The sequence below is a fragment of the Schistocerca serialis genome, chromosome 1, assembly GCF_023864345.2.
Source record: "Schistocerca serialis cubense isolate TAMUIC-IGC-003099 chromosome 1, iqSchSeri2.2, whole genome shotgun sequence".
Taxonomy (NCBI): domain Eukaryota; kingdom Metazoa; phylum Arthropoda; class Insecta; order Orthoptera; family Acrididae; genus Schistocerca; species Schistocerca serialis.
The window spans coordinates 14532138-14676316 of NC_064638.1; positions in this window are offsets into that span (position 1 = coordinate 14532138).

Below are 144179 nucleotides of genomic sequence, written 5' to 3' on the forward strand. Positions count from 1 at the left end.
GTTCACTGTATCCCTCTGACCTTCTTATTGACGACGAAACACAGAAATTGCATCGGAATTAAATAGAAAAGCACAATGCCGACTCAAGTACAACAAGACTGGCTCTTCTTACTGTCTATGTTTAGAACCTTTCCTGTGAGACCGGTTTTAGATTCCAATGCTTCACTTCAGGTTTACTATATCCCTTGGACCTTCTTATTGACGACGAAACACAGAAACTCATCGGGATGAAACAGAAAAGGCACAATGCCGACTTAAGTACATGAAAACTGACTCTTCTTACTGTCTATGTTTTGAACCATTCCTGTGAGACTAGTTATAAATTCCGATGCATCACTTCAGGTTTACTGTATCCCTCTGATCTTATTATTGACGATGAAACACAGAAATTGCATCGGAATTGAATAAAAAATGCTCAATGCCGACTTAAGTACAAGAAAACTGACTCCTCTTACTGTCTGTGCTTTGAACCATTCCTGTGACACTAGTTATACATTCCGATGCTTCACTTCAGTTTTACTGTATCCCTCTTAGCTTCTTAATGACGATCAAACACAGAAATTGCCTCGGAATTAAATACAAAAGGCACAATGCACACTCAAGTACAAGAAGACTGGCTCTTCTTACTGTCTATGTTTCGAACCTTTCCTGTGAGACCAGCTTTAGATTCCGATGCTTGACTTCAGGTTTACTGTATCCCTTGGACCTTCATATTGACGACGAAACACAGAAATTGCATCGGAATTAAATAGAAAAGGCACAATGCCGACTTAAAGTCAAGAAAACTCATTCTACTTCATAACTATATTTTGAACCAGTCCTGTGACACTAGTTATAGATTCCGATGTTTCACTTCAGGTTTACTGTATCCCTCTGATTTTCTAATTGACGAAGAAACACAGAAATTCACCTTAATTAAATACAAAAGGCACAATGCCGACTCAAGTACAAGAAGACCGGCTCTTCTTACTGTCTATGTTTTGAAACTTTCCTGTGTGACCGGTTTTAGATTCCGATGCTTCACTTCAGGTTTACTGTATCCCTTGGCCCTTCTTATTGACGACGAAACACAGAAATTGCATCGGAATTATATAGATAAGGCACAATGCCGACTTATATACATGGAACCTGACTCCTTTTCCTGTCTATGTTTTTACCATTCCTGTGACACTAGTTATAGATTCCGATGCTTCACTTCAGGTTTGCTGCATCAGTCTGACCTTCCTATTGACGATGAAACACAGAAATTTCAACGGCATTAAATACAAAAGGCACAATGCCGACTTAAGTACAAGAAATCTGACTCTTCTTACTGTCTATGTTTTGAACCATTCCTGTGACACAAGTTATAGATTCCGATGCTTCACTTCAGGTTTACTGTATCCCTCTGACCTTCTTATTGACGATGAAACACAGAAATTTCATCGGCATTAAATACAAAAGGCACAATGCCGACTTAAGTACAAGAAATCTGACTCTTCTTACTGTCTATGTTTTGAACCATTCCTGTGACACTAGTTATAGATTCCGATGCTTCACTTCAGGTTTACTGTATCCCTCTGACCTTCTTATTTACGATGAAACACATAAATTGCATCGGAATTAAATACAAAAGGCACAATGCCGACTTAAGTACAAGAAAACTGACGCTTCATACTGTTTATGTTTTGAACCACTATTGTGACACTAGTTATAGATTCCGATGCTTCTCTTCAGGTTTACTGTATCCCTGTGACCTTCTTATTGACGATGAAACACAGAAATTGCATCGGAAATAAATACAAAGTGGCACAATGCCGACTTAAGTACAAGTAAACTGATTCTCCTTACTGTCTATGTTTTGAACCATTCCTGTGACACTAGTTATTGATTCCGATGCATCACTTCAGGTTTACTGTATCCCTCTGACCTTTCTATTGACGATGAAACTCAGAAATTGAATCGGAATTAAATACAAAAGGAACAATGCCGATTTAAGTACAAGAAAAATGACTCTTCTTACTGTCTATGCTTTGAACCATTCCTAGGACACTAGTTATACATTCCGATGCTTCACTTCACTTTTACTGTATCCCTCTGAGCTTCTTATTGACGATCATACACAGATATTGCATCAGAATTAAATACAAAAGGCACAATGCACACTCAAGTACAAGAAGACTGGCTCTTCTTACTGTCTATGCTTTGAACCTTTCCTGTGAGACCAGTTTTAGATACCGAAGCTTGACTTCTGGTTTACTGTATCCCTTGGATTTTCATATTGACGACGAAACACAGAAATTGCATCGGAATTAAATAGAAAAGGCACAATGCCGACTTAAGGACAAGAAAACTGATTCTTCTTAATGTCTATGCTTTGAACCATTCCTGTGACACTAGTTTTAGATTCCGATGCTCCCCTTCAGGTTTCCTGTATCCCTCTGACCTTTTTATTGACGATGAAACACAGAAATTGCATCGGAATTAAATACAAAAGGTACAATGCCGACTCAACTACAAGAAGACTAGCTCTTCTTACTTTCTATGTTTTGAACCTTTCCTGTGAGGCCGGTTTTAGATTCCGATGCTTCATTTCAGGTGTACTGTATCCCTTGGCCCTTCTTATTGACGACGAAACACAGAAATTGCATCGGAAATATATAGAAAAGGCACAATGCCGACTGAAATACAAGAAAACTGACTCTTCTTACTGTCTATGTTTTGAACCATTCCTGTGACACTAGTTATAGATTCCGATGCTTCACTTCAGGTTTGCTGTATCACTCTGACCGTCTTATTGACGATGAAACACAGAATTTGCACCGGAATTAAATACAAAAGGCACAATGCCGACTGAATTATAATTAAACTGACCCTTCATGCTGTGTATGCTTTGAACCATTCCTGTGACACTAGTTATAGATTCCGATGCTTCACTTAAGGTTTACTGTATCCCTCTGACCTTCTTATTGACGATCAAACACAGAAATTGCATCGGAATTAAATACAAAAGGCACAATGCCAACTTAAGTACAAGTAAACTGACTCTTCATACTGTCTATGATTTGAACCATTTGTGTGACACTAATTATAGATTCCGATCCTTCACTTCAGGTTTACTGTAACCCTCTGACCTTCTTATTGACGATGAAACAGAGAAATTGCATCGGAATTGAATACAAAAGGTACAGTGCCGACTTAAGTACAAGAAGACTGACTCTTCTCAGTGTCTATGATTTGAACCATTCCTGTGACACTAGTTATAGATTCCGATGCTTCACTTCAGGTTTGCTGCATCACTCTGACCTTCTTATTGACGTTGAAACACAGAAATTTCATCGGCATTAAATACAAAAGGCACAATGCCGACTTAAGTACAAGAAATCTGACTCTTATTACTGTCTATGTTTTGAACCATTCCTGTGACACAAGTTATAGATTCCGATGCTTCACTTCAGGTTTACTGTATCCCTCTGACCTTCTTATTGACGATGAAACACAGAAATTTCATCGGCATTAAATACAAAAGGCACAATGCCGACTTAAGTACAAGAAATCTGACTCTTCTTACTGTCTATGTTATGAACCATTCCTGTGACACTAGTTATAGATTCCGATGCTTCACTTCAGGTTTACTGTATCCCTCTGACCTTCTTATTGACGATGAAACACAGAAATTGCATCGGAATTAAATACAAAAGGCACAATGCCGACTTAAGTACAAGAAAACTGACGCTTCATACTGTTTATGTTTGAACCACTCCTGTGACACTAGTTATAGATTCCGATGCTTCTCTTCAGGTTTACTGTATCCCTGTGACCTTCTTATTGACGATGAACCACAGAAATTGCATCGGAATTAAATACAAAATGGCACAATGCCGACTTAAGTACAAGTAAACTGACTCTTCTTACTGTCTATGTTTTGAACCATTCCTGTGACACTAGTTATTGATTTCGATGCATCACTTCAGGTTTACTGTATCCCTCTGACCTTTCTATTGACGATGAAACTCAGAAATTGAATCGGAATTAAATACAAAAGGAACAATGCCGAGTTATGTACAAAAAAACTGATTCTTCTTACTGTCTATGCTTTGAACCATTCCTAGGACACTAGTTATACATTCCGATGCTTCACTTCAGTTTTACTGTATCCCTCTGAGCTTCTTATTGACGATCATACACAGATATTGCATCGGAATTAAATACAAAAGGCACAATGCCGACTCAACTACAAGAAGACTAGCTCTTCTTACTGTCTATGTTTTGAACCTTTCCTGTGAGACCGGTTTTTGATTCCGATGCTTCATTTCAGGTTTACTGTATCCCTTGGCCCTTCTTATTGACGACGAAACACAGAAATTGCATCGTAAATATATAGAAAAGGCACAATGCCGACTGAAATACAAGAAAACTGACTCCTCTTACTGTCTATGTTTTGAACCATTCCTGTGAGACTAGTTATAGATTCCGATGCTTCACTTCAGGTTTGCTGTATCACTCTGACCGTCTTATTGACGATGAAACACAGAATTTGCATCGGAATTAAATACAAAAGACACGATGCCGACTGAATTATAATTAAACTGACCCTTCATGCTGTGTATGCTTTGAACCATTCCTGTGACACTAGTTATAGATTCCGATGCTTCACTTAAGGTTTACTGTATCCCTCGGACCTTCTTATTGACGATCAAACACAGAAATTGCATCGGAATTAAATACAAAAGGCACAATGCCAACTTAAGTACAAGTAAACTGACTCTTCTCACTGTCTATGATTTGAACCATTTGTGTGACACTAATTATAGATTCCGATCCTTCACTTCAGGTTTACTGTAACCCTCTGACCTTCTTATTGACGATGAAACAGAGAAATTGCATCGGAATTGAATACAAAAGGTACAATGCCGACTTAAGTACAAGAAGACTGACTCTTCTCACTGTCTCTGATTTGAACCATTCCTGTGACACTAGTTATAGATTCCGATGCTTCACTTCAGGTTTGCTGCATCACTCAGACCTTCTTATTGACGTTGAAACACAGAAATTTCATCGGCATTAAATACAAAAGGCACAATGCCGACTTAAGTACAAGAAATCTGACTCTTCTTACTGTCTATGTTTTGAACCATTCCTGTGACACAAGTTATAGATTCCGATGCTTCACTTCAGGTTTACTGTATCCCTCTGACCTTCTTATTGACGATGAAACACAGAAATTTCATCGGCATTAAATACAAAAGGCACAATGCCGACTTAAGTACAAGAAATCTGACTCTTCTTACTGTCTATGTTATGAACCATTCCTGTGACACTAGTTATAGATTCCGATGCTTCACTTCAGGTTTACTGTATCCCTCTGACCTTCTTATTGACGATGAAACACAGAAATTGCATCGGAATTAAATACAAAAGGCACAATGCCGACTTAAGTACAAGAAAACTGACGCTTCATACTGTTTATGTTTGAACCACTCCTGTGACACTAGTTATAGATTCCGATGCTTCTCTTCAGGTTTACTGTATCCCTGTGACCTTCTTATTGACGATGAAACACAGAAATTGCATCGGAATTAAATACAAAATGGCACAATGCCGACTTAAGTACAAGTAAACTGACTCTTCTTACTGTCTATGTTTTGAACCATTCCTGTGACACTAGTTATTGATTTCGATGCATCACTTCAGGTTTACTGTATCCCTCTGACCTTTCTATTGACGATGAAACTCAGAAATTGAATCGGAATTAAATACAAAAGGAACAATGCCGAGTTATGTACAAGAAAACTGATTCTTCTTACTGTCTATGCTTTGAACCATTCCTAGGACACTAGTTATACATTCCGATGCTTCACTTCAGTTTTACTGTATCCCTCTGAGCTTCTTATTGACGATCATACACAGATATTGCATCGGAATTAAATACAAAAGGCACAATGCCGACTCAACTACAAGAAGACTAGCTCTTCTTACTGTCTATGTTTTGAACCTTTCCTGTAGGACCGGTTTTAGATTCCGATGCTTCATTTCAGGTTTACTGTATCCCTTGGCCCTTCTTATTGACGACGAAACACAGAAATTGCATCGTAAATATATAGAAAAGGCACAATGCCGACTGAAATACAAGAAAACTGACTCCTCTTACTGTCTATGTTTTGAACCATTCCTGTGACACTAGTTATAGATTCCGATGCTTCACTTCAGGTTTGCTGTGTCACTCTGACCGTCTTATTGACGATGAAACACAGAATTTGCATCGGAATTAAATACAAAAGACACAATGCCGACTGAATTATAATTAAACTGACCCTTCATGCTGTGTATGCTTTGAACCATTCCTGTGACACTAGTTATAGATTCCGATGCTTCACTTAAGGTTTACTGTATCCCTCTGACCTTCGTATTGACGATCAAACACAGAAATTGCATCGGAATTAAATACAAAAGGCACAATGCCAACATAAGTACAAGTAAACTGACTCTTCTTACTGTCTATGATTTGAACGATTTGTGTGACACTAATTATAGATTCCGATGCTTCACTTCAGGTTTACTGTAACCCTCTGACCTTCTTATTGACGATGAAACAGAGAAATTGCATCGGAATTGAATACAAAAGGTACAATGCCGACTTAAGTACAAGATGACTGACTCTTCTCACTGTCTATGTTTTGAACCATTGCTGTGACACTAGTTATGGATTCCGATGCTTCACTTCAGGTTCACTGTATCCCTCTGACCTTCTTATTGACGATGAAACACAGAAATTGCATCGGAATACAAACAAAAGGCACAATGCCGACTTAAGTACAAGAAGACTGGCTCTTCTTACTGTCTATGTTTTGAACCTTTCCTGTAAGACCGGTTTTAGATTCCGATGCTTCACTTCAGGTTTACTGTATCCCTTGCACCTTCTTATTGACGACGAAACACAGAAATTGCATCGGAATTAAATAGAAAAGGCACAATGCCAGGTTAAGTACAAGAAAACCGACTCTTTTTACTGTCTATGATTTGAACCATTCCTGTGACACTAGTTGTAGATTCCGATTTATCACTTCAGGGTAACTGTATCCCTCTGACCTTCTTATTGACGATTAAACACAGAAATTGTATCGGAATGAAATACAAAAGTCACAATGCCGACTCAACTACAAGAAGACTAGCTCTTCTCACTGTCTATGTCTTGAACCTTTCCTGTGAGACCGGTTTTGGATTCCAATGCTTCACTTCAGGTTTACTGTATCGAGCTGACCTTCTTATTGACGACGAAACACAAAAATTGCATCGTAATTATATAGAAAAAGCACAATGCCGACTTAAATTCAAGAAAACTGTCTATGTTTTGAACCATTCCTGTGACACTAGTTGTAGATTCCGATGCTTCACTTTAGGTTTGCTGTATCACTCTGACCGTCTTATTGACGACGAAAGACAGAAATTGCATCGGAATTAAATACAAAAGGCACAATGCCGACTTAATCATAAGAAAACTGACTCTTCTTACTGTCTATGCTTTGAACCATTCCTGTGACACTAGTTATAGATTCAGATGCTTCACTTCAGGTTTACTGTATCCCTCTGACCTTCTTATTGACGATGAAACACAGAAACTGCATCGGAATTAAATACAAAAGGCACAATGCCGACTTAAGTACAAGTAAACTGACTCTTCTTACTGTCTATGATTTGAACCATTTGTGTGACGCTAGTTACAGATTCCGATGCTTCACTTCAGGTTTACTGTAACCCTCTGACCTTCTTGTTGACGATGAAACAGAGAAATTGCATCAGAATTGAAAACAAAAGGAACAATGCCGACTTATTTACAAGAAGACTGACTCTTCTTACTGTCTATGATTTGAAACATTCCTGTGACACTAGTTATAGATTCCGATGCTTCAATTCAGGTTCACTGTATCCCTCTGACCTTCTTTTTGACGATGAAACACAGAAATTGCATCGGAATTATATACAAAAGGCACAATGCCGACTTAAGTACAAGAAAATTGACTCTTCTTATTGTCTATGTTTTGAACCATTCCTGTGACACTAGTTATAGATACCGATGTCTCACTTCAGGAATACTGTATCCCTGTGACCTTCTTATTGACGATGAAACACAGAAATTGCATCGGAGTGAAACACAAAACGCACAATGCCAACTTAAGTACAAGTAAAGTGACTCTTCTTACTGACTATGTTTTGAACCATTCCTGTGACACTAGTTATAGATGCCGATGCTTCACTACAGGCTTACTGTATCCCACTGACCTTCTTATTGACGACGAAACACAGAAATTGCATCGGAATTAAATACAAAATGCACAATGCCGACTTAAGTAAAAGAAGACTGACTCTTCTTACTGTCCATGCTTTGAACCATTGCTGTGACACTAGTTATACATTCCGATGCTTCACTTCAGTTTTACTGTATTCCTCTGAGCTTCTTATTGACGACGAAACACAGAAATTACATCGGAATTAAATACAAAAGGCACAATGCCGACTCAAGTACAAGAAGACTGGCTCTTCTTACTGTCTATGTTTAACCTTTCCTGTGTGACCGGTTTTAGATTCCGATGCTTCACTTCAGGTTTACTGTATCCCTTGGCACTTCTTATTGACGACGAAACACAGAAATTGCATCGAAATTATATAGAAAAGACACAATGCCGACTTAAATACAAGAAAACTGACTCCTCTTACTGTCTATGTTTTGAACCATTCCTGTGACACTAGTTATAGATTCCGATGCTTCACTTCAGGTTTGCTGTATCACTCTGACCGTCTTATTGACGATGAAACACAGAAATTGCATCGGAATTAAATACAAAAGGCACTATGCCGACTTTAGTATAAGAAAACTGACTCTTCTTACTGTCTATGCTTTGAACCATTCCTGTGACACTAGTTATAGATTCCGATGCTTCACTTCAGGTTTACTGTATCCCTCTGACCTTCTTATTGACGTTGAAACACAGAAATTGCATCGGAATTAAATACAAAAGGCACAATGCCGACTTAATTATAAGAAAACAGACTCTTATTTCTGTCTATGCTTTGAACAATTCCTGTGACACTAGGTATAGATTACGATGCTTCACTTCAAGTTTACTGTATCCCTCTGACCTTCTTATTGAAAATGAAGCACAGAAATTGCATCGGAATTAAATACAAAATGGCACAATGACGACTAAATCACAAGTAAACTGACTCTTCTTACTGTCTATGATTTGAACCATTCCTGTGACACTAGTTATTGATACCGATGCATCACTTCAGGTTTACTGTATCCCTCTGCCCTTCTTATTGACGATTAAACTCTGAAATTGCACCGGAATTAAGTACAAAAGGCACAATGCCGTCATAAGTACAAGAAAACTGACTCTTCTCACTGTCTATGCTTTGAACCATTCCTAGGACACTAGTTATACATTCCGATGCGTCACTTCAGTTTTGCTGATTCCCTCTGAGCTTCTTATTGACGATCAAACACAGAAATTGCATCGGAATTAAATATAAAAGGCACAATGCACACTCAAGTGCAAGAAGACTGGCTCTTCTTACTGTATATGTTTTGAACCTTTCCTGTGAGACCAGTTTTAGATTCCGATGCTTGACTTATAATTTACTGTATCCCTTGGATTTTCATATTGACGACGAAACACAGAAATTGCATCGGAATTAAATAGAAAAGGCACAATGCCAACTTAAGGTCAAGAAAATTGATTCTTCTTAATGTCTATGTTATGAACCATTCCTGTGACACTAGTTACAGATTCCGATGCTTCACTTCAGGTTTCCTGTATCCCTCTGACCTTCTTATTGACGATGAAACACAGAAATTGCATCGGAATTAAATACAAAAGTCACAATGCCGACTCAACTACAAGAAGACTAGCTCTTCTTACTGTCTATATTTTGAACCTTTCCTGTGAGCCCGGTTTTAGATTCCGATGCTTCACTTCAGGTTTACTGTATCCCTTGGCCCTTCTTATTGACGACGAAACACAGAAATTGCATCGGAATTATATAGAAAAGGCACAATGCCGACTTAAATACAAGAAAACTGACTCCTCTTACTGTCTATGTTTTAAACCATTCCTCTGACACTAGTTATAGATTCCGATGCTTCACTTCAGGTTTGCTGTATCACTCTCACCGTCGTATTGACGATGAAACACAGAAATTGCATCGGAATTAAATACAAATGGCACAATGCCGACTTAATTATAAGAAAACTGACTCTTCTAACTGTCTATGCTTTGAACCATTCCTGTGACACTAGTTATAGATTCCGATGCTTCACTTCAGGTTTGCTGTATCCCTCTGACCTTCTTATTGACGATGAAACAGAGAAATTGCATCGGAATTGAATACAAAAGGCACAATGCCGACTTAAGTACAAGAAGACTGACTCTTCGTACTGTCTATGTTTTGACTCATTCCTGTGACACTAGTTATAGATTCCGATGCTTCACTTCAGGTTCACTGTATCCCTCTGACCTTCTTTTTGACGATGAAACACAGAAATTGCATCGGAATTATATACAAAAGGCACAATGCCGACTTAAGTACGAGAAAATTCACTCTTCTTATTGTCTATGTTTTGAACCATTCCTGTGACACTAGTTATAGATACCGATGTCTTACTTCAGGAATACTGTATCCCTCTGACCTTCTTATTGACGATGGAACAAAGAAATTGCATCGGAGAGAAACACAAAACGCTCAATGCCAACTTAAGTACAAGTAAACTGACTCTTCTTACTGACTATGTTTTGAAGCATTCCTGTGACACTAGTTATAGATGCCGATGCTTCACTACAGGCTTACTGTATTCCTCTGACCTTCTTATTGACGACGAAACACAGAAATTGCATCGGAAATAAATACAAAAGGCACGATGCCGACTTAAGTAAAAGAAGACTGACTCTTCTTACTGTCTATGCTTTGAACCATTGCTGTGAAACTAGTTATACATTCCGATGCTTCACTTCAGTTTTACTGTATTCCTCTGAGCTTCTTACTGTCGATGAAACGTAGAAATTGCATCGGAATTAAATACAAAAGGCACAATGCCGACTCAAGTACAAGAAGACTGGCTCTTCTTACTGTCTACGTTTTGAACCTTTCCTGTGAGACCGGTTTTAGATTCCGATGCTTCACTTCAAGTTTACTGTATCCCTTGGCACTTCGTATTGACGACGAAACACAGAAATTGCATCGGAATTAAATAGAAAAGGCACAATGCAGACTTAAATACAAGAAAACTGACTCCTCTTACTCTCTATGTTTTGAACCATTCCTGTGACACTAGTTATAGATTCCGATGCTTCACTTCAGGTTTGCTGTATCACTCTGACCGTCTTATTGACGATGAAACACAGAAATTGCATCGGAATTAAATACAAAAGGCACAATGCCGACTTAATTATAAGAAAACTGACTCTTCTTACTGTCTATGCTTTGAACCATTCCTGTGACACTAGTTATAGATTCCGATGCTTCACTTCAGGTATACTGTACCCCTCTGACCTTCTTATTGACGATGAAACACAGAAATTGCATCGGAATTAAATACAAAAGGCACAATGCCGACTTAATTATAAAAAAACTGACTCTTCTTTCTGTCTATGCTTTGAACAATTCCTGTGACACTAGGTATTGATTACGATGCTTCACTTCAAGTTTACTGTATCCCTCTGACCTTCTTATTGAAAATGAAACACAGAAATTGCATCGGAATTAAATACAAAATGGCACAATTCCGAGTAAAGCACAAGTGAACTGACTCTTCTTACTGTCTATGCTTTGAACCATTCCTGTGACACTAGTTATTGATTCCGATGCATCAATTCAGGTTTACCGTATCCCTCTGACCTTCTTATTGACGATGAAACTCAGAAATTGCATCGGAATTAAGTACAAAAGGCACAATGCCGACATAACTACAAGAAAACTGACTCTTCTCACTGTCTATGCTTTGAACCATTTCTAGGACTCTAGTTATACATTCCGATGCGTTACTTCAGTTTTGCTGTATCCCTCTGAGCTTCCTATTGACGATCAAACACAGGAATTGCATCGGAATTATATATAAAAGGCACAATGCACACTCAAGTACAAGAAGACTGGCTCTTCTTACTGTCTATATTTTGAACCTTTCCTGTGAGACCAGTTTTAGATTCCGATGCTTGACTTCTACTTTACTGTGTCCCTTGGATTTTCATATTGACGACGAAACACAGAAATTGCATCGGAATTAAATAGAAAAGGCACAATGCCGACTTAAGGTCAAGAAAATTGATTCTTCTTAATGTCTATTATATGGACCATTCCTGTGACACTAGTTATAGATTCCGATGCTTCACTTCAGGTTTCCTGTATCCCTCTGACCTTCGTATTGACGATGAAACACAGAAATTGCATCGGAACTAAATACAAAAGTCACAATGCCGACTCAACTACAAGAAGACTATCTCTTCTTACTGTCTATGTTTTGAACCTTTCCTGTGAGCCCGGTTTTAGATTCCGATGCTTTACTTCAGGTTTACTGTATCCCTTGGCCCTTCTTATTGACGACGAAACACAGATATTGCATCGGAATTATATAGAAAAGGCACAATGCCGACTTAAATACATGAAAACTGACTCCTCTTACTGTCTATGTTTTGAACCATTCCTATGAAACTAGTTATAGATTCCGATGCTTCACTTCAGGTTTGCTGTATCACTCTGACCGTCTTATTGACGATGGTACACAGAAATTGTATCGGAATTAAATAGAAAAGTCACAATGCCGACTTAATTATAAGAAAACTGACTCTTCTTACTGTCTATGCTTTGAACCATTCCTGTGACACTAGTTATAGATTCCGATGCTTCACTTCAGGTTTGCTGTATCCCTCTGACCTTCTTATTGACGATGAAACACAGAAATTGCATCGGAATTAAATACAAAAGGCACAATGCCGACTTACGTACAAGTAAACTGACTCTTTTTACTGTCTATGATTTGAACCATTTGTGTGACATTAGTTATAGATCCGATGCTTCACTTCAGGTTTACTGTAACCCTCAGACCTTCTTATTGACGATGAAACAGAGAAATTGCATCGGAGAGAAACACAAAACGATCAATGCCATTTTAAGTACAAGTAAACTGACTCTTCTTACTGACTATGTTTTGAACCATTCCTGTGACACTAGTTATAGATGCCGATTCTTCACTACAGGCTTACTGTATCCCTCTGATCTTCTTATTGACGACGAAACACAGAAATTGCATCGCAATTAAATACAAAAGGCACAATGCCGACTTAAGCAAAAGAAAGCTGACTCTTCTTACTGTCTATGCTTTGAACCATTCCTGTGACACTGGTTATACATTCCGATGTTTCACTTCAGTTTTACTGTATTCCTCTGAGCTTCTTATTGCCGATGAAACACAGAAATTGCATCGGAATTAAGTACAAAAGGCACAATGCCGACTCAAGTACAAGAAGACTGGCTCTTCTTACTGTCTATGTTTTGAACCGTTCCTGTGAGACCGGTTTTAGATTCCCATGCTTCACTTCAGGTTTACTGTATCCCTTGGCCCTTCTTATTGACGACGAAACACAGAAATTGCATCGGAATTATATAGAAAAGGCACAATGCCGACTTAAATACAAGAAAACTGACTCCTCTTACTGTCTAAGTTTTGAACCATTCCTGTGACACTAGTTATAGATTCCGATGCTTCACTTCAGGTTTACTGTATCCCTCTGACCTTCTTATTGACGATGAAACACAGAAATTGCATCGGAATTAAATACAAAAGGCACAATGCCGACTTAAGTACAAGTAATCTGACTCTTCTTACTGTCTATGTTTTGAACCATTTGTGTGACACTAGTTATAGACTCCGATGCTTCACTTCAGGTTTACTGTAACCCTGTGACCTTCTTATTGACGATGAAACGGAGAAATTGCATCGGAATTGAATACAAAAGGGACAATGCCGACTTAAGTTCAAGAAGACTGACATTTATACTGTCTATGTTTTGAACCATTCCTGCGACACTAGTTATAGATTCCGCTGCATCACTTCAGGTTCACTGTATCCCTCTGACCTTCTTTTTGACGATGAAACACAGAAATTGCATCGGAATTATATACAAAAGGCACAATGCCGACTCAAGTACAAGAGAATTGACTCTTCTTATTGTCTATGTTTTGAACCATTCCTGTGACACTAGTTATAGATACCGATGTCTCACTTCAGGAATTCTGTTTCCCTCTGACCTTCTTATTGACGATGAAACACAGAAATTGCATCGGAGAGAAACACAAAACGCACAATGCCAACTTAAGTACAAGTAAACTGACTCTTCTTACTGACTATGTTTTGAACCATTCCTGTGACACTAGTTATAGATGCCGATGCTTCACTACAGGCTTACTGTATCCCATTGACCTTCTTATTGACGACGAAACACAGAAATTCCAACGGAATTAAATACAAAAGGGACAATGCCGACTTAAGTAAAAGAAAACTGACTCCTCTTACTGTCTATGCTTTGAACCATTCCTGTGACACTAGTAATACATTCCGATTCTTCATTTCAGTTTTACTGTATCCCTCTGAGCTTCTTATTGACGATGAAAGACAGAAATTGAATCGGAATTAAATACAAAAGGCACAATGCCGACTCAAGTACATGAAGACTGGCTCTTCTTACTGTCTATGTTTTGAACCTTTCCTGTGAGACCGCTTTTAGATTCCGATGCTTCACTTCAGGGTTACTGTATCCCTCTGACCTTCTTATTGGCGATGAAACTCAGAAATTGCATCAGAATTAGATACAAAAGGCACAATGCCGACTTAATTATTAGAAAACTGACTCTTCTTACTGTCTATGCTTTGAAGCATTCCTGTGACACTAGTTATTGATTTAGATGCTTCACTTCAGGTTTACTGTATCCCTCTGATCTTCTTATTGACGATGAAACACAGATATTGCATCGGAATTAAATACAAAACGCACAATGCAAACATAAGTACAAGAAAACTGACTCTTCTTACTGTCTATGTTTTGAACCATTCCTGTGACACTAGTTATAGATTGCGATGCTTCACTTCTGGTTTACTGTATCCCTCTGACCTTCATATTGACGATGAAACACAGAAATTGCATCGGAATTAAATACAAAAGGCACAATGCCGTCTTAAGTACAAGAAAACTGACGCTTCTTACTGTTTATGTTTTGAACCATTATTGTGACACTAGTTACAGATTGCGATGCTTCACTTCTGGTTTACTGTATCCCTCTGACCTTCATAGTGACGATGAAACACAGAAATTGCATCGGAATTAAATACAAAAGGCACAATGCCGTCTTAAGTACAAGAAAACTGACGCTTCTTACTGTTTATGTTTTGAACCATTATTGTGACACTAGTTATAGATTCCGATGCTTCACTTCAGGTTTACTGTATCCCTCTGATCTTCTTATTGACGATGAAACACAGATATTGCATCGGAATTAAATACAAAAGGCACAATGCCGACTTAAGTACAAGTAATCTGACTCTTCTTACTGTCTATGTTTTGAACCATTTGTGTGACACTAGTTATAGACTCCGATGCTTCACTTCAGGTTTACTGTAACCCTGTGACCTTCTTATTGACGATGAAACGGAGAAATTGCATCGGAATTGAATACAAAAGGGACAATGCCGACTTAAGTTCAAGAAGACTGACATTTATACTGTCTATGTTTTGAACCATTCCTGCGACACTAGCTATAGATTCCGCTGCATCACTTCAGGTTCACTGTATCCCTCTGACCTTCTTTTTGACGATGAAACACAGAAATTGCATCGGAATTATATACAAAAGGCACAATGCCGACTCAAGTACAAGAGAATTGACTCTTCTTATTGTCTATGTTTTGAACCATTCCTGTGACACTAGTTATAGATACCGATGTCTCACTTCAGGAATTCTGTTTCCCTCTGACCTTCTTATTGACGATGAAACACAGAAATTGCATCGGAGAGAAACACAAAACGCACAATGCCAACTTAAGTACAAGTAAACTGACTCTTCTTACTGACTATGTTTTGAACCATTCCTGTGACACTAGTTATAGATGCCGATGCTTCACTACAGGCTTACTGTATCCCATTGACCTTCTTATTGACGACGAAACACAGAAATTCCAACGGAATTAAATACAAAAGGGACAATGCCGACTTAAGTAAAAGAAAACTGACTCCTCTTACTGTCTATGCTTTGAACCATTCCTGTGACACTAGTAATACATTCCGATTCTTCATTTCAGTTTTACTGTATCCCTCTGAGCTTCTTATTGACGATGAAAGACAGAAATTGAATCGGAATTAAATACAAAAGGCACAATGCCGACTCAAGTACATGAAGACTGGCTCTTCTTACTGTCTATGTTTTGAACCTTTCCTGTGAGACCGCTTTTAGATTCCGATGCTTCACTTCAGGGTTACTGTATCCCTCTGACCTTCTTATTGGCGATGAAACTCAGAAATTGCATCAGAATTAGATACAAAAGGCACAATGCCGACTTAATTATTAGAAAACTGACTCTTCTTACTGTCTATGCTTTGAAGCATTCCTGTGACACTAGTTATTGATTTAGATGCTTCACTTCAGGTTTACTGTATCCCTCTGATCTTCTTATTGACGATGAAACACAGATATTGCATCGGAATTAAATACAAAACGCACAATGCAAACATAAGTACAAGAAAACTGACTCTTCTTACTGTCTATGTTTTGAACCATTCCTGTGACACTAGTTATAGATTGCGATGCTTCACTTCTGGTTTACTGTATCCCTCTGACCTTCATATTGACGATGAAACACAGAAATTGCATCGGAATTAAATACAAAAGGCACAATGCCGTCTTAAGTACAAGAAAACTGACGCTTCTTACTGTTTATGTTTTGAACCATTATTGTGACACTAGTTACAGATTGCGATGCTTCACTTCTGGTTTACTGTATCCCTCTGACCTTCATAGTGACGATGAAACACAGAAATTGCATCGGAATTAAATACAAAAGGCACAATGCCGTCTTAAGTACAAGAAAACTGACGCTTCTTACTGTTTATGTTTTGAACCATTATTGTGACACTAGTTATAGATTCCGATGCTTCACTTCAGGTTTACTGTATCCCTCTGATCTTCTTATTGACGATGAAACACAGATATTGCATCGGAATTAAATACAAAAGGCACAATGCCGACTTAAGTACAAGAAGTCTGACCTTTCTTACTGTCTATGTTTTGATCCATTCCTGTGGCACTAGTTATAGATTCCGATGCTTCACGTCAGGTTTACTGTATCCCTCTGACCATCGTATTGACGATGAAACACAGAAATTGCAATGTAATTAAATACAAAAGGCACAATGCCGTCTTAAGTACAAAATGACTGACACTTCTTACTCTGTATGTTTTGAACCATTCCTATGACACTAGTTATAGATTCCGATGCTTCCCTTCAGGTTTACTGTATCCCTCTGACCGTCTTATTGACGATGAAACACAGAAATTGCATCGGAATTAAATACAAAAGGCACAATGCCAACTCAAGTACAAGAAGACTGACTCTTCTTACTGTCTATGTTTTGAACCGATCCTGTGACACTAGTTATAGATTCCGATGCTTCACTTCTGGTTTACTGTATCCCTCTGACCTTCATATTGACGATACAACACAGAAATTGCATCGGAGTTATATACAAGCGGCACAATGCCGTATTAAGTACAAGAAGACTGACTCTTCTTACTGTCTATGTTTTGAACCATTCCTGTGACACTAGTAATAGATTCCGATGCTTCACTTCAGGTTTACTGTATTCCTATGACCTTCATATTCGCGATGAAACACAGAAATTTCATCGGAATTAAATACAAAAGGCACAATGCCGACATAAGTACATGAAAACTGACTCTTCTTACTGTCTTTGTTTTGAACCATTCCTGTGACACTAGTGATAGATTCAGATGCTTCACTTCAGGTTTACTGTATCCGTCTGACCTTATTGTTGACGATGAGACACAGAAATTGCATGAGAATTAAATACAAAAGGCACAATCCGACTTAAGTACAAGAAAACTGACTCTTCTTACTGTCTATGTTTTGAACCATTCCTGTGACACTAGTTATAGATTCCGATGCTTCACTTCAGGTTTACTGTATCCCTCTGACTTACTTATTGACGATGAAACACAGAAATTGCATCGGAATTAAATACAAATGGCACAATGCCGAATCAAGTACAAGAAGAGTGGCTCTTCTTACTGTCCATGTTTGAACCATTCCTGTGACACTAGTAATAGATTCCGATGCTTCACTTCAGTTTCACTGTATTACTCTGACTTCCTTATTGGCGATGAAACACAGAAATTGCATCGGAATTAAACACAAAATGCACTATGCCGACTCAAGTACAAGAAGGCTGGCTCATCTTACTGTCTATGATTTGATCCATTCCTGTGACACTAGTTATAGATTCCGTTGCTTCACTTCATGTTTACTGTATCCCTCTGACATTCTTTTTGACGATGAAACACAGAAATGGCATCGGAATTAAATAGAAAAGGCACAATGCCGACTTAAGTACAAGAACACTGACTCTTTGTACTGTCTACATTTTGAACCATTCCTGTGACACTAGTTATGGTTTCCGATGCTTCACTTCAGGTTTACTGTATCCCTCTGACCTTCTAATTGACGATGAAACACAGAAATTGCATCGGAATTAAATACAAATGGCACAATGCCGACTTAAGAACAAGAAAACTGATTCATCTTACTCTCTATGCTTTGAACCACTCCTGTGACACTAGTTATAGATTCCGATGCTTCACTTCAGGTTTACTGTATCCCACTGACTTTCCTATTGACGATGAAACACAGAAATTGCATCGGAATTAAATAGAAAACGCGCAATGAAGACTTAAGTACAAGAAAACTGACTCTTCTTACTGTCTATGCTTTGAACCATTCCTGTGACTCTAGTTATAGATTCCGATGCTTCACTGCAGGTTTACTGTATCCCTCTGACCTTCTTATTGACGATGAAACACAGAAATTGCAATGAAATTCAATACAAAGGGCACAATGCCGACTTAAGTACAAGAAATCTGATTCTTCTTACTGTCTATGTTTTGAACCATTCCTGTGACACTAGTTATAGATTCCGATGTTCCACTTCAGGTTTACTGTATCCCTCTGACCTTCTTATTGACGATGAAATACAGAAATTGCATCGGAATTAAATAGAAAAGGCACAATGGCAACTTAAGTACAAGAAAACGGACTCTTCTTACTGTCTATGTTTTGAACCATTCCTGTTACACTAGTTATAGATTCCGATGCTTCACTTCAGGTTTACTGTATACCTCTGACATTCTTATTGACGATGAAGCACAGAAATGTCATCGTAATTAAGTACAAAAATCACAATGCCGACTTAAGTAAAAGAAAACCGACTCTTCTTACTGTCTATGTTTTGAACCATTCCTGTGATACTAGTTATAGATTCCGATTCGTCACTTCAGGTTTACTGTATCCCTCGGACTTTCTTATTGACGATGAAACACAGAAATTGCATCGGAATTAAATACAATAGGCACACTGCCGACTCAAGTACAAGAGGCGTGGTTCTTCTTACTGTCTATGCTTTGAACCATTCCTGTGACACTATTTATAGATTACGATGCTTCACTTCAGGTTTACTGTATCCCTCTGCCCTCCTTATTGACGATGAAACACAGAAATTGCATCGGAATTAAATAGAAAAGGCACAATGCCGACTTAAGTACTAGAAAACTGACTCTTCCTTCTGTCCATGTTTTGAACCATTCCTGTGACACTAGTTATGGATTCCGATGCATCACTTCAGGTTTACTGCATCCCTTTGACTTTCTTATTGACGACAAAACACACAAATTGCACCGGAATTAAATACAAAAGGCACAATGCCGACTTAAGTACAAGAAAACTGACTCTACTTACTGTCTATGTTTTGAACCATTCTTGTGACACTAGCTATAGATTCCGATGCTTCACTTCAGGTTGACTGTATCCCTCCGACCTTCTTATTGACGATGAAACACAGAAATTGCATCGGAATTAAATACAAAAGGCACAATGCCGACTTGAGTACAAGTAAACACACACTTCTTACTGTCTATGCTTTGAACCATTCCTTTGACACTAGTTATAGATTCCGATGCTTCACTTCTGGATTACTGTATCCCTCTGATCTTCTTATTGACGATGAAACACAAAAATTGCATCGGAATTAAATACAAAAGGCTCAATGCCGACTTAAGTACAAGAAGACTGACTCTTCTTAGTGTCTATGATTTGAACCTATCCTGTGACACTAGTTATAGATTCCGATGCTTCACTTCAGGTTTACTGTATCCCTCTGACCTTCGTATTGACGATGAAAAACAGAAATTGCATCGGAATTAAATACAAAAGGCACAATGCCGACTTAAGTACAAGAAGTCTGACCTTTCTTACTGTCTATGTTTTGATCCATTCCTGTGGCACTAGTTATAGATTCCGATGCTTCACGTCAGGTTTACTGTATCCCTCTGACCATCGTATTGACGATGAAACACAGAAATTGCAATGTAATTAAATACAAAAGGCACAATGCCGTCTTAAGTACAAAATGACTGACACTTCTTACTCTGTATGTTTTGAACCATTCCTATGACACTAGTTATAGATTCCGATGCTTCCCTTCAGGTTTACTGTATCCCTCTGACCGTCTTATTGACGATGAAACACAGAAATTGCATCGGAATTAAATACAAAAGGCACAATGCCAACTCAAGTACAAGAAGACTGACTCTTCTTACTGTCTATGTTTTGAACCGATCCTGTGACACTAGTTATAGATTCCGATGCTTCACTTCTGGTTTACTGTATCCCTCTGACCTTCATATTGACGATACAACACAGAAATTGCATCGGAGTTATATACAAGCGGCACAATGCCGTATTAAGTACAAGAAGACTGACTCTTCTTACTGTCTATGTTTTGAACCATTCCTGTGACACTAGTAATAGATTCCGATGCTTCACTTCAGGTTTACTGTATTCCTATGACCTTCATATTCGCGATGAAACACAGAAATTTCATCGGAATTAAATACAAAAGGCACAATGCCGACATAAGTACATGAAAACTGACTCTTCTTACTGTCTTTGTTTTGAACCATTCCTGTGACACTAGTGATAGATTCAGATGCTTCACTTCAGGTTTACTGTATCCGTCTGACCTTATTGTTGACGATGAGACACAGAAATTGCATGAGAATTAAGTACAAAAGGCACAATCCGACTTAAGTACAAGAAAACTGACTCTTCTTACTGTCTATGTTTTGAACCATTCCTGTGACACTAGTTATAGATTCCGATGCTTCACTTCAGGTTTACTGTATCCCTCTGACTTACTTATTGACGATGAAACACAGAAATTGCATCGGAATTAAATACAAATGGCACAATGCCGAATCAAGTACAAGAAGAGTGGCTCTTCTTACTGTCCATGTTTGAACCATTCCTGTGACACTAGTAATAGATTCCGATGCTTCACTTCAGTTTCACTGTATTACTCTGACCTCCTTATTGGCGATGAAACACAGAAATTGCATCGGAATTAAACACAAAATGCACTATGCCGACTCAAGTACAAGAAGGCTGGCTCATCTTACTGTCTATGATTTGATCCATTCCTGTGACACTAGTTATAGATTCCGTTGCTTCACTTCATGTTTACTGCATCCCTCTGACATTCTTTTTGACGATGAAACACAGAAATGGCATCGGAATTAAATAGAAAAGGCACAATGCCGACTTAAGTACAAGAACACTGACTCTTTGTACTGTCTACATTTTGAACCATTCCTGTGACACTAGTTATGGTTTCCGATGCTTCACTTCAGGTTTACTGTATCCCTCTGACCTTCTAATTGACGATGAAACACAGAAATTGCATCGGAATTAAATACAAATGGCACAATGCCGACTTAAGAACAAGAAAACTGATTCATCTTACTCTCTATGCTTTGAACCACTCCTGTGACACTAGTTATAGATTCCGATGCTTCACTTCAGGTTTACTGTATCCCACTGACTTTCCTATTGACGATGAAACACAGAAATTGCATCGGAATTAAATAGAAAACGCGCAATGAAGACTTAAGTACAAGAAAACTGACTCTTCTTACTGTCTATGCTTTGAACCATTCCTGTGACTCTAGTTATAGATTCCGATGCTTCACTGCAGGTTTACTGTATCCCTCTGACCTTCTTATTGACGATGAAACACAGAAATTGCAATGAAATTCAATACAAAGGGCACAATGCCGACTTAAGTACAAGAAATCTGATTCTTCTTACTGTCTATGTTTTGAACCATTCCTGTGACACTAGTTATAGATTCCGATGTTCCACTTCAGGTTTACTGTATCCCTCTGACCTTCTTATTGACGATGAAATACAGAAATTGCATCGGAATTAAATAGAAAAGGCACAATGGCAACTTAAGTACAAGAAAACGGACTCTTCTTACTGTCTATGTTTTGAACCATTCCTGTTACACTAGTTATAGATTCCGATGCTTCACTTCAGGTTTACTGTATACCTCTGACATTCTTATTGACGATGAAGCACAGAAATGTCATCGTAATTAAGTACAAAAATCACAATGCCGACTTAAGTAAAAGAAAACCGACTCTTCTTACTGTCTATGTTTTGAACCATTCCTGTGATACTAGTTATAGATTCCGATTCGTCACTTCAGGTTTACTGTATCCCTCGGACTTTCTTATTGACGATGAAACACAGAAATTGCATCGGAATTAAATACAATAGGCACACTACCGACTCAAGTACAAGAGGCGTGGTTCTTCTTACTGTCTATGCTTTGAACCATTCCTGTGACACTATTTATAGATTACGATGCTTCACTTCAGGTTTACTGTATCCCTCTGCCCTCCTTATTGACGATGAAACACAGAAATTGCATCGGAATTAAATAGAAAAGGCACAATGCCGACTTAAGTACTAGAAAACTGACTCTTCCTTCTGTCCATGTTTTGAACCATTCCTGTGACACTAGTTATGGATTCCGATGCATCACTTCAGGTTTACTGCATCCCTTTGACTTTCTTATTGACGACAAAACACACAAATTGCACCGGAATTAAATACAAAAGGCACAATGCCGACTTAAGTACAAGAAAACTGACTCTACTTACTGTCTATGTTTTGAACCATTCTTGTGACACTAGCTATAGATTCCGATGCTTCACTTCAGGTTGACTGTATCCCTCCGACCTTCTTATTGACGATGAAACACAGAAATTGCATCGGAATTAAATACAAAAGGCACAATGCCGACTTGAGTACAAGTAAACACACACTTCTTACTGTCTATGCTTTGAACCATTCCTTTGACACTAGTTATAGATTCCGATGCTTCACTTCTGGATTACTGTATCCCTCTGATCTTCTTATTGACGATGAAACACAAAAATTGCATCGGAATTAAATACAAAAGGCTCAATGCCGACTTAAGTACAAGAAGACTGACTCTTCTTAGTGTCTATGATTTGAACCTATCCTGTGACACTAGTTATAGATTCCGATGCTTCACTTCAGGTTTACTGTATCCCTCTGACCTTCGTATTGACGATGAAAAACAGAAATTGCATCGGAATTAAATACAAAAGGCACAATGCTGACTTAAGTACAAGAAAACTGACTCTTCTGGCTGTCTATGTTTTGAACCATTCCTGTGACACTAGTTATAGAATCCGATGCTTCACATCAGGTTTACTGTATCCCTCTGACCTTCTTATTGACGATGAAACACAGAAATTGCATCGGATTAAATACAAAAGGCACAATGCACACTTAAGTACAAGTAAACTAACTCTTCTTACTGTCTATGTTTTGAACCATTCCTGTGACACTAGTTATGGATTCCGATGCTTCACCTCAAGTTTCGTGTATCCCTCTGACCTTCTTATTGACGATGAAACACAGAAATTGCATCGGAATTAAATACAAAAGGCACAATGCCGAATTAAGTACAAGTAAACTGACTCCTCTTACTGTGTATGTTTTGAACCATTCCTGTGACACTAGCTATAGATTCCGATGCTTCACTGCAGGTTTACTGTATGCCTCTGACCTTCTTGTTGACGATGAAACACAGGAATTTTATCGGAATTAATAACAAGATGCACAATGGCGACTTAAGTACAAGAAAACTGACTCTTCTTAATGTCTATGTTTTGAACCATTCCTCTGACACTAGTTATTGACTCCGATGCATCACTTCAGGTTTACTGTATCCCTCTGACCTTCTTATTGACGATGAAACTCAGAAATTGCATCGGAATTAAATAGAAAAGGCACAATGCCGACTTAATGTCAAGAAAATTGATTCTTCCTAATGTCTATGTTATGAACCATTCCTGTGACACTAGTTATAGATTCCGATGCTTCACTTCAGGTTTCCTGTATCCCTCTGACCTTCTTATTGACGATGAAACGCAGAAATTGCATCGGAATTAAATACAAAAGTCAAAATGCCGACTCAACTACAAGAAGACTAGCTCTTCTTACTGTCTATGTTTTGAACCTTTCCTGTGAGCCCGGTTTTAGATTCCGATGCTTCACTTCAGGTTTACTGTATCCCTTGGCCCTTCTTATTGACGACGAAACACAGAAATTGCATCGGAATTGTAAAGAAAAGGCACAATGCCGACTTAAATACAAGAAAACCGACTCCTCTTACTGTCTATGTTTTGAACCATTCCTGTGACACTAGTTATAGATTCCGATGCTTCACTTCAGGTTTGCTGTATCACTCTGACCGTCTTATTGACGATGAAACACAGAAATTGCATCGGAATTAAATACAAAAGGCACAATGCCGACTTAATTATAAGAAAACTGACTCTTCTTACTGTCTATGCTTTGAACCATTCCTGTGACACTAGTTATAGATTCCGATGCTTCACTTCAGGTTTGCTGTATCCCTCTGACCTTCTTATTGACGATGAAACACAGAAATTGCATCGGAATTAAATACAAAAGGCACAATGCCGACTTAAGAACAAGTAAACTGACTCTTCTTACTGTCTATGATTTGAACCATTTGTGTGACACTAGTTATAGATTCCGATGCTTCACTTCAGGTTTACTGTAACCCTCAGACCTTCTTATTGACGATGAAACAGAGAAATTGCATCGGAATTGAATACAAAAGGCACAATGCCGACTTAAGTACAAGAAGACTGACTCTTCTTATTGTCTATGTTTTGAATCATTCCTGTGACACTAGTTATAGATTCCGATGCTTTACTTCAGGTTCACTGTATCCCTCTGACCTTCTTTTTGACGATGAAACACAGAAATTGCATCGGAATTATATACAAAAGGCACAATGCCTACTTAAGTACAAGAAAATTGACTCTTCTTATTGTCTATGTTTTGAACCATTCCTGTGACACTAGTTATAGATACCGATGTCTCACTTCAGGAATACTGTATCCCTCTGACCTTCTTATTGACGATGAAACACAGAAATTGCATCGGAGAGAAACACAAAACGATCAATGCCAATTTAAGTACAAGTAAACTGACTCTTCTTACTGACTATGTTTTGCACCATTCCTGTGACACTAGTTATAGATGCCGATGCTTTACTACAGGCTTACTGTATCCCTCTGATCTTCTTATTGACGACGAAACACAGAAATTGCATCGGAATTGAATACAAAAGGCACAATGCCGACTCAAGTACAAGAAGACTGGCTCTTCTTACTGTCTATGTTTTGAACGTTTCCTGTGAGACCGGTTTTAGATTCCGATGCTTCACTTCAGGTTTACTGTATCCCTTGGCCCTTCTTATTGACGACGAAACACAGAAATTGCATCGGAATTATATAGAAAAGGCACAATGCCGACATAAATACAAGAAAACTGACTCCTCTTACTGTCTATGATTTGAACCATTCCTGTGACACTAGTTATAGATTCCGATGCTTCACTTCAGGTTTACTGTATCCCTCTGACCTTCTTATTGACGATGAAACACAGAAATTGCATCGGAATTAAATACAAAAGGCACAATGCCGACTTAAGTACAAGTAAACTGACTCTTCTTACTGTCTATGTTTTGAACCATTTGTGTGACACTAGTTATAGATTCCGATGCTTCACTTCAGGTTTACTGCAACCCTGTGACCTTCTTATTGACGATGAAACGGAGAAATTGCATCGGAATTGAATACAAAAGGCACAATGCCGACTTAAGTACATGAAGACTGACATTTATACTGTCTATGTTTTGAACCATTCCTGCGACACTAGTTATAGATTCCGATGCTTCACTTCAGGTTCACTGTATCCCTCTGACCTTCTTTTTGACGATGAAACACAGAAATTGCATCGGAATTATATACAAAAGGCACAATGCCGACTTAAGTACAAGAGAATTGACTCTTCTTATTGTCTATGTTTTGAACCATTCCTGTGACACTAGTTATAGATACCGATTTCTCACTTCAGGAATTCTGTTTCCCTCTGACCTTCTTATTGACGATGAAACACAGAAATTGCATCGGAGAGAAACACAAAACGCACAATGCCAACTTAAGTACAAGTAAACTGACTCTTCTTACTGACTATGTTTTGAACCATTCCTGTGACACTAGTCATAGATGCCGATGCTTCACTACAGGCTTACTGTATCCCATTGACCTTCTTATTGACGACGAAACACAGAAGTTGCACCGGAATTAAATACAAAAGGGACAATGCCGACTTAAGTAAAAGAAAACTGACTCCTCTTACTGTCTATGCTTTGAACCATTCCTGTGACACTAGTAATACATTCCGATTCTTCATTTCAGTTTTACTGTATCCCTCTGGGCTTCTTATTGACGATGAAAGACAGAAATTGCATCGGAATTAAATACAAAAGGCAAAATGCCGACTCAAGTACATGAAGACTGGCTCTTCTTACTGTCTATGTTTTGAACCTTTCCTGTGAGACCGATTTAGATTCCGATGCTTCACTTCAGGTTTACTGTCTCCCTTGGCCCTTCTTGTTGACGACGAAACACAAAATTTGCATCGGAATTATATAGAAAAGGCACTATGCCAACTTAAATACAAGAAAACTGACTCCTCTTACTGTCTATGTTTGAACCATTCCTGTGACACTAGTTATAGATTCCGATGCTGTATCACTCAAACCGTCTTATTGACGATGAAACACAGAAATTGCATCGGAATTAAATACAAAAGGCAGAATGAGGAATTAAGTAAAAGACAACTGACTCTTCTTACTGTCTATGTTTTGAACCATTCCTGTGACACTAGTTATAGATTCCGATGCTTCACTTCAGGTTTGCTGTATCCCTCTGACCGTCATATTGACGATGAAACACATAAATTGCATCGTAATTAAACACAAAAGGCACAATGCCGACTGATTACAAGAAGATTGTCTCTTCTTACTGTCTATGTTTTGAACCTTTCCTGTGAGACCGGTTTTAGATTCCGATGCTTCACTTCAGGGTTACTGTATCCCTCTGACCTTCTTATTGACGATGAAGCTCAGAAATTGCATCAGAATTAGATACAAAAGGCACAATGCCGACTTAATTATTAGAAAACTGACTCTTCTTACTGTCTATGCTTTGAAGCATTCCTGTGACACTAGTTATACATTTAGATGCTTCACTTCAGGTTTACTGTATCCCTCTGACCTTCTTATTGACGGTGAAACACAGAAATCGCATCGGAATTAAATACAAAAGGCACAATGTCGACTTAAGTACAAGTAAACTGACTCTTCTAACTGTCTATGTTTGAACCATTCCTGTGACACTACTTATAGATTCCGATGCGTCACTTCAGGTTTACTGTAACCCTCTGAACATCTTATTGACGATGAAACACAGAAATTGCATCGGAATTAAATACACAACGCCTTATGCCGACTTAAGTACAAGAAGACTCACTCTTCTTACTGTCTATGTTTTGAACCATTCCTGTGACACTAGTTATAGATTCCGATGCTTCACTTCAGGTTTATTGTAACCCTCTGACTTTCTTGTTGATGAAGAAACACAGAAATTGCATCGGAATTGAATACAAAAGGCACAATTCCGACTTGAGTACAAGTAAACTGACTCTTGTTACTGTCTATGTTTTGAACCATTCCTGTGACACTAGTTATAGATTCCGATGCTTCACATCAGGTTTACTGTATCCCTCCGATCTACGTATTGACGATGACATACAGAAATTGTATCGGAATTAAATACAAAAGGCACAATGCCGACTTAAGTACAAGAAAACTAACTCTTCTTACTGTCTATGTTTTAACCATTCCTGTGACACTAGTTATAGATTCCGATACTTCACTTCAGGTTTACTGTATCCCTCCGACCTTCTTTTTGACGATGAAACACAGAAATTGCTTCGGAATTAAATGCAGATGGCACAATGCCGAATTAAGTACAAGAAAACTAACTCTTCTTAATGTCCATGTTTCAAACCATTGCTGTGACACTAGTTATAGATTCCGATACTTCACTTCAGGTTTACTGCATCCCTCTGACCTTCTTATTGACGATGAAACACAGAAATTGCATCGGAATTAAATACAAAACGCACAATGCAAACATAAGTACAAGAAAACTGACTCTTCTTACTGTCTATGTTTTGAACCATTCCTGTGACACTAGTTATAGATTGCGATGCTTCACTTCTGGTTTACTGTATCCCTCTGACCTTAATATTGACGATGAAACACAGAAATTGCATCGGAATTAAATACAAAAGGCACAATGCCGTCTTAAGTACAAGAAAACTGACGCTTCTTACTGTTTATGCTTTGAACCATTATTGTGACACTAGTTATAGATTCCGATGCTTCACTTCAGGTTTACTGTATCCTTCTGATCTTCTTATTGACGATGAAACACAGATATTGCATCGGAATTAAATACAAAAGGCACAATGCCAACTCAAGTACAAGATGACTGACTCTTCTTACTGTCTATGTTTTGAACCGATCCTGTGACACTAGTTATAGATTCCGATGCTTCACTTCAGGTTTACTGTATCCCTCTGACCTTCATATTGACGATACAACACAGAAATTGCATCGGAGTTATGTACAAGCGGCACAATGCCGTATTAAGTACAAGAACACTGACTCTTCTTACTGTCTATGTTTTGAACCATTCCTGTGACACTAGTAATAGATTCCGATGCTTCACTTCAGGTTTACTGTATTCCTATGACCTTCTTATTCGCGATGAAACACAGAAATTTCATCGGAATTAAATACAAAAGGCACAATGCCGACATAAGTACATGAAAACTGACTCTTCTTACTGTCTTTGTTTTGAACCATTCCTGTGACACTAGTAATAGATTCAGATGCTTCACTTCAGGTTTACTGTATCCGTCTGACCTTATTGTTGACGATGAGACACAGAAATTGCATGAGAATTAAATACAAAAGGCACAATCCGACTTAAGTACAAGAAAACTGACTCTTCTTACTGTCTATGTTTTGAACCATTCCTGTGACACTAGTTATAGATTCCGATGCTTCACTTCAGGTTTACTGTATCCCTCTGACTTTCTTATTGACGATGAAACACAGAAATTGCATCGGAATTAAATACAAATGGCACAATGCCGAATCAAGTACAAGAAGGCTGGCTCATCTTACTGTCTATGATTTGATCCATTCCTGTGACACTAGTTATAGATTCCGTTGCTTCACTTCAGGTTTACTGTATCCCTCTGACATTCTTATTGACGATGAAACACTGAAATAGCATCGGAATTAAATAGAAAAGGCACAATGCCGACTTAGGTACAAGAACACTGACTCTTTGTACTGTCTACGTTTTGAACCATTCCTGTGACACTAGTTATGGTTTCCGATGCTTCACTTCAGGTTTACTGTATCCCTCTGACCTTCTTATTGACGATGAAACACAGAAATTGTATCGGAATTAAATACAAATGGCACAATGCCGACTTAAGAACAAGAAAACTGATTCATCTTACTGTCTATGTTTTCAACCACTCCTGTGACACTAGTTATAGATTCCGATGCTTCCCGTCAGGTTTACTGTATCCCTCTGACTTTCCTATTGACGATGAAACAGAGAAATTGCATCGGAATTAAATAGAAAACGCGCAATGAAGACTTAAGTACAAGAAAACTGACTCTTCTTACTGTCTATGCTTTGAACCATTCCTGTGACTCTAGTTATAGATTCCGATGCTTCACTCCAGGTTTACTGTATCCTTCTGACCTTCTTATTGACGATGAAACACAGAAATTGGAATGAAATTCAATACAAAGGGCACAATGCCGACTTAAGTACAAGAAATCTGACTCTTCTTACTGTCTATGTTTTGAACCATTCCTGTGACACTAGTTATAGATTCCGATGTTTCACTTCAGGTTTACTGTATCCCCCTGTCCTTCTTATTGGCGATGAAATACAGAAATTGCATCGGAATTAAATAGAAAAGGCACAATGCCGACTTAAGTACAAGAAAACGGACTCTTCTTACTGTCTATGTTTTGAACCATTCCTGTTACACTAGTTATAGATTCCGATGCTTCACTTCAGGTTTACTGTATCCCTCTGACCTTCTTATTGACGATGAAGCACAGAAATTTCATCGTAATTAAGTACAAAAATCACAATGCCGACTTAAGTAAAAGAAAACCGACTCTTCTTACTGTCTATGATTTGAACCATTCCTGTGACACTAGTTATAGATTCCGATTCGTCACTTCAGGTTTACTGTATCCCTCGGACTTTCTTATTAACGATGAAACACAGAAATTGCATCGGAATTAAATTCAATAGGCACAATGCCGACTCAAGTACAAGAGGAGTGGTTCTTCTTACTGTCTATGCTTTGAACCATTCCTGTGACACTAGTTATAGATTACGATGCTTCACTTCAGGTTTACTGTATCCCTTTGACCTTCTTATTGACGACGAAACACAGAAATTGCATCGGAATTAAATACAAAAGGCACAATGCCGACTCAAGTACAAGAGGGGTGGCTCTTCTTACTGTCTATGTTTTGAACCATTCCTATGACACTAGTTATAGGTTACGATGCTTCACTTCAGGTTCACTGTATCCCTCTGCCCTCCTTATTGACGATGAAACACAGAAATTGCATCGGAATTAAATAGAAAAAGCACAATGCCGACTTAAGTACTAGAAAACTGACTCTTCTTTCCGTCCATGTTTTGAACCATTCCTGTGACACTAGTTATGGATTCCGATGCATCACTTCAGGTTTACTGTATCCCTTGGACTTTCTTATTGACGATAAAAACACAGAAATTGCACCGGAATTAAATACAAAAGGCACAATGCCGACTTAAGTACAAGAAAACTGACTCTACTTACTGTCTATGTTTTGAACCATTGTTGTGCCACTAGTTATAGATTCCGATGCTTCACATCAGGTTGACTGTATCCCTCCGACCTTCTTATTGACGATGAAACACAGAAATTGCATCGGAATACAAATAAATGCACAATGCCGACTTAAGTACAAAAAAACAGACTCTTCTTACTGTCTATGTTTTGAACCATTCCTGTGACATTAGTTACAGATTCTGATGCTTCATTTCAGGTTTACTGTATCCCTCTGACCTTCTTATTGACGATGAAACACAGAAATTGCATCGGAATTAAAAATACAAGGGCCACAATGCCGACATAAGTACAAGGAAACTGACTCTTCTTACTGTCTAAGATCTGAACCATTCCTGTGACACTAGTTATAGATTCCGATGCTTCACTTCAGGTTTACTGTATCCCTCTGACCTTCTTATTGACGATGAAAAAGAGAAATTGCATCGGAATTAAATACAAAAGGCACAATGCCGACTTAAGTACAAGTAAACACACACTTCTTACTGTCTATGCTTTGAACCATTCCTGTGACACTAGTTACAGATTCCGATGCTTCACTTCTGGATTTCTGTATCCCTCTGACCTTCTTATTGACGATGAAACACAAAAATTGCATCGGAATTAAATACAAAAGGCTCAATGCCGACTTAAGTACAAGAAGACTGACTCTTCTTAGTGTCTATGTTTTGAACCTATCCTGTGACACTAGTTATAGATTCCGATGCTTCACTTCAGGTTTACTGTATCACTCTGACCTTCGTATTGATGATGAAAAACAGAATTTGCATCGGAATTAAACACAAAAGGCACAATGCTGACTTAAGTACAAGAAAACTGACTCTTCTGGCTGTCTATGCTTTGAACCATTCCTGTGACACTAGTTATAGAATCCGATGCTTCACATCAGGTTTACTGTATCCCTCTGACCTTCTTATTGACGATGAAACACAGAAATTGCATCGGAATTAAATACAAAAGGCACAATGCCGAATTAAGTACAAGTAAACTGACTCCTCTTACTGTGTATGTTTTGAACCATTCCTGTGACACTAGCTATAGATTCCGATGCTTCACTTCAGGTTTACTGTATGCCTCTGACCTTCTTGTTGACGATGAAACACAGGAATTTTACCGGAATTAATAACAAAATGCACAATGGCGACTTAAGTACAAGAAAACTGACTCTTCTTAATGTCTATGCTTTGAACCATTCCTGTGACACTAGCTATAGATTCCGATGCTTCACTTCAGGTCTACTGTATCCCTCTGACCTTCTTATTGACGATGAAACACAGAAATTGCATCGGAATTAAATACAAAAGGCACAATGCTGACTTAAGTACAGGAAAACTGACTCTACTTACTGTCTATGTTTTAAACCATTCTTGTGACACTAGTTATAGATTCCGATGCTTCACTTCAGGTTGACTGTATCCCTCCGAACTTCTTATTGACGATGAAACACAGAAATTGCATCGGAATACAAACAAAATGCACAATGCCGACTTAAGTACAAAAAAACAGACTCTTCTTACTGTCTATGTTTTGAACCATTCCTGTGACATTAGTTACAGATTCTGATGCTTCATTTCAGGTTTACTGTATCCCTCTGACCTTCTTATTGACGATGAAACACAGAAATTGCATCGGAATTAAAAATACAAAGGCCACAATGCTGACATAAGTACAAGGAAACTGACTCATCTTACTGTCTAAGATCTGAACCATTCCTGTGACACTAGTTATAGATTCCGATGCTTCACTTCAGGTTTACTGTATCCCTCTGACCTTCTTATTGACGATGAAACACAGAAATTGCATCGGAATTAAATACAAAAGGCACAATGCCGACTTAAGTACAAGTAAACACACACTTCTTACTGTCTATGCTTTGAACCATTCCTGTGACACTAGTTACAGATTCCGATGCTTCACTTCTGGATTACTGTATCCCTCTGACCTTCTTATTGACGATGAAACACAAAAATTGCATCGGAATTAAATACAAAAGGCTCAATGCCGACTTAAGTACAAGAAGACTGACTCTTCTTAGAGTCTATGTTTTGAACCTATCCTGTGACACTAGTTATAGATTCCGATGCTTCACTTCAGGTTTACTGTATGCCTCTGACCTTCTTGTTGACGATGAAACACAGGAATTTTACCGGATTTAATAACAAAATGCACAATGGCGACTTAAGTACAAGAAAACTGACTCTTCTTAATGTCTATGCTTTGAACCATTCCTGTGACACTAGTCATAGATTCCGATGCTTCACTTCAGGTTTACTGTATCCCTCCGACCTTTTTATTGACGATGAAACACAGAAATTTCATCGGAATTAAATGCAAAAGGCACAATGCCGACATAAGTACAAGAAAACTGACTCTTCTTACTGTCTATGTTTTGAATCATTCCTGTGACACTAGTTATAGATTCCGATGCTTCACTTCAGGTTTACTGTATCCCTCTGACCTTCTTATTGACGATGAAACACAGAAATTGCATCGGAATTAAATACAAAAGGCACAATGCCGACTTAAGTACAAGAAAACTGTCTCTTCTTACTGTCTATGCTTTGAACCATTCCTGTGACACTAGTTACAGATTCCGATGCTTCACTTCTGGATTACTGTATCCCTCTGACCTTCTTATTGACGATGAAACACAAAAATTGCATCGGAATTAAATACAAAAGGCTCAATGCCGACTTAAGTACAAGAAGACTGACTCTTCTTAGAGTCTATGTTTTGAACCTATCCTGTGACACTAGTTATAGATTCCGATGCTTCACTTCAGGTTTACTGTATGCCTCTGACCTTCTTGTTGACGATGAAACACAGGAATTTTACCGGATTTAATAACAAAATGCACAATGGCGACTTAAGTACAAGATAACTGACTCTTCTTAATGTCTATGCTTTGAACCATTCCTGTGACACTAGTCATAGATTCCGATGCTTCACTTCAGGTTTACTGTATCCCTCCGACCTTCTTATTGACGATGAAACACAGAAATTTCATCGGAATTAAATGCAAAAGGCACAATGCCGACATAAGTACAAGAAAACTGACTCTTCTTACTGTCTATGTTTTGAATCATTCCTGTGACACTAGTTATAGATTCCGATGCTTCACTTCAGGTTTACTGTATCCCTCTGACCTTCTTATTGACGATGAAACACAGAAATTGCATCGGAATTAAATACAAAAGGCACAATGCCGACTTAAGTACAAGTAAACACACACTTCTTACTGTCTATGCTTTGAACCATTCCTGTGACACTAGTTACAGATTCCGATGCTTCCCTTCAGGTTTACTGTATCCTTCCGACCGTCTTATTGACGATGAAACACAGAAATTGCATCGGAATTAAATACAAAAGGCACAATGCCAACTCAAGTACAAGAAGACTGGCTCTTCTTACTGTCTATGTTTTGAACCGATCCTGTGACACTGGTTATAGATTCCGATGCTTCACTTCAGGTTTACTGTATCCCTCTGACCTTCATATTGACGATACAACACAGAAATTGCATCGGAATTATATACAAGAGGTACAATGCCGTATTAAGTACATGAAGACTGACTCTTCTTACTGTCTATGTTTTGAACCATTCCTGTGACACTAGTAATAGATTCCGATGCTTCACTTCAGGTTTACTGTATCCCTATGTCCTTCTTATTGACGATGAAACACAGAAATTGCATCGGAATTAAATACAAAAGGCACAATGTCGACTTAAGTACTAGAAGACTGACGCTTATTATTGTCTATGTTTTGAACCATTCCTGTGACACTAGTTATAGATTCAGATGCTTCACTTCAGGTTTACTGTATACCTCTGACCTTCTTATTGACGATGAAACACAAAAATTGCCTCGGAATTAAATACAAAAGGCACAATGCCGACTCAAGTACAAGAAGACTGGCTATTCTTACTGTCTATGTTTTGAACTATTCCTGTGACACTAGTTTTAGATTCAGATGCTTCACTTCAGGTTTATTGTATCCCTGTGACCTTCTTATTGACAATGAAACACAGAAATTGCATCGGAATTAAATACAAAAATCACAATGCCGACTTAAGTACAAGAAAACTGACTCATCTTACTGTCTATGTTTCGAACTATTCCTGTGACACTAGTTATACATTCCGATGCTTCACCTCAGGTTTACTGTATCCCTCTGACCTTCATATTTACGATGAAACACAGAAATTGCATCGGAATTAAATACAAAAGGCACAATGCCGACTTAAGTACAAATAAACTGACTCTTCTTACTGTCTATGTTTTGAACCATTCCTGTGACACTAGTTATAGATTCCGATGCTTCACTTCAGGTTTACTGTATCCCTCTGACCTTTATAATGACGATGAAACACAGAAATTTCATCGGAAATAAATAGAAATGGCACAATGCCGACTTAAGTACAAGAAAATTGACTCTTCTTACAGTCTATGTTTTGAACCATTCCTGTGACACTAGTTATAGATTCCGATGCTTCACATCAGGTTTACTGTATTCCTATGACCTTCTTATTCGCGATGAAACACAGAAATTTCATCGGAATTAAATACAAATGGCACAATGCCGAATCAAGTACAAGAAGTGTGGCTCTTCTTACTGTCCATGTTTGAACCATTCCTGTGACACTAGTAATAGATTCCGATGCTTCACTTCAGGTTTACTGCATCCCTCTGACCTTATTGTTGACGATGAGACACAGAAATTGCATGAGAATTAAATACAAAAGGAACAATCCCGACTTAAGTACAAGAAAACTGTCTCTTCTTACTGTCTATGTTTTGAACCATTCCTGTGACACTAGTTATAGATTCCGATGCTTCACTTCAGGTTTACTGTATCCCTCTGACTTCCTTTTTGACGATGAAACACAGAAATTGCATCGGAATTAAATACAAATGGCACAATGCCGAATCAAGTACAAGAAGTGTGGCTCTTCTTACTGTCCATGTTTGAACCATTCCTGTGACACTAGTAATAGATTCCGATGCTTCACTTCAGGTTCACAGTATTACTCTGACCTCCTTATTGGCGATGAAACACAGAAATTGCATCGGAATTAAACACAAAATGCACTATGCCGGCGCAAGTACAAGAAGACTGGCTCATCTTACTGTCTATGATTTGATCCATTCCTGTGACACTAGTTACAGATTCCGTTGCTTCACTTCAGGTTTACTGTATCCCTCTGACATTCTTATTGACGATGAAACACAGAAATAGCATCGGAATTAAATAGAAAAGGCAAAATGCCGACTTAAGTACAAGAACACTGACTCTTTGTACTGTCTACGTTTTGAACCATTCCTGTGACACTAGTTATGGTTTCCGATGCTTCACTTCAGGTTTACTGTATCCCTCTGACCTTCTTATTGACGATGAAACACAGAAATTGCATCGGAATTAAATACAAATGGCACAATGCCGACTTAAGAACAAGAAAACTGATTCATCTTACTGTCTATGTTTTGAACCACTCCTGTGACACAAGTTATAGATTCCGATGCTTCAATTCAGGTTTACTGTATCCCTCTGACTTTCCTATTGACGATGAAACACAGAAATTGCATCGGAATTATATAGAAAACGCGCAATGAAGACTTAAGTACAAGAAAACTGACTCTTCTTACTGTCTATGTTTTGAACCATTACTGTGACTCTAGTTATAGATTCCGATGCTTCACTCCAGGTTTACTGTATCCCTCTGACCTTCTTATTGACGATGAAACACAGAAATTGCAATGAAATTCAATACAAAGGGCACAATGCCGACTTAAGTACAAGAAATCTGACTCTTCTTACTGTCCATGTTTGAACCATTCCTGTGACACTAGTAATAGATTCCGATGCTTCACTTCAGGTTCACTGTATTACTCTGACCTCCTTATTGGCATTGAAACACAGAAATTGCATCGGAATTAAACACAAAATGCACTATGCCGACTCAAGAACAAGAAGGCTGGCTCATCTTACTGTCTATGATTTGATCCATTCCTGTGACACTAGTTATAGATTCCGTTGCTTCACTTCAGGTTTACTGTATCCCTCTGACATTCTTATTGACGATGAAACACAGAAATTGCAATGAAATTCAATACAAAGGGCACAATGCCGACTTAAGTACAAGAAATCTGACTCTTCTTACTGTCTATGTTTTGAACCATTCCTGAGACACTAGTTATAGATTCCGATGTTTCACTTCAGGTTTACTGTATCCCTCTGACCTTCTTATTGACGATGAAATACAGAAATTACATCGGAATAAAATAGAAAAGGCACAATGCCAACTTAAGTGCAAGAAAACGGACTCTTCTTACTGTCTATGTTTGAACCATTCCTGTTACACTAGTTATAGATTCCGATGCTTCACTTCAGGTTTACTGTATCCCTCTGACTTTCTTATTGACGATGAAGCACAGAAATTTCATCGTAATTAAGTACAAAAATCACAACGCCGACTTAAGTAAAGGAAAACCGACTCTTCTTACTGTCTATGTTTTGAACCTTTCCTGTGACACTAGTTATAGATTCCAATTCGTCACTTCAGGTTTACTGTATCCCTCGGACTTTCTTATTGACGATGAAACACAGAAATTGCATCGGAATTAAATACAATAGGCACAATGCCGACTCAAGTACAAGAGGAGTGGCTCTTCTTACTGTCTATGTTTTGAACCATTCCTGTGACACGATGCTTCACTTCAGGTTTTCTGTATCCCTCTGACCCTCTTATTGACGACGAAAAACAGAAATTGCATCGGAATTAGATACGAAATGCACAATGCCGACTCAAGTACAAGAGGAGTGGCTCTTCTTACTGTCTACGTTATGAATCATTCCTGTGACACTAGTTATAGATTACGATGATTCACTTCAGGTTTACTGTATCCCTCTGACCTTCTTATTGACGATGAAACACAGAAATTGCATCGGAATTAAATACAAAAGGCACAATGCCAACTTAAGTACAAGTAAACTAACTCTTCTTACTGTCTATGTTTTGAACCATTCCTGTGAGACCAGTTATAGATTCCGATGCTTCACCTCAAGTTTCGTGTATCCCTCTGACCTTCTTATTGACGATGAAACACAGAAATTGCATTGGAATTAAATACAAAAGGCACAATGCCGAATTAAGTACAAGTAAACTGACTCCTCTTACTGTGTATGTTTTGAACCATTCCTGTGACACTAGTTATAGATTCCGATGCTTCACTTCAGGTTCACTGTATTACTTTGACCTCCTTATTGGCGATGAAACACAGAAATTGCATCGGAATTAAACACAAAATGCACTATGCCGACTCAAGAACAAGAAGGCTGGCTCATCTTACTGTCTATGATTTGATCCATTCCTGTGACACTAGTTATAGATTCCGTTGCTTCACTTCAGGTTTACTGTATCCCTCTGACCTTCTTATTAACGATGAAACACAGAAATTGCATCGGAATTAAATACAAATGGCACAATGCCGACTTATGTACAAGAACACTGACTCTTTGTACTGTCTACGTTTTGAACCATTCCTATGACACTAGTTATGGTTTCCGATGCTTCACTTCAGGTTTACTGTATCCCTCTGACCTTCTTATTGACGATGAAACACAGAAATTGCATCGGAATTAAATACAAATGGCACAATGCCGACTTAAGAACAAGAAAACTTATTCATCTTACTGTCTATGTTTTGAACCACTCCTGTGACACTAGTTATAGATTCCGATGCTTCAATTCAGGTTTACTGTATCCCTCTGACTTTCCTATTGACGATGAAACACAGAAATTGCATCGGAATTAAATAGAAAACGCGCAATCAAGACTTAAGTACAAGAAAACTGACTCTTCTTACTGTCTATGTTTTGAACCATTCCTGTGACTCTAGTTATAGATTCCGATGCTTCACTCCAGGTTTACTGTATCCCTCTGACCTTCTTATTGACGATGAAACACAGAAATTGCAATGAAATTCAATACAAAGGGCACAATGCCGACTTACGTACAAGAAATCTGACGCTTCTTACTGTCTGTGTTTTGAACCATTCCTGTGTCACTAGTTATAGATTCCGATGCTTCACATCAGGTTTACTGTATCCCTCTGACATTGTTATTGACGATGGAACACAGAAATTGCATCGGAATTAAATACAAAAGGCAGAATGCCGACTTAAGCACAAGTAAACTGACTCTTCTTACTGTCTATGTTTTGAACCATTCCTGTGACACTAGTTACAGATTCCGATGCTTCACTTCAGGATTACTGTTTCCCTCTGACCTTCTTATTGACGATGAAACATAGAAATTGCATCGGAATTAAATACAAAAGGCACAATGCCGACTTAAGTACAAGAAAACTGACTCTTCTTACGGTCTATGTTTTGAACCATTCCTGTGACACTAGTTATAGATTCCGATGCTTCACATCAGGTTTACTGTATCCCTCTGACCTTCTTATTGACGATGAAACACAGAAATTGCATCGGAATTAATTACAAAAGGCACAATGCAAACTTAAGTACAAGTAAACTGACTCTTCCTACTGTCTATGTTTTGAACCATTCCTGTGACACTAGTTACGGCTTCCGATGCTTCACTTCAAGTTTAGTGTACCCTCTAACCTTCGTATTGACGATGAAACACAGAAATTGCATCGGAATTAAATAAAAAAGGCACAATGCCGAATTAAGTACAAGTAAACTGACTCTTCTTACTGTGTATGTTTTGAACCATTCCTGTGACACTAGTTATAGATTCCGATGCTTCACTTCAGGTTTACTGTTTGCCTCTGACCTTCTTGTTGACGATGAAACACAGGAATTTCATCGGAATTAATAACAAAATGCACAATGATGACTTAAGTACAAGAAAACTGACTCTTCTTACTGTCTATGCATTGAACTATTCCTGTGACACTAGTCATAGATTCCGATGCTTCACTTCAGGTTTACTGTATCCCTCCGAATTTCTTATTGACGATGAAACACAGAAATTTCATCGGAATTAAATGCAAAAGGCACAATGCCGACTTAAGTACAAGAAAGCTGACTCTTCTTACTGCCTATGTTTTGAATCATTCCTGTGACACTAGTTCTAGATTCCGATGCTTCACTTCAGGTTTACTGTATCCCTCTGACATTCTTATTGACGATGAAACACAGAAATTGCATCGGAATTAAATACAAAAGGCACAATGCCGACTTAAGTACAAGAAAACTGTCTCTTCTTACTGTCTATGTTTTGAACCATTCCTGTGACACTAGTTATGGATTCCGATGCTTCACTTCAGGTTTACTGTATCCCTCTGACCTTCGTATTGACGATGAAACACAGAAATTGCATCGGAATTCAATACAAAAGGCACAATGCCGACTCAAGTACAAGAAGACTGGCTCTTCTTACTGTCTACGTCTTGAACCTTTCCCGTGGGACCGGTTTTGGATTCCGGTGGTCCACTTCAGGTTTACTGTATCCCTTGGACCTTCTTATTGACGACGAAACACAGAAACTGGATCGGAATTAAATACAAAAGGCACAATGCCGACCTAAGTACAAGAAAAATGACTCTTCTTACTGTCTATGTTTTGAACCGATCCAGTGACACTGGTTATAGATTCCGATGCTTCACTTCCGGTTTACTATATCCCTCTGACCTTCTTTTTGACGATGAAACACAGAAATTGCGTCGGAATTAAATACAAAAGGCACAATGCCGACTTAAGTAAAAGAAAACTGACTCTTCTTACTGTCTATGTTTTGAACCATTCCTGTGACACTAGTTATAGATTCCGATGCTTCACCTAAGGTTTTTCTGTATCCCTCTGACCATCTTATTGACGATGACACACAGAAATTGCATCGGAATTAAATACAAAAGGCAGAATGCCGACTTAAGCACAAGTAAACTGACTCTTCTTACTGTCTATGTTTAGAACCATTCCTGTGACACTAGTTACAGATTCCGATGCTTCACTTCAGGATTACTGTTTCCCTCTGACCTTCTTATTGACGATGAAACATAGAAATTGCATCGGAATTAAATACAAAAGGCACAATGCCGACTTAAGTACAGGAAGACTGACTCTTCTTATTGTCTGTGCTTTGAACCTTTCCTGTGACACTAGTTATAGATTCCGAAGCTTCACTTCAGGTTTACTGTATCCCTCTGGCCTTCTTATTGACGATGAAAGACAGAAATTGCATCGGAATTAAATACAAAAGGCACAATGCCGACTTAAGTACAAGAAAACTGACTCTTCTTACGGTCTATGTTTTGAACCATTCCTGTGACACTAGTTATAGATTCCGATGCTTCACATCAGGTTTACTGTTTCCCTCTGACCTTCTTATTGACGATGAAACACAGAAATTGCATCGGAATTAAATACAGAAGGCACAATGCCAACTTAAGTACAAGTAAACTGACTCTTCCTACTGTCTATGTTTTGAACCATTCCTGTGACACTAGTTACGGATTCCGATGCTTCACTTCAAGTTTAGTGTATCCCTCTGACCTTCGTATTGACGATGAAACACAGAAATTGCATCGGAATTAAATAAAAAAGTCACAATGCCGAATTAAGTACAAGTAAACTTTTTCCTCTTACTGTGTATGTTTTGAACCGTTCCTGTGACACTAGTTATAGATTCCGATGCTTCACTTCAGGTTTACTGTATGCCTCTGACCTTCTTGTTGACGATGAAACACAGGAATTTCATCGGAATTAATAACAAAATGCACAATGGCGACTTAAGTACAAGAAAACTGACTCTTCTTACTGTCTATGCTTTGAACCATTCCTGTGACACTAGTCATAGATTCCGATGCTTCACTTCAGGATTACTGTATCCCTCCGACCCTCTTATTGACGATGAAACACAGAAATTTCATCGGAATTAAATGCAAAAGGCACAATGCCGACATAAGTACAAGAAAACTGACTCTTCTTACTGTCTATGTTTTGTACCATTCCTGTTACACTAGATATAGATTCCGATGCTTCACTTCAGGTTTACTGTATCCCTCGGACTTTCTTATTGACGTTGAAACACAGAAATTGCATCGGAATTAAATACAAAAGGCACAATGCCGAATTAAGTACAAGTAAACTGACTCCTCTTACTGTGTATGTTTTGAACCATTCCTGTGACATTAGTTATAGATTCCGATGCTTCACTTCGGGTTCACTGTATTACTCTGACCTCCTTATTGGCGATGAAACACAGAAATTGCATCGGAATGAAACACAAAATGCACTATGCCGACTCAAGGACAAGAAGGCTGGCTCATCTTACTGTCTATGATTTGATCCATTCCTGTGACACTAGTTATAGATTCCGTTGCTTCACTTCAGGTGTACTGTATCCCTCTGACATTCTTATTGACGATAAAACACAGAAATGTCATCGGAATTAAATAGAAAAGGCACAATGCCGACTTAAGTACAAGAACACTGACTCTTTGTATTGTCTACGTTTTGAACCATTCCTGTGACACTAGTTATGGTTTCCGATGCTGCACTTGAGGTTTACTGTATCCCTCTGACCTTCTTATTGACGATGAAACACAGAAATTAGAATGAAATTCAATACAAAGGGCACAATGTCGACTTACGTACAAGAAATCTGACTCTTCTTACTGTCTATGTTTTGAACCATTTCTGTGACATTAGTTACAGATTCTGATGCTTCAATTCAGGTTTACTGTATCTCTCTGACTTCTTATCGACGATGAAACACAGAAATTGCATCGGAATTAAAAATACAAAGGCCACAATGCCGACATAAGTACAAGGAAACTGACCCTTCTTACTGTCTATGTTTTGAACCATTCCTGTGACACTAGTTATAGATTACGATGCTTCACTTCAGGTTTACTGAATCCCTCTGACCTTCTTATTGACGATGAAACACAGAAATTGCATCGGAACTAAATACAAAAGGCACAATGCCAACTTAAGTACAAGTAAACTAACTCTTCTTACTGTCTATGTTTTGAACCATTCCTGTGAGACCAGTTATGGATTCCGATGCTTCACCTCAAGTTTCGTGTATCCCTCTGACCTTCTTATTGACGTTGAAACACAGAAATTGCATCGGAATTAAATACAAAAGGCACAATGCCGAATTAAGTACAAGTAAACTGACTCCTCTTACTGTGTATGTTTTGAACCATTCCTGTGACACTAGTTATAGATTCCGATGTTTCACTTCAGGATTACTGTATCCCTCTGACCTTCATATTGACGATGAAATACAGAAATTGCATCGGAATTAAATAGAAAAGCCACAATGCCAACTTAAGTACAAGAAAACGGACTCTTCTTACTGTCTATGTTTTGAACCATTCCTGTTACACTAGTTATAGATTCCGATGCTTCACTTCAGGTTTACTGTATCCCTCTGACCTTCTTATTGACGATGAAGCAAAGAAATTTCATCGTAATTAAGTACAAAAATCACAATGCCGACTTAAGTAAAAGAAAACCGACTCTTCTTACTGTCTATGATTTGTACCATTCCTGTGACACTAGTTATAGTTTCCGATTTGTCACTTCAGGTTTACTGTATCCCTCGGACTTTCTTATTGACGATGAAACACAGAAATTGCATCGGAATTAAATACAATAGGCACAATGCCGACTCAAGTACAAGAGGAGTGGCTCTTCTTACTGTCTATGTTTTGAACCATTCCTGTGACACTAGTTATAGATTACGATGCTTCACTTCAGGTTTACTGTATCCCTCTGACCTTCTTATTGACGACGAAAAACAGAAATTGCATCGGAATTAAATACAAAAGGCACAATGTCGACTCAAGTACAAGAGGAGTGGCTCTTCTTACTGTCTATGTTTTGAACCATTCCTGTGACACTAGTTATAGATTACGAAGCTTCACTTCAGGATTACTGTATCCCTCTGACCTTCATATTGACGATGAAATACAGAAATTGCATCGGAATTAAATAGAAAAGGCACAATGCCAACTTAAGTACAAGAAAACGGACTCTTCTTACTGTCTATGTTTTGAACCATTCCTGTGACATTAGTTACAGATTCTGATGCTTCATTTCAGGTTTAATGTATCCCTCTGACTTCTTATTGACGATGAAACACAGAAATTGCATCGGAATTAAAAATACAAAGGCCACAATGCCGACATAAGTGCAAGGAAACTGACCCTTCTTACTGTCTATGTTTTGAACCATTCCTGTGACACTAGTTATAGATTACGATGCTTCACTTCAGGTTTACTGTATCCCTCTGAGCTTCTTATTGACGATGAAACACAGAAATTGCATCGGAATTAAATACAAAAGGCACAATGCCAACTTAAGTACAAGTAAACTAACTCTTCTTACTGTCTATGTTTTGAACCATTCCTGTGACACCAGTTATGGATTCCGATGCTTCACCTCAAGTTTCGTGTATCCCTCTGACCTTCTCATTGACGATGAAACACAGAAATTGCATCGGAATTGAATACAAAAGGCACAATGCCGAATTAAGTACAAGTAAACTGACTCCTCTTACTGTGTATGTTTTGAACCATTCCTGTGACACTAGTTATAGATTCCGATGCTTCACTTCAGGTTTACTGTATGCCTCTGACCTTCTTGTTGACGATGAAACACAGGAATTTTATCGTAATTAATAACAAAATGCACAATGGCGACTTAAGTACAAGAAAACTGACTCTTCTTACTGTCTATGCTTTGAACCATTCCTGTGACACTAGTCATAGATTCCGATGCTTCACTTCAGGTTTACTGTATCCCTCCGACCTTCTTATTGACGATGAACCACAGAAATTTCATCGGAATTAAATGCAAAAGGCACAATGCCGACATGAGTACAAGAAAACTGACACTTCTTACTGTCTATGCTTTGAATCATTCCTGTGACACTAGTTATAGATTCCGATGCTTCACTTCAGGTTTACTGTATCCCTCTGACCTTCTTATTGACGATGAAACACAGAAATTGCATCGGAATTAAATACAAAAGGCACAATGCCGACTTAAGTACAAGAAAACTGTCTCTTCTTACTGTCTATGTTTTGAACCATTCCTGTGACACTAGTTACGGATTCCGATGCTTCACTTCAGGTTTACTGTATCCCTCTGAAATTCTTATTGACGATGAAACACAGAAATTGCATTGGAATTCAATACAAAAGGCACAATGCCGACTCAAGTACAAGAAGACTGGCTCTTCTTACTGTCTACGTCATGAACTTTTCCCGTGGGACCGGTTTTAGATTCCGATGGTCCACTTCAGGTTTACCGTATCCCTTGGACCTTCTTATTGACGACGAAACACAGAAATTGCATCGGAATTAAATAGAAAAGGCACAATGCCGACCTAAGTACAAGAAAAATGACTCTTCTTACTGTCTATATTCTGAACCGATCCAGTGACACTGGTTATAGATTCCGATGCTTCACTTCAGGTTTACTGTATCCCTCTGACCTTCTTATTGACGATGAAACACCGAAATTGCATCGGAATTAAATACAAAAGGCACAATGTCGACTTAAGTACTAGAAGACTGACTCTTCCTATTGCCTATGTTTTGAACCATTCCTGTGACACTAGTTATAGATTCAGATGCTTCACTTCAGGTTTACTGTATACCTCTGACCTTCTTATTGACGATGAAACACAAAAATTGCCTCGGAATTAAATACAAAAGGCACAATGCCGACTCAAGTACAAGAAGACTGGCTATTCTTACTGTCTATGTTTTGAACTATTCCTGTGACACTAGTTTTAGATTCAGATGCTTCACTTCAGGTTTATTGTATCCCTGTGACCTTCTTATTGACAATGAAACACAGAAATTGCATCGGAATTAAATACAAAAGGCACAATGTCGACTTAAGTACTAGAAGACTGACTCTTCCTATTGTCTATGTTTCGAACTATTCCTGTGACACTAGTTATACATTCCGATGCTTCACCTCAGGTTTACTGTATCCCTCTGACCTTCATATTTACGATGAAACACAGAAATTGCATCGGAATTAAATACAAAAGGCACAATGCCGACTTAAGTACAAATAAACTGACTCTTCTTACTGTCTATGTTTTGAACCATTCCTGTGACACTAGTTATAGATTCCGATGCTTCACTTCAGGTTTACTGTATCCCTCTGACCTTTATAATGACGATGAAACACAGAAATTTCATCGGAAATAAATAGAAATGGCACAATGCCGACTTAAGTACAAGAAAATTGACTCTTCTTACAGTCTATGTTTTGAACCATTCCTGTGACACTAGTTATAGATTCCGATGCTTCACATCAGGTTTACTGTATTCCTATGACCTTCTTATTCGCGATGAAACACAGAAATTTCATCGGAATTAAATACAAATGGCACAATGCCGAATCAAGTACAAGAAGTGTGGCTCTTCTTACTGTCCATGTTTGAACCATTCCTGTGACACTAGTAATAGATTCCGATGCTTCACTTCAGGTTTACTGCATCCCTCTGACCTTATTGTTGACGATGAGACACAGAAATTGCATGAGAATTAAATACAAAAGGAACAATCCCGACTTAAGTACAAGAAAACTGTCTCTTCTTACTGTCTATGTTTTGAACCATTCCTGTGACACTAGTTATAGATTCCGATGCTTCACTTCAGGTTTACTGTATCCCTCTGACTTCCTTTTTGACGATGAAACACAGAAATTGCATCGGAATTAAATACAAATGGCACAATGCCGAATCAAGTACAAGAAGTGTGGCTCTTCTTACTGTCCATGTTTGAACCATTCCTGTGACACTAGTAATAGATTCCGATGCTTCACTTCAGGTTCACAGTATTACTCTGACCTCCTTATTGGCGATGAAACACAGAAATTGCATCGGAATTAAACACAAAATGCACTATGCCGACGCAAGTACAAGAAGACTGGCTCATCTTACTGTCTATGATTTGATCCATTCCTGTGACACTAGTTATAGATTCCGTTGCTTCACTTCAGGTTTACTGTATCCCTCTGACATTCTTATTGACGATGAAACACAGAAATAGCATCGGAATTAAATAGAAAAGGCAAAATGCCGACTTAAGTACAAGAACACTGACTCTTTGTACTGTCTACGTTTTGAACCATTAATGTGACACTAGTTATGGTTTCCGATGCTTCACTTCAGGTTTACTGTATCCCTCTGACCTTCTTATTGACGATGAAACACAGAAATTGCATCGGAATTAAATACAAATGGCACAATGCCGACTTAAGAACAAGAAAACTGATTCATCTTACTGTCTATGTTTTGAACCACTCCTGTGACACAAGTTATAGATTCCGATGCTTCAATTCAGGTTTACTGTATCCCTCTGACTTTCCTATTGACGATGAAACACAGAAATTGCATCGGAATTATATAGAAAACGCGCAATGAAGACTTAAGTACAAGAAAACTGACTCTTCTTACTGTCTATGTTTTGAACCATTACTGTGACTCTAGTTATAGATTCCGATGCTTCACTCCAGGTTTACTGTATCCCTCTGACCTTCTTATTGACGATGAAACACAGAAATTGCAATGAAATTCAATACAAAGGGCACAATGCCGACTTAAGTACAAGAAATCTGACTCTTCTTACTGTCCATGTTTGAACCATTCCTGTGACACTAGTAATAGATTCCGATGCTTCACTTCAGGTTCACTGTATTACTCTGACCTCCTTATTGGCGATGAAACACAGAAATTGCATCGGAATTAAACACAAAATGCACTATGCCGACTCAAGAACAAGAAGGCTGGCTCATCTTACTGTCTATGATTTGATCCATTCCTGTGACACTAGTTATAGATTCCGTTGCTTCACTTCAGGTTTACTGTATCCCTCTGACATTCTTATTGACGATGAAACACAGAAATTGCAATGAAATTCAATACAAAGGGCACAATGCCGACTTAAGTACAAGAAATCTGACTCTTCTTACTGTCTATGTTTTGAACCATTCCTGAGACACTAGTTATAGATTCCGATGTTTCACTTCAGGTTTACTGTATCCCTCTGACCTTCTTATTGACGATGAAATACAGAAATTACATCGGAATAAAATAGAAAAGGCACAATGCCAACTTAAGTACAAGAAAACGGACTCTTCTTACTGTCTATGTTTGAACCATTCCTGTTACACTAGTTATAGATTCCGATGCTTCACTTCAGGTTTACTGTATCCCTCTGACTTTCTTATTGACGATGAAGCACAGAAATTTCATCGTAATTAAGTACAAAAATCACAACGCCGACTTAAGTAAAGGAAAACCGACTCTTCTTACTGTCTATGTTTTGAACCTTTCCTGTGACACTAGTTATAGATTCCAATTCGTCACTTCAGGTTTACTGTATCCCTCGGACTTTCTTATTGACGATGAAACACAGAAATTGCATCGGAATTAAATACAATAGGCACAATGCCGACTCAAGTACAAGAGGAGTGGCTCTTCTTACTGTCTATGTTTTGAACCATTCCTGTGACACGATGCTTCACTTCAGGTTTTCTGTATCCCTCTGACCCTCTTATTGACGACGAAAAACAGAAATTGCATCGGAATTAGATACGAAATGCACAATGCCGACTCAAGTACAAGAGGAGTGGCTCTTCTTACTGTCTACGTTATGAATCATTCCTGTGACACTAGTTATAGATTACGATGCTTCACTTCAGGTTTACTGTATCCCTCTGACCTTCTTATTGACGATGAAACACAGAAATTGCATCGGAATTAAATACAAAAGGCACAATGCCAACTTAAGTACAAGTAAACTAACTCTTCTTACTGTCTATGTTTTGAACCATTCCTGTGAGACCAGTTATAGATTCCGATGCTTCACCTCAAGTTTCGTGTATCCCTCTGACCTTCTTATTGACGATGAAACACAGAAATTGCATTGGAATTAAATACAAAAGGCACAATGCCGAATTAAGTACAAGTAAACTGACTCCTCTTACTGTGTATGTTTTGAACCATTCCTGTGACACTAGTTATAGATTCCGATGCTTCACTTCAGGTTCACTGTATTACTCTGACCTCCTTATTGGCGATGAAACACAGAAATTGCATCGGAATTAAACACAAAATGCACTATGCCGACTCAAGAACAAGAAGGCTGGCTCATCTTACTGTCTATGATTTGATCCATTCCTGTGACACTAGTTATAGATTCCGTTGCTTCACTTCAGGTTTACTGTATCCCTCTGACATTCTTATTGACGATGAAACACAGAAATAGCATCGGAATTAAATAGAAAAGGCACAATGCCGACTTAAGTACAAGAACACTGACTCTTTGTACTGTCTACGTTTTGAACCATTCCTGTGACACTAGTTATGGTTTCCGATGCTTCACTTCAGGTTTACTGTATCCCTCTGACCTTCTTATTAACGATGAAACACAGAAATTGCATCGGAATTAAATACAAATGGCACAATGCCGACTTATGTACAAGAACACTGACTCTTTGTACTGTCTACGTTTTGAACCATTCCTATGACACTAGTTATGGTTTCCGATGCTTCACTTCAGGTTTACTGTATCCCTCTGACCTTCTTATTGACGATGAAACACAGAAATTGCATCGGAATTAAATACAAATGGCACAATGCCGACTTAAGAACAAGAAAACTTATTCATCTTACTGTCTATGTTTTGAACCACTCCTGTGACACTAGTTATAGATTCCGATGCTTCAATTCAGGTTTACTGTATCCCTCTGACTTTCCTATTGACGATGAAACACAGAAATTGCATCGGAATTAAATAGAAAACGCGCAATCAAGACTTAAGTACAAGAAAACTGACTCTTCTTACTGTCTATGTTTTGAACCATTCCTGTGACTCTAGTTATAGATTCCGATGCTTCACTCCAGGTTTACTGTATCCCTCTGACCTTCTTATTGACGATGAAACACAGAAATTGCAATGAAATTCAATACAAAGGGCACAATGCCGACTTACGTACAAGAAATCTGACGCTTCTTACTGTCTGTGTTTTGAACCATTCCTGTGTCACTAGTTATAGATTCCGATGCTTCACATCAGGTTTACTGTATCCCTCTGACATTGTTATTGACGATGGAACACAGAAATTGCATCGGAATTAAATACAAAAGGCAGAATGCCGACTTAAGCACAAGTAAACTGACTCTTCTTACTGTCTATGTTTTGAACCATTCCTGTGACACTAGTTACAGATTCCGATGCTTCACTTCAGGATTACTGTTTCCCTCTGACCTTCTTATTGACGATGAAACATAGAAATTGCATCGGAATTAAATACAAAAGGCACAATGCCGACTTAAGTACAGGAAGACTGACTCTTCTCATTGTCTATGTTTTTAACCTTTCCTGTGACACTAGTTATAGATTCCGAAGCTTCACTTCAGTTTTACTGTAACCCTCTGACGTTCTTATTGACGATGAAACACAGAAATTGCATCGGAATTAAATACAAAAGGCACAATGCCGACTTAAGTACAAGAAAACTGACTCTTCTTACGGTCTATGTTTTGAACCATTCCTGTGACACTAGTTATAGATTCCGATGCTTCACATCAGGTTTACTGTATCCCTCTGACCTTCTTATTGACGATGAAACACAGAAATTGCATCGGAATTAATTACAAAAGGCACAATGCAAACTTAAGTACAAGTAAACTGACTCTTCCTACTGTCTATGTTTTGAACCATTCCTGTGACACTAGTTACGGCTTCCGATGCTTCACTTCAAGTTTAGTGTACCCTCTAACCTTCCTATTGACGATGAAACACAGAAATTGCATCGGAATTAAATAAAAAAGGCACAATGCCGAATTAAGTACAAGTAAACTGACTCTTCTTACTGTGTATGTTTTGAACCATTCCTGTGACACTAGTTATAGATTCCGATGCTTCACTTCAGGTTTACTGTTTGCCTCTGACCTTCTTGTTGACGATGAAACACAGGAATTTCATCGGAATTAATAACAAAATGCACAATGATGACTTAAGTACAAGAAAACTGACTCTTCTTACTGTCTATGCATTGAACCATTCCTGTGACACTAGTCATAGATTCCGATGCTTCACTTCAGGTTTACTGTATCCCTCCGAATTTCTTATTGACGATGAAACACAGAAATTTCATCGGAATTAAATGCAAAAGGCACAATGCCGACTTAAGTACAAGAAAGCTGACTCTTCTTACTGCCTATGTTTTGAATCATTCCTGTGACACTAGTTCTAGATTCCGATGCTTCACTTCAGGTTTACTGTATCCCTCTGACATTCTTATTGACGATGAAACACAGAAATTGCATCGGAATTAAATACAAAAGGCACAATGCCGACTTAAGTACAAGAAAACTGTCTCTTCTTACTGTCTATGTTTTGAACCATTCCTGTGACACTAGTTATGGATTCCGATGCTTCACTTCAGGTTTACTGTATCCCTCTGACCTTCGTATTGACGATGAAACACAGAAATTGCATCGGAATTCAATACAAAAGGCACAATGCCGACTCAAGTACAAGAAGACTGGCTCTTCTTACTGTCTACGTCTTGAACCTTTCCCGTGGGACCGGTTTTGGATTCCGATGGTCCACTTCAGGTTTACTGTATCCCTTGGACCTTCTTATTGACGACGAAACACAGAAACTGGATCGGAATTAAATACAAAAGGCACAATGCCGACCTAAGTACAAGAAAAATGACTCTTCTTACTGTCTATGTTTTGAACCGATCCAGTGACACTGGTTATAGATTCCGATGCTTCACTTCCGGTTTACTATATCCCTCTGACCTTCTTATTGACGATGAAACACAGAAATTGCGTCGGAATTAAATACAAAAGGCACAATGCCGACTTAAGTAAAAGAAAACTGACTCTTCTTACTGTCTATGTTTTGAACCATTCCTGTGACACTAGTTATAGATTCCGATGCTTCACCTAAGGTTTTTCTGTATCCCTCTGACCATCTTATTGACGATGACACACAGAAATTGCATCGGAATTAAATACAAAAGGCAGAATGCCGACTTAAGCACAAGTAAACTGACTCTTCTTACTGTCTATGTTTAGAACCATTCCTGTGACACTAGTTACAGATTCCGATGCTTCACTTCAGGATTACTGTTTCCCTCTGACCTTCTTATTGACGATGAAACATAGAAATTGCATCGGAATTAAATACAAAAGGCACAATGCCGACTTAAGTACAGGAAGACTGACTCTTCTTATTGTCTGTGCTTTGAACCTTTCCTGTGACACTAGTTATAGATTCCGAAGCTTCACTTCAGGTTTACTGTATCCCTCTGGCCTTCTTATTGACGATGAAAGACAGAAATTGCATCGGAATTAAATACAAAAGGCACAATGCCGACTTAAGTACAAGAAAACTGACTCTTCTTACGGTCTATGTTTTGAACCATTCCTGTGACACTAGTTATAGATTCCGATGCTTCACATCAGGTTTACTGTTTCCCTCTGACCTTCTTATTGACGATGAAACACAGAAATTGCATCGGAATTAAATACAGAAGGCACAATGCCAACTTAAGTACAAGTAAACTGACTCTTCCTACTGTCTATGTTTTGAACCATTCCTGTGACACTAGTTACGGATTCCGATGCTTCACTTCAAGTTTAGTGTATCCCTCTGACCTTCGTATTGACGATGAAACACAGAAATTGCATCGGAATTAAATAAAAAAGTCACAATGCCGAATTAAGTACAAGTAAACTTTTTCCTCTTACTGTGTATGTTTTGAACCGTTCCTGTGACACTAGTTATAGATTCCGATGCTTCACTTCAGGTTTACTGTATGCCTCTGACCTTCTTGTTGACGATGAAACACAGGAATTTCATCGGAATTAATAACAAAATGCACAATGGCGACTTAAGTACAAGAACACTGACTCTTCTTACTGTCTATGCTTTGAACCATTCCTGTGACACTAGTCATAGATTCCGATGCTTCACTTCAGGATTACTGTATCCCTCCGACCCTCTTATTGACGATGAAACACAGAAATTTCATCGGAATTAAATGCAAAAGGCACAATGCCGACATAAGTACAAGAAAACTGACTCTTCTTACTGTCTATGTTTTGTACCATTCCTGTTACACTAGATATAGATTCCGATGCTTCACTTCAGGTTTACTGTATCCCTCTGACTTTCTTATTGACGATGAAGCACAGAAATATCATCGTAATTAAGTACAAAAATCACAATGCCGACTTAAGTAAAAGAAAACCGACTCTTCTTACTGTCTATGTTTTGAACCATTCCTGTGACACTAGTTATAGATTCCGATTCGTCACTTCAGGTTTACTATATCCCTCGGACTTTCTTATTGACGATGAAACACAGAAATTGCATCGGAATTATTTACAATAGGCACAATGCCGACTCAAGTACAAGAGGAGTGGCTCATCTTACTGTCTATGTTTTGAACCATTCCTGTGACGCTAGTTATAGATTACGATACTTCACTTCAGGTTTACTGTATCCCTCTGACCTTCTTATTGACGACGAAAAACAGAAATTGCATCGGAATCAAATACGAAAGGCACAATGCCGACTCAAGTACAAGGGGAGTGGCTCTTCTTACTGTCTATGTTTTGAATCATTCCTGTGACACTAGTTATATATTACGGTGCTTCACTTCAGGTTGACTGTATCCCTCCGATCTTCTTATTGACGGTGAAACACAGAAATTGCATCGGAATTAAATAGAAAAGGCACAATGCCGACTTAAGTACAAAAAAACAGACTCTTCTTACTGTCTATGTTTTGAACCATTTCTGTGACATTAGTTACAGATTCTGATGCTTCATTTCAGGTTTACTGTATCTCTCTGACTTCTTATCGACGATGAAACACAGAAATTGCATCGGAATTAAAAATACAAAGGCCACAATGCCGACATAAGTACAAGGAAACTGACCCTTCTTACTGTCTATGTTTTGAACCATTCCTGTGACACTAGTTATAGATTACGATGCTTCACTTCAGGTTTACTGAATCCCTCTGACCTTCTTATTGACGATGAAACACAGAAATTGCATCGGAACTAAATACAAAAGGCACAATGCCAACTTAAGTACAAGTAAACTAACTCTTCTTACTGTCTATGTTTTGAACCATTCCTGTTACACTAGTTATAGATTCCGATGCTTCACTTCAGGTTTACTGTATCCCTCTGACCTTCTTATTGACGATGAAGCACAGAAATTTCATCGTAATTAAGTACAAAAATCACAATGCCGACTTAAGTAAAAGAAAACCGACTCTTCTTACTGTCTATGATTTGTACCATTCCTGTGACACTAGTTATAGTTTCCGATTTGTCACTTCAGGTTTACTGTATCCCTCGGACTTTCTTATTGACGATGAAACACAGAAATTGCATCGGAATTAAATACAATAGGCACAATGCCGACTCAAGTACAAGAGGAGTGGCTCTTCTTACTGTCTATGTTTTGAACCATTCCTGTGACACTAGTTATAGATTACGATGCTTCACTTCAGGTTTACTGTATCCCTCTGACCTTCTTATTGACGACGAAAAACAGAAATTGCATCGGAATTAAATACAAAAGGCACAATGTCGACTCAAGTACAAGAGGAGTGGCTCTTCTTACTGTCTATGTTTTGAACCATTCCTGTGACACTAGTTGTAGATTACGAAGCTTCACTTCAGGATTACTGTATCCCTCTGACCTTCATATTGACGATGAAATACAGAAATTGCATCGGAATTAAATAGAAAAGGCACAATGCCAACTTAAGTACAAGAAAACGGACTCTTCTTACTGTCTATGTTTTGAACCATTCCTGTGACATTAGTTACAGATTCTGATGCTTCATTTCAGGTTTAATGTATCCCTCTGACTTCTTATTGACGATGAAACACAGAAATTGCATCGGAATTAAAAATACAAAGGCCACAATGCCGACATAAGTACAAGGAAACTGACCCTTCTTACTGTCTATGTTTTGAACCATTCCTGTGACACTAGTTATAGATTACGATGCTTCACTTCAGGTTTACTGTATCCCTCTGAGCTTCTTATTGACGATGAAACACAGAAATTGCATCGGAATTAAATACAAAAGGCACAATGCCAACTTAAGTACAAGTAAACTAACTCTTCTTACTGTCTATGTTTTGAACCATTCCTGTGACACCAGTTATGGATTCCGATGCTTCACCTCAAGTTTCGTGTATCCCTCTGACCTTCTCATTGACGATGAAACACAGAAATTGCATCGGAATTAAATACAAAAGGCACAATGCCGAATTAAGTACAAGTAAACTGACTCTTCTTACTGTGTATGTTTTGAACCATTCCTGTGACACTAGTTATAGATTCCGATGCTTCACTTCAGGTTTACTGTTTGCCTCTGACCTTCTTGTTGACGATGAAACACAGGAATTTCATCGGAATTAATAACAAAATGCACAATGATGACTTAAGTACAAGAAAACTGACTCTTCTTACTGTCTATGCATTGAACCATTCCTGTGACACTAGTCATAGATTCCGATGCTTCACTTCAGGTTTAATGTATCCCTCCGAATTTCTTATTGACGATGAAACACAGAAATTTCATCGGAATTAAATGCAAAAGGCACAATGCCGACTTAAGTACAAGAAAGCTGACTCTTCTTACTGCCTATGTTTTGAATCATTCCTGTGACACTAGTTCTAGATTCCGATGCTTCACTTCAGGTTTACTGTATCCCTCTGACATTCTTATTGACGATGAAACACAGAAATTGCATCGGAATTAAATACAAAAGGCACAATGCCGACTTAAGTACAAGAAAACTGTCTCTTCTTACTGTCTATGTTTTGAACCATTCCTGTGACACTAGTTATGGATTCCGATGCTTCACTTCAGGTTTACTGTATCCCTCTGACCTTCGTATTGACGATGAAACACAGAAATTGCATCGGAATTCAATACAAAAGGCACAATGCCGACTCAAGTACAAGAAGACTGGCTCTTCTTACTGTCTACGTCTTGAACCTTTCCCGTGGGACCGGTTTTGGATTCCGATGGTCCACTTCAGGTTTACTGTATCCCTTGGACCTTCTTATTGACGACGAAACACAGAAACTGGATCGGAATTAAATACAAAAGGCACAATGCCGACCTAAGTACAAGAAAAATGACTCTTCTTACTGTCTATGTTTTGAACCGATCCAGTGACACTGGTTATAGATTCCGATGCTTCACTTCCGGTTTACTATATCCCTCTGACCTTCTTATTGACGATGAAACACAGAAATTGCGTCGGAATTAAATACAAAAGGCACAATGCCGACTTAAGTAAAAGAAAACTGACTCTTCTTACTGTCTATGTTTTGAACCATTCCTGTGACACTAGTTATAGATTCCGATGCTTCACCTAAGGTTTTTCTGTATCCCTCTGACCATCTTATTGACGATGACACACAGAAATTGCATCGGAATTAAATACAAAAGGCAGAATGCCGACTTAAGCACAAGTAAACTGACTCTTCTTACTGTCTATGTTTAGAACCATTCCTGTGACACTAGTTACAGATTCCGATGCTTCACTTCAGGATTACTGTTTCCCTCTGACCTTCTTATTGACGATGAAACATAGAAATTGCATCGGAATTAAATACAAAAGGCACAATGCCGACTTAAGTACAGGAAGACTGACTCTTCTTATTGTCTGTGCTTTGAACCTTTCCTGTGACACTAGTTATAGATTCCGAAGCTTCACTTCAGGTTTACTGTATCCCTCTGGCCTTCTTATTGACGATGAAAGACAGAAATTGCATCGGAATTAAATACAAAAGGCACAATGCCGACTTAAGTACAAGAAAACTGACTCTTCTTACGGTCTATGTTTTGAACCATTCCTGTGACACTAGTTATAGATTCCGATGCTTCACATCAGGTTTACTGTTTCCCTCTGACCTTCTTATTGACGATGAAACACAGAAATTGCATCGGAATTAAATACAGAAGGCACAATGCCAACTTAAGTACAAGTAAACTGACTCTTCCTACTGTCTATGTTTTGAACCATTCCTGTGACACTAGTTACGGATTCCGATGCTTCACTTCAAGTTTAGTGTATCCCTCTGACCTTCGTATTGACGATGAAACACAGAAATTGCATCGGAATTAAATAAAAAAGTCACAATGCCGAATTAAGTACAAGTAAACTTTTTCCTCTTACTGTGTATGTTTTGAACCGTTCCTGTGACACTAGTTATAGATTCCGATGCTTCACTTCAGGTTTACTGTATGCCTCTGACCTTCTTGTTGACGATGAAACACAGGAATTTCATCGGAATTAATAACAAAATGCACAATGGCGACTTAAGTACAAGAACACTGACTCTTCTTACTGTCTATGCTTTGAACCATTCCTGTGACACTAGTCATAGATTCCGATGCTTCACTTCAGGATTACTGTATCCCTCCGACCCTCTTATTGACGATGAAACACAGAAATTTCATCGGAATTAAATGCAAAAGGCACAATGCCGACATAAGTACAAGAAAACTGACTCTTCTTACTGTCTATGTTTTGTACCATTCCTGTTACACTAGATATAGATTCCGATGCTTCACTTCAGGTTTACTGTATCCCTCTGACTTTCTTATTGACGATGAAGCACAGAAATATCATCGTAATTAAGTACAAAAATCACAATGCCGACTTAAGTAAAAGAAAACCGACTCTTCTTACTGTCTATGTTTTGAACCATTCCTGTGACACTAGTTATAGATTCCGATTCGTCACTTCAGGTTTACTATATCCCTCGGACTTTCTTATTGACGATGAAACACAGAAATTGCATCGGAATTATTTACAATAGGCACAATGCCGACTCAAGTACAAGAGGAGTGGCTCATCTTACTGTCTATGTTTTGAACCATTCCTGTGACGCTAGTTATAGATTACGATACTTCACTTCAGGTTTACTGTATCCCTCTGACCTTCTTATTGACGACGAAAAACAGAAATTGCATCGGAATCAAATACGAAAGGCACAATGCCGACTCAAGTACAAGGGGAGTGGCTCTTCTTACTGTCTATGTTTTGAATCATTCCTGTGACACTAGTTATATATTACGGTGCTTCACTTCAGGTTGACTGTATCCCTCCGATCTTCTTATTGACGGTGAAACACAGAAATTGCATCGGAATTAAATAGAAAAGGCACAATGCCGACTTAAGTACAAAAAAACAGACTCTTCTTACTGTCTATGTTTTGAACCATTTCTGTGACATTAGTTACAGATTCTGATGCTTCATTTCAGGTTTACTGTATCTCTCTGACTTCTTATCGACGATGAAACACAGAAATTGCATCGGAATTAAAAATACAAAGGCCACAATGCCGACATAAGTACAAGGAAACTGACCCTTCTTACTGTCTATGTTTTGAACCATTCCTGTGACACTAGTTATAGATTACGATGCTTCACTTCAGGTTTACTGAATCCCTCTGACCTTCTTATTGACGATGAAACACAGAAATTGCATCGGAACTAAATACAAAAGGCACAATGCCAACTTAAGTACAAGTAAACTAACTCTTCTTACTGTCTATGTTTTGAACCATTCCTGTTACACTAGTTATAGATTCCGATGCTTCACTTCAGGTTTACTGTATCCCTCTGACCTTCTTATTGACGATGAAGCACAGAAATTTCATCGTAATTAAGTACAAAAATCACAATGCCGACTTAAGTAAAAGAAAACCGACTCTTCTTACTGTCTATGATTTGTACCATTCCTGTGACACTAGTTATAGTTTCCGATTTGTCACTTCAGGTTTACTGTATCCCTCGGACTTTCTTATTGACGATGAAACACAGAAATTGCATCGGAATTAAATACAATAGGCACAATGCCGACTCAAGTACAAGAGGAGTGGCTCTTCTTACTGTCTATGTTTTGAACCATTCCTGTGACACTAGTTATAGATTACGATGCTTCACTTCAGGTTTACTGTATCCCTCTGACCTTCTTATTGACGACGAAAAACAGAAATTGCATCGGAATTAAATACAAAAGGCACAATGTCGACTCAAGTACAAGAGGAGTGGCTCTTCTTACTGTCTATGTTTTGAACCATTCCTGTGACACTAGTTGTAGATTACGAAGCTTCACTTCAGGATTACTGTATCCCTCTGACCTTCATATTGACGATGAAATACAGAAATTGCATCGGAATTAAATAGAAAAGGCACAATGCCAACTTAAGTACAAGAAAACGGACTCTTCTTACTGTCTATGTTTTGAACCATTCCTGTGACATTAGTTACAGATTCTGATGCTTCATTTCAGGTTTAATGTATCCCTCTGACTTCTTATTGACGATGAAACACAGAAATTGCATCGGAATTAAAAATACAAAGGCCACAATGCCGACATAAGTACAAGGAAACTGACCCTTCTTACTGTCTATGTTTTGAACCATTCCTGTGACACTAGTTATAGATTACGATGCTTCACTTCAGGTTTACTGTATCCCTCTGAGCTTCTTATTGACGATGAAACACAGAAATTGCATCGGAATTAAATACAAAAGGCACAATGCCAACTTAAGTACAAGTAAACTAACTCTTCTTACTGTCTATGTTTTGAACCATTCCTGTGACACCAGTTATGGATTCCGATGCTTCACCTCAAGTTTCGTGTATCCCTCTGACCTTCTCATTGACGATGAAACACAGAAATTGCATCGGAATTAAATACAAAAGGCACAATGCCGAATTAAGTACAAGTAAACTGACTCCTCTTACTGTGTATGTTTTGAACCATTCCTGTGACACTAGTTATAGATTCCGATGCTTCACTTCAGGTTTACTGTATGCCTCTGACCTTCTTGTTGACGATGAAACACAGGAATTTTATCGTAATTAATAACAAAATGCACAATGGCGACTTAAGTACAAGAAAACTGACTCTTCTTACTGTCTGTGCTTTGAACCATTCCTGTGACACTAGTCATAGATTCCGATGCTTCACTTCAGGTTTACTGTATCCCTCCGACCTTCTTATTGACGATGAACCACAGAAATTTCATCGGAATTAAATGCAAAAGGCACAATGCCGACATGAGTACAAGAAAACTGACACTTCTTACTGTCTATGCTTTGAATCATTCCTGTGACACTAGTTATAGATTCCGATGCTTCACTTCAGGTTTACTGTATCCCTCTGACCTTCTTATTGACGATGAAACACAGAAATTGCATCGGAATTAAATACAAAAGGCACAATGCCGACTTAAGTACAAGAAAACTGTCTCTTCTTACTGTCTATGTTTTGAACCATTCCTGTGACACTAGTTACGGATTCCGATGCTTCACTTCAGGTTTACTGTATCCCTCTGAAATTCTTATTGACGATGAAACACAGAAATTGCATTGGAATTCAATACAAAAGGCACAATGCCGACTCAAGTACAAGAAGACTGGCTCTTCTTACTGTCTACGTCATGAACTTTTCCCGTGGGACCGGTTTTAGATTCCGATGGTCCACTTCAGGTTTACCGTATCCCTTGGACCTTCTTATTGACGACGAAACACAGAAATTGCATCGGAATTAGATGGAAAAGGCACAATGCCGACCTAAGTACAAGAAAAATGACTCTTCTTACTGTCTATATTCTGAACCGATCCAGTGACACTGGTTATAGATTCCGATGCTTCACTTCAGGTTTACTGTATCCCTCTGACCTTCTTATTGACGATGAAACACCGAAATTGCGTCGGAATTAAATACAAAAGGCACAATGCCGACTTAAGTGAAAGAAAACTGACTCTTCTTACTGTCTATGTTTTGAACCATTCCTGTGACAATAGTTATAGATTCCGATGCTTCACCTAAGGTTTTTCTGTATCCCTCTGACCATCTTATTGACGATGAAACACAGAAATTGCATCGGAATTAAATACAAAAGGCAGAATGCCGACTTAAGCACAAGTAAACTGACTCTTCTTGCTGTCTATGTTTTGAACAATTCCTGTGACACTAGTTACAGATTCCGATGCTTCACTTCAGGATTACTGTTTCCCTCTGACCTTCTTATTGACGATGAAACATAGAAATTGCTTCGGAATTAAATGCAAAAGGCACAATGCCGACTTAAGTACAGGAAGACTGACTCTTCTCATTGTCTATGTTTTCAACCTTTCCTGTGACACTAGTTGTAGATTCCGAAGCTTCACTTCAGTTTTACTGTAACCCTCTGACCTTCTTATTGACGATGAAACACAGAAATTGCATCGGAATTAAATACAAAAGGCACAATGCGGACTTAAGTACAAGAAAACTGACTCTTCTTACGGTCTATGTTTTGAACCATTCCTGTGACACTAGTTATAGATTCCGATGCTTCACATCAGGTTTACTGTATCCCTCTGACCTTCTTATTGACGATAAAACACAGAAATTGCATCGGAATTAATTACAAAAGGCACAATGCCAACTTAAGTACAAGTAAACGTGACTCTTGCTACTGTCTATGTTTTGAACCATTCCTGTGACACTAGTTACGGATTCCGATGCTTCACTTCAAGTTTAGTGTATCCCTCTAACCTTCGTATTGACGATGAAACACAGAAATAGCATCGGAATTAAATACAATAGGCACAATGCGGACTTAAGTAAAAGAAAACTGACTCTTCTTACGGTCTATGTTTTGAACCATTCCTGTGACACTAGTTATAGATTCCGATGCTTCACATCAGGTTTACTGTTTCCCTCTGACCTTCTTATTGACGATGAAACACAGAAATTGCATCGGAATTAAATAAAAAAGGCACAATGCCGAATTAAGTACAAGTAAACTTTTTCCTCTTACTGTGTATGTTTTGAACCGTTCCTGTGACACTAGTTATAGATTCCGAAGCTTCACTTCAGGTTTACTGTATGCCTCTGACCTTCTTGTAGACGATGAAACACAGGAATTTCATCGGAATTAATAACAAAATGCACAATGGCGACTTAAGTACAAGAAAACTGACTCTTCTTACTGTCTATGCTTTGAACCATTCCTGTGACACTAGTCATAGATTCCGATGCTTCACTTCAGGTTTACTGTATCCCTCCGACCTTCTTATTCACGATGAAACACAGAAATTTCATCGGAGTTAAATGCAAAAGGCAAATGCCGACATAAGTACAAGAAAACTGTCTCTTCTTACTGTCTATGTTTTGAATCATTCCTGTGACACTAGTTACAGATTCCGATGCTTCACTTCAGGTTTACTGTATCCCTCTGACCTTCTTATTGACGATGAAACACAGAAATTGCATCGGAATTAAATACAAAAGGCACAATGCCGACTTAAGTACAAGAAAACTGTCTCTTCTTACTGTCTATGTTTTGAACCATTCCTGTGACACTAGTTACGGATTCCGATGCTTCACTTCAGGTTTACTGTATCCCTCTGACCTTCTTATTGACGATGAAACACATAAATTGCATCGGAATTCAATACAAAAGGCACAATGCCGAATTAAGTACAAGTAAACTGACTCTTCTTACTGTGTATGTTTTGAACCATTCCTAAGACACTAGTTATGGATTCTGATGCTTCACTTCAGGTTTACTGTATCCCTCTGACCTTCTTATTGACGATGAAACACAGAAATTGCATCGGAATTCAATACAAAAGGCACAATTCCGACTCAAGTACAAGAAGACTGGTTCTTCTTACATTCTACGACTTTAACCTTCCCCGTGGGACCGGTTTTAGATTCCGATGGTCCACTTCAGGTTTACTGTATCCCTTGGACCTTCTTATTGACGACGAAAAACAGAAATTGCATCGGAATTAAATACAAAAGGCACAATGACGACCTAAGTACAAGGAAAATGACTCTTCCTACTGTCTATGTTTTGAACCGATCCAGTGACACTGGTTATAGATTCCGATGCCTCACTTCAGGTTTACTGTATCCCTCTGACCTTCTTATTGACGATGAAACACAGAAATTGCGTCGGAATTAAATACAAAAGGTACAATGCCGACTTAAGTAAAAGAAAACTGACTCTTCTTACTGTCTACATCTTGAACCATACCTGTGACAATAGTTATAGATTCCGATGCTTCACCTAAGGTTTTTCTGTATCCCTCTGACCATCTTATTGACGATGAAACACAGAAATTGCATCGGAATTAAATACAAAAGGCAGAATGCCGACTTAAGCACAAGTAAACTGACTCTTCATACTGTCTATGTTTTGAACCATTCCTGTGACACTAGTTACAGATTCCGATGCTTCACTTCAGGATTACTGTTTCCCTCTGACCTTCTTATTGACGATGAAACATGGAAATTGCACCGGAATTAAATACAAAAGGCACAATGCCGACTTAAGTACAGGAAGACTGACTCTTCTTACTGTCTATGTTTTGAACCTTTCCTGTGACACTAGTTATAGATTCCGAAGCTTCACTTCAGGTTTACTGTATCCCTCTGACCTTCTTATTGACGATGAAACACTGTAATTGCATCGGAATTAAATACAAAATGCACAATGCCGACTTAAGTACAAGAAAACTGACTCTTCTTACGGTCTATGTTTTGAACCATTCCTGTGACACTAGTTATAGATTCTGATGCTTCACATCAGGTTTACTGTATCCCTCTGACCTTCTTATTGACGATGAAACACAGAAACTGCATCGGAATTAAATACAAAAGGCACAATGCCAACTTAGGTACAAGTAAACTGACTCTTCCTACTGTCTATGTTTTGAATCATTCCTGTGACACTAGTTACGGATTCCGATGCTTCACTTCAAGTTTAGTGTATCCCTCTGACCTTCGTATTGACGATGAAACACAGAAATTGCATCGGAATTAAATAAAAAAGGCACAATGCCGAATTAAGTACAAGTAAACTGACTCCTCTTACTGTGTATGTTTTGAACCTTTCCTGTGACACTAGTTATAGATTCCGATGCTTCACTTCAGGTTTACTGTATGCCTCTGACCTTCTTGTTACCGATGAAACACAGGACTTTCAACGGAATTAATAACAAAATGCACAATGATGACTTAAGTACAAGAAAACTGACTCTTCTTAGTGTCTATGCTTTGAACCATTCTTGTGACACTAGTCATAGATTCCGATGCTTCACTTCAGGTTTACTGTATCCCTCCGACCTTCTTATTGACGATGAAACACAGAAATTTCATCGGAATTAAATGCAAAAGGCACAATGCCGACTTCAGTACAGGAAAACTGACTCTTCTTACTGTCTATATTTTGAATTATTCCTGTGACACTAGTTATAGATTCCGATGCTTCACTTCAGGTTTACTGTATCCCTCGGACCTTCTTATTGACGATGAAATACAGAAATTGCGCCGGAATTAAATACAAAAGGGACAATGCCGACTTAAGTACAAGAAAACTGACTCTTCTTACTGTCTATGTTTTGAACCATTCCTGTGACAATAGTTATAGATTCCGATGCTTCAGCTAAGGTTTTTCTGTATCCCTCTGACCATTTTATTGACGATGAAACACAGAAATTGCATCGGAATTAAATACAAAAGGCAGAATGCCGACTTAAGCACAAGTAAACTTACTCTTCTTACTGTCTATGTTTTGAATTATTCCTGTTACACTAGTTATAGATTCCGATGCTTCACTTCAGGTTTACTGTATCCCTCTGACCTTCTTATTGACGATGAAACACAGAAATTGCATCGGAATTAAATACAAAAGGGACAATGCCGACTTAAGTACAAGAAAACTGACTCTTCTTACTGTCTATGTTTTGAACCATTCCCGTGACACTACTTATGGATTCCGATGCTTCACTTCTGGTTTACTGTAACCCTTTGACCTTCTTATTGACGATGAAACACTGAAATTGCATCGGAATTCAATACAATAGGCACAATGCCGACTTAAGGACAAGAAAACTGACTCTTCTTACTGTCTATGTTTTGAACTATTCCTGTGACACTAGTTATAGATTCCGATGCTTCACATCAGGTTTACTGTATCCCTCTGACCTTCTTATTGACGATGTAACACAGAAATTGCATCGGAATTAAATACAAAAGGCACAATGCCGACTTAAGTACAAGAAAACTATCTCTTCTTACTGTCTATGTTTTGAACCATTCCTGTGACACTAGTTACGGATTCCGATGCTTCACTTCAGGTTTTCTGTATCCCTCTGACCTTCATATTGACGATGAAACACAGAAATTGCATCGGAATTCATTACAAAAGGCACAATGCCGACTCAAGTACAAGAAGACTGGCTCTTCTTAATGGCTACGTCTTGAACCTTTCCCCTGGAACCGGTTTTAGATTCCGATGGTCCACTTCAGGTTTACTGTATCCCTTGGACCTTCTTATTGACGACGAAACACAGAAATTGCATCGGAATTAAATACAAAAGGCACAATGCCGACCTAAGTACAAGAAAAATGACTCTTCTTACTGTCTATGTTTTGAACCGATCCAGTGACACTGGTTATAGATTCCGATGCTTCACTTCAGGTTTACTGTATCCCTCTGACCTTCTTATTGACGATGAAACACAGAAACTGCATCGGAATTAAATACAAAAGGCAGAATGCCGACTTAAGCACAAGTAAACTGACTCCTCTTACTGTCTATGTTTTGAACCATTCTGTGACACTAGTTACAGATTCCGATGCTTCACTTCAGGATTACTGTTTCCCTCTGACCTTCTTATTGACAATGAAACATAGAAATTGCATCGGAATTAAATACAAAAGGCACAATGCCGACTTAAGTACAGGAAGACTGACTCTTCTTATTGTCTATGTTTTGAACCTTTCCTGTGACACTAGTTATAGATTCCGAAGCTTCACTTCAGGTTTACTGTATCCCTCTGACCTTCTTGTTGACGATGAAACACAGAAATTGCATCGGAATTAAATACAAAAGGCACAATGCCGACTTAAGTACAAGAAAACTGACTCTTCTTACGGTCTATGTTTTGAACAATTCCTGTCACACTAGTTATAGATTCCGATGCTTCACATCAGGTTTACTGTATCCCTCTGACCTTCTTATTGACGCTGAAACACAGAAATTGCATCGGAATTAAATACAAAAGGCACAATGCCAACTTAAGTACAAGTAAACTGACTCTTCCTACTGTCTATGTTTTGAACCATTCCTGTGACACTAGTTACGGATTCCGATGCTTCACTTCAAGTTTAGTGTATCCCTCTGACCTTCGTATTGACGATGAAACACAGAAATTGCATCGGAATTAAATAAAAAAGGCACAATGCCGAATTAAGTACAAGTAAACTGACTCTTCTTACTGTCTATGCTTTGAACTATTCCTGTGACACTAGTCATAGATTCCGATGCTTCACTTCAGGTTTACTGTATCCCTCCGACCTTCTTATTGACGATGAAACACAGAAATTTCATCGGAATTAAATGCAAAAGGCACAATGCCAAATTAAGTACAAGAAAACTGACTCTTCTTACTGTCTATATTTTGAATTATTCCTGTTACACTAGTTATAGATTCCGATGCTTCACATCAGGTTTACTGTATCCCTCTGACCTTCTTATTGACGATGAAACACAGAAAATATATCGGAATTAAATACAAAAGGGACAATGCCGACTTAAGTACAAGAAAACTGACTCTTCTTACTGTCTATGCTTTGAACCATTCCTGTGACACTAGTTATGGATTCCGATGCTTCACTTCTGGTTTACTGTAACCCTTTGACCTTCTTATTGACGATGAAACACTGAAATTGCATCGGAATTCAATATAATAGGCACAATGCCGACTTAAGTACAAGAAAACTGACTCTTCTTACTGTCTATGTTTTGAACCATTCCTGTGACACTAGTTATAGATTCCGATGCTTCATATCAGGTTTACTGTATCCCTCTGACATTGTTATTGACGATGAAACACAGAAATTGCATCGGAATTAAATACATAAGGCACAATGCCAACTTAAGTACAAGTAAGCTGACTCTTCTTACTGTCTATGCTTTGAACCATTCCTGTGACACTAGTCATGGATTCCGATGCCTCACTTCAAGTTTAGTGTATCCCTCTGACCTTCTTATTGACGATGAAATACAGAAATTGCATCGGAATTAAATACAAAAGGCACAATGCCAACTTAAGTACAAGTAAGCTGACTCTTCTTACTGTCTATGCTTTGAACCATTCCTGTGACACTACTCATGGATTCCGATGCCTCACTTCAAGTTTAGTGTATCCCTCTGACCTTCTTATTGACGATGAAATACAGAAATTGTATCGGAATTAAATACAAAAGCCACAATGCCGAATTAAGTACAGGAAGACTGACTCTTCTTACTGTCTATGTTTTGAACCTTTCCTGTTACACTAGTTATAGATTCCGATGCTTCACATCAGCTTTACTGTATCCCTCTGACCTTCTTATTGACGATGAAACACAGAAAATACATCGGAATTAAATACAAAAGGGACAATGCCGACTTAAGTACAAGAAAACTGACTCTTCTTACTGTCTATGCTTTGAACCATTCCTGTGACACTAGTTATGGATTCCGATGCTTCACTTCTGGTTTACTGTAACCCTTTGACCTTCTTATTGACGATGAAACACTGAAATTGCATCGGAATTAAATACAAAAGGCACAATGCCGACTTAAGTACAAGAAAACTGACTCTTCTTACGGTCTGTGTTTTGAACCATTCCTATGACACTAGTTATAGATTCCGATGCTTCACATCAGGTTTACTGTATCCCTCTGACCTTCTTATTGACGTTGAAACACAGAAATTGCATCGGAATTAAATACAAAAGGCACAATGACAACTTACGTACAAGTAAACTGACTCTTCCTACTGTCTATGTTTTGAACCATTCCTGTGACACTAGTTACGGATTCCGATGCTTCACTTCAAGTTTAGTGTATCCCTCTGACCTTCGTATTGACGATGAAACACAGAAATTGCATCGGAATTAAATAAAAAAGGCACAATGCCGAATTAAGTACAAGTAAACTGACTCTTCTTACTGTGTATGTTTTGAACCATTCCTGTGACACTAGTTATAGATTCCGATGCTTCACTTCAGGTTTACTGTATGCCTCTGACCTTCTTGTTGACGATGAAACACAGGACTTTCATCGGAATTAATAACAAAATGCACAACGATGACTTAAGTACAAGAAAACTGACTCTTCTTACTGTCTATGCTTTGAACTATTCCTGTGACACTAGTCATAGATTCCGATGCTTCACTTCAGGTTTACTGTATCCCTCCGACCTTCTTATTGACGATGAAACACAGAAATTGCATCGGAATTAAATGCAAAAGGCACAATGCCAAATTAAGTACAAGAAAACTGACTCTTCTTACTGTCTATATTTTGAATTATTCCTGTTACACTAGTTATAGATTCCGATGCTTCACATCAGGTTTACTGTATCCCTCTGACCTTCTTATTGACGATGAAACACAGAAATTGCATCGGAATTAAATACAAAAGGGACAATGCCGACTTAAGTACAAGAAAACTGACTCTTCTTACTGTCTATGCTTTGAACCATTCCTGTGACACTAGTTATGGATTCCGATGCTTCACTTCTGGTTTACTGTAACCCTTTGACCTTCTTATTGACGATGAAACACTGCAATTGCATCGGAATTCAATATAATAGGCACAATGCCGACTTAAGTACAAGAAAACTGACTCTTCTTACTGTCTATGTTTTGAACCATTCCTGTGACAATAGTTATAGATTCCGATGCTTCACCTAAGGTTTTTCTGTATCCCTCTGACCATTTTATTGACGATGTAACGCAGAAATTGCATCGGAATTAAATACAAATAGCAGAATGCCGACTTAAGCACAAGTAAACTGACTCTGCTTACTGTCTATGTTTTGAACAATTCCTGTTACACTAGTTATAGATTCCGATGCTTCACTTCAGGTTTACTGTATCCCTCTGACCTTCTTATTGACGATGAAACACAGAAATTGCATCGGAATTAAATACAAAAGGGACAATGCCGACTTAAGTACAAGAAAACTGACTCTTCTTACTGTCTATGTTTTGAACCATTCCTGTGACACTAGTTATGGATTCCGATTCTTCACTTCTGGTTTACTGTAACCCTTTGACCTTCTTATTGACGATGAAACACTGAAATTGCATCGCAATTCAATACAATAGGCACAATGCCGACTTAAGTACAAGAAAACTGACTCTTCTTACTGTCTATGTTTTGAACAATTCCTGTTACACTAGTTATAGATTCTGATGCTTCACTTCAGGTTTACTGTATCCCTCTGACCTTCTTATTGACGATGAAACACAGAAATCGCATCGGAATTCAATACAAAAGGCACAATGCCGACTCAAGTACAAGAAGACTGGCTCTTCTTACTGTCTACGTCTTTAACCTTTCCCGTGGGACCGGTTTTAGATTCCGATGGTCCACTTCAGGTTTACTGTATCCCTTGGACCTTCTTATTGACGACGAAACACAGAAATTGCATCGGAATTAAATACAAAAGACACAATGCCAACTTAAGTACAAGTAAACTGACTCTACTAACTGTCTATGCTTTGAACCATTCCTGTGACACTAGTCATGGATTCCGATGCCTCACTTCAAGTTTAGTGTATCCCTCTGACCTTCTTATTGACGATGAAATACAGAAATTGCATCGGAACTAAATACAAAAGGCACAATGCCGAATTAAGTACAAGTAAACTGACTCTTCGTACTGTGTATGTTTTGAACCATTTCTAAGACACTAGTTATGGATTCCGATGCTTCACTTCAGGTTTACTGTATCCCTCTGGCCTTCTTATTGACGATGAAACACAGAAATTGCATCGGAATTCAATACAAAAGGCACAATGCCGACTCAAGTACAAGAAGACTGGCTCTTCTTACTGTCTACGTCTTTAACCTTTACCCGTGGGACCGGTTTTAGATTCCGATGGCCCACTTCAGGTTTACTGTATCCCTTGGACCCTCTTATTGACGACGAAACACAGAAATTGCATCGGAATTAAATACAAAAGGCAGAATGCCGACTTAAGCACAAATAAACTGACTCTTCTTACTGTCTATGTCTTGAACCATTCCTGTGACACTAGTTACAGATTCCGATGCTTCACTTCAGGATTACTGTTTCCCTCTGACCTTCTTATTGACGATGAAACATAGAAATTCCATCGGAATTAAATACAAAAGGCACAATGCCGACCTAAGTACAAGAGAAATGACTCTTCTTACTGTCTATGTTTTGAACCGATCCAGTGAGACTGGTTATAGATTCCGATGCTTCACTTCAGGTTTACTGTATCCCTCTGACCTTCTTATTGGCGATGAAACACAGAAATTGCGTCGGAATTAAATACAAAAGGCACAATGCCGACTTAAGTAAAAGAAAACTGACTCTTCTTACTGTCTACGTTTTGAACCATTCCTGTGACAATAGTTATAGATTCCGATGCTTCACCTAAGGTTTTTCTGTATCCCTCTGACCATCTTATTGACGATGAAACACAGAAATTGCATCGCAATTAAATACAAAAGGCAGAATGCCGACTTAAGCACAAGTAAACTGACTCTTCTTACTGTCTATGTTTTGAACCATTCCTGTGACACTAGTTACAGATTCCGTTGCTTCACTTCAGGATTACTGTTTCCCTCTGACCTTCTTATTGACGATGATACATAGAAATTGCATCGGAATTAAATACAAAAGGCACAATGCCGACTTCAGTACAGGAAGACTGACTCTTCTTATTGTCTATGTTTTGAACCTTTCCTGTGACACTAGTTATAGATTCCGAAGCTTCACTTCAGGTTTACTGTATCCCTCTGACCTTCTTATTGACGATGAAACACAGAAATAGCATCGGAATTAAATACAAAAGGCACAATGCCGACCTAAGTACAAGAAAACTGACTCTTCTTACGGTCTATGTTTGAACCATTCCTGTGACAATAGTTATAGATTCCGATGCTTCACATCAGGTTAACTGTATCCCTCTGACCTTCTTATTGACGATGAAACACAGATATTGCATCGGAATTAAATACAAAAGGCACAATGCCAACTTACGTACAAGTAAACTGACTCTTCCTACTGTCTATGTTTTGAACCATTCCTGTGACACTAGTTACGGATTCCGATGCTTCACTTCAAGTTTAGTGTATCCCTCTGACCTTCGTATTGACGATGAAACACAGAAATTGCATTGAAATTAAATAAAAAAGGCACAATGCCGAATTAAGTACAAGTAAAGTGACTCTTCTTACTGTGTATGATTTGAACCATTCCTGTGACACTAGTTATAGATTTCGATGCTTCACTTCAGGTTTACTGTATGCCTCTGACCTTCTTGTTGACGATGAAACACAGGAATTTCTACGGAATTAATAACAAAATGCACAATGATGACTTAAGTACAAGAAAACTGACTCTTCTTACTGTCTATGATTTGAACCATTCCTGTAACACTAGTCATAGATTCCGATGCTTCACTTCAGGTTTACTGTATCCCTCCGACCTACTAATTGACGATGAAACACAGAAATTTCATCGGAATTAAATGCAAAAGGCACAATGCCGACTTAAGTACAAGGAAACTGACTCTTCTTACTGTCTATATTTTGAATTATTCCTGTGACACTAGTTATAGATTCCGATGCTTCACTTCAGTTTTACTGTATCCCTCTGACCTTCTTATTGACGATGAAACACAAAATTACTTCGGAATTAAATACAAAAGGGACAATGCCGACTTAAGTACAAGAAAACTGACTCTTCTTACTGTCTATGTTTTGAACCATTCCTGAGACACTAGTTATGGATTCCGATGCTTCACTTCTGGTTTACTGTAACCCTCTGACCCTCTTATTGAATATGAAACACTGAAATTGCACCGGAATTCAATACAATAGGCACAATGCCGACTTAAGTACAAGAAAACTGACTGTTCTTACTGTCTATGTTTTGAACCATTCCTGTGACACTAGTTATAGATTCCGATGTTTCACATCAGGTTTACTGTATCCCTCTGACATTCTTATTGACGATGAAACACAGAAATTGCATCGGAATTAAATACAATAGGCACAATGCCAACTTAAATACAAGTAAACTGACTCTTCTTACTGTCTATGCTTTGAACCATTCCTGTGACACTAGTTATGGATTCCGATGCCTCACTTCAAGTATAGTGTATCCCTCTGACCTTCTTATTGACGATGAAATACAGAAATTGTATCGGAATTAAATACAAAAAGCACAATGCCGAATTAAGTACAAGTAAACTGACTCTTCTTACCGTGAATGTTTTGAGCCACTCCTAAGACACTAGTTATAGATTCCGATGCTTCACTTCAGGTTTACTGTATCCCTACCACCTTCTTATTGACGATGAAACAAAGAAATTGCATCGGAATTCAATACAAAAGGCACAATGCCGGCTCAAGTACAAGAAGACTGGCTCTTCTTACTGTCTACGTCTTGAACGTTTCCTGTGAGACCGGTTTTAGATTCCGATGCTTCACTTCAGGATTACTGTATCAGTTGGACCTTCTTATTGACGACGACACACAGAAATTGCATCGGAATTAAATACAATAGGCACAATGCCGACCTAAGTACAAGAAAACTGACTCTACTTACCGTCTATATTTTGAATCATTCCTGTGACACTGGTTATAGATTCCGATGCTTCACTTCAGGTTTACTGTATCTTTCTGACCTTCTTATTGACTATGAAACACAGAAATTGCATCGGAATTAAATACAAAAGTCACAATGCCGACTTAAGTACAAGAAAACTGACTCTTGTTACTGTCTATGTTTTGAACCATTCCTGTGACACTAGTTATAGATTCTGATGCTTCACTTCAGGTTTACTGTATCCCTCTGACTTTCTTATTGACGAGGAAACACAGAAATTGCATCGGAATTAAATGCAATAGGCACAATGTCGACTTAAGTACATGAAGACTGACTCTTCTTCCTGTCTATGTTTTGAACCATTCCTGTGACACTAGTTATAGATTCCGATGCTTCACTTAAGGTTATTCTGTATCCCTCTGACCTTCTTATTGACGATGTAACACAGAAATTGCATCGGAATTAAATACAAAAGGCACAATGCCGACTTAAGTACAAGTAAACTGACTCTTCTTACTGTCTATGTTTTGAACCATTCCTGTGACACTAGTTACAGCTTCCTATGCTTCACTTTAGGATTACTGTATCTCTCTGACCTTCTTATTGACGATGAAACACAGAAATTGCATCGGAATTAAATACAAAAGGCACAATGCCGACTTAAGTACAAGAAATCTGACTCTTCTTACAGTCTATGATTTGAACCATTCCTGTGACACTCGTTATAGATTCCGATACTTCACTTCAGGTTTACTGTATCCCTCTGACCTTCTTATTGACGATGAAACACAGAAATTGCATCGGAATTCAATAGAAAAAGTACAATGGCGACTCAAGTACAAGAAGACTGGCTCTTCTTACTGTCTACGTTTTGAACCTTTCCTGTGAGACCGGTTTTAGATTCCGATGCTTCACTTCAGGTTTACTGTATCCCTTGGATCTTCTTATTGACGACGAAACACAGAAATTACATCGGAATTAAAAACAAAAGGTAAAATGCCGACCTAAGTACAAGAAAACTGACTCTTCTTACTGTCTATCTTTTGAACCATTCCTGTGACACTAGTTATAGATTCCGATGCTTCGCTTCAGGTTTACTGTATCCCTCTGACCTTCTTATTGACGATGAAACACAGAAACTGCATCGGAATTAAATACAAAAGGCAGAATGGTGACTTAAGCACAAGTAAACTGACTCTTCTTACTGTCTATGTTTTGAACCATTCCTGTGACACTAGTTACAGATTCCGATGCTTCACTTCAGGATTACTGTTTCCCTCTGACCTTCTTATTGACGATGAAACATAGAAATTGCATCGGAATTAAATACAAATGGCACAATGCCGACTTAAGTACAGGAAGACTGACTCTTCTTATTGTCTATGTTTTGAACCTTTCCTGTGACACTAGTTATAGATTCCGAAGCTTCACTTCAGGTTTACTGTATCCCTCTGACCTTCTTATTGACATTGAAACACAGAAATTGCATCGGAATTAAATACAAAAGGCACAATGCCGACTTAAGTACAAGAAAACTGACTCTTCTTACGGTCTATGTTTTGAACAATTCCTGTGCCACTAGTTATAGATTCCGATGCTTCACATCAGGTTTACTGTATCCCTCTGACCTTCTTATCGACGATGAAATACAGAAATTGCATCGGAATTAAATACAAAAGGCACAATGCCAACTTAAGTACAAGTAAACTGACTCTTCCTACTGTCTATGTTTTGAACCATTCCTGTGACACTAGTTACGGATTCCGATGCTTCACTTCAAGTTTAGTGTATCCCTCTGACCTTCGTATTGATGATGAAACACAGAAATTGCATCGGAATTAAATAAAAAAGGCACAATGCCGAATTAAGTACAAGTAAACTGACTCTTCTTACTGTCTATGCTTTGAACCATTCCTGTGACACTAGTTATGGATTCCGATGCTTCACTTCTGGTTTACTGTAACCCTTTGACCTTCTTATTGACGATGAAACACTGAAATTGCATCGGAATTCAATACAATAGGCACAATGCCGACTTAAGTACAAGAAAACTGACTCTTCTTACTGTCTATGTTTTGAACCATTCCTGTGACACTAGCTATAGATTCCGATGCTTCACATCAGGTTTACTGTATCCCTCTGACATTCTTATTGACGATGAAACACAGAAATTGCATCGGAATTAAATACAAAAGGCACAATGCCAACTTAAGTACAAGTAAACTGACTCTTCTTACTGTCTATGCTTTGAACCATTCCTGTGACACTAGTCATGGATTCCGATGCCTCATTTCAAGTTTAGTGTGTCCCTCTGACCTTCTTATTGACGATGAAATACAGAAATTGTATCGTAATTAAATACAAAAGCCACAATGCCGAATTAAGTACAAGTAAACTGCCTCTTCTTACTGTGTACGTTTTGAACCATTCCTAAGACACTAGTTATGGATTCCGATGCTTCACTTCGGGTTTACTGTATCCCTATCACCTTCTTATTGACGATGAAACACAAAAATTGCATCGGAATTCAATACAAAAGGCACAATGCTGACTCAAGTACAAGAAGACTGGCTCTTCTTACTGTCTACGCCTTTAACCTTTCCCGTGGGACCGGTTTTAGATTCCGATGGTCCACTTCAGGTTTACTGTATCCCTCTGACCTTCTTATTGACGATGAAACACAGAAATTGCGTCGGAATTAAATGCAAAATGCACAATGCCGACTTAAGTAAAAGAAAACCGACTCTTCTTACTGTCTATGTTTTGAACCATTCCTGTGACACTAGTTGCAGATTCCGATGCTTCACTTCAGGATTACTGTTTCCCTCTGACCTTCTTATTGACGATGAAACATAGAAATTGCATCGGAATTAAATACAAAAGGCACAATGCCGACTTAAGTACAGGAAGACTGACTCTTCTTACTGTCTATGTTTTGAACCTTTCCTGTGACACTAGTTATAGATTCCGAAGCTTCACTTCAGGTTTACTGTATCCCTCTGACCTTCTTATTGACGATGAAACACAGTAATTGCATCGGAATTAAATACAAAAGGCACAATGCCAACTTACGTACAAGTAAACTGACTCTTCGTACTGTCTATGTTTTGAACCATTCCTGTGACACCAGTTACGGATTCCGATGCTTCACTTCAAGTTTAGTGTATCCCTCTGACCTTCGTATTGACGATGAAACACAGAAATTGCATCGGAATTAAATAAAAAAGGCACAATGCCGAATTAAGTACAAGTAAACTGACTCTTCTTACTGTGTATGTTTGAACCATTCCTGTGACACTAGTTATAGATTCTGATGCTTCACTTCAGGTTTACTGTATGCCTCTGACCTTCTTGTTGACGATGAAACACAGGACTTTCATCGGAATTAATAACAAAATGCACAACGATGACTTAAGTACAAGAAAACTGACTCTTCTTACTGTCTATGCTTTGAACCATTCCTGTGACACTAGTCATAGATTCCGATGCTAAACTTCAGGTTTACTGTATCCCTCCGACCTTCTTATTGACGATGAAACACAGAAATTTCATCGGAATTAAATGCAAAAGGCACAATGCCGACTTAAGTACAAGAAAACTGACTCTTCTTACTGTCTATATTTTGAGTTATTCCTGTTACACTAGTTATAGATTCCGATGCTTCACTTCAGGTTTACTGTATCCCTCCGACCTTCGTATTGACGATGAAACTCAGAAATTGCATCGGAATTAAATACAAAAGGGACAATGCCGACTTAAGTACAAGAAAACTGACTCTTCTTACTGTCTATGTTTTGAACCATTCCTGTGACAATAGTTATAGATTCCGATGCTTCACCTAAGGTTTTTCTATATCTCTCTGACCATTTTATTGACGATGTAACGCAGAAATTGCATCGGAATTAAATACAAAAGGCAGAATGCCGACATAAGCACAAGTAAACTGACTCTGCTTACTGTCTATGTTTTGAACCATTCCTGTGACACTAGTTACGGATTCCGATGCTTCACTTCAAGTTTAGTGTATCCCTCTGACCTTCGTATTGACGATGAAACACAGAAATTGCATCGGAATTAAATAAAAAAGGCACAATGCCGAATTAAGTACAAGTAAACTGACTCTTCTTACTGTCTATGCTTTGAACCATTCCTGTGACACTAGTTATGGATTCCGATGCTTCACTTCTGGTTTACTGTAACCCTTTGACCTTCTTATTGACGATGAAACACTGAAATTGCATCGGAATTCAATACAATAGGCACAATGCCGACTTAAGTACAAGAAAACTGACTCTTCTTACTGTCTATGTTTTGAACCATTCGTGTGACACTAGCTATAGATTCCGATGCTTCACATCAGGTTTACTGTATCCCTCTGACATTCTTATTGACGATGAAACACAGAAATTGCATCGGAATTAAATACAAAAGGCACAATGCCAACTTAAGTACAAGTAAACTGACTCTTCTTACTGTCTATGCTTTGAACCATTCCTGTGACACTAGTCATGGATTCCGATGCCTCACTTCAAGTTTAGTGTGTCCCTCTGACCTTCTTATTGACGATGAAATACAGAAATTGTATCGTAATTAAATACAAAAGCCACAATGCCGAATTAAGTACAAGTAAACTGCCTCTTCTTACTGTGTACGTTTTGAACCATTCCTAAGACACTAGTTATGGATTCCGATGCTTCACTTCGGGTTTACTGTATCCCTATCACCTTCTTATTGACGATGAAACACAAAAATTGCATCGGAATTCAATACAAAAGGCACAATGCTGACTCAAGTACAAGAAGACTGGCTCTTCTTACTGTCTACGCCTTTAACCTTTCCCGTGGGACCGGTTTTAGATTCCGATGGTCCACTTCAGGTTTACTGTATCCCTCTGACCTTCTTATTGACGATGAAACACAGAAATTGCGTCGGAATTAAATGCAAAATGCACAATGCCGACTTAAGTAAAAGAAAACCGACTCTTCTTACTGTCTATGTTTTGAACCATTCCTGTGACACTAGTTGCAGATTCCGATGCTTCACTTCAGGATTACTGTTTCCCTCTGACCTTCTTATTGACGATGAAACATAGAAATTGCATCGGAATTAAATACAAAAGGCACAATGCCGACTTAAGTACAGGAAGACTGACTCTTCTTACTGTCTATGTTTTGAACCTTTCCTGTGACACTAGTTACAGATTCCGAAGCTTCACTTCAGGTTTACTGTATCCCTCTGACCTTCTTATTGACGATGAAACACAGTAATTGCATCGGAATTAAATACAAAAGGCACAATGCCAACTTACGTACAAGTAAACTGACTCTTCGTACTGTCTATGTTTTGAACCATTCCTGTGACACTAGTTACGGATTCCGATGCTTCACTTCAAGTTTAGTGTATCCCTCTGACCTTCGTATTGACGATGAAACACAGAAATTGCATCGGAATTAAATAAAAAAGGCACAATGCCGAATTAAGTACAAGTAAACTGACTCTTCTTACTGTGTATGTTTGAACCATTCCTGTGACACTAGTTATAGATTCTGATGCTTCACTTCAGGTTTACTGTATGCCTCTGACCTTCTTGTTGACGATGAAACACAGGACTTTCATCGGAATTAATAACAAAATGCACAACGATGACTTAAGTACAAGAAAACTGACTCTTCTTACTGTCTATGCTTTGAACCATTCCTGTGACACTAGTCATAGATTCCGATGCTAAACTTCAGGTTTACTGTATCCCTCCGACCTTCTTATTGACGATGAAACACAGAAATTTCATCGGAATTAAATGCAAAAGGCACAATGCCGACTTAAGTACAAGAAAACTGACTCTTCTTACTGTCTATATTTTGAGTTATTCCTGTTACACTAGTTATAGATTCCGATGCTTCACTTCAGGTTTACTGTATCCCTCCGACCTTCGTATTGACGATGAAACTCAGAAATTGCATCGGAATTAAATACAAAAGGGACAATGCCGACTTAAGTACAAGAAAACTGACTCTTCTTACTGTCTATGTTTTGAACCATTCCTGTGACAATAGTTATAGATTCCGATGCTTCACCTAAGGTTTTTCTATATCTCTCTGACCATTTTATTGACGATGTAACGCAGAAATTGCATCGGAATTAAATACAAAAGGCAGAATGCCGACATAAGCACAAGTAAACTGACTCTGCTTACTGTCTATGTTTTGAACCATTCCTGTGACACTAGTTACGGATTCCGATGCTTCACTTCAAGTTTAGTGTATCCCTCTGACCTTCGTATTGACGATGAAACACAGAAATTGCATCGGAATTAAATAAAAAAGGCACAATGCCGAATTAAGTACAAGTAAACTGACTCTTCTTACTGTCTATGCTTTGAACCATTCCTGTGACACTAGTTATGGATTCCGATGCTTCACTTCTGGTTTACTGTAACCCTTTGACCTTCTTATTGACGATGAAACACTGAAATTGCATCGGAATTCAATACAATAGGCACAATGCCGACTTAAGTACAAGAAAACTGACTCTTCTTACTGTCTATGTTTTGAACCATTCGTGTGACACTAGCTATAGATTCCGATGCTTCACATCAGGTTTACTGTATCCCTCTGACATTCTTATTGACGATGAAACACAGAAATTGCATCGGAATTAAATACAAAAGGCACAATGCCAACTTAAGTACAAGTAAACTGACTCTTCTTACTGTCTATGCTTTGAACCATTCCTGTGACACTAGTCATGGATTCCGATGCCTCACTTCAAGTTTAGTGTGTCCCTCTGACCTTCTTATTGACGATGAAATACAGAAATTGTATCGTAATTAAATACAAAAGCCACAATGCCGAATTAAGTACAAGTAAACTGCCTCTTCTTACTGTGTACGTTTTGAACCATTCCTAAGACACTAGTTATGGATTCCGATGCTTCACTTCGGGTTTACTGTATCCCTATCACCTTCTTATTGACGATGAAACACAAAAATTGCATCGGAATTCAATACAAAAGGCACAATGCTGACTCAAGTACAAGAAGACTGGCTCTTCTTACTGTCTACGCCTTTAACCTTTCCCGTGGGACCGGTTTTAGATTCCGATGGTCCACTTCAGGTTTACTGTATCCCTCTGACCTTCTTATTGACGATGAAACACAGAAATTGCGTCGGAATTAAATGCAAAATGCACAATGCCGACTTAAGTAAAAGAAAACCGACTCTTCTTACTGTCTATGTTTTGAACCATTCCTGTGACACTAGTTGCAGATTCCGATGCTTCACTTCAGGATTACTGTTTCCCTCTGACCTTCTTATTGACGATGAAACATAGAAATTGCATCGGAATTAAATACAAAAGGCACAATGCCGACTTAAGTACAGGAAGACTGACTCTTCTTACTGTCTATGTTTTGAACCTTTCCTGTGACACTAGTTATAGATTCCGAAGCTTCACTTCAGGTTTACTGTATCCCTCTGACCTTCTTATTGACGATGAAACACAGTAATTGCATCGGAATTAAATACAAAAGGCACAATGCCAACTTACGTACAAGTAAACTGACTCTTCGTACTGTCTATGTTTTGAACCATTCCTGTGACACTAGTTACGGATTCCGATGCTTCACTTCAAGTTTAGTGTATCCCTCTGACCTTCGTATTGACGATGAAACACAGAAATTGCATCGGAATTAAATAAAAAAGGCACAATGCCGAATTAAGTACAAGTAAACTGACTCTTCTTACTGTGTATGTTTGAACCATTCCTGTGACACTAGTTATAGATTCTGATGCTTCACTTCAGGTTTACTGTATGCCTCTGACCTTCTTGTTGACGATGAAACACAGGACTTTCATCGGAATTAATAACAAAATGCACAACGATGACTTAAGTACAAGAAAACTGACTCTTCTTACTGTCTATGCTTTGAACCATTCCTGTGACATTAGTCATAGATTCCGATGCTAAACTTCAGGTTTACTGTATCCCTCCGACCTTCTTATTGACGATGAAACACAGAAATTTCATCGGAATTAAATGCAAAAGGCACAATGCCGACTTAAGTACAAGAAAACTGACTCTTCTTACTGTCTATATTTTGAGTTATTCCTGTTACACTAGTTATAGATTCCGATGCTTCACTTCAGGTTTACTGTATCCCTCCGACCTTCGTATTGACGATGAAACTCAGAAATTGCATCGGAATTAAATACAAAAGGGACAATGCCGACTTAAGTACAAGAAAACTGACTCTTCTTACTGTCTATGTTTTGAACCATTCCTGTGACAAGAGTTATAGATTCCGATGCTTCACCTAAGGTTTTTCTATATCTCTCTGACCATTTTATTGACGATGTAACGCAGAAATTGCATCGGAATTAAATACAAAAGGCAGAATGCCGACATAAGCACAAGTAAACTGACTCTGCATACTGTCTATGTTTTGAACCATTCCTGTTACACTAGTTATAGATTCCGATGCTTCACTTCAGGTTTACTGTATCCCTCTGACCTTCTTATTGACGATGAAACACAGAAATTGCATCGGAATTAAATACAAAAGGGACAATGCCGACTTAAGTACAAGAAAACTGACTCTTCTTACTGTCTATGTTTTGAACCATTCCTGTGACACTAGTTATGGATTCCGATGCTTCACTTCTGGTTTACTGTAACCCTTTGACCTTCTTATTGACGATGAAACACTGAAATTGCATCGGAATTCAATACAATAGGCACATTGCCGACTTAAGTACAAGAAAACTGACTCTTCTTACTGTCTATGTTTTGAACCATTCCTGTGACACTAGTTATAGATTCCGATGCTTCACATCAGGTTTACTGTATCCCTCTGACATTCTTATTGACGATGAAACACAGAAATTGCATCGGAATTAAATACAAAAGGCACAATGCCAACTTAAGTACAAGAAGACTGACTCTTCTCACTGTCTATGCTTTGAACCATTCCTGTGACACTAGTTATGGATTCGGATGCCTCACTCCAAGTTTAGTGTATCCCTCTGACCTTCTTATTGACGATGAAATACAGAAATTGTATCGGAATTAAATACAAAATCACAATGCCGAATTAAGTACAAGTAAACTGACTCTTCTTACTGTGTATGTTTTGAACCATTCCTAAGACACTAGTTATGAATTCCGATGCTTCACTTCAGGTTTACTGTATCCCTCTGACCTTCTTATTGACGATGAAACACAGAAATTGCATCGAAATTCAATACAAAAGGCACAATGCCGACTCAAGTACAAGAAGACTGGCTCTTCTTACTGTCTACATCTTTAACCTCTCCCGTGGGACCGGTTTTAGATTCCGATGCTTCACTTCAGGTTTACTGTATCCCTCCGACCTTCTTATTGACGATGAAACACAGAAATTTCATCGGAATTAAATGCAAAAGGCACAATGCCAACTTAAGTACAAGGAAACTGACTCTTCTTACTGTCTATATTTTGAATTATTCCTGTGACACTAGTTATAGATTCCGATGCTTCACTTCAGGTTTACTGTATCCCTCTGACCTTCTTATTGACGATGAAACACAAAATTACATCGGAATTAAATACCAAAGGGACAATGCCGACTTAAGTACAATAAAACTGACTCTTCTTACTGTGTATGTTTTGAACCATTCCTGAGACACTAGTTATGGATTCCGATGCTTCACTTCTGGTTTACTGTAACATTCTGACCCTCTTATTGACGATGAAACACTGAAATTGCACCGGAATTCAATAGAATAGGCACAATGCCGACTTAAGTACAAGAAAACTGACTGTTCTTACTGTCTATGCTTTGAACCATTCCTGTGACACTAGTTATAGATTCCGATGCTTCACATCAGGTTTACTGTATCCCTCTGACATTCTTATTGACGATGAAACACAGAAATTGCATCGGAATTAAATACAATAGGTACAATGCCAACTTAAGTACAAGTAAACTGAGTCTTCTTACTGTCTATGCTTTGAACCATTCCTGTGACACTAGTTATGGATTCCGATGCCTCACTTCAAGTATAGTGTATCCCTTTGACCTTCTTATTGACGATGAAATACAGAAATTGTATCGGAATTAAATACAAAAGGCACAATGCCGAATTAAGTACAAGTAAACTGACTCTTCTTACTGTGAATGTTTTGAACCATTCCTAAGACACTAGTTATAGATTCCGATGCTTCACTTCAGGTTTACTGTATCCCTCTGACCTTCTTATTGACTATGAAACACAGAAATTGCATCGGAATTAAATACAAAAATCACAATGCCGACTTAAGTACAAGAAAACTGACTCTTCTTACTGTCTATGTTTTGAACCATTCCTGTGACACTAGGTATAGATTCTGATGCTTTACTTCAGGTTTACTGTATCCCTCTGACTTTCTTATTGACGAGGAAACACAGAAATTGCATCGGAATTAAATGCAATAGGCACAATGTCGACTTAAGTACATGAAGACTGACTCTTCTTACTGTCTATGTTTTGAACCATTCCTGTTACACTAGTTATAGATTCCGATGCTTCACTTAAGGTTATTCTGTATCCCTCTGACCTTCTTATTGACGATGTAACACAGAAATTGCATCGGAATTAAATACAAAAGGCACAATGCCGACTTAAGTACAAGTAAACTGACTCTTCTTACTGTCTATGTTTTGAACCATTCCTGTGACACTAGTTACAGCTTCCTACGCTTCACTTCAGGATTACTGTATCTCTCTGACCTTCTTATTGACGATGAAACACAGAAATTGCATCGGAATTAAATACAAAAGGCACAATGCCGACTTAAGTACAAGAAAACTGACTCTTCTTACAGTCTATGATTTGAACCATTCCTGTGACACTCGTTATAGGTTCCGATACTTCACTTCAGGTTTACTGTATCCCTCTGACCTTCTTGTTGATGATGAAACGCAGAAATTGCATCGGAATTAAATACAAAAGGCACAATGCCGACTTAAGTACAAGAAAACTGACTCTTCTTACTGTCTGTGTTCTGAACCAATCCTGTGACACTAGTTATAGATTCCGATGCTTCACTTCAGGTTTACTGTATCCCTCTGACCTTCTTATTGACGATGGAACACAGAAATTGCAACGGAATTAAATACAAAAATCACAATGATGACGTACGTGCAAGAAAACTGACTCTTCTTACTGCCTATGTTTTGAACCATTCCTGTGACACTAGTTATAGATTCCGATGCTTCACTTCAGGTTTACTGTATCCTTCTGACCTTCTTGTTGACGATGAAACACAGAAATTGCATCGGAATTAAATACAAAAATCACAATGCCGACTTAAGTACAAGAAAACTGACTCTTCTTACTGTCTATGCTTTGAACCATTCCTGTGACACTAGTTATGGATTCTGATGCTTCACTTCAGGTTTACTGTATCCCTCTGACTTTCTTGTTGACGATGAAACACAGAAATTGCATCGGAATTAAATGCAATAGGCACAATGCCGACTTAAGTACATGAAGACTGACTCTTCCTACTGTCTATGTTTTGAACCATTCCTGTGTCACTAGTTATAGATTCCGATGCTTCACTTCAGGTTTACTGTATCCCTCTGACCTTCTTATTGACGATGGAACACAGAAATTGCAACGGAATTAAATACAAAAATCATAATGTTGACGTACGTACAAGGAAACTGACTCTTCATACTGCCTATGTTTTGAACCATTCCTGTGACACTAGTTATAGATTCCGATGCTTCACTTAAGGTTTTTCTGTATCCCTCTGACCTTCTTATTGACGATGTAACAATGAAATTGCATCGGAATTAAATACAAAAGGCACAATGCCGACTTAAGTACAAGTAAACTGACTCTTCTTACTGTCTATGTTTTGAACCATTCCTGTGGCACTAGTTACAGATTCCTATGCTTCACTTCAGGATTACTGTATCTCTCTGACCTTCTTATTGACGATGAAACACAGAAATTGCATCGGAATTAAATACAAAAGGCACAATGCCGACTTAAGTACAAGAAGACTGACTCTTCTTACTGTCTATGTTTTGAACCTTTCCTGTGACACTAGTTATAGATTCCGATGCTTCACTTCAGGTTTACTGTATCCCTCTGAACTTCTTATTGACGATGAAACACAGAAATTGCATCGGAATTAAATACAAAAGTCACAATGCCGACTTAAGTACAAGAAAACTGACTCTTCTCATGGTCTACGTTTATAACCATTCCTGTGACACTAGTTATAGATTCCGATGCTTCACATCAGGTTTACTGTATCCCTCTGACCTTCTTATTGACGATGAAACACAGAAATTGCATCGGAATTAAATACAAAAGGCACAATGCCAACTTAAGTACAAGTAAACTGACTCTTCCTACTGTCAATGTTTTGAACCATTCCTGTGACACCAATTATGGATTCCGATGCTTCACTTCAAGTTTTGTGTATCCCTCTGACCTTCTTATTGACGATGAAACACAGAAATTGCATCGGAATTAAATACAAAAGGCACAATGCCGAATTAAGTACAAGTAAACTGACTCTTCTAACTGTGTACGTTTTGAACCATTCCTGTGACACTAGATATAGATTCCGATGCTTCACTTCAGGTTTACTGTATCACTCCGACCTTCTTGTTGACGATGAAACACAGAAATATCATCGGAATTAATTACAAAATGCACAATGATGACCTAAGTACAAGTAAACTGACTCTTCTTACTGTCTATGTTTTGAACCATTCCTGTGACACTAGTCATAGATACCGTTCCTTCACTTCAGGTTTACTGTATCACTCTGACCTTCTTATTGACGATGACACACAGAAATTGCATCGGAATTAAATACAAATAGCACAATGCCGACTTAAGTACAACAAAACTGACTCTTCTTACTGTCTATGTTTTGAACCATTCCTGTGACACTGGCTATAGATTCCGATGCTTCACTTCAGGTTAACTGTATCCCTCTGACCGTCTTATTGACGATGAAACACAGAAATTGCATCGGAATTAAATACAAAAGGCACATTGCCGACGTAAGTAAAAGAAAACTGACTCTTCTTACTGTCTATGTTTTGAACCATTCCTGTGACACTATTTATAGATTCCGATGCTTCACTTCAGGTTTACTGTATCCCTCTGACCTTCTTATTGACGATGAAACACAGAAATTGTATCGGAATTAAATACAAAAGGCACCATGCCAACTTAAGTACAAGAGAACCGACTCTTCTTACTGTCTATGATTTGAACCATTCCTGTGACACTAGTTATAGATTCCGATACTTCACTTCAGGTTTACTGTATCCCTCTGACCTTCTTATTGACGATGAAACACAGAAATTGCATCGGAATTCAATAGAAAAAGTACAATGCCGACTCAAGTACAAGAAGACTGGCTCTTCTTACTGTGTACGTTTTGAACCATTCCTGTGACACTAGATATAGATTCCGATGCTTCACTTCAGGTTTACTGTATCACTCCGACCTTCTTGTTGACGATGAAACACAGAAATATCATCGGAATTAATTTCAAAATGCACAATGATGACCTACGTATAAGTAAACTGACTCTTCTTACTGTCTATGTTTTGAACCATTCCTGTGACACTAGTCATAGATTCCGATCCTTCACTTCAGGTTTACTGTATCCCTCCGACCTTCTTATTGACGATGAAACACAGAAATTGCATCGGAATTAAATACAAAAGGCAGAATGCCGACTTAAGCACACGTAAACTGACTCTCCTTACTGTCTATGTTTTGAACCATTCCTGTGACACTAGTTACAGATTCCGATGCTTCACTTCAGGATTACTGTTTCCCTCTGACCTTCTTATTGACGATGAAACATAGAAATTGCATCGGAATTAAATACAAAAGGCACAATGCCGACCTAAGTACAAGAAAAATGACTCTTCTTACTGTCTATGTTTTGAACCGATCCAGTGACACTGGTTATAGATTCCGATGCTTCATTTCAGGTTTACTGTATCCCTCTGACATTCTTATTGGCGATGAAACACAGAAATTGCGTCGGAATTAAATACAAAAGGCACAATGCCGACTTAAGTAAAAGAAAACTGACTCTTCTTACTGTCTACGTTTTGAACCATTCCTGTGACAATAGTTATAGATTCCGATGCTTCACCTAAGGTTTTTCTGTATCCCTCTGACCATCGTCTTGACGATGAAACACAGAAATTGCATCGGAATTAAATACAAAAGGCAGAATGCCGACTTAAGCACAAGTAAACTGACTCTTCTTACTGTCTATGTTTTGAACCATTCCTGTGACACTAGTTACAGATTCCGATGCTTCACTTCAGGATTACTGTTTCCCTCTGACCTTCTTATTGACGAAGAAACATAGAAATTGCATCGGAATTAAATACAAAAGGCACAATGCCGACTTATGTACTGGAAGACTGACTCTTCTTATTGTCTATGTTTTGAACCTTTCCTGTGACACTAGTTATAGATTCCGAAGCTTCACTTCAGGTTTACTGTATCCCTCTGACCTTCTTATTGACGATGAAACACAGAAATAGCATCGGAATTAAACACAAAAGGCACAATGCCGACTTAAGTACAAGAAAACTGACTCTTCTTACGGTCTATGTTTGAACCGATCCTGTGACACTAGTTATAGATTCCGATGCTTCACATCAGGTTTACTGTATCCCTCTGACCTTCTTATTGACGATGAAACACAGATATTGCATCGGAATTAAATACAAAAGGCACAATGCCAACTTACGTACAAGTAAACTGACTCTTCCTACTGTCTATGTTTTGAACCATTCCTGTGACACTAATTACGGATTCCGATGCTTCACTTCAAGTTTAGTGTATCCCTCTGACCTTCGTATTGACGATGAAACACAGAAATTGCATTGGAATTATATAAAAAAGGCACAATGCCGAATTAAGTACAAGTAAACTGACTCTTCTTACTGTGTATGTTTTGAACCATTCCTGTGACACTAGTTATAGATTCCGATGCTTCACTTCAGGTTTACTGTATCCCTCTGACCTTCTTATTGACGATGAAACACAAAATTGCATCGGAATTAAATACAAAAGGGACAATGCCGACTTAAGTACAAGAAAACTGACTCTTCTTACTGTCTATGTTTTGAACCATTCCTGAGACACTAGTTATGGATTCCGATGCTTCACTTCTGGTTTACTGTAACAATCTGACCCTCTTATTGACGATGAAACACTGAAATTGCACCGGAATTCAATACAATAGGCACAATGCCGAATTAAGTACAAGTTAACTGACTCTTCTTACTGTGAATGTTTTGAACCATTCCTAAAACACTAGTTATAGATTCCGATGCTTCACTTCAGGTTTACTGTATCCCTACCACCTTCTTATTGACGATGAAACAAAGAAATTGCATCGGAATTCAATACAAAAGGCACAATGCCGACTCAAGTACAAGAAGACTGGCTCTTCTTACTGTCTACGTCTTGAACCTTTCCTGTGAGACCGGTTTTAGATTCCGATGCTTCACTTCAGGATTACTGTATCAGTTGGACCTTCTTATTGACGACGACACACAGAAATTGCATCGGAATTAAATACAGTAGGCACAATGCCGACCTAAGTACAAGAAAACTGACTCTACTTACCGTCTATATTTTGAATCATTCCTGTGACACTGGTTATAGATTCCGATGCTTCACTTCAGGTTTACTGTATCCCTCTGACCTTCTTATTGACTATGAAACACAGAAATTGCATCGGAATTAAATACAAAAATCACAATTCCGACTTAAGTGCAAGAAAACTGACTCTTCTTACTGTCTATGTTTGCTTCTTACAGTCTATGATTTGAACCATTCCTGTGACACTAGTTATAGATTCTGATGCTTCACTTCAGGTTTACTGTATCCCTCTGACTTTCTTATTGACGATGAAACACAGAAATTGCTTCGGAATTAAATGCAATAGGCACAATGTCGACTTAAGTACATGAAGACTGACTCTTCTTACTGTCTATGTTTGAACCATTCCTGTGACACTAGTTATGGATTCCGATGCTTCACTTCTGGTTTACTGTAACAATCTGACCCTCTTATTGACGATGAAACACTGAAATTGCACCGGAATTCAATACAATAGGCACAATGCCGAATTAAGCACAAGTTAACTGACTCTTCTTACTGTGAATGTTTTGAACCATTCCTAAAACACTAGTTATAGATTCCGATGCTTCACTTCAGGTTTACTGTATCCCTACCACCTTCTTATTGACGATGAAACAAAGAAATTGCATCGGAATTCAATACAAAAGGCACAATGCCGACTCAAGTACAAGAAGACTGGCTCTTCTTACTGTCTACGTCTTGAACCTTTCCTGTGAGACCGGTTTTAGATTCCGATGCTTCACTTCAGGATTACTGTATCAGTTGGACCTTCTTATTGACGATGAAACACAGAAATTGCATCGGAATTAAATACAAAAGGCACAATGCCGACTTAAGTACAAGAAAACTGACTCTTCTTACAGTCTATGATTTGAACCATTCCTGTGACACTCGTTATAGGTTCCGATACTTCACTTCAGGTTTACTGTATCCCTCTGACCTTCTTGTTGATGATGAAACGCAGAAATTGCATCGGAATTAAATACAAAAGGCACAATGCCGACTTAAGTACAAGAAAACTGACTCTTCTTACTGTCTGTGTTCTGAACCAATCCTGTGACACTAGTTATAGATTCCGATGCTTCACTTCAGGTTTACTGTTTCCCTCTGACCTTCTTATTGACGATGGAACACAGAAATTGCAACGGAATTAAATACAAAAATCACAATGATGACGTACGTGCAAGAAAACTGACTCTTCTTACTGCCTATGTTTTGAACCATTCCTGTGACACTAGTTATAGATTCCGATGCTTCACTTCAGGTTTACTGTATCCTTCTGACCTTCTTGTTGACGATGAAACACAGAAATTGCATCGGAATTAAATACAAAAATCACAATGCCGACTTAAGTACAAGAAAACTGACTCTTCTTACTGTCTATGCTTTGAACCATTCCTGTGACACTAGTTATGGATTCTGATGCTTCACTTCAGGTTTACTGTATCCCTCTGACTTTCTTGTTGACGATGAAACACAGAAATTGCATCGGAATTAAATGCAATAGACACAATGCCGACTTAAGTACATGAAGACTGACTCTTCCTACTGTCTATGTTTTGAACCATTCCTGTGTCACTAGTTATAGATTCCGATGCTTCACTTCAGGTTTACTGTATCCCTCTGACCTTCCTATTGACGATGGAACACAGAAATTGCAACGGAATTAAATACAAAAATCATAATGTTGACGTACGTACAAGGAAACTGACTCTTCATACTGCCTATGTTTTGAACCATTCCTGTGACACTAGTTATAGATTCCGATGCTTCACTTAAGGTTTTTCTGTATCCCTCTGACCTTCTTATTGACGATGTAACACAGAAATTGCATCGGAATTAAATACAAAAGGCACAATGCCGACTTAAGTACAAGTAAACTGACTCTTCTTACTGTCTATGTTTTGAACCATTCCTGTGGCACTAGTTACAGATTCCTATGCTTCACTTCAGGATTACTGTATCTCTCTGACCTTCTTATTGACGATGAAACACAGAAATTGCATCGGAATTAAATACAAAAGGCACAATGCCGACTTAAGTACAAGAAGACTGACTCTTCTTACTGTCTATGTTTTGAACCTTTCCTGTGACACTAGTTATAGATTCCGATGCTTCACTTCAGGTTTACTGTATCCCTCTGAACTTCTTATTGACGATGAAACACAGAAATTGCATCGGAATTAAATACAAAAGTCACAATGCCGACTTAAGTGCAAGAAAACTGACTCTTCTCATGGTCTACGTTTATAACCATTCCTGTGACACTAGTTATAGATTCCGATGCTTCACATCAGGTTTACTGTATCCCTCTGACCTTCTTATTGACGATGAAACACAGAAATTGCATCGGAATTAAATACAAAAGGCACAATGCCAACTTAAGTACAAGTAAACTGACTCTTCCTACTGTCAATGTTTTGAACCATTCCTGTGACACCAATTATGGATTCCGATGCTTCACTTCAAGTTTTGTGTATCCCTCTGACCTTCTTATTGACGATGAAACACAGAAATTGCATCGGAATTAAATACAAAAGGCACAATGCCGAATTAAGTACAAGTAAACTGACTCTTCTAACTGTGTACGTTTTGAACCATTCCTGTGACACTAGATATAGATTCCGATGCTTCACTTCAGGTTTACTGTATCACTCCGACCTTCTTGTTGACGATGAAACACAGAAATATCATCGGAATTAATTACAAAATGCACAATGATGACCTAAGTACAAGTAAACTGACTCTTCTTACTGTCTATGTTTTGAACCATTCCTGTGACACTAGTCATAGATACCGTTCCTTCACTTCAGGTTTACTGTATCCCTCCGACCTTCTTATTGACGATGAAACACAGAAATTTCATCGGAATTAAATACAAAAGGCACAATGCCGACTTATGTACAAGCAAACTGACTCTTCTTACTGTCTATGATTTGAACCATTCCTGTGACACTAGTTATAGATTCCGATGCTTCACTACAGGTTTACTGTATCCCTCTGACCTTCTTATTGACGATGAAACACAGAAATTGCATCGGAATTAAATACAAATAGCACAATGCCGACTTAAGTACAACAAAACTGACTCTTCTTACTGTCTATGTTTTGAACCATTCATGTGACACTGGCTATAGATTCCGATGCTTCACTTCAGGTTAACTGTATCCCTCTGACCGTCTTATTGACGATGAAACACAGAAATTGCATCGGAATTAAATACAAAAGGCACATTGCCGACGTAAGTAAAAGAAAACTGACTCTTCTTACTGTCTATGTTTTGAACCATTCCTGTGACACTATTTATAGATTCCGATGCTTCACTTCAGGTTTACTGTATCCCTCTGACCTTCTTATTGACGATGAAACACAGAAATTGTATCGGAATTAAATACAAAAGGCACCATGCCAACTTAAGTACAAGAGAACCGACTCTTCTTACTGTCTATGATTTGAACCATTCCTGTGACACTAGTTATAGATTCCGATACTTCACTTCAGGTTTACTGTATCCCTCTGACCTTCTTATTGACGATGAAACACAGAAATTGCATCGGAATTCAATAGAAAAAGTACAATGCCGACTCAAGTACAAGAAGACTGGCTCTTCTTACTGTGTACGTTTTGAACCATTCCTGTGACACTAGATATAGATTCCGATGCTTCACTTCAGGTTTACTGTATCACTCCGACCTTCTTGTTGACGATGAAACACAGAAATATCATCGGAATTAATTTCAAAATGCACAATGATGACCTACGTATAAGTAAACTGACTCTTCTTACTGTCTATGTTTTGAACCATTCCTGTGACACTAGTCATAGATTCCGATCCTTCACTTCAGGTTTACTGTATCCCTCCGACCTTCTTATTGACGATGAAACACAGAAATTGCATCGGAATTAAATACAAAAGGCAGAATGCCGACTTAAGCACACGTAAACTGACTCTCCTTACTGTCTATGTTTTGAACCATTCCTGTGACACTAGTTACAGATTCCGATGCTTCACTTCAGGATTACTGTTTCCCTCTGACCTTCTTATTGACGATGAAACATAGAAATTGCATCGGAATTAAATACAAAAGGCACAATGCCGACCTAAGTACAAGAAAAATGACTCTTCTTACTGTCTATGTTTTGAACCGATCCAGTGACACTGGTTATAGATTCCGATGCTTCATTTCAGGTTTACTGTATCCCTCTGACATTCTTATTGGCGATGAAACACAGAAATTGCGTCGGAATTAAATACAAAAGGCACAATGCCGACTTAAGTAAAAGAAAACTGACTCTTCTTACTGTCTACGTTTTGAACCATTCCTGTGACAATAGTTATAGATTCCGATGCTTCACCTAAGGTTTTTCTGTATCCCTCTGACCATCGTCTTGACGATGAAACACAGAAATTGCATCGGAATTAAATACAAAAGGCAGAATGCCGACTTAAGCACAAGTAAACTGACTCTTCTTACTGTCTATGTTTTGAACCATTCCTGTGACACTAGTTACAGATTCCGATGCTTCACTTCAGGATTACTGTTTCCCTCTGACCTTCTTATTGACGAAGAAACATAGAAATTGCATCGGAATTAAATACAAAAGGCACAATGCCGACTTATGTACTGGAAGACTGACTCTTCTTATTGTCTATGTTTTGAACCTTTCCTGTGACACTAGTTATAGATTCCGAAGCTTCACTTCAGGTTTACTGTATCCCTCTGACCTTCTTATTGACGATGAAACACAGAAATAGCATCGGAATTAAACACAAAAGGCACAATGCCGACTTAAGTACAAGAAAACTGACTCTTCTTACGGTCTATGTTTGAACCGATCCTGTGACACTAGTTATAGATTCCGATGCTTCACATCAGGTTTACTGTATCCCTCTGACCTTCTTATTGACGATGAAACACAGATATTGCATCGGAATTAAATACAAAAGGCACAATGCCAACTTACGTACAAGTAAACTGACTCTTCCTACTGACTATGTTTTGAACCATTCCTGTGACACTAATTACGGATTCCGATGCTTCAATTCAAGTTTAGTGTATCCCTCTGACCTTCGTATTGACGATGAAACACAGAAATTGCATTGGAATTATATAAAAAAGGCACAATGCCGAATTAAGTACAAGTAAACTGACTCTTCTTACTGTGTATGTTTTGAACCATTCCTGTGACACTAGTTATAGATTCCGATGCTTCACTTCAGGTTTACTGTATCCCTCTGACCTTCTTATTGACGATGAAACACAAAATTGCATCGGAATTAAATACAAAAGGGACAATGCCGACTTAAGTACAAGAAAACTGACTCTTCTTACTGTCTATGTTTTGAACCATTCCTGAGACACTAGTTATGGATTCCGATGCTTCACTTCTGGTTTACTGTAACAATCTGACCCTCTTATTGACGATGAAACACTGAAATTGCACCGGAATTCAATACAATAGGCACAATGCCGAATTAAGTACAAGTTAACTGACTCTTCTTACTGTGAATGTTTTGAACCATTCCTAAAACACTAGTTATAGATTCCGATGCTTCACTTCAGGTTTACTGTATCCCTACCACCTTCTTATTGACGATGAAACAAAGAAATTGCATCGGAATTCAATACAAAAGGCACAATGCCGACTCAAGTACAAGAAGACTGGCTCTTCTTACTGTCTACGTCTTGAACCTTTCCTGTGAGACCGGTTTTAGATTCCGATGCTTCACTTCAGGATTACTGTATCAGTTGGACCTTCTTATTGACGACGACACACAGAAATTGCATCGGAATTAAATACAGTAGGCACAATGCCGACCTAAGTACAAGAAAACTGACTCTACTTACCGTCTATATTTTGAATCATTCCTGTGACACTGGTTATAGATTCCGATGCTTCACTTCAGGTTTACTGTATCCCTCTGACCTTCTTATTGACTATGAAACACAGAAATTGCATCGGAATTAAATACAAAAATCACAATGCCGACTTAAGTACAAGAAAACTGACTCTTCTTACTGTCTATGTTTGCTTCTTACAGTCTATGATTTGAACCATTCCTGTGACACTAGTTATAGATTCTGATGCTTCACTTCAGGTTTACTGTATCCCTCTGACTCTCTTATTGACGATGAAACACAGAAATTGCTTCGGAATTAAATGCAATAGGCACAATGTCGACTTAAGTACATGAAGACTGACTCTTCTTACTGTCTATGTTTGAACCATTCCTGTGACACTAGTTATAGATTCCGATGCTTCACTTAAGGTTATTCTGTATCCCTCTGACCTTCTTATTGACGATGTAACACAGAAATTGCATCGGAATTAAATACAAAAGCCACAATGCCGACTTAAGTAAAAGAAAACTGACCCTTCTTACTGTCTATGTTTTGAACCATTCCTGTGACACTAGTTATAGATTCCGATGCTTCGCTTCAGGTTTACTGTATCCCTCTGACCTTCTTATTGACGACGAAACACAGAAACTGTATCGGAATTAAATACAAAAGGCACAATGCCGACTTAAGTACAAGAAAACTGACTCTTCTTACAGTCTATGATTTGAACCATTCCTGTGACACTAGTTATAGATTCCGATACTTCACTTCAGGTTTACTGTATCCCTCTGACCTTCTTATTGACGATGAAACACAGAAATTGCATCGGAATTCAATAGAAGAAGTATAATTCCGACTCAAGTACAAGAAGACTGGGTCTTCTTACTGTCTACGTTTTGAACCTTTCCTGTGAGACCGGTTTTAGATTCCGATGCTTCACTTCAGGTTTACTGTATCCCTTGGATCTTCTTATTGACGAAGAAACACAGAAATTACATCGGAATTAAAAACAAAAGGTAAAATGCCGACCTAAGTACACGAAAACTGACTCTTCTTACTGTCTATCTTTTGAACCATTCCAGTGACACTAGTTATAGATTCCGATGCTTCTGTTCAGGTTTACTGTATCCTCTGACCTTCTTGTTGATGATGAAACGCAGAAATTGCATCGGAATTAAATACAAAAGGCACAATGCCGACTTAAGTACAAGAAAACTGACTCTTCTTACTGTCTGTGTTTTGAACCAATCCTGTGACACTAGTTATAGATTCCGATGCTTCACTTCAGGTTTACTGTATCCTTCTGACCTTCTTGTTGACGATGAAACACAGAAATTGCATCGGAATTAAATACAAAAATCACAATGCCGACTTAAGTACAAGAAAACTGACTCTTCTTACTGTCTATGCTTTGAACCATTCCTGTGACACTAGTTATGGATTCTGATGCTTCACTTCAGGTTTACTGTATCCCTCTGACTTTCTTGTTGACGATGGAACACAGAAATTGCAACGGAATTAAATACAAAAATCACAATGTTGACGTACGTACAAGAAAACTGACTCTTCTTACTGCCTATGTTTTGAACCATTCCTGTGACACTAGTTATAGATTCCGATGCTTCACTTAAGGTTTTTCTGTATCCCTCTGACCTTCTTATTGACGATGTAACACAGAAATTGCATCGGAATTAAATACAAAAGCCACAATGCCGGCTTAAGTAAAAGAAAACTGACCCTTCTTACTGTCTATGTTTTGAACCATTCCTGTGACACTAGTTATAGATTCCGATGTTTCGCTTCAGGTTTACTGTATCCCTCTGACCTTCTTATTGACGACGAAACACAGAAACTGTATCGGAATTAAATACAAAAGGCACAATGCCGACTTAAGTACAAGAAAACTGACTCTTCTTACAGTCTATCATTTGAACCATTCCTGTGACACTAGTTATAGATTCCGATACTTCACTTCAGGTTTACTGTATCCCTCTGACCTTCTTATTGACGATGAAACACAGAAATTGCATCGGAATTCAATAGAAGAAGTATAATTCCGACTCAAGTACAAGAAGACTGGGTCTTCTTACTGTCTACGTTTTGAACCTTTCCTGTGAGACCGGTTTTAGATTCCGATGCTTCACTTCAGGTTTACTGTATCCCTTGGATCTTCTTATTGACGAAGAAACACAGAAATTACATCGGAATTAAAAACAAAAGGTAAAATGCCGACCTAAGTACACGAAAACTGACTCTTCTTACTGTCTATGTTTTGAACCATTCCTGTGACACTGGCTATAGATTCCGATGCTTCACTTCAGGTTAACTGTATCCCTCTGACCGTCTTATTGACGATGAAACACAGAAATTGCATCGGAATTAAATACAAAAGGCACATTGCCGACGTAAGTAAAAGAAAACTGACTCTTCTTACTGTCTATGTTTTGAACAATTCCTGTGACACTATTTATAGATTCCGATGCTTCACTTCAGGTTTACTGTATCCCTCTGACCTTCTTATTGACGATGAAACACAGAAATTGTATCGGAATTAAATACAAAAGGCACCATGCCAACTTAAGTACAAGAGAACCGACTGTTCTTACTGTCTATGATTTGAACCATTCCTGTGACACTAGTTATAGATTCCGATACTTCACTTCAGGTTTACTGTATCCCTCTGACCTTCTTATTGACGATGAAACACAGAAATTGCATCGGAATTCAATAGAAAAAGTACAATGCCGACTCAAGTACAAGAAGACTGGCTCTTCTTACTGTGTACGTTTTGAACCATTCCTGTGACACTAGATATAGATTCCGATGCTTCACTTCAGGTTTACTGTATCACTCCGACCTTCGTGTTGACGATGAAACACAGAAATATCATCGGAATTAATTTCAAAATGCACAATGATGACCTACGTATAAGTAAACTGACTCTTCTTACTGTCTATGTTTTGAACCATTCCTGTGACACTAGTCATAGATTCCGATCCTTCACTTCAGGTTTACTGTATCCCTCCGACCTTCTTATTGACGATGAAACACAGAAATTGCATCGGAATTAAATACAAAAGGCAGAATGCCGACTTAAGCACACGTAAACTGACTCTCCTTACTGTCTATGTTTTGAACCATTCCTGTGACACTAGTTACAGATTCCGATGCTTCACTTCAGGATTACTGTTTCCCTCTGACCTTCTTATTGACGATGAAACATAGAAATTGCATCGGAATTAAATACAAAAGGCACAATGCCGACCTAAGTACAAGAAAAATGACTCTTCTTACTGTCTATGTTTTGAACCGATCCAGTGACACTGGTTATAGATTCCGATGCTTCACTTCAGGTTTACTGTATCCCTCTGACATTCTTATTGGCGATGAAACACAGAAATTGCGTCGGAATTAAATACAAAAGGCACAATGCCGACTTAAGTAAAAGAAAACTGACTCTTCTTACTGTCTACGTTTTGAACCATTCCTGTGACAATAGTTATAGATTCCGATGCTTCACCTAAGGTTTTTCTGTATCCCTCTGACCATCTTCTTGACGATGAAACACAGAAATTGCATCGGAATTAAGTACAAAAGGCAGAATGCCGACTTAAGCACAAGTAAACTGACTCTTCTTACTGTCTATGTTTTGAACCATTCCTGTGACACTAGTTACAGATTCCGATGCTTCACTTCAGGATTACTGTTTCCCTCTGACCTTCTTATTGACGAAGAAACATAGAAATTGCATCGGAATTAAATACAAAAGGCACAATGCCGACTTATGTACTGGAAGACTGACTCTTCTTATTGTCTATGTTTTGAACCTTTCCTGTGACACTAGTTATAGATTCCGAAGCTTCACTTCAGGTTTACTGTATCCCTCTGACCTTCTTATTGACGATGAAACACAGAAATAGCATCGGAATTAAACACAAAAGGCACAATGCCGACTTAAGTACAAGAAAACTGACTCTTCTTACGGTCTATGTTTGAACCGATCCTGTGACACTAGTTATAGATTCCGATGCTTCACATCAGGTTTACTGTATCCCTCTGACCTTCTTATTGACGATGAAACACAGATATTGCATCGGAATTAAATACAAAAGGCACAATGCCAACTTACGTACAAGTAAACTGACTCTTCCTACTGTCTATGTTTTGAACCATTCCTGTGACACTAATTACGGATTCCGATGCTTCACTTCAAGTTTAGTGTATCCTTCTGACCTTCGTATTGACGATGAAACACAGAAATTGCATTGGAATTAAATAAAAAAGGCACAATGCCGAATTAAGTACAAGTAAACTGACTCTTCTTACTGTGTATGTTTTGAACCATTCCTGTGACACTAGTTATAGATTCCGATGCTTCACTTCAGGTTTACTGTATCCCTCTGACCTTCTTATTGACGATGAAACACAAAATTGCATCGGAATTAAATACAAAAGGGACAATGCCGACTTAAGTACATGAAGACTGACTCTTCCTACTGTCTATGTTTTGAACCATTCCTGTGTCACTAGTTATAGATTCCGATGCTTCACTTCAGGTTTACTGTATCCCTCTGACCTTCTTATTGACGATGGAACACAGAAATTGCAACGGAATTAAATACAAAAATCATAATGTTGACGTACGTACAAGAAAACTGACTCTTCATACTGCCTATGTTTTGAACCATTCCTGTGACACTAGTTATAGATTCCGATGCTTCACTTAAGGTTTTTCTGTATCCCTCTGCCCTTCTTATTGACGATGTAACACAGAAATTGCATCGGAATTAAATACAAAAGGCACAATGCCGACTTAAGTACAAGTAAACTGACTCTTCTTACTGTCTATGTTTTGAACCATTCCTGTGGCACTAGTTACAGATTCCTATGCTTCACTTCAGGATTACTGTATCTCTCTGACCTTCTTATTGACGATGAAACACAGAAATTGCATCGGAATTAAATACAAAAGGCACAATGCCGACTTAAGTACAAGAAGACTGACTCTTCTTACTGTCTATGTTTTGAACCTTTCCTGTGACACTAGTTATAGATTCCGATGCTTCACTTCAGGTTTACTGTATCCCTCTGAACTTCTTATTGACGATGAAACACAGAAATTGCATCGGAATTAAATACAAAAGTCACAATGCCGACTTAAGTACAAGAAAACTGACTCTTCTCATGGTCTACGTTTATAACCATTCCTGTGACACTAGTTATAGATTCCGATGCTTCACATCAGGTTTACTGTATCCCTCTGACCTTCTTATTAACGATGAAACACAGAAATTGCATCGGAATTAAATACAAAAGGCACAATGCCAACTTAAGTACAAGTAAACTGACTCTTCCTACTGTCAATGTTTTGAACCATTCCTGTGACACCAGTTATGGATTCCGATGCTTCACTTCAAGTTTAGTGTATCCCTCTGACCTTCTTATTGACGATGAAACACAGAAATTGCATCGGAATTAAATACAAAAGGCACAATGCCGAATTAAGTACAAGTAAACTGACTCTTCTAACTGTGTACGTTTTGAACCATTCCTGTGACACTAGATATAGATTCCGATGCTTCACTTCAGGTTTACTGTATCACTCCGACCTTCTTGTTGACGATGAAACACAGAAATATCATCGGAATTAATTACAAAATGCACAATGATGACCTAAGTACAAGTAAACTGACTCTTCTTACTGTCTATGTTTTGAACCATTCCTGTGACACTAGTCATAGATACCGTTCCTTCACTTCAGGTTTACTGTATCCCTCCGACCTTCTTATTGACGATGAAACACAGAAATTTCATCGGAATTAAATACAAAAGGCACAATGCCGACTTAAGTACAAGCAAACTGACTCTTCTTACTGTCTATGATTTGAACCATTCCTGTGACACTAGTTATAGATTCCGATGCTTCACTACAGGTTTACTGTATCCCTCTGACCTTCTTATAGACGATGAAACACAGAAATTGCATCGGAATTAAATACAAATAGCACAATGCCGACTTAAGTACAACAAAACTGACTCTTCTTACTGTCTATGTTTTGAACCATTCCTGTGACACTGGCTATAGATTCCGATGCTTCACTTCAGGTTAACTGTATCCCTCTGATCGTCTTATTGACGATGAAACACAGAAATTGCATCGGAATTAAATACAAAAGGCACATTGCCGACGTAAGTAAAAGAAAACTGACTCTTCTTACTGTCTATGTTTTGAACCATTCCTGTGACACTATTTATAGATTCCGATGCTTCACTTCAGGTTTACTGTATCCCTCTGACCTTCTTATTGACGATGAAACACAGAAATTGTATCGGAATTAAATACAAAAGGCACCATGCCAACTTAAGTACAAGAGAACCGACTCTTCTTACTGTCTATGATTTGAACCATTCCTGTGACACTAGTTATAGATTCCGATACTTCACTTCAGGTTTACTGTATCCCTCTGACCTTCTTATTGACGATGAAACACAGAAATTGCATCGGAATTCAATAGAAAAAGTACAATGCCGACTCAAGTACAAGAAGACTGGCTCTTCTTACTGTGTACGTTTTGAACCATTCCTGTGACACTAGATATAGATTCCGATGCTTCACTTCAGGTTTACTGTATCACTCCGACCTTCTTGTTGACGATGAAACACAGAAATATCATCGGAATTAATTTCAAAATGCACAATGATGACCTACGTATAAGTAAACTGACTCTTCTTACTGTCTATGTTTTGAACCATTCCTGTGACACTAGTCATAGATTCCGATCCTTCACTTCAGGTTTACTGTATCCCTCCGACCTTCTTATTGACGATGAAACACAGAAATTGCATCGGAATTAAATACAAAAGGCAGAATGCCGACTTAAGCACACGTAAACTGACTCTCCTTACTGTCTATGTTTTGAACCATTCCTGTGACACTAGTTACAGATTCCGATGCTTCACTTCAGGATTACTGTTTCCCTCTGACCTTCTTATTGACGATGAAACATAGAAATTGCATCGGAATTAAATACAAAAGGCACAATGCCGACCTAAGTACAAGAAAAATGACTCTTCTTACTGTCTATGTTTTGAACCGATCCAGTGACACTGGTTATAGATTCCGATGCTTCACTTCAGGTTTACTGTATCCCTCTGACATTCTTATTGGCGATGAAACACAGAAATTGCGTCGGAATTAAATACAAAAGGCACAATGCCGACTTAAGTAAAAGAAAACTGACTCTTCTTACTGTCTACGTTTTGAACCATTCCTGTGACAATAGTTATAGATTCCGATGCTTCACCTAAGGTTTTTCTGTATCCCTCTGACCATCTTCTTGACGATGAAACACAGAAATTGCATCGGAATTAAATACAAAAGGCAGAATGCCGACTTAAGCACAAGTAAACTGACTCTTCTTACTGTCTATGTTTTGAACCATTCCTGTGACACTAGTTACAGATTCCGATGCTTCACTTCAGGATTACTGTTTCCCTCTGACCTTCTTATTGACGAAGAAACATAGAAATTGCATCGGAATTAAATACAAAAGGCACAATGCCGACTTATGTACTGGAAGACTGACTCTTCTTATTGTCTATGTTTTGAACCTTTCCTGTGACACTAGTTATAGATTCCGAAGCTTCACTTCAGGTTTACTGTATCCCTCTGACCTTCTTATTGACGATGAAACACAGAAATAGCATCGGAATTAAACACAAAAGGCACAATGCCGACTTAAGTACAAGAAAACTGACTCTTCTTACGGTCTATGTCTGAACCGATCCTGTGACACTAGTTATAGATTCCGATGCTTCACATCAGGTTTACTGTATCCCTCTGACCTTCTTATTGACGATGAAACACAGATATTGCATCGGAATTAAATACAAAAGGCACAATGCCAACTTACGTACAAGTAAACTGACTCTTCCTACTGTCTATGTTTTGAACCATTCCTGTGACACTAATTACGGATTCCGATGCTTCACTTCAAGTTTAGTGTATCCCTCTGACCTTCGTATTGACGATGAAACACAGAAATTGCATTGGAATTAAATAAAAAAGGCACAATGCCGAATTAAGTACAAGTAAACTGACTCTTCTTACTGTGTATGTTTTGAACCATTCCTGTGACACTAGTTATAGATTCCGATGCTTCACTTCAGGTTTACTGTATCCCTCTGACCATCTTATTGACGATGAAACACAAAATTGCATCGGAATTAAATACAAAAGGGACAATGCCGACTTAAGTACAAGAAAACTGACTCTTCTTACTGTCTATGTTTTGAACCATTCCTGAGACACTAGTTATGGATTCCGATGCTTCACTTCTGGTTTACTGTAACAATCTGACCCTCTTATTGACGATGAAACACTGAAATTGCACCGGAATTCAATACAATAGGCACAATGCCGAATTAAGTACAAGTAAACTGACTCTTCTTACTGTGAATGTTTTGAACCATTCCTAAAACACTAGTTATAGATTCCGATGCTTCACTTCAGGTTTACTGTATCCCTACCACCTTCTTATTGACGATGAAACAAAGAAATTGCATCGGAATTCAATACAAAAGGCACAATGCCGACTCAAGTACAAGAAGACTGGCTCTTCTTACTGTCTACGTCTTGAACCTTTCCTGTGAGACCGGTTTTAGATTCCGATGCTTCACTTCAGGATTACTGTATCAGTTGGACCTTCTTATTGACGACGACACACAGAAATTGCATCGGAATTAAATACAGTAGGCACAATGCCGACCTAAGTACAAGAAAACTGACTCTACTTACCGTCTATATTTTGAATCATTCCTGTGACACTGGTTATAGATTCCGATGCTTCACTTCAGGTTTACTGTATCCCTCTGACCTTCTTATTGACTATGAAACACAGAAATTGCATCGGAATTAAATACAAAAATCACAATGCCGACTTAAGTACAAGAAAACTGACTCTTCTTACTGTCTATGTTTGCTTCTTACAGTCTATGATTTGAACCATTCCTGTGACACTAGTTATAGACTCTGATGCTTCACTTCAGGTTTACTGTATCCCTCTGACTTTCTTATTGACGATGAAACACAGAAATTGCTTCGGAATTAAATGCAATAGGCACAATGTCGACTTAAGTACATGAAGACTGACTCTTCTTACTGTCTATGTTTGAACCATTCCTGTGACACTAGTTATAGATTCCGATGCTTCACTTAAGGTTATTCTGTATCCCTCTGACCTTCTTATTGACGATGTAACACAGAAATTGCATCGGAATTAGATACAAAAGCCACAATGCCGACTTAAGTAAAAGAAAACTGACCCTTCTTACTGTCTATGTTTTGAACCATTCCTGTGACACTAGTTATAGATTCCGATGCTTCGCTTCAGGTTTACTGTATCCCTCTGACCTTCTTATTGACGACGAAACACAGAAACTGTATCGGAATTAAATACAAAAGGCACAATGCCGACTTAAGTACAAGAAAACTGACTCTTCTTACAGTCTATGATTTGAACCATTCCTGTGACACTAGTTATAGATTCCGATACTTCACTTCAGGTTTACTGTATCCCTCTGACCTTCTTATTGACGATGAAACACAGAAATTGCATCGGAATTCAATAGAAGAAGTATAATTCCGACTCAAGTACAAGAAGACTGGGTCTTCTTACTGTCTACGTTTTGAACCTTTCCTGTGAGACCGGTTTTAGATTCCGATGCTTCACTTCAGGTTTACTGTATCCCTTGGATCTTCTTATTGACGAAGAAACACAGAAATTACATCGGAATTAAAAACAAAAGGTAAAATGCCGACCTAAGTACACGAAAACTGACTCTTCTTACTGTCTATCTTTTGAACCATTCCTGTGACACTAGTTATAGATTCCGATGCTTCTGTTCAGGTTTACTGTATCCTCTGACCTTCTTGTTGATGATGAAACGCAGAAATTGCATCGGAATTAAATACAAAAGGCACAATGCCGACTTAAGTACAAGAAAACTGACTCTTCTTACTGTCTGTGTTTTGAACCAATCCTGTGACACTAGTTATAGATTCCGATGCTTCACTTCAGGTTTACTGTATCCTTCTGACCTTCTTGTTGACGATGAAACACAGAAATTGCATCGGAATTAAATACAAAAATCACAATGCCGACTTAAGTACAAGAAAACTGACTCTTCTTACTGTCTATGCTTTGAACCATTCCTGTGACACTAGTTATGGATTCTGATGCTTCACTTCAGGTTTACTGTATCCCTCTGACTTTCTTGTTGACGATGGAACACAGAAATTGCAACGGAATTAAATACAAAAATCACAATGTTGACGTACGTACAAGAAAACTGACTCTTCTTACTGCCTATGTTTTGAACCATTCCTGTGACACTAGTTATAGATTCCGATGCTTCACTTAAGGTTTTTCTGTATTCCTCTGACCTTCTTATTGACGATGTAACACAGAAATTGCATCGGAATTAAATACAAAAGGCACAATGCCGACTTACGTACAAGTAAACTGACTCTTCTTACTGTCTATGTTTTGAACCATTCCTGTGGCACTAGTTACAGATTCCTATGCTTCACTTCAGGATTACTGTATCTCTCTGACCTTCTTATTGACGATGAAACACAGAAATTGCATCGGAATTAAATACAAAAGGCACAATGCCGACTTAAGTACAAGAAGACTGACTCTTCTTACTGTCTATGTTTTGAACCTTTCCTGTGACACTAGTTATAGATTCCGATGCTTCACTGCAGGTTTACTGTATCCATCTGAACTTCTTATTGACGATGAAACACAGAAATTGCATCGGAATTAAATACAAAAGTCACAATGCCGACTTAAGTACAAGAAAACTGACTCTTCTCATGGTCTACGTTTATAACCATTCCTGTGACACTAGTTATAGATTCCGATGCTTCACATCAGGTTTACTGTATCCCTCTGACCTTCTTATTGACGATGAAACACAGAAATTGCATCGGAATTAAATACAAAAGGCACAATGCCAACTTAAGTACAAGTAAACTAACTCTTCCTACTGTCAATGTTTTCAACCATTCCTGTGACACCAGTTATGGATTCCGATGCTTCACTTCAAGTTTAGTGTATCCCTCTGACCTTCTTATTGACGATGAAACACAGAAATTTCATCGGAATTAAATACAAAAGGCACAATGCCGACTTAAGTACAAGAAAACTGACTCTTCTTACTGTCTATGATTTGAACCATTCCTGTGACACTAGTTATAGATTACGATGCTTCACTTCAGGTTTACTGTATCCCTGTGACCTTCTTATTGACGATGAAACACAGAAATTGCATCGGAATTAAATACAAATAGCACAATGCCGACTTAAGTACAACAAAACTGACTCTTCTTACTGTCTATGTTTTGAACCATTCCTGTGACACTGGCTATAGATTCCTATGCTTCACTTCAGGTTAACTGTATCCCTCTGACCTTCTTATTGACGATGAAACACAGAAACTGCATCGGAATTAAATACAAAAGGCACATTGCCGACTTAAGTAAAAGAAAATTGACTCTTCTTACTGTCTATGTTTTGAACCATTCCTGTGACACTATTTATAGATTCCGATGCTTCACTTCAGGTTTACTGTATCCCTCTGACCTTCTTATTGACGATGAAACACAGAAATTGTATCGGAATTAAATACAAAAGGCATAATGCCAACTTAAGTACAAGAGAACCGACTCTTCTTACTGTCTATGATTTGAACCATTCCTGTGACACTAGTTATAGATTCCGATACTTCACTTCAGGTTTACTGTATCCCTCTGACCTCCTTATTGACGATGAAACACAGAAATTGCATCAGAATTAAATACAAATCTCACATTGCCGACTTAAGTACAAGAACACTGACTCTTCTTACTGTCTATGTTTTGAGCCATTCCTGTGACACTAGTTATAGATTCAGATACTTCACTTCATGTTTACTGCATAACTCTGACTTTCTTATTGACGACGAAACACAGAGATTGCATCGGAATTAAATGCAATAGGCACAATGCCGACTTAAGTAGGAGAAGACTGACTCTTCTTACTGTCTATGTTTGAACCATTCCTGTGACACTAGTTTTAGATTGGGATGCTTCATTTCAGGTTTACTGTAACCCTCTTACCTTCTTATTGACGATGAAACACAGAAATTGCATCGGAATTAAATACAAAAGGCACAATGCCGTCTCAAGTACAAGAAGACTGGCTCTTCTTACTGTCTATGTTTTGAACCATTCGTGTGACACTAGTAATAGATTCCCATGCTTCACTTCAGGTTCACTGTATCACTCTGACCTCCTTATTGACGATGAAACACAGAAATTGCATCGGAATTAAATACAAAAGGCACAGGGCCGACTCAAGTACAAGAAGGCTGGCTCATCATACTGTCTATGTTTTGAACCATTCCTGTGACACTAGTTATACATTCCGATGCGTCACTTCACGTTTACTGTATCCCTCTGACTTTCTTATTGACGATGAAACACAGAAATTGCATCGGAAATTAATACGATAGGCACAATGCCGACTTAAGTAACAGAAGTCTGACACTTCTTACTGTCTATGATTCGAACCATTCCTGTGACACTAGTTATAGATTCCGATGCTTCACTTCAGGTTTACTGTATCCCTCTGACCTTCTTATTGACAATGAAACACAGAAATTGCATCGGAATCAATTACAAAAGGCACAATGCCGACTTAAGTACAAGAAAACTGACTCCTCTTACTGTCTATGCTTTGAACCATTCCTGTGATACTAGTTATAGTTTCCGATGCTTCACTTCAGGTTTACTGTATCCCTCTGACCATGTTATTGTCGATGAAACACAGAAATAGCATCGGAATTCAACAGATAAGGCACAATGCCGACTCAAGTACAAGAAGACTGGCTCTTGTTACTGTCTATGTTTTGAAACATTCCTGTGACACTAGTTATAGATTCCGATGCTTCACTTCCGGTTTACTGTATCCCTCTGACCTTCTCATTGACGATGAAACACAAAATTGCATCGGAATTAAATACAAAAGGGACAATGCCGACTTAAGTACAAGAAAACTGACTCTTCTTACTGTCTATGTATTGAACCATTCCTGAGACACTAGTTATGGATTCCGATGCTTCACTTCTGGTTTACTGTAACCCTCTGACCTTCTTATTGACGATGAAACACTGAAATTGCACCGGAATTCAATACAATAGGCACAATGCCGACTTAAGTACAAGAAAACTGACTGTTCTTACTGTCTATGTTTTGAACCATTCCTGTGACACTAGTTATAGATTCCGATGCTTCACATCAGGTTTACTGTATCCCTCTGACATTCTTATTGACGATGAAACACAGAAATTGCATCGGAATTAAATACAATAGGCACAATGCCAACTTAAGTACAAGTGAACTGACTCTTCTTACTGCCTATGCTTTGAACCATTCCTGTGACACTAGTTATGGATTCCGATGCCTCACTTCAAGTTTAGTGTATCCCTCTGACCTTCTTATTGACGATGAAATACAGAAATTGTATCGGAATTAAATACAAAAGGCACAATGCCGAATTAAGTACAAGTAAACTGACTCTTCTTACTGTGAATGTTTTGAACCATTCCTAAGACACTAGTTATGGATTCCGATGCTTCACTTCAGGTTTACTGTATCCCAACCACCTTCTTATTGACGATGAAACAAAGAAATTGCATCGGAATTCAATACAAAAGGCACAATGCCGACTCAAGTACAAGAAGACTGGCTCTTCTTACTGTCTACGTCTTGAACCTTTCCTGTGAGACCGGTTTTAGATTCCTATGCTTCACTTCAGGATTACTGTATCAGTTGGACCTTCTTATTGACGACGACACACAGAAATTGCATCGGAATTAAATACAATAGGCACAATGCCGACCTAAGTACAAGAAAACTGACTCTACTTACCGTCTATATTTTGAATCATTCCTGTGACACTGGTTATAGATTCCGATGCTTCACTTCAGGTTTACTGTATCCCTCTGACCTTCTTATTGACTATGAAACACAGAAGTTGCATCGGAATTAAATACAAAAATCACAATGCCGACTTAAGTGCAAGAAAACTGACTCTTCTTACTGTCTATGTTTTGAACCATTCCTGTGACACTAGTTATAGATTCTGATGCTTCACTTCAGGTTAACTGTATCCCTCTGACTTTCTTATTGACGATGAAACACAGAAATTGCATCGGAATTAAATGCAATAGGCACAATGTCGACTTAAGTACATGAAGACTGACTCTTCTTACTGTCTATGTTTTGAACCATTCCTGTGACACTAGTTATAGATTCCGATGCTTCACTTAAGGTTATTCTGTATCCCTCTGGCCTTCTTATTGACGATGTAACACAGAAATTGCATCGGAATTAAATACAAAAGGCACAAGGCCGACTTAAGTACAAGTAAACTGACTCTTCTTACTGTCTATGTTTTGAACCATTCCTGTGACACTAGTTACAGCTTCCTATGCTTCACTTCAGCATTACTGTATCTCTCTGACCTTCTTATTGACGATGAAACACAGAAATTGCATCGGAATTAAATACAAAAGGCACAATGCCGACTTAAGTAAAAGAAAACTGACCCTTCTTACTGTCTATGTTTTGAACCATTCCTGTGACACTAGTTATAGATTCCGATGCTTCGCTTCAGGATTACTGTATCCCTCTGACCTTCTTATTGACGATGAAACACAGAAACTGTATAGGAATTAAATACAAAAGGCACAATGACGACTTAAGTACAAGAAAACTGACTTTTCTTACAGTCTATGATTTGAACCATTCCTGTGACACTCGTTAGAGATTCTGATACTTCACTTCAGGTTTACTGTATCCCTCTGACCTTCTTATTGACGATGAAACACATAAGTTGCATCGGAATTCAATAGAAAAAGTACAATGCCGACTCAAGTACAAGAAGACTGGTTCTTCTTACTGTCTACGTTTTGAACCTTTCCTGTGAGACCGGTTTTAGATTCCGATGCTTCACTTCAGGTTTACTGTATCCCTTGGATCTTCCTATTGACGACGAAACACAGAAATTACATCGGAATTAAAAACAAAAGGTAAAATGCCGACCTAAGTACAAGAAAACTGACTCTTCTTACTGTCTATCTTTTGAACCATTCCTGTGACACTAGTTATAGATTCCGATGCTTCTGTTCAGGTTTACTGTATCCCTCTGACCTTCTTGTTGATGATGAAACGCAGAAATTGCATCGGAATTAAATACAAAAGGCACAATGCCGACTTAAGTACAAGAAAACTGACTCTTCTTACTGTCTGTGTTTTGAACCAATCCTGTGACACTAGTTATAGATTCCGATGCTTCACTTCAGGTTTACTGTATCCTTCTGACCTTCTTGTTGACGATGAAACACAGAAATTGCATCGGAATTAAATACAAAAATCACAATGCCGACTTAAGTACAAGAAAACTGACTCTTCTTACTGTCTATGCTTTGAACCATTCCTGTGACACTAGTTATGGATTCTGATGCTTCACTTCAGGTTTACTGTATCCCTCTGACTTTTTTGTTGACGATGAAACACAGAAATTGCATCGGAATTAAATGCAATAGGCACAATGCCGACTTAAGTACATGAAGACTGACTCTTCTTACTGTCTATGTTTTGAACCATTCCTGTGACACTAGTTATAGATTCCGATGCTTCACTTCAGGTTTACTGTATCCCTCTGACCTTCTTGTTGACGATGAAACACAGAAATTGCATCGGAATTAAATACAAAAATCACAATGCCGACTTAAGTACAAGAAAACTGACTCTTCTTACTGTCTATGCTTTGAACCATTCCTGTGACACTAGTTATGGATTCTGATGCTTCACTTCAGGTTTACTGTATCCCTCTGACTTTCTTATTGACGATGGAACACAGAAATTGCAACGGAATTAAATACAAAAATCACAATGTTGACGTACGTACAAGAAAACTGACTCTTCTTACTGCCTATGTTTTGAACCATTCCTGTGACACTAGTTATAGATTCCGATGCTTCACTTAAGGTTTTTCTGTATCCCTCTGACCTTCTTATTGACGATGTAACACAGAAATTGCTTCGGAATTAAATACAAAAGGCACAATGCCGACTTAAGTACAAGTAAACTGACTCTTCTTACTGTCTATGGTTTGAACCACTCCTGTGACACTAGTTACAGATTCCTATGCTTCACTTCAGGATTACTGTATCTCTCTGACCGTCTTATTGACGATGAAACACAGAAATTGCATCGGAATTAAATACAAAACGCACAATGCCGACTTAAGTACAAGAAGACTGACTCTTCTTACTGTCTATGTTTTGAACCTATCCTGTGACACTAGTTATAGATTCCGATGCTTCACTTCAGGTTTACTGTATCCCTCTGAACTTCTTATTGACGATGAAACACAGAAATTGCATCGGAATTAAATACAAAAGTCACAATGCCGACTTAAGTACAAGAAAACTGACTCTTCTTATGGTCTACGTTTATAACCATTCCTGTGACACTAGTTATAGATTACGATGCTTCACATCAGGTTTACTGTATCCCTCTGACCTTCTTATTGACGATGAAACACAGAAATTGCATCGGAATTAAATACAAAAGGCACAATGCCAACTTAAGTACAAGTAAACTGACTCTTCCTACTGTCAATGTTTTGAACCATTCCTGTGACACCAGTTATGGATTCCGATGCTTCACTTCAAGTTTAGTGTATCCCTCTTACCTTCTTATTGACGATGAAACACAGAAATTGCATCGGAATTAAATACAAATGGCACAATGCCGAATTAAGTACAAGTAAACTGACTCTTCTAACTGTGTACGTTTTGAACCATTCCTATGACTCTAGATATAGATTCCGATGCTTCACTTCAGGTTTACTGTATCACTCTGACCTTCTTGTTGACGATGAAACACAGAAATATCATCGGAATTAATTACAAAATGCACAATGATGACCTAAGTACAAGTAAACTGACTCTTCTTACTGTCTATGTTTTGAACCATTCCTGTGACACTAGTCATAGATTCCGATCCTTCACTTCAGGTTTACTGTATCCCTCTGACCTTCTTATTGACGATGAAACACAAAATTGCATCGGAATTAAATACAAAAGGGACAATGCCGACCTAAGTACAAGAAAACTGACTCTTCTTACTGTCTATGTTATGAACCTTTCCTGAGACACTAGTTATGGATTCCGATGCTTCACTTCTGGTTTACTGTAACCCTGTGACCTTCTTATTGACGATGAAACACTGAAATTGCACCGGAATTCAATACAATAGGCACAATGCCGACTTAAGTACAAGAAAACTGACTGTTCTTACTGTCTATGTTTGAACCATTCCTGTGACACTAGTTATAGATTCCGATGCTTCACATCAGGTTTACTGTATCCCTCTGACATTCTTATTGACGATGAAACACAGAAATTGCATCGGAATTAAATACAATAGGCACAATGCCAACTTAAGTACAAGTAAACTGACTCCTCTTACTGTCTATGCTTTGAACCATTCCTGTGACACTAGTTATGGATTCCGATGCCTCACTTCAAGTTTAGTGTATCCCTCTGACCTTCTTATTGACGATGAAATACAGAAATTGTATCGGAATTAAATACAAAAGGCACAATGCGGAATTAAGTACAAGTAAACTGACTCTTCTTACTGTCAATGTTTTGAACCATTCCTAAGACACTAGTTATAGATTCCGATGCTTCACTTCAGGTTTTTCTGTATTCCTCTGACCTTCTTATTGACGATGTAACACAGAAATTGCATCGGAATTAAATACAAAAGGCACAATGCCGACTTACGTACAAGTAAACTGACTCTTCTTACTGTCTATGTTTTGAACCATTCCTGTGGCACTAGTTACAGATTCCTATGCTTCACTTCAGGATTACTGTATCTCTCTGACCTTCTTATTGACGATGAAACACAGAAATTGCATCGGAATTAAATACAAAAGGCACAATGCCGACTTAAGTACAAGAAGACTGACTCTTCTTACTGTCTATGTTTTGAACCTTTCCTGTGACACTAGTTATAGATTCCGATGCTTCACTGCAGGTTTACTGTATCCATCTGAACTTCTTATTGACGATGAAACACAGAAATTGCATCGGAATTAAATACAAAAGTCACAATGCCGACTTAAGTACAAGAAAACTGACTCTTCTCATGGTCTACGTTTATAACCATTCCTGTGACACTAGTTATAGATTCCGATGCTTCACATCAGGTTTACTGTATCCCTCTGACCTTCTTATTGACGATGAAACACAGAAATTGCATCGGAATTAAATACAAAAGGCACAATGCCAACTTAAGTACAAGTAAACTAACTCTTCCTACTGTCAATGTTTTCAACCATTCCTGTGACACCAGTTATGGATTCCGATGCTTCACTTCAAGTTTAGTGTATCCCTCTGACCTTCTTATTGACGATGAAACACAGAAATTTCATCGGAATTAAATACAAAAGGCACAATGCCGACTTAAGTACAAGAAAACTGACTCTTCTTACTGTCTATGATTTGAACCATTCCTGTGACACTAGTTATAGATTACGATGCTTCACTTCAGGTTTACTGTATCCCTGTGACCTTCTTATTGACGATGAAACACAGAAATTGCATCGGAATTAAATACAAATAGCACAATGCCGACTTAAGTACAACAAAACTGACTCTTCTTACTGTCTATGTTTTGAACCATTCCTGTGACACTGGCTATAGATTCCTATGCTTCACTTCAGGTTAACTGTATCCCTCTGACCTTCTTATTGACGATGAAACACAGAAACTGCATCGGAATTAAATACAAAAGGCACATTGCCGACTTAAGTAAAAGAAAATTGACTCTTCTTACTGTCTATGTTTTGAACCATTCCTGTGACACTATTTATAGATTCCGATGCTTCACTTCAGGTTTACTGTATCCCTCTGACCTTCTTATTGACGATGAAACACAGAAATTGTATCGGAATTAAATACAAAAGGCATAATGCCAACTTAAGTACAAGAGAACCGACTCTTCTTACTGTCTATGATTTGAACCATTCCTGTGACACTAGTTATAGATTCCGATACTTCACTTCAGGTTTACTGTATCCCTCTGACCTCCTTATTGACGATGAAACACAGAAATTGCATCAGAATTAAATACAAATCTCACATTGCCGACTTAAGTACAAGAACACTGACTCTTCTTACTGTCTATGTTTTGAGCCATTCCTGTGACACTAGTTATAGATTCAGATACTTCACTTCATGTTTACTGCATAACTCTGACTTTCTTATTGACGACGAAACACAGAGATTGCATCGGAATTAAATGCAATAGGCACAATGCCGACTTAAGTAGGAGAAGACTGACTCTTCTTACTGTCTATGTTTGAACCATTCCTGTGACACTAGTTTTAGATTGGGATGCTTCATTTCAGGTTTACTGTAACCCTCTTACCTTCTTATTGACGATGAAACACAGAAATTGCATCGGAATTAAATACAAAAGGCACAATGCCGTCTCAAGTACAAGAAGACTGGCTCTTCTTACTGTCTATGTTTTGAACCATTCGTGTGACACTAGTAATAGATTCCCATGCTTCACTTCAGGTTCACTGTATCACTCTGACCTCCTTATTGACGATGAAACACAGAAATTGCATCGGAATTAAATACAAAAGGCACAGGGCCGACTCAAGTACAAGAAGGCTGGCTCATCATACTGTCTATGTTTTGAACCATTCCTGTGACACTAGTTATACATTCCGATGCGTCACTTCACGTTTACTGTATCCCTCTGACTTTCTTATTGACGATGAAACACAGAAATTGCATCGGAAATTAATACGATAGGCACAATGCCGACTTAAGTAACAGAAGTCTGACACTTCTTACTGTCTATGATTCGAACCATTCCTGTGACACTAGTTATAGATTCCGATGCTTCACTTCAGGTTTACTGTATCCCTCTGACCTTCTTATTGACAATGAAACACAGAAATTGCATCGGAATCAATTACAAAAGGCACAATGCCGACTTAAGTACAAGAAAACTGACTCCTCTTACTGTCTATGCTTTGAACCATTCCTGTGATACTAGTTATAGTTTCCGATGCTTCACTTCAGGTTTACTGTATCCCTCTGACCATGTTATTGTCGATGAAACACAGAAATAGCATCGGAATTCAACAGATAAGGCACAATGCCGACTCAAGTACAAGAAGACTGGCTCTTGTTACTGTCTATGTTTTGAAACATTCCTGTGACACTAGTTATAGATTCCGATGCTTCACTTCCGGTTTACTGTATCCCTCTGACCTTCTCATTGACGATGAAACACAAAATTGCATCGGAATTAAATACAAAAGGGACAATGCCGACTTAAGTACAAGAAAACTGACTCTTCTTACTGTCTATGTATTGAACCATTCCTGAGACACTAGTTATGGATTCCGATGCTTCACTTCTGGTTTACTGTAACCCTCTGACCTTCTTATTGACGATGAAACACTGAAATTGCACCGGAATTCAATACAATAGGCACAATGCCGACTTAAGTACAAGAAAACTGACTGTTCTTACTGTCTATGTTTTGAACCATTCCTGTGACACTAGTTATAGATTCCGATGCTTCACATCAGGTTTACTGTATCCCTCTGACATTCTTATTGACGATGAAACACAGAAATTGCATCGGAATTAAATACAATAGGCACAATGCCAACTTAAGTACAAGTGAACTGACTCTTCTTACTGCCTATGCTTTGAACCATTCCTGTGACACTAGTTATGGATTCCGATGCCTCACTTCAAGTTTAGTGTATCCCTCTGACCTTCTTATTGACGATGAAATACAGAAATTGTATCGGAATTAAATACAAAAGGCACAATGCCGAATTAAGTACAAGTAAACTGACTCTTCTTACTGTGAATGTTTTGAACCATTCCTAAGACACTAGTTATGGATTCCGATGCTTCACTTCAGGTTTACTGTATCCCAACCACCTTCTTATTGACGATGAAACAAAGAAATTGCATCGGAATTCAATACAAAAGGCACAATGCCGACTCAAGTACAAGAAGACTGGCTCTTCTTACTGTCTACGTCTTGAACCTTTCCTGTGAGACCGGTTTTAGATTCCTATGCTTCACTTCAGGATTACTGTATCAGTTGGACCTTCTTATTGACGACGACACACAGAAATTGCATCGGAATTAAATACAATAGGCACAATGCCGACCTAAGTACAAGAAAACTGACTCTACTTACCGTCTATATTTTGAATCATTCCTGTGACACTGGTTATAGATTCCGATGCTTCACTTCAGGTTTACTGTATCCCTCTGACCTTCTTATTGACTATGAAACACAGAAGTTGCATCGGAATTAAATACAAAAATCACAATGCCGACTTAAGTGCAAGAAAACTGACTCTTCTTACTGTCTATGTTTTGAACCATTCCTGTGACACTAGTTATAGATTCTGATGCTTCACTTCAGGTTAACTGTATCCCTCTGACTTTCTTATTGACGATGAAACACAGAAATTGCATCGGAATTAAATGCAATAGGCACAATGTCGACTTAAGTACATGAAGACTGACTCTTCTTACTGTCTATGTTTTGAACCATTCCTGTGACACTAGTTATAGATTCCGATGCTTCACTTAAGGTTATTCTGTATCCCTCTGGCCTTCTTATTGACGATGTAACACAGAAATTGCATCGGAATTAAATACAAAAGGCACAAGGCCGACTTAAGTACAAGTAAACTGACTCTTCTTACTGTCTATGTTTTGAACCATTCCTGTGACACTAGTTACAGCTTCCTATGCTTCACTTCAGCATTACTGTATCTCTCTGACCTTCTTATTGACGATGAAACACAGAAATTGCATCGGAATTAAATACAAAAGGCACAATGCCGACTTAAGTAAAAGAAAACTGACCCTTCTTACTGTCTATGTTTTGAACCATTCCTGTGACACTAGTTATAGATTCCGATGCTTCGCTTCAGGATTACTGTATCCCTCTGACCTTCTTATTGACGATGAAACACAGAAACTGTATAGGAATTAAATACAAAAGGCACAATGCCGACTTAAGTACAAGAAAACTGACTTTTCTTACAGTCTATGATTTGAACCATTCCTGTGACACTCGTTAGAGATTCTGATACTTCACTTCAGGTTTACTGTATCCCTCTGACCTTCTTATTGACGATGAAACACATAAGTTGCATCGGAATTCAATAGAAAAAGTACAATGCCGACTCAAGTACAAGAAGACTGGTTCTTCTTACTGTCTACGTTTTGAACCTTTCCTGTGAGACCGGTTTTAGATTCCGATGCTTCACTTCAGGTTTACTGTATCCCTTGGATCTTCCTATTGACGACGAAACACAGAAATTACATCGGAATTAAAAACAAAAGGTAAAATGCCGACCTAAGTACAAGAAAACTGACTCTTCTTACTGTCTATCTTTTGAACCATTCCTGTGACACTAGTTATAGATTCCGATGCTTCTGTTCAGGTTTACTGTATCCCTCTGACCTTCTTGTTGATGATGAAACGCAGAAATTGCATCGGAATTAAATACAAAAGGCACAATGCCGACTTAAGTACAAGAAAACTGACTCTTCTTACTGTCTGTGTTTTGAACCAATCCTGTGACACTAGTTATAGATTCCGATGCTTCACTTCAGGTTTACTGTATCCTTCTGACCTTCTTGTTGACGATGAAACACAGAAATTGCATCGGAATTAAATACAAAAATCACAATGCCGACTTAAGTACAAGAAAACTGACTCTTCTTACTGTCTATGCTTTGAACCATTCCTGTGACACTAGTTATGGATTCTGATGCTTCACTTCAGGTTTACTGTATCCCTCTGACTTTTTTGTTGACGATGAAACACAGAAATTGCATCGGAATTAAATGCAATAGGCACAATGCCGACTTAAGTACATGAAGACTGACTCTTCTTACTGTCTATGTTTTGAACCATTCCTGTGACACTAGTTATAGATTCCGATGCTTCACTTCAGGTTTACTGTATCCCTCTGACCTTCTTGTTGACGATGAAACACAGAAATTGCATCGGAATTAAATACAAAAATCACAATGCCGACTTAAGTACAAGAAAACTGACTCTTCTTACTGTCTATGCTTTGAACCATTCCTGTGACACTAGTTATGGATTCTGATGCTTCACTTCAGGTTTACTGTATCCCTCTGACTTTCTTATTGACGATGGAACACAGAAATTGCAACGGAATTAAATACAAAAATCACAATGTTGACGTACGTACAAGAAAACTGACTCTTCTTACTGCCTATGTTTTGAACCATTCCTGTGACACTAGTTATAGATTCCGATGCTTCACTTAAGGTTTTTCTGTATCCCTCTGACCTTCTTATTGACGATGTAACACAGAAATTGCTTCGGAATTAAATACAAAAGGCACAATGCCGACTTAAGTACAAGTAAACTGACTCTTCTTACTGTCTATGGTTTGAACCACTCCTGTGACACTAGTTACAGATTCCTATGCTTCACTTCAGGATTACTGTATCTCTCTGACCGTCTTATTGACGATGAAACACAGAAATTGCATCGGAATTAAATACAAAACGCACAATGCCGACTTAAGTACAAGAAGACTGACTCTTCTTACTGTCTATGTTTTGAACCTATCCTGTGACACTAGTTATAGATTCCGATGCTTCACTTCAGGTTTACTGTATCCCTCTGAACTTCTTATTGACGATGAAACACAGAAATTGCATCGGAATTAAATACAAAAGTCACAATGCCGACTTAAGTACAAGAAAACTGACTCTTCTTATGGTCTACGTTTATAACCATTCCTGTGACACTAGTTATAGATTACGATGCTTCACATCAGGTTTACTGTATCCCTCTGACCTTCTTATTGACGATGAAACACAGAAATTGCATCGGAATTAAATACAAAAGGCACAATGCCAACTTAAGTACAAGTAAACTGACTCTTCCTACTGTCAATGTTTTGAACCATTCCTGTGACACCAGTTATGGATTCCGATGCTTCACTTCAAGTTTAGTGTATCCCTCTTACCTTCTTATTGACGATGAAACACAGAAATTGCATCGGAATTAAATACAAATGGCACAATGCCGAATTAAGTACAAGTAAACTGACTCTTCTAACTGTGTACGTTTTGAACCATTCCTATGACTCTAGATATAGATTCCGATGCTTCACTTCAGGTTTACTGTATCACTCTGACCTTCTTGTTGACGATGAAACACAGAAATATCATCGGAATTAATTACAAAATGCACAATGATGACCTAAGTACAAGTAAACTGACTCTTCTTACTGTCTATGTTTTGAACCATTCCTGTGACACTAGTCATAGATTCCGATCCTTCACTTCAGGTTTACTGTATCCCTCTGACCTTCTTATTGACGATGAAACACAAAATTGCATCGGAATTAAATACAAAAGGGACAATGCCGACCTAAGTACAAGAAAACTGACTCTTCTTACTGTCTATGTTATGAACCTTTCCTGAGACACTAGTTATGGATTCCGATGCTTCACTTCTGGTTTACTGTAACCCTGTGACCTTCTTATTGACGATGAAACACTGAAATTGCACCGGAATTCAATACAATAGGCACAATGCCGACTTAAGTACAAGAAAACTGACTGTTCTTACTGTCTATGTTTGAACCATTCCTGTGACACTAGTTATAGATTCCGATGCTTCACATCAGGTTTACTGTATCCCTCTGACATTCTTATTGACGATGAAACACAGAAATTGCATCGGAATTAAATACAATAGGCACAATGCCAACTTAAGTACAAGTAAACTGACTCCTCTTACTGTCTATGCTTTGAACCATTCCTGTGACACTAGTTATGGATTCCGATGCCTCACTTCAAGTTTAGTGTATCCCTCTGACCTTCTTATTGACGATGAAATACAGAAATTGTATCGGAATTAAATACAAAAGGCACAATGCGGAATTAAGTACAAGTAAACTGACTCTTCTTACTGTGAATGTTTTGAACCATTCCTAAGACACTAGTTATAGATTCCGATGCTTCACTTCAGGTTTACTGTATCCCTACCACCTTCTTATTGACGATGAAACAAAGAAATTGCATCGGAATTCAATACAAAAGGCACAATGCCGACTCAAGTACAAGAAGACTGGCTCTTCTTACTGTCTACGTCTTGAACCTTTCCTGTAAGACCGGTTTTAGATTCCGATGCTTCACTTCAGGATTGTTGTATCAGTTGGACCTTCTTATAGACGACGACACACAGAAATTGCATCGGAATTAAATACAATAGGCACAATGCCGACCTAAGTACAAGAAAACTGACTCTACTTACCGTCTATATTTTGAATCATTCCTGTGACACTGGTTATAGATTCTGATGCTTCACTTCAGGTTTACTGTATCCCTCTGACCTTCTTATTGACTATGAAACACAGAAATTGCATCGCAATTAAATACAAAAATCACAATGCCGACTTAAGTACAAGAAAACTGACTCTTCTTACTGTCTATGTTTTGAACCATTCCTGTGACACTAGTTATAGATTCTGTTGCTTCACTTCAGGCTTACTGTATCCCTCTGACTTTCTTATTGACGATGAAACACAGAAATTGCATCGGAATTAAATGCAATAGGCACAATGTCGACTTAAGTACATGAAGACTGACTCTTCTTACTGTCTATGTTTTGAACCATTCCTGTGACACTAGTTATAGACTCCGATGCTTCACTTAAGGTTAATCTGTATCCCTCTGACCTTCTTATTGAAGATGTAACACAGAAATTGCATCGGAATTAAATACAAAAGGCACAATGCCGACTTAAGTACAAGTAAACTGACTCTTCTTACTGTCTATGTTTTGAACCATTCCTGTGACACTAGTTACAGATTCCTATGCTTCACTTCAGGATTACTGTATCTCTCTGACCTTCTTATTGACGATGAAACACAGAAATTGCATCGGAATTAGATACAAAAGGCACAATCCCGACTTAAGTAAAAGAAAACTGACCCTTTTTACTGTCTATGTTTTGAACCATTCCTGTGACACTAGTTATAGATTCCGATGCTTCGCTTCAGGTTTACTGTATCCCTCTGACCTTCTTATTGACGATGTAACACAGAAACTGTATCGGAATTAAATACAAAAGGCACAATGCCGACTTAAGTACAAGAAAACTGACTCTTCTTGCAGTCTATGATTTGAACCATTCCTGTGACACTCGTTATAGATTCCGATACTTCACTTCAGGTTTACTGTATCCCTCTGACCTTCTTATTGACGATGAAACACAGAAATTGCATCGCAATTCAATAGAAAAAGTACAATGCCGACTCAAGTACAAGAAGATTGGCTCTTCTTACTGTCTACGTTTTGAACCTTTCCTGTGAGACCAATTTTAGATTCCGATGCTTCACTTCAGGTTTACTGTATCCCTTGGATCTTCTTATTGACGACGAAACACAGAAATTACATCGGAATTAAAAACAAAAGGTAAAATGCCGACCTAAGTACAAGAAAAATGTCTCTTCTTACTGTCTATCTATTGAACCATTCCTGTGACACTAGTTATAGTTTCCGATGCTTCACTACTGGTTAACTGTATCCCTCTGACCTCCTTATTGACCATGAAACACAGAAATTGCATCAGAATCAAATACAAATCTCACAATGCCGACTTAAGTACAAGAACACTGACTCTTCTTACTGTCTATGTTTTGAGCCATTCCTGTGACACTAGTTATAGATTCAGATGCTTCACTTCATGTTTACTGTATAACTCTGACTTTCTTATTGACGATGAAACACAGAGATTGCATCGGAATTAAATGCAATAGGCACAATGCCGACTTAAGTGGGAGAAGACTGACTCTTCTTACTGTCTATATTGGAACCATTCCTGTGACACTAGTTTTAGATTGGGATGCTTCATTTCAGGTTTACTGTATCCCTCTTACCTTCTTATTGACGATGAAACGCAGAAATTGCATCGGAATTAAATACAAAAGGCACAATGCCGTCTCAAGTACATGAAGACTGGCTCTTCTTACTGTCTATGTTTTGAACCATTCCTGTGACACTAGTAATAGATTCCCATGCTTCACTTCAGGTTCACTGTATCACTCTGACCTCCTTATTGACGATGAAACACAGAAATTGCATCGGAATTAAATACAAAAGGCACAATGCCGACTCAAGTACAAGAAGGCTGGCTCATCATACTGTCTATGTTTTGAACCATTCCTGTGACACTAGTTATACATTCCGATGCCTCACTTCAGGTTTACTGTATCCCTCTGACTTTCTTATTGACGAAGAAACACAGAAATTGCAACGGAAATTAATACGATAGGCACAATGCCGACTTAAGTAACAGAAGTCTGACACTTCTTACTGTCTATGATTCGAACCATTCCTGTGACACTAGTTACAGATTCCGATGCTTCACTTCAGGTTTACTGTATCCCTCTGACCTTCTTATTGACAATGAAACACAGAAATTGCATCGGAATTAAATACAAAAGGCACAATGCCGACTTAAGTACAAGAAGACTGGCTCTTCTTACTGTCTACGTTTTGAACCTTTCCTGTGAGACCGGTTTTAGATTCCAATGCTTCACTTCAGGTTTACTGTATCCCTTGGACCTCCTTATTGACGACGAAACACAGAAATTGCATCGGATTTAAATACAATGGCACAATGCCGACCTACGTACAAGAGAACTGACTCTTCTTACTGTCTATGTTTTGAACCATTCCTGTGCCACTAGTTATAGATTCCGATGCTTCACTTCAGGTTTACTGTATCCCTCCGACCTTCTTATTCACGATGAAACACACAAATTATATCGGAATTAAATACAAAAGGCACAATGCCGACTTAAGTACAAGAAAACTGACTCATATTACTGTCTATGTTTTGAACCATTCTTGTGACATTAGTTATAGATTCCAATGCTTCTCTTCAGGATTACTGCATCCCTCTGACCTTCTTATTGACGATGAAACACAGAAATTGCATCGGAATTATATACAAAAGGCACAATGCCGACTTAAGTACAAGAAAACTGACTCTTCCTACTGTCTATGATTCGAACCATTCCTGTGACACTAGTTATAGATTCCGATGCTTCACTTCAGGTTTACTGTATCCCTCTGACCTTCTTATTGACAATGAAACACAGAAATTGCATCGGAATTAAATAGAAAATGCACAATGCCGACTTAAGTACAATAAAACTGACTCTCCTTACTCTCTATGCTTTGAACCATTTGTGTGACTCTAGTTATAGATTCCGATGCTTCACTTCAGGTTTACTATATCCCTCTGACCTCCTTCTTGACGATGAAACACAGAAATTGCATCGGAATTAAATAGAAAAGGCACAATGCCGACTTAAGTACAAGAAAACTGACTCTTCCTACTGCCTATGTTTTGAATTATTCCTGTGACACTAGTTATAGGTTCCGATGGTTCACTTCAGGTTTACTGTATCCCTCTGACATTCGTATTGACGATGAAACACAGAATTTGAATCTAAAAGAAATAAAAAAGGCACAATGCCGACTCAAGTACAAGAAAACTGACTCTTCTTACTGTCTATGTTTTAAACCATTCCTTTGACAGTAGTTACAGATTCCGATGCTTCACTTCAGGTTTACTGTATCCATCTGACCTTATTGACAATGAAACACAGAAATTGCATCGGAAATAAATCCAAAAGGCACAATGCCGACTCAAGTACAAGAAGGCTTGCTATTTTTACTGTCTATGTTTTGAACCATTCCTGTGACACTAGTTACAGATTCCGATGCTTCACTTCAGGTTTACTGTATCCCTCTGACTTTCGTATTGACGATGGAACACAGAAAATGCATCGTATTTAAATAGAAAAGGCACAATGCCGACATAAGTACAAGAAAACTGACTCTTCTTACTGTCTATGATTTGAACCATTCCTGTGACACTAGTTATAGATTCCGATACTTCAGGTTTACTGTATCCCTTTGACCTTCTTATTGACGATGAAACACAGATATTGCATCGGAATTCAATAGAAAAGGCACAATGCCGACTCAAGTACAAGAGGACTGGCTCTTCTTACTGTCTACGTTTTGAACCTTTCCTGTGAGATCGTTTTTAGATTCCGATGCTTCACTTCAGTTTTACTGTATCCCTTGGCCTTTCTTACTGACGACGAAACACAGAAATTGCATCGCAATTAAATACAAAAGGCACAATGCCGACCTAAGTAGAAGAAAACAGACTCTTCTTACTGTCTATGTTTTGAACCATTCCTGTGACACTAGTTATAGATTCCGATGCTTCACTTCAGGTTTACTGTATTCCTCTGATTTTCTTATTGACGATGAAACACAGAAATTGCATCGGAATTAAATACAATAGGCACAATGCTGACATAAGTACAAGAAGACCGACTCTCCTTACTGTCTATGATTTTGAATCATTGATGTGACACTAGTTTTAGATTGCGCTGCTTCATTTTAGGTTTACTGTATCCCTCTTACCTTCTTATTGACGATGAAACACAGAAATTTCATCGGAATTAAATACAAAACGCACAATGCCGTCTCAAGTACAAGAAGACTGGCTCTTCTTACTGTCGATGTTTTGAACCATTCCTGTGACACTATTAATAGATTCCCATGCTTCACTTCAGGTTCACTGTGTCACTCTGACCTCCTTATTGACGATGAAACACAGAAATTGCATCGGAATTAAATACAAAAGGCACAATGCCGACTCAAGTACAAGAAGGCTGGCTCATCATACTGTCTATGTTTTGAACCATTCCTGTGACACTAGTTATACATTCCGATGCCTCACTTCAGGTTTACTGTATCCCTCTGACTTTCTTATTGACGAAGAAACACAGAAATTGCAACGGAAATTAATACGATAGGCACAATGCCGACTTAAGTAACAGAAGTCTGACACTTCTTACTGTCTATGATTCGAACCATTCCTGTGACACTAGTTATAGATTCCGATGCTTCACTTCAGGTTTACTGTATCCCTCTGACCTTCATATTGACAATGAAACACAGATATTGCATCGGAATTAAATACAAAAGGCACAATGCCGACTTAAGTACAAGAAAACTGACTCTTCTTACTGTCTATGTTTTGAACCATTCCTGTGATACTAGTTATAGTTTCCGATGCTTCACTTCAGGTTTACTGTATCCCTCTGACCATGTTATTGACGATGAAACACAGAAATAGCATCGGAATTCAACAGATAAGGCACAATGCCGACTCAAGTACAAGAAGACTGGCTCTTCTTACTGTCTACGTTTTGAACCTTTCCTGTGAGACCGGTTTTAGATTCCAATGCTTCACTTCAGGTTTACTGTATCCCTTGGACCTCCTTGTTGACGACGAAACACATAAATTGCATCGGATTTAAATACAAAGGCACAATGCCGACCTACGTACAAGAGAACTGACTCTTCTTACTGTCTATGTTTTGAACCATTCCTGTGCCACTAGTTATAGATTCCGATGCTTCACTTCAGGTTTACTGTATCCCTCCGACCTTCTTATTGACGATGAAACACAGAAATTGTATCGGAATTAAATACAAAAGGCACAATGCCGACTTAAGTACAAGAAAACTGACTCATATTACTGTCTATGTTTTGAACCATTCTTGTGACATTAGTTATAGGTTCCGATGCTTCTCTTCAGGATTACTGCATCCCTCTGATCTTCTTATTGACGATGAAACACAGAAATTGCATCGGAATTTTATACAAAAGGCACAATGCCGACTTAAGTACAAGAAAACTGACTCTTCTAACTGTCTATGTTTTGAACCATTCCTGTGACACTAGTTATAGATTCCGATGCTTCACTTCAGGTTTACTGTATCACTCTGACCTTCTTATTGACGATGAAACACAGAAATTGCATCGGAAATAAATACAAAAAGCACAATGCCCACTTAAGTAAAAGAAAACTGACTCTTCTTACTGTCTATGTTTTGAACCATTCCTGTGACACTAGTTATATATTCCGATGCTTCACATCAGGTTTACTGTATCCCTCTGACCTTCTTATTGACGATGAACCACAGAAATTGCATGAGAATTAAATACAAAATTCACAATGCCGACTTAAGTACAAGAAAACTGACTCTTCTTACTGTCTATGTTTTGAACCATTCCTGTGACACTAGTTACAGATTCAGATGCTTCACTTCATGTTTACTGTATAACTCTGACTTTCTTATTGACGATGAAACACAGAAATTGCATCGGAATTAAATGCAATAGGCACAATGCCGACTTAAGTACGAGAAGACTGCCTCTTCTTACTGTCTATGATTTGAACCATTCCTGTGACACTAGTTTTAGATTGCGCTGCTTCATTTTAGGTTTACTGTATCCCTCTTACCTTCTTATTGACGATGAAACACAGAAATTTCATCGGAATTAATTACAAAACGCACAATGCCGTCTCAAGTACAAGAAGACTGGCTCTTCTTACTGTCGATGTTTTGAACCATTCCTGTGACACTATTAATAGATTCCCATGCTTCACTTCAGGTTCACTGTGTCACTCTGACCTCCTTATTGACGATGAAACACAGAAATTGCATCGGAATTAAATACAAAAGGCACCATGCCGACTCAAGTACAAGAAGGCTGGCTCATCATACGGTCTATGTTTTGAACCATTCCTGTGACACTAGTTATTGATTCCGTTGCTTCACTTCAGGTTTACTGTATCCCTCTGACCTTCTTATTGACGATGAAGCTCAGAAATTGCATCGGAATTAAATAGAAAAGGCACAATTCCGACTTAAGAACAAGAAAACTGACTCTTCTTAGTGTCTATGTTTTGAACCATTCCTGTGACACTAGTTATAGATTCCGATGCTTCACTTCAGGTTTACTGTATCCCTCTGACTTTCTTATTGACGATGAAACACAGAAATTGCATCGGAAATTAATACGATAGGCACAATGCCGACTTAAGTAAATGAAGTCTGACACTTCTTACTGTCTATGTTTTGAACCATTCCTGTGACACTAGTTATAGATTCCGATGCTTCACTTCAGGTTTACTGTATCCCTCTGACCTTCTTATTGACAATGAAACACAGAAATTGCATCGGAATTAAATACAAAATGCACAATGCCGACTTATGTACATGAAAACTGACTCTTCTTACTGTCTATGTTTTGAACCATTCCTGTGACACTAGTTATAGTTTCCGATGCTTCACTTCAGGTTTACTGTATCCCTCTGACCTTGTTATTGACGATGAAACACAGAAATAGCATCGGAATTCAATAGATAAGGCACAATGCCGACTCAAGGACAAGAAGACTGGCTCTTCTTACTGTCTACGTTTTGAACCTTTCCTGTGAGACCGCTTTTAGATTCCAATGCTTCACTTCAGGTTTACTGTATCCCTTGGACCTTCTTATTGACGACGGAACACAGAAATTGCATCGGATTTAAATACAAAGGCACAATGCCGACCTACGTACAAGAGAACTGACTCTTCTTACTGTCTATGTTTTGAACCATTCCTGTGCCACTAGTTATAGATTCCGATGCTTCACTTCAGGTTTACTGTATCACTCCGACCTTCTTATTGACGATGAAACACAGAAATTGCATCGGAATTAAATAGAAAAGGCACAATGCCGACTTAAGTACAAGAAAACTGACTCTTCCTACTGTCTGTGTTTTGAACAATTCCTGTGACACTAGTTATAGCTTCCGATGCTTCACTTCAGGTTGACTGTATCCCTCTGACCTTCTTATTGACGATGAAACACAGAAATTGCATCGGAATTAAAAACAAAAGGCACAATGCCGACTTAAGAACAAGAAAACTGACTCTTCTTACTATCTATGTTTTGAACCACTGCTGTGACACTAGTTATAGAATCCCATACTTCACTTGAGGTTTACTGTATCCCTCTGACCTTCTTATTGACGATGAAACACAGAAATTGCATCGGAATTAAATAGAAAAGGCACAATGCCGATTTAAGTACAAGAAAACTGACTCTTCTTACTGTCTATGTTTTGAACCATTTCTGTGACACTAGTTATAGATTCCGATGCTTCACTTCAAGTCTACTATATCCCTCTGACCTCCTTATTGACGATGAAACACAGAAATTGCATCGGAATTAAATAGAAAAGACACAATGTCGACTTAGGTACAAGAAAACTGACTCTTCCTACTGTCTATCTTTTGATCCATTCCTGTGACACTAGTTATAGTTTCCGATGGTTTACTTCAGGTTTACTGTATCCCTCTGATATTCGTATTGGCGATGAAACACAGAATTTGAAACAAAAAGAAATAGAAAAGGCACAATGCCGACTCAAGTACAAGAGAACTGCCTCTTCTTACTGTCTGTGTTTTAAACCATTCCTGTGACACTAGTTACAGATCCCGATGCTTCACTTCAGGTTTACTGTATCCCTCTGACCTCCTTATTGACGATGAAACACAGAAATTGCATCGGAATTTAATACAAAAGGCACAAAGCCGACATAAGTACAAGAAAACTGACTCTTCTTACTGTCTATGTTTTGAACCATTTCTGTGACACTAGTTTCCGATTCCGATGCATCACTTCAGGTTTACTGTATCCATCTGACCTTCTTATTGACGATAAAACACAGAAATTGCATCGGAAATAAATCCAAAAGGCACAATGCCGACTCAAGTACAAGAAGGCTGGTCCTATTTACTGTCTAAGTTTTGAACCATTCCTGTGACACTAGTTATAGATTGCGATGCTTCACTACAGGTTTACTGTATCCCTCTGACCTTCGTATTGACGATGGAACACAGAAATTGCATCGTACTTAAATAGAAAAGGCACAATGCCGACTTAAGTACAAGAAAACTGACTCTTCTTACTGTCTATGATTTGAACCATTCCTGTGACACTAGTTATAGATTCCGATACTTCACTTCAGGTTTACTGTCTCCCTTTGACCTTCTTATTGACGATGAAACACAGATATTGCATCGCAATTAAATACAAAAGGCACAATGCCGACCTAAGTACATGAAAACTGACTCTTCTTACTGTCAATGATTTGAACCATTCCTGTGACTCTAGTTATAGTTTCCGATGCTTCACTTCAGATTTACTGTATCCCTCTGACCTCCTTATTGACGATGAAACACAGTAATTGCATCGGAATTCATTAGAAAAATCACAATGCCGACTCAAGTATAAGAGGACTGGCTCTTCTTACTGTCTACGTTTTGAACCTTTCCTGTGGGACCGGTTTTAGATTCCGATGCTTCACTTCAGGTTTACTGTATCCCTTGGACTTTCTTATTGACGACGAAACACAGTAATTGCATCGGAATTAAATACAAAAGGCACAATGCCGACCTAAGTAGAAGAAAACTGACTCTTCTTACTGTCTATGATTTGAACCATTCCTGTGACACAAGTTATAGATTCCGATGCTTCACTTCAGGTTTACTGTATTCCTCTGACTTTCCTATTGACGATGAAACACAGAAATTGCGTCGGAATTAAATACAATAGGCACAATGCTGACTTAAGTACAAGAAGACCGACTCTCCTTACTGTCTATGCTTTGAATCATTCCTGTGACACTATTTACAGATTCCGATGCTTCACTTCAGGTTTACTGTATCCCTCTGACCTTCTAATTGACGATGAAACACAGAAATTGCATCGGAATTAAATAGAAAAGGCACAATGCCGACTTAGGTACTAGAAAACTGACTCTTCTTACTGCCTATGATTTGAACCATTCCTGTGGCACTATGAATAGATTCCGATGCTTCACTTCAGGTTTACTGTATCCCTCTGACTTTCTTATTGACGATGAAACACAGAAATTGCATCGGAATTAAATACAAAAGGCACAATGCCGACTTAAGTACAAGAAAACTGACTCTTCTTACTGTCTATGTTTTGAACCATTCCAGTGACACTAGTTATAGTTTCCGATGCTTCACTTCAGGTTTACTGTATCCCTCTGACCTTCTTATTGACGATGAAACACAGAAATTGCATCGGAAATAAATACAAAACGCACAATGCCGACTCAAGTACAAGAAGACTGGCCCTTCTTACTGTCTACGTTTAGAACCTTTCCTGTGCGACCGGTTTTAGATTCCGATGCTTCACTACAGGTTTACTGTATCCCTTGGACCTTCTTATTGACGACGAAACACAGAAATTGCATCGGAATTAAATACCAAAGGCACAATGCCGACCGAAGTACAAGAAAACTGACTCTTCTTACTGTCTATGTTTTGAACCCTTCTGTGACACTAGTTGTAGATTCTGATGCTTCACTTCAGGTTTACTGTATCCCTCTGACCCACTTATTGACTATGAAACACAAAAATTGTATCGGAATTAAATACAAAAGGCACAATGCCGACTTAAGTACAAGAAAACTGACTCTTCCTACTGTCTATGTTTTGAACCATTTCTGTGACACTAGTTATAGATTCCGATGCTTCACTTCAGGTTTACTGTATCCCTCTGACCTCCTTATTGATGATGAAACACAAAAATTGCATCGGAAATAAATACAAAAGGCACAATGCCGACTCAAGTGCAAGAAGGCTGGCTCTTCTTACTCTCTATATTTTGAACCAATCCTGTGACACTAGTTATAAAATCCGATGCATCACTTCAGGTTTACTGTATCCCTCTGTCATTCTTATTGACGATGAAACACAGAAATTGCATCGGAATTAAATAGAAAAGGCACAATGCCGACTCAAGTACAAGAAAACTGACTCTTCTTACTGTCTATTTTTTGAACCATTCCTGTGACACTAGTTATAGATTCCGATGCTTCAATTCATGTTTACTGTATCCCTCTGACCTTCATATTGACGATGAAACACAGAAATTGCATCGGAATTACGTACACAACGCACAATGCCGACTCAAGTAAAAGAGGACTGGCTCATCTTACTGTCTATGTTTTGAACCTTTCCTGTGAGACCGGTTTTAGATTCCGACGCTTCACTTCAGGTTTACTGTATCCCTTGGACCTCCTTATTGACGATGAAACACAGAAATTGCATCGGAATCAAATAGAAAAGTCACAAAGCTGATTTAAGTACAAAAAAACTGACTGTTCTTACTGTCTATGTTTTGAACCATTCCTGTGACACTAGTTATAGATTCCGATGGTTCAATTCAGGTTTACATTATCCCTCTGACATTCTTATCGTCGATGAAACACAGACATTGCATCGGAATTAAATAGAAAAGGCACAATGCCGATTCAGGTACAACAAAACAGACTCTTCTTGTTGTCTATGTTTTGATCCATTCCTGTGACACTAGTTACAGATTCCGAAGCTTCACTTCTGGTTTACTGTATCCCTCTGACCTTCTTATTGACGATGAAACACAGAAATTGCTTCGGAATTAAATAGAAAAGGCACGATGCCGACTTAAGTACAAGAAAACAGACTCTTCTTACTGCCTATGTTTTGAAGCATTTCTGTGACACTAGTTATAGATTACGATGCTTCACTTCAGGTTTACTGTATCCCTCTGACCTTCTTATTGACGATGAAACACAGAAATTGCATCGGAATTAAATAGAAAACGCACAATGCTGACTTAAGTACAAGAAAACTGACTCTTCTTATTGTCTATGATTTGAACCATTTCTGTGACACTAGTTATAGATTCCGATGCTTCACTTCAGGTTTACTGTATCCCTCTGACCTTCTTATTGACGATGAAACACAGAAATTGCATCGGAATTAAATAGAAAACGCACAATGCCGACTTAAGTACAACAAAACTGACTCTTCTTACTGTCTATGTTTTGAACCATTTCTGTAACACTAGTTATAGATTCCGATGCTTCACTTCAGGTTTACTGTATCCCTCTGACCTTCTTATTGGCGACGCAACACAGAAATTGCTTCGGAATTAAATAGATAAGGCACAATGCCGACTTAAGTACAAGATAACTGACTCTTCTTACTGTCTACGTTTGAACCATTTCTGTGACACTAGTTATAGATTCCGATGTTTCACTTCAGGTTTACTGTATCCCCCTGACCTCCTTATTGAAGATGAAACACAGAATTTGCATCTGAATTAAATAGAAAAGGCACATTGCGGACTGAAGTACAAGAATACTGACTCTTCTTACTGTCTATGTTTTGGACCACTCCTGTGACACTAGTTATAGATTCCGTTGCTTCACTTCAGGTTTACTGTATCCCTCTGACCTCCTTATTGACGATGAAACACAGAAATTGCATCGGACGTTTATACAAAAGGCACAATGCCGACTCAAGTACAAGAGGACTGGCTCTTCTTACTGTCTATGTTTTGAACCTTTCCTGAGAGACCGGTTTTAGATTGCGATGCTCCACTTCAGGTTTACTGTATCCCCTGGACCTTCTTATTGACGACGAAACACAGAAATTGCATCGGAATTATATACCAAAGGTACAATGCCATGTTAAGTACAAGAGGACCGGCTCTTCTTACTGTCTATGTTTTGAACCCTTCCTGTGAGACCGGTTTTAGATTCCGATGCTTCACTTCAGGGTTACTGTATCCCTTGCACCTTCTTATTGACGACGAAACACAGATATTGCATCGGGATTAAATAGAAAAGGCACAATGCCGACTTAAGTACAAGACAACTGACTCTTCTTCCTGTCTATGTTTTGAACCATTCCTGTGACACTAGTTATAGATTCCGATGCTTCACTTCATGTTTTCTGTATCCCTCTGACCTTCTTATTGACGATGAAACACAGAAATTGCATGGGAATTATATACAAAAGGCACAATGCCGACTCAAGTAAAAGAGGACTGGCTCTTCTTACTGTCTATGTTTTGAACCTTTCCTGTGAGACCGGTTTTAGATTCCGATGCTTCACTTCAGGTTTACTGTATCCCTTGGACCTTCTTATTGACGACGAAACACAGTAATTGCATCGGAATTAAATAGAAAAGGCACAATGGAGACTTACGTACAAGAAGACTGACTCTTCTTACTGTCTACGTTTTGAACCATTCCTGTGACACTAATTATAGATTCCGATCCTTCACTTTAGGTTTACTGTATCCCTCTGACCTCCTTATTGAAGATGAAACACAGAAATAGCATCGGAATTAAATAGAAAATTCACAATGCCGACTTAAGTACAAGACAACTGACTCTTCTTACTGTCTATGTTTTGAACCATTCCTGTGACACTAGTTATAGATTCCGATGCTTCACTTCAGGTTTACTGTATCCCTCTCACCTCCTTATTGACGATGAAACACAGAAACTGCATCGGAATTAAATAGAAAAGGCACAATGCCGACTTAAGTACAAGACAACTTACTCTTCTTACTGTCTATGTTTTGAACCACTCCTGTGACACTAGTTACAGATTCCGATGCTTCTCTTCAGGTTTACTGTATCCCTCTGACATTCTTATTGACGATGAAACACAGACATTGCATCGGAATTAAATAGAAAAAGCACAATGAAGAATAGAGTACAAGAATACTGACTCTTCTTACTGTCTATGTTTTAAACCATTTCTGTGACACTAGTTACAGATTCCGATGCTTCACTTCAGGTTTACTGTATCCCTCTGACCTTCTTATTGACGATGAAACACAGAAATTGCATCAGAATTAAATAGAAAAGGCACAATGCCGACTTAAGTACAAGAAAACTGACTCTTCTTACTGTCTATGTTTTGAACCATTCCTGTGACACTAGTTATAGATTCCGATGGTTCACTTCAGGTTTACTGTATCCCTCTGACATTCTTATTGACGATGAAACACAGACATTGCATCGGAATTAAATAGAAAAAGCACAATGAAGAATAAAGTACAAGAATACTGACTCTTCTTACTGTCTATGTTTTAAACCATTTCTGTGACACTAGTTACAGATTCCGATGCTTCACTTCAGGTTTACTGTATCCCTCTGACCTTCTTATTGACGATGAAACACAGAAATTGCATCAGAATTAAATAGAAAAGGCACAATGCCGACTTAAGTACAAGAAAACTGACTCTTCTTACTGTCTATGTTTTGAACCATTTCTGTGACACTAGTTGTAGATTCCGATGCTTCACTTCAGGTTTACTGTATCCCTCTGACCTTCTTATTGACGATGAAACACAGATATTGCATCGGAATTAATTAGGAAAGGAACAATGCCGACTTAAGTACAGGACAACTGACTCTTCTTACTGTCCATGTTTTGAACCATTTCTGTGACACTAGTTTTAGATTCCGATGCTTCACTTCAGGTTTACTGTATCCCTCTGACCTCCTTATTGACGATGAAACACAGATATTGCATCGGAATTAAATACAAAAGGCACAATGCCGACTCAAGTACAAGAGGACTGGCTCTTCTTACTGTCTATGTTTTGAACCTTTCCTGTGAGACCGGTTTCAGATTGCGATGCTTCACTTCAGGTTTACTGCATCCCTTGGACCTTCTTATTGACGACGAAACACAGAAATTGCATCGCAATCAAATACAAAAGGCACAATGCCGACTCAAGTACAAGAGGACTGGCTCTTCTTACTGACTATGCTTTGAACCTTTCCTGTGAGACCGGTTTTAGATTGCGATGCTTTACTTCAGGTTTACTGTATCCCTTGGACCTTCTTATTGACGACGAAACACAGAAATTGCATCGGAATTAAATACAAAAGGCACAGTGCCGACTCAAGTACAAGAAAACTGACATTTCTTACTGTCTATGTTTTGAACCATTCCTGTGACACTAGTTCTAGATTCCGATGCTTCACTTCAGGTTTACTGTATCCCTCTGACATTCTTATTGACGATGAAACACAGAAATTGCATCGGGATTGAACATAAAAGGCACAGTGCATACTTAAGTACAATAAGAGTGATACTTCTAAGAGTTAGTGATTTGAGCGGCTCCTTGGAGACCAGTATTAGATTCCGATGCAACAGTGCAGGTTTACTGTAAGCCTTGTACCTTCACATTGACCATAAAACACAGAAATTGCATCGGGATTGAATGCAAAAGACACAATGCCAACTTAAGTACAAGTAGAGTAAGTCTTCTAAGAGTTTGTGCATTGAGCAACACCTGGCAAACCAGTATTAGATTCCGATGCATCAGTGCAGGTTTACTGTATCCCTTGGACCTTCACATTTATAATGAAACACAGAAATTGCATCGGGATTCAATACAAAATTCAGAATGAATACATAAGTACAAGAAGAGTGAATCTTCTAAGAGTTAGTGCTTTGAGCGACTCCTGGAAGACCAGTATTAGATTCCGATGGACCAGTGTAAGTATACTGTATCCCTTGGAGCTTTACATTGACTATGAGTTACAGGAATTGCATCGGGATTGAATACGTAAGGCTAAATGCCGTCTTAAGTACAAGAAGAGTGAATCTTCAAAGTGTCTGTGCTTTGAGGGTCTCCTGCGAGACCACTATTAGTATCCGATGCAGCAGTGCATTTTTAGTGTATCCTTTGGAACTTAACATTGACCATGAAACACAGACATTGCGTCGGGATTGGATACAAAATGCACAATGCCGACTTAAGTACAAGATGTGTGAATCTCCTAAGTATTTGAACAATGAGCGGCTCCTGGGGGACCAGCATTAGACTCTGAAGCACCAGTGCAGGTTTACTGTATCCCTCGGACCTACACATTGACCATGATACACATAATATGCATCGGGATCGAATAAAAACGGCACAATGCCGACTTAAGTACAGGAAGAGTGAATCTTCTAAGTGTTTGAGCTTTGAGCGACTCATGAAAGACCAGTATTACATTCCGATCCACCAGTATAGGGTTTACTGTAACTCTTGGTCCTTCACATTGACCATGAAACACAGAGTCTCCATTGGCATTGATTACAGAATCCACAATGCCGACTTAAGGAAAAGAATAGTGAATCTTCTAAGAGTTTGTATTTTGAACGACTCTTGGGAGACAAGTATTAGATTCCGATGCACCATTGCAGGTTTACTGTATCCCTTGAACCTTCACATTGACCATGAAACACAGAGATTGCATCGGGATTAAATACCAAAGCACAATGCCGACTGAAGTATAAGAAGTGTGAATCTTCCAAGGGTTTGCGCTTTGAACGGTTCCTGGGAGACCAGTAATACATTGTGATGCACCAGTGCAGGTTTACTGTAACCCTTGGACCTTCTCATTGGCCATGAAACAAAGAAATTGCATAGGGATTGAATACAAATGGCACAATGCCAACTTAAGCACAATTAGAGTGAATCTTCTACGAGTTTGTGCTTTGAGCAACACCTGGCAAACCAGTATTTGATTCAATGCAACAGTGCGGGTTTACTGCATCCCTTGGCCCTTCACATTGGCCACGAAACACAGAAATTGCAACGGGATTGATTACAAAAATCACAATGCCGACTTAAGTACAAGAAGAGTGAATCTTCTAAGAATTTGTGCTTTGAGCGGCTCCTGGGAGCCCAGAAATAGATTCCAATTCACCAGTGCAGGTTTACTGTAACCCTCTGACATTGACATTGACCATGAAACACAGAAATTGCATCGGGATTGAATACAAAAACACAATGGCGACATAAGTACAAGATGACTGAACCCTCTAAGACTGTGTGCTGTGAGCGGCTAATGGGGGACCAGTATTAGTTTCGGGTGCACCAGTGCAGGTTAACTGCATCCCTTGGATCTTCACATTTACCACGAAACACAGAAATTGCATCGGGATTGAATACAAAAGGCACAATGCCGATGAAGTACAAGAAGAGTGAATCTTCTAAGAGTTTGTGTTTGAACGGTTCCTGGGAGACCAGTATTAGATTCCGATCCACAAGGGCAGGTTTACTGTATACCTTGAAGCTTCACATTGACCATGAAACACAGAGATTGCATCGGGATTCAATACATAATGCAGAATCCATACTTAAGTACAAGAAGAGTGAATCATCTAAGAGTTAGTGCTCTGAACGGCTCCTGGGAGACCAGTATTAGATTCCGATGCATCAGTGCAGGTTTTCTGTATCCCTTGGACCTTCGCATTGGCCATGAAACACAGAATTTGCATCGGGATTGAATACAAAAAGCAGAATGCGTACTTAAGTACAAGAAGAGTGAATCTTCTAAAAAATAGTGCTTTGAGCGGCTCCTGATAGACAAGTATTAGATTCCGATGCACCAGTGCAGGTTTACTGTAAAACTTGGACCTTCACATTGACCATCAATCACAGATATTACATCGGGATTGAATACAAAAAGCACAATGCCGACTTAAGTACACGGAGTGTGAATATTGTAAGAGTCTGTGCTTTGAACGGCTCCTGGGAGACCAGTATTAGATTCCGATGCCCCAGTGCAGGCTTATTGTATCCCATGGCCCTCCACATTGACCATGAAATACAGAAATTCCATCGGCATTGAATACAAAAGGCACAATGCCGACTTAAGTAAAAGAAGACTGAATCTTCTAAGTGTTTGAGCTTTGAGCGACTCCTGGGAGACCGGTATAAGATTCCGATGCACCAGTGAAGGTTTATTGTATCCCTTGGACCTTCACATTGACCATGTAACACAGAAATTCCATCGGGATTGAACACAAAAGGCACAATGCCGACTTAAGTACAAGAACAGTTAATCTTCTAAGAGTTTGTGCATTGAGCGGCTCCTGGGAGACCAGTATTAGATTCCGATGCACCAGTGTAGGTATACTGTATCCCTTGGACATTCACATTGACCATGAATCACAGGAATTGCATCGGGATTGAATACATAAGGCTAAATGCCGTCTTAAGTACAAAAAGTGTGTATCTTCTAAGATGTTGTGCTTGGAGCGGCTCCTGGGAGAATATTAATAGATTCCGATGCACCGGTATAGGTATACTGTAACCCGCGGACCTTCACATTGACCACGAATCACAGAAATTGCATCGGGATTGAATACAAATGGCACAATGCCGACGAAGTACATGAAAAGTGAATCTTCTAAGAGTTTGTGCTTTGAACGCCTCCTGGGAGACCAGCATTAGATTCCGATGCATCAGTGCAGTTTAGCTGTATCCCTTGGACATTCACATTGACCATGAAACTCAGAAATTGCATCGGGATTGAATACAAAAATCAGAATGAATACTTAAGTACAAGAAGAGTGAATCTTCTAAGTGTTAGTGCTTTGAGCAGCTCCTGGGAGCCCAGTATTACATTCCGATGCACCAGTGCAGGTTTACTATAAACCTTGGACCTCCACATTGACCATGAAACAAAGAAATTGCATCGGGATTGAATACAAAAGGAACAATTCCGACTTAAGTACAAGAAGAGTGAATCTTCTAAGACTGTGTGCTATGAGCGGCTCCTGGGAGACCAGTATTAGATTCCGATGCACCAGTGCAGGTTTACTATAAACCTTGGACCTCCACATTGACCATGAAACACAGAAATTGCAACGGGATTGAATAGAAAAGGAACAATGCCGACTTAAATACAAGAAGAGTGAATCCTCTAAGCGTTCGTGATTTGAACGGTCTCTGGGAGACCAGTATTAGATTCCGATGCATCAGTGCAGGTTTACTGTATCCCTTGGACCTTCACATTGACCATGAAACAGAGGAATTGCATAGGGCTTGAATACAAAAGCACAATGCCGACTTAAATACAAGAAGAGTGAATATTCTAAGAGTTTGATCTTTGAGCGGCTCCTGGGACACCAGTATTACATTCCGATGCACCAATGTAGGTATACTGTATCCCTTGGACCTTCACATTGCCCATGAATCATAGGAATTGCATCGGGATTGAATGCATAAGGCTCATTGCCGTTTTAAGTACAAGTAGAGTGAATCTTCCAAGCCTTTGGGTTTTGAGCGGCTCCTGGGACTCCAGTATTAGATTCCGATGCATCAGTGCTGGCTTACTGTATTCCTTGGACCGTCACATTTACCATGAATCACAGGAATCGCATCAGGATTGAATACAAAAGGCAAAATGCCGTCTTAAGTACAAGAAGAGTGAATCTACCAAGATTTTGTGATTTCATCGGCTCCTGGGAGACCAGTATTAGATTCCGATGCAGCAGTGCAGGTTTACCGTATCTCTTGGGCCTTCTAATTGACCATAAAATACATAAATTGCATCGGGATTGAATACAAAATGCACAATGAAAACATAAGTACAAGAAGAGTGAATCTTCTAAGAGTGTGTGCTGTGAGCGACTATTGGGAGACCGGTATTAGATTCCGATGCACCAGTGGAGGTATACCGCATCCCTTGGACCGTCACATTGTCTATGAATCACAGGAATTGCGTCGGGATTGTATACAAAAGGCTAAATGCTGTCTTAAGTACTAGGAGAGTGAATCTTCTAAGAGTTTGTGCTTTGAGCGGCTCCTATGAGACCAGAATTAGATACCGATGCACCAGTCCACGTTTACTGCATCCCATGGTCAATCGCATTGACCATGAAACACAGAAATTGTATCGGGATTGAATACAAAAGGCACAATGCCGACTTAAGTACATGTAGAGTGAATCTTCTAAGAATTTGTGCTTTGAGCGGCTCCTGGGAGGCCAGTGTTAGTTTGCGACTCATCTGTGCAGGTTTACTGTATCCTTTGGACAGTCACATTGACCAAGAAACACAGTAATTGCATCGGGATTGAATACTAAAAGGACAATACCGACTTAAGTACAAGAAGAGTGAATCTTCTATGAATTTTTTCTTTGAACGGCTCCTGGAAGACCAGTATTAGATTCCGATGCACCAGTGCAGGTTTACTGTACCCCCTCAGACCTTCCCAATGACCATGAAACACAGAAATTGCATCGGGATTGAATACAAATTTCACAATGTCGACTTAGGTACAAGAAGAGTTAATCATCTAAGAAAGTGTGTTTTGAGCGGCTCCTGGGAGACCAGTATTAGATTGCGATGCATCAGTGCAGGTTTACTGTATCCCTTGGACCTTCACATTGATCATGAAACACAGAAACTGCATCGGGCCTGAATACATAAGGCACAATGCCGACTTAAGTACAAGAAGAGTGAATCTTCCAAGAGTTCGTGATTTCAGCGGCTCCTGGGAGACCAGTATCAGATTCCGATGCACCAGTGCAGGTTTACTTTATCCCTTGGACATTCACATTGACCATGGAACACAGAAATCGCATCGGGATTAAATAGAAAAGGGACAATGCCGACTTAAGTATAAGAAGAGTGAATCTACCAAGAGTTTGTGCTTTGAGCGGATCCTGGGAGACCAGTAATACATTCCGATTCACCAGTACAGGTTTACTGCATCCCTTGGACCTTCACATTGACCATGACACACAAAAATCGTGTCGGGATTGAATACAAAATGCACGATGCTGACTTAAGTACAAGAAGAGTGAATCTTCTAAGAGTTTGTGCTTTGAGCGGCTCCTGGGAGACCAGTATTAGATTCCAATACACCAGCGCAGTTTTACTGTAATACTTGGCCCTTCACATTGACCATGAAACACAGAAATTGCATCGTGTTTGAATACAAAATGCACAACGCCGACTTAAGTACAAGAAGAGGGAATCTTCTAAGAATTAGTACTTTGAGCGGCACCTGGGAGACCAGTATTAGATTCCGATGCGCCAGTGCAGGTTTACTGTATCTCTTGGACCTTCACATTCACCATGATACACAGAAATTGCATCGTGATTGACTACAAAAGGGCAATGCCGACTTCAGTACAAGAAGAGTAAATCTTGTAAGAGTTTGTGGTTTGAGCGCCTCCTGGGAGACCAGTATCAGATTCCGATGCCCCAGTGCAGGTTTACTGTATCCCTTAGACCTTCACATTGACCATGATACACAGAAATTGCATCAGGATTGAATACAAAAGGCACAATGCCGACTTAAGTACAAGAAGAGTGAATCTTCTAAGAGTTTGAGCTTAGAGCTGCTCCTGGGAGACCAGTATTATTTTCCAATGCACAGCTGCAGGTTCACTGTTTCCCTTGGACCTTCACATTGACCATGAAACACAGAAATTGAATAGGGATTAGGTACAAATAGTACAATGCCGATTTTAGTACAAGAAGAGTGTATCTTCTAAGAATTTGTGCTATGAGCGTCTGCTGCGAGACCAGTATTGCACTCCGATGCACCAGTGCAGGTTTGCCGTATCCCTTGGACCCTCACATTGACCATGAAACACAGAAATTGCATCGGGATTGAATACAAATTGGACAATGCCAACATAAGTGCAAGAAGAGTGAATCTTCTAAGAGTTTGTGTTTTGAGCGGCTACTGGGAGACCAGTATTAGATTCCGATGCACCAGTGCAAGATTATCGTGTCCCTTTGACCTTCACATTGACCATGAAACACAGAAATTGCATCGTGATTGAATATTAAAGGCACAATGCCGACTTAAGTACAAGAAGAGTGAAACTTCTTAGAGTCTGTGCTTTGAGCGGCTTCTGGGAGACCAGTATTAGATTCCGATGCACCAGTGCAATTTTACTGTATCTCTTGGACCTTCACATTGACCATGAAACACAGTAATTGCATCGGTATTGAAAACAAAAAGGAGAATGCCAACTTAAGTTCAAGAAGAGTCAATCTTCTAAGAGTCTTTCCTTTGAGCGGCTCCTGGCTGACCAGTTCTAGAATCCGCTGCACCAGTGCAGGTTTACTGTATCCCTTGGACCTTCACATTGATCATGAAACACAGAAATTGCATCGGGATTGAATACAAACGAAACAATGCCAACGTAAGTACAAAAAGAGTGAATCTTCTAAGAGTTCGTGCTATGAGCGTGACCTGGGAGACCAGTATTACATTCCGATGCACATGTGTAGGTTTACTGTATCCCTTGGACCTTCACATTGACCATGAAACACAGAAATTGCATAAAGATTGAATACAAAAGTGACAATGCCGACTTAAGTACAAGAAGAGTGTATCTTCTAAGAGTTTATGATTTGAGCGGCTGCCGGGAGACCAGTATTCGATTCCGATGCACCAGTGCAGGTTAACTGTATCCCTCGGACCATCACATTGACCATGAAACACAGAAAATGCATCGGGATTGAATACAAAAGAGACAATGCCGACTTAAGTGCAAGAAGAGTGAATCTTCTAAGAGTTTGTGTTTTGAGCGGCTTCTGGGAGACCAGCATTAGATTCCGATGCACCAGTGCAAGTTGACCGTGTCCCTTGGACCTTCACATTGACCATGAAACACAGATATTGCATCGTGATTCAATTTTAAAGTCACAATACCGACTTAAGTACAAGAAGAGTGAAACTTCTTAGAGTTTGTTTTTAGAGCGGCTCCTGGGAGACCAGTATTAGATTCCGATGCGCCAGTGCAGGTTTACTGTATCCGTTGGACCTCCACATTGACCATGAGTCACAGAAATTGCATCGGCATTGATTACAAAACGGACAATGCCGACTTAAGTACAAGAGGAGAGAATCTTATAAGAGTTTGTGGTTTGAGCGGCTGCCGGGAGACCAGTAGTAGATTCCGATGCACCAGTGCAGGTTTACTGTATCCCTTGGACCTTCACATTGACCATGAAACACAGAAATTGCATCGGGATTGAATTCAAAAAGCACAATGCCGACTTAAGTACAAGAAGAGTGAATCTTCTAAGCGTTTACGATCTGAGCGGCTCCTGGGAGACCAGTACTAGATTCCGATGCACCAGTGCAGGTTTACTTTATCCCTTGGACATTCACATTGACCATGGAACACAGAAATCGCATCGGGATTGAATACAAAAGGCACAGTGCCGACTTCAGTATAAGAAGAGTGAATCTACCAAGCGTTTGTGTTTTGAGCGGATCCTGGGAGACCAGTATCATATTCCGATGCACCAGTACAGGTTTACTGCATCCCTTGGACCATCACATTGACCATGACACACAAAAATTGTGTCGGGATTGAATACAAAATGCACGATGCTGACTTACGTACAAGAAGAGTGAATCTTCTAAGAGTTTGTGCTTTGAGCGGCTCCTGGGAGACCAGTATTAGATTCCAATACACCAGCGCAGTTTTACTGTAATCGTTGGTCCTTCACATTGACCATGAAACACAGAAATTGCATCGTGTTTGAATGCAAAATGCACAACCCCGACTTAAGTACAAGAAGAGGGAATCTTCTAAGAATTAGTGCTTTGGGCGGCACCCGGGAGACCAGCATTAGATTCCGATGCACCAGTGCAATTTTATTGTATCCGTTGGACCTTCACATTGACCATGAAACACAGAAATTGCATCGGGATTCAATACAAAAGGCACAATGCCGACTTAAGTACAAGAAGAGTGAATCTTCTAAGAGTTTGAGCTTACACCTGCTCCTGGGAGACCAGTATTATATTCCGATGCAGGTTTACTGTTTCCCTTGGACCTTCACATTGACCATGAAACATAGAAATTGAATAGGGATTAGGTACAAATAGTATGATGCCGATTTAAGTACAAGAAGAGTGTATCTTCTAAGAATTTGTGCTATGAGCGTCAGCTGCGAGACCAGTATTAGACTCCGATGCACCAGTGCAGGTTTACTGTATCCGTTGGACTTTCATATTGACCAAGAACACAGAAATTGCATCGGGATTGAATACAAAATGGACAATGCCGACATAAGTGCAAGAAGTGTGAATCTTCTAAGAGTTTGTGTTTTGAGCGCCTACTGGGAGACCAGTATTAGATTCCGATGCACCAGTGCAAGATTACCGTGTCCTTTGGACCTTCACATTGACCATGAAACACAGAAATTGCATCGTGATTGAGTATTAAAGGCACAATGCCGACTTAAGTACAAGAAGAGTGAAACTTCTTAGAGTCTGTGCTTTGAGCGGCTTCTGGGAGACCAGTATTAGATTCCGATGCACCAGTGCAATTTTACTGTATCCCTTGGACCTTCACATTGACCATGAGACACAGTAATTGCATCGGTATTGAATACAAAAAGGACAATGCCAACTTAAGTTCAGAAGAGTCAATCTTCTAAGAGTCTTTGCTTTGAGCGGCTCCTGGCTGACCAGTTCTACAATCCGATGCACATGTGCAGGTTTACTGTATACCCTGGACCTTCACATTGACCATGAAACACAGATATTGCATAAAGATTGAATACAAAAGTGACAATGCCGACTTAA